At 42.8% G+C, this 144,179-nt stretch overlaps 3 protein-coding genes across 3 annotated transcripts; 1 reads left to right on the top strand and 2 right to left on the bottom strand.

Moving 5' to 3' along the window:
* Window positions 1-71,020: 71,020 nt before the first annotated feature.
* On the bottom strand, window positions 71,021-73,663 carry LOC117493209 (G0/G1 switch protein 2-like). Its single transcript, XM_034143667.1, has 2 exons — window positions 73,553-73,663; window positions 71,021-73,189 (listed from the first exon to the last, which is right to left on the bottom strand). The coding sequence occupies exon 2, from the start codon at window positions 73,144-73,146 to the stop codon at window positions 72,784-72,786; it is 363 nt and encodes a 120-aa protein (XP_033999558.1). The 5' UTR covers window positions 73,147-73,189; window positions 73,553-73,663; the 3' UTR covers window positions 71,021-72,783.
* Window positions 73,664-78,412: 4,749 nt separating this feature from the next.
* On the top strand, window positions 78,413-100,732 carry si:ch1073-15f12.3 (laminin subunit beta-3). The gene is made up of 23 exons (XM_034144379.1): window positions 78,413-78,502; window positions 78,592-78,640; window positions 79,625-79,779; window positions 84,061-84,175; window positions 84,336-84,409; window positions 84,539-84,730; window positions 85,322-85,385; window positions 85,464-85,654; window positions 86,074-86,194; window positions 87,277-87,465; window positions 87,614-87,769; window positions 88,026-88,219; window positions 90,554-90,650; window positions 93,382-93,757; window positions 93,839-93,999; window positions 94,654-94,844; window positions 95,544-95,750; window positions 95,844-95,988; window positions 96,412-96,619; window positions 97,153-97,294; window positions 97,379-97,555; window positions 98,247-98,409; window positions 99,878-100,732. Exons 2-23 carry the CDS (start codon window positions 78,616-78,618, stop codon window positions 100,006-100,008), a joined length of 3,474 nt encoding a protein of 1,157 aa, XP_034000270.1. The 5' UTR covers window positions 78,413-78,502; window positions 78,592-78,615; the 3' UTR covers window positions 100,009-100,732.
* Window positions 100,733-102,477: 1,745 nt separating this feature from the next.
* Window positions 102,478-126,282, bottom strand: camk1ga (calcium/calmodulin-dependent protein kinase IGa). The gene is made up of 12 exons (XM_034144342.1): window positions 126,197-126,282; window positions 123,331-123,456; window positions 123,078-123,152; window positions 122,636-122,774; window positions 122,412-122,535; window positions 114,170-114,245; window positions 113,798-113,910; window positions 105,570-105,648; window positions 105,339-105,426; window positions 102,876-103,159; window positions 102,649-102,744; window positions 102,478-102,538 (listed from the first exon to the last, which is right to left on the bottom strand). The coding sequence occupies exons 1-11, from the start codon at window positions 126,280-126,282 to the stop codon at window positions 102,681-102,683; spliced, it is 1,254 nt and encodes a 417-aa protein (XP_034000233.1). The 3' UTR covers window positions 102,478-102,538; window positions 102,649-102,680.
* Window positions 126,283-144,179: the final 17,897 nt, after the last annotated feature.

Here is a 144,179-nt window from a genome sequence, read left to right as displayed (position 1 = left end):
GTTAAATGACAAGAAAACTGATTTAAACAGCCGAAAAGCTCCGGTGTGTTTCTGGCGAAAAGCCTCGGCTTAGTGGCAACCTTTTACCAATAGCCGCTTTCACACCAAGTACTTTGCCGCACTTAGTGCCGGCACTAATGGCGCATTTCCACTACACAGCCTCGCTCGGTATGGCTAGGCCTCGTTATGCCTTGTTAGCACTGGCTCACTTTATGCTGCGCTTCCATTACAGTTTAGGAACTGGGGTAGTATCTATAGTAACGCAGTGTAGGTGGAGCCGTGACGTCATCTTCAATGAGCACCCCAGAAAAACATCAGCCGTTAGCTGTTAGCACTCAAGCTCACAGCTCCTCATATCTGTTCAGAAACTAGACAATAGTTAAACAAGTACAAACCACAGACTGTCTGTGTCATAGCGAGTACAGTCGCTGATTTATTTATGTCTGTATAGGCCGTTGTTGTGAGTGTGGGCGGTCGGAGCATATATTGCGTTAGCTTAGCCGATCTCCATTTAAAAGGTTTTTCGCCTGCCGTCTGTCTGCAGACTTGTCAAAGCATTAATTCATGGTTTTTACTAACCGGTATCAGTATGTTGTTACTTCGGCATCATTTTGAAACGTGTATTACAATTAAATCACGGTCAAATATGTTCATCTTGTTGTAGTTGTAGCCCTCTTGCCAGCGATTCTCTCTCTAGTTTAGCAAACTCAGCCCGACTCAGCCCTGTTTGTTGGCCCCGATAGAACCACGATTTTGTCGTGCCAGAAAAAAGGTGAAAAAGTAGCCCCGGGCCAAAACTAGGCATAGTGGAAACGCAACCAAAAACGGGCCCGGCACGACACGGCACGCTTAAACCGCGCTCCGCGCCATGGTGGAAATGCGCCATTAGTGCCCCGGTGCCACAAACTCATCTGCAGCTTTCTTTACACCATCAAAGTCCCTGGAACACTTTCTCAGGCTGTCTTCAGTTCCCTTCACCAAGTGTTGATCAGTAAGAATGTCCATACCACTGGTCTGCAGATATTTTGATAGGGGGGAAGTCTGTTCAAATATCCGGAGAAAAACCTGTGCTGTAAGTATGGTTTCGTACCTCAGAAGTGCCTCAATGTATCCTCTGGCTTTGACTCTCACAGTGGGCTTCATAGTGTCATCAAGCTCTATTCTTGTCATGGTGATCACTAAGTCGATATAAAGGGCATGGCCAGGATTTCCAAAACAGCCAAATACTTTGTGTCAGGCTTGGTCCTTTGACCACCAGCGAGTTTCTCCTATCAGAGCAAGCCGTCTGTGTCTGCTGTCCTTACTGACTTCGTCCCACAGGTTCATCCGTTTGTAAGACTCCCTGATGAAAACTGCTAAATCATTTAGCAACGAGAAGAGGGATGCACTTGAAACGACGACTCGAGTAGTGTCTGTTAACACAAGGTTCAAAACATGTGCATAACACAATATGTGGACTTGGTTGGGAGACTCTCTGGTGATCAATGTAGAGAATCCCTTGTATTGCCCCTGCATGTTAGTAGCTCCATCAGTCGAGTTACCAACACATGTCTTGATGTCAATGTCAACTTTCTCCAGAGTTTTTTTCACCAGCTCCACAAAGAATGCTCCTGTTGAAGACACACAATCAATGACAGCTATAAGCCTCTCATGGATGACATCAGTCACATACCTCAGGACTACTGCACACTGGTCCTTGGACGTCAGATCTTGTGTTGTGTCAAGTTGGATCGAAAACATCTTTGCCTTTTTAACTTCACATGCAACAGTGTGTTGGATTAAAATACGAATGACATCAATGATTTTGTTCACTGTTTGCTTTGAGAGCAGAGTTAGTAAAGACCCCCTTCCTGCACCTCCAGCCTCATGCAACCTCTTGCTCTTCTTAATGCAGTCATTGACGTGTTCTTGAAGGGTGGTATCATATTTGCTCAGCAGCATAATAATTTCCAAGAAGTTCCCAAGGTCCAAGGCCACATTTTCATGGCTATACACTGCTTCATGACTACCACCCCTGTAGCTGAGTCCACGCTTACCAATTAATTTTATGACATTAACCACACACTCCATTACTTGTCTTTTCTTCCTCACTTCCTCTCGGTGGGCTGACATTTGTTTGTCTCTCAGTAGGCTACTGATATCATTTGCACTATCTCGATGCAACCCGCTTCTTTCATGCTCTTCAATTCTCTGGTGAACATGCTTCCATGCCTCCTTTCAAAAAAGCATTGTCACTGGCAGGCTTGGCAAACATGAGACACAGCGAGCAATACAGAAAGTGCGATGATTCACAGTAAGTTAACCATTTCCTATTTGTCCCATCCTTGCCGTGGAATACTTTAGGAATGGCTTTCTTGGAAGTTTGTTGTGGGTGGTAAGAAAAAAATAAGTCAAAATCTTTTGGCTGAGGGCGAGCAAAATAATCAAAAGGCCTCTCTGTGTCAACTTCCTGTCGTTCCCTGTCTTTCTCCTCAGTTGCAATTTCCCTGCTGGACCCTAAATCTTCACTTGTCTTTTCGACTTCCTCAGCATCTGCTGGTACTGAATAAGAGCCAGCATAAGGATTAAACTCTTATCAATAACTATATGTAACAGTAACTTATTGAGAGAACATGAACATAGCTTGCTTATACTGTTGTCATTACATTTCCTTTGGTTTTGTTCAGTGTTTTTATAGTCATAGCCTATTGAAACTGTTTCCTCTGTACCTGCCAGTTCTGTCCTAGCACTGAGGTCTGCCTGCATCTCTCCCTCAGGGTCATCACCATCAGCGTCATCTGATAGTGGTACTGAATAACAGTGTTGGGCAAGTTACTTCCAAAATGTAATATATTACATATGACTTATTACTGTCTTTTTAAAGTAATAAGTTACATTACAATATTACTGTCTCTGAAATGTAATGAGTTACACTACTTTTATATTACTTTTGAGTTACTTTACCAAAATACCGCAAAAGAATGGCTAGGTATTTAAAATGCTAAAATGTAGTTCAGTGCAGCTCATTATACATCCAGTGAAGGGCGATGTGGTATAGCATAACAACTGTGTAGGCCATTAAGGCTAGTAACAACTTTTATTACACGGCTTAGTTGAATACTCGATTCTGATTGTAAATTCTTAACATGTACACGTTGTTAATACAGTAGTACAGACCACTGTCAAGGACTATAATGAAGGTTGCTAAGGAGGATCAAGAAAGAGAAAGGAAAAGAGGTTAAAAGACGGAGCGCTGGATGTCATAAATCACCAGAAGAAGGCAGAGAGGAAGTAAACAATAACAGGAACTGAAGTTACCTACTGTAACTCCAGCTTCTATGAGTATTGGCGTAGCCCTCTAAGGCTATCGCTATTGGGTAATGCCCCTGCGCACCCGCGCAGCACTGAAAACACTTGTAGTCCACGCCCGCCCGCAAGGTGTGCCCCACCCTCGGGCTCCCTTCCGGTATAAATAGGAAGGAGGCCCGACACTCTGCTCCCACACAAAAACCTTTTCTTCAGCTATTCGTGGAGCCAGTGGGGCCCAGAACTTAGAGGGCTACGCCAATACTCATAGAAGCTGGAGTTACAGTAGGTAACTTCAGTTCTATTTCGTATATGGCTTCGCCCTCTAAGGCTATCGCTATTGGGTTAAGGGCGAAGCAAGATGTAGTCTGCGCCCCACTGGGTCGCCCCGGTACAAGAAGCACAACCACACCTGCTCAGATAATAACCCATGCCTATTGCGCCATGCGAATGGCGCATCACAGTCCCTGGAATATATCATAACATGAATATTTACCATGAGAGGACGAAGGCTGGGAACAATACATACCCGTCCGCTGTGAGAAAGTAGAGACGAAAAAGTCACACTTTGCCCAGTGACAGAAGGAGGGGGAATAGCAGCTCTCTGTGTGCAGACAGGCAGAAGAGCGCACAGCTGGGTCCCCAACATCACACACTCTGACAAGACATTCCGTACGAAATGTGTCAGGGGAAAAAAAGGGGGACGTCCCTCTCATAAGAGGGAAATACAGGCCACTCTCCATGTGCCGAGGCAGGAGAGAGGCGCACAGCTGGATCCCTGACGTCACTCACTCTGACAGGACACTCAGCACAGGGTGTGTCAGAGAGGAATGGAAGACATCCCTCAATAAAATTGAATAAATGAACAGGGAGAAGACCAAGAAGCTGCAGTGCAAAAATCTTCCACTGACATTCCTCCGTGCAAAGCCGTGGAGGAGGAAACATTCCTCTGGCTTTGAGGAGGGGGAAAGAAGCCAGCCAGGGTGATCACTCTTGACTTAAAAAAGTTTGTGATGACCTTAGCCTTAGGCATGAAGCCGGTTTAGCATAAACGGCTGTCCTCCCTGGCGATTGAGGTAGGCTGCCGTGGCCTGTTGGCTGGGCGAATCAACACATGTTTGATTGTACAGCAACGGGGCGAAGTGCTGGAATACTTCCCAACCCGGAGAAACAGCTCCAGCACATTTACCCCTGACGCACGGGGTCGGTGCGTGGGCGAATTAACCACCTCTGGAGACCCCTCCTGTGGGGGAGACCCCGGGGAATCCCCACGTGATCAGCTGACGTCATGCTGAGCAGCTGTATCACGGAGAGGGCTGTCACCACGCTGTGGGATGTGACACGCTGGATAGCTGTCAGTTCCTCCACTCGCTGCAGCGAGAGCCGCACTCTGTTGCTGAGTTTTATTCCACTCGCAGATAAATGAATGTCTGGGGGGGAAGAGGACAACTCGAGCGAGCTATGCAGTTTATAAACCAATAGGTTAAAACAGCAGGCTTTTGCAGCGAATGACCCACCTCTGGAGTCTCCTCCTGTGGGGGAGACCCATGGGGATCTTTGAGCTTTGACAGATGCGATACGAGATGTAACGTCTGTAAAGCGACTTCCTCATGCTGGATCGAGCCTAGCAAACAGCAGGTCGTCCAGAGAAAAAACCTCATTCTCATCCCTCCTCTCTGTGTAGTGGCTCCAGCCTTCTCTACACAAAATGCGAGGAGCCAGGGAACATCCAAACAGCAGACGATTGTCTGGTCTGATATTCCCTGAAAGAGAAACGCAGGAATTCCCTGTGTTTCGGGATGGTGGGTATGGAAGTATATGCATCATCCTTCAGGTGGAAGTGAACCAGTCGTCCTGGTGAACACATTCCAGCACCTGTTTGATCGTTTAGCATGGGAATACTGATAGATCAAGGATGGGTCTCACTCCCCCGTTGGAGAGGCTTCTCTGTGATATGCTGTAATGGTCGTCATGACCGTGCTCTGTAGGAGGCATATCTGGGACAGAGGAATGCCGCGAGCTATGCAGTTTATAACTCAATAGGTTAAAACAGCAGGTTTCTGCAGCGAATGACCCACCTCTGGTGTCTCCTCCTGTGGGGGAGACCCATGGGGATCACCGCGTGACCAGCTGATGCGAATACCAAGCAGCTGCGTCACGGAGAGGGCTGTGCGGGTTTTAGACACGCCGGAGGAGATCTCGCTGCAGTTCCTCCACTCGCTGCCGCAAGAGCGCGCTCTGGTGGCTGAGTTTAATTCCACTCCCAGATAAATGAATGTCTGAGAGGGAAGAGGGCAGCTTTTCTCCAAATTCATTATGAAACCCAGGCTTTGACAGATGCGATACGAGATGTAACGTCTGTAAAGCGACTTCCTCATGCTGGATCGAGCCTATAGCAAATAGCAGGTCGTCCAGAGAAAAAACCTCATTCTCATCCCTCCTCTCTGTGTAGTGGCTCCAGCCTTCTCTACACAAAAATGCGAGGAGCCAGGGAACATCCAAACAGCAGACGATTGTCTGGTCTGATATTTCCTGAAAAGAGAAACGCAGGAATTTCCTGTGTTTCGGGATGGTGGGTATGGAAGTATATGCATCATCCTTCAGGTGGAAGTGAACCAGTCGTCCTGGTGAACACATTCCAGCACCTGTTTGATCGTCAGCATGGGAATACTGACAGATCAAGGATGGATCTCATCCCCCCTGTCTTTTTCGGGACAAGAAAATAGCGGGAGTAATACCCCTGATTTTCTTCCCCTTGAGGAACCCTGGAAATAGCCTCTTTCAACAGGAGTTCCCGCAGCTCTGCCTGGAGCGCAAGACACTGTTCTTGGGATGACAGGAGTGTTTCCTGTATCCCATTGAACTGTGGGGGGGGGAGGCGAACTGCAGGGTGTACCCTCTGCTGATCAGCCTGCTCATCCATCTGTCCATCAGACACACGCGCTGCCACTCTGAGAAATTCTCTGAGAGCGGGCGCCCATGGTCGAGATGTGTTGTGGTCGTCTTGGCGACGAGCCACGTCAGAGCCCTTGCCGCCGCTGCCTGTGAGGCAACCCAAGGTGGGCCTGAAGCGAAAGGGCTGTGAGGGAGCCTCCACACGCTGCGTTTCACTCTGGCTCTCATCATGAGGCGTGTACACGCTCAGGGGATGAATGGAGATGTATGCAGTGTTGACCACATGAGGCGTTATAACGGCGCTCATGGGTTTATTATGACCGTGTGTAGGAGACGTATCTCGGACAGAGGAATGCCGCGAGCTCTGCGGTTTATTAACCGATAGGTTAAAACCAGCAGGCCTCTGCAGCGAGCCCTGCTGCCTACTAATCAACAGATTGGTGGCAGCTGGCTTAGTTGGCGAACTCTGCAGTTTATTAACAGATAGATTACTGGGCTGTTCGGAGCATCCAGCAGCACTTTTCTGGCCGTTTCTGTAACGGACACCTGCTGCAGCCAGAGGTGGCGCTGGATTTGCGTCACCCACGCGGCGATTCTAGCCTGGGAGACAGCAACAGACGCACACAGTGTGAGCGCCGTGCTGGCAGCCTTGGCGATCTCCTCCGCTTCGTCAGCGGCCAAGGTGGTGGACCGCTCCACCAGCGTCACCACCGAGTTGGACAGCAGCGCGATGTTGTTTGCCGCCGCCGACGCCTGAAAGGCACACTGGTGCACCCGGTCGGCCTGGCGGGCAACATACTGGTCCCTGGGGGAGGCCAACGTAGGGCGCCGTCCGGCGATCATGTTGGCCTGCCTCACCCCAAAAAACGCCGTCAGGCCCGGCTCCAGCGAAGGGGTGGCTGGGAATCCCACATCCGTAAAACCCTCCACCTTGGTGAGGGGAACAAATGTGGCCACCGGGGCCTTCAGAGTCCTCGGGTTCGCCGCCGCCCCCTCCTGGTACCTCCTGATGGCGGGGAAGCGTGGCCAGATCGGGTCACTCCTGACCGTCTGCACCCGCGAAAAAACTCCGGTCATGTCGTCCGGAGCACTCCTCTCCTGAGCTGGGGGAATGGGGAGACCTCTGCAGGCGGCCGCCTTGCAAATGATCCCCGGCAGTTCCAGCAGGATGCCACCTATCGCCGGCAGCGCCGTGGTGACGGAGAAGGGGACCGCGTGCTCGGCCAAGTCGACACCCTGCTCCGACTCTGTCTCCCCCGTCCGGGGGAGAGGAGGGAGGGGAGAACCATCCGGTGAACCGTGGAGGGAGATGGGGTAGGAGTCGTCCGACTCCTGCCCGGCACTCGGCTCCAGGGGCACGAGTCGGCTCCAGGGGCACGAATCGTCCTCCTCGGTCGCAGCAGCGAGAGCGTCCGCTCTACGCTTCCTGTCGGCCGAGGGGAGACGGGCACAGTGCTGGCATGCGACCTGCTGGCTGAGAGCCGCGTACGCGTGCTCTGGCCCCAGGCAGGATTCGCATTCAGTGTGCTGATCATAACTCATGATATAGCCCGATCCGCATGAGGGACAATCTCTGACACAATTGTTGCTCATGGTTCTCGGATATATTATGTCTCAGTGCTTCAGTAACGGGGTGCTGAAGAAAAAGAGGGAGCAGAGTGTCGGGCCTCCTTCCTATTTATACCGGAAGGGAGCCCGAGGGTGGGGCCCACCTTGCGGGCGGGCGTGGACTACAAGTGTTTTCAGTGGTGCGCAGGGGGATTACCCAATAGCGATAGCCTTAGAGGGCGAAGCCATATACGAAATAGAACACGGAATGGGCTCTGTTGTTTGTTTAGTATATGGCCATGTACAGGCCCGGTTCCAGAACAAAATGACTTGGGGTGCATCTGAGATTACAGGGGGTGCAGCAGTAGTAGGTTTACATCAAGCGGCAAACTCTGGGGAAGAGCCGGGACGCCAATACGGAAGTGCCACAAACTGCAGTTCATATATTGGCCGATAGGCGATGACTGCAGAAAGGAGCAATTTCCATAGAGCCCCATGTTAAAATGCCCAATTTCACAGCAGAAAAAAAACGTTTCTAGCCCTGGCTGCAATACATTTTATTATGTATATAGTTAGATTCCACCTTCATGATTATGAATCTGTGAGTGAATTGTTTTCTAACATGACCCTTTTATTTATATTAGGTCTTAAAGTTTTTGCATAAATTAGGGCGTGGTCACATTGAGTGACAGCTCTGTCAAGTGACTGCTGCTGTTAGCTTTTTGTCTCTCTGCTAGCTGCTCCGTCTCCGTGAAGCTACAGCGACTCTGCCTGGTCAGTTCATCCAGGGAACACAACTTGACCCCGGCCGTGTTTGTTTGTTCTTCATGCTTATATATGGGACTATTGTGACTCGCTCTGCGGTTAAAACAGACGGTGCATGAATGCCGTTTTGCGGTAAGTGAAATTCGAGTACTTTATTTATGTGTTTATGATTTCAATCAGCTACGTAATGAATGTTAAGGCTTGGGTTAGCGTGTAAGCGAGTGGTAGCTACATCGGTGCTAACGATGCTAATCTTAGCCTCCAAGTTAACTTAAAACCATAGACTGTATATATAAAGGTTAAAACGAAATAGACAAGTGTTAAGTGGGATAATACTGTAGAACAAAAGGCTTCTGTTTGAGGTTGATAAAATAAGGTCATCCTTGTAACTTAGAGAGATATTTTATTATGTAGGTAGGAACTGTATGCATCGCTAAGGTTAATTTAAATTGGCTATGCTCAAGTATGTAGACAAGCTAACGTCGAAGTAGTGTATGTGAAATCAACCTCACAATAAGATGTGTGTATATTACAATTATTAATGTCATATTTCAAGATGATTACTTAGATATTACAATATGGTTGGTTGAGCTGGAGTTCATTATTGAGCTTACACGTTAACGTCACAGTCATCTGAAGAACGAACCCAAACCTTGTTGTTTTTATTAATTGCATTACCAAATTGGTATCAAATAAACAGTAAGCATTGGTAACACAACTTCCAAAGTTACAGTAAAATAAAAAGGACCCTGACTCGGGCAATACACAATCCAACATGTTCAACAGAAGATAATAAGTTATATTGTTTGTACACATGGTTCTTTACATATATATCTGTTTGTTTAAAGTGTCCAGGTGATTCGACAGGCTGGACCAGAGAGTGAAAGACAGAACTGGACTCCTCACAGCAGTGAACTTCAGCACAGGTACAAATACTCTTTTTTCATACTGTACAAAGAATCAAGAAAGATATTGGTTTAAATAAATGAAGTATTGACTTTAATACACTGCTATACATTCCATTAAACAATACTAAATACTAGATCACCTACACATCAGTGAAGTTGAGGGTTTTTTCCATTCAAAGGGTTACATTTAGATGTTAACAAGCAATATGACTGTCAGCTTTCTAATTTAAGGTATTGAAGGCAAAGATATTTAACGCATAGTGACAACTGCTATTTATCTCTCAATATTGTCTGTAAAAACGTGGTAAAAGTTATTCTTTCAGTGAGACAACAGAGCAAGCTTGTTTTAATAACAGTTAAATATTATTTTGATAATAAAATACATTTCAATGTTGATGAATTTCATACTGTTCATTCATAATCTGATTGTCTTTGTAGCTCACTGTTGAAATAAAAAAAAACATTACAATTACAAAATAATTATATCTACAGCCCCTAAACACAAACACACCTCTTTCATAAATAACACACTTGTTCTGCAATAATATGCTTTATGTTTCCTGTAATTTTTGTTAGGAAAGGACATGCCTGAAAGACACGACTCAGCATCTCCTCTTTCTCCGAGGGTCAAGAAAAACATCCAATAGGAAAATTAAAAGCTGATGTTATGAGATGTTAAGACCAGTACAGGACATTCACTAAGAAACCATTTTTATTGTGAAAACACAGTCAGCTGATCGAATGCACCTATTTCCACATCTACACTCCATCAGCTGATTATTTCTATTTGCCTCACTTCATGAGCTTCACAACATGTACCTTGTACCACAGAGTTTGCAACACAAATAAATGGGGCCAATCTTCAGTCGGATGTGAATGTGTAATCTAACATTTTCAGTAAGAATAATGGACAAAAGGAGTGCAAATACAAATTCAATTTATTGAAATGTGAACCAAAAGTTAATCAAACATGTTTTAAATAAAAAAGCACATATGGACAGAAGGTGTAAACCTATTAAATGTATAAGTAAACACATTTCGTCAAATAAAGTGACAGACAAGGCCTGTGCAGTTGGTATCAGCTATGCATGTGCTCCTCCATCAGGCCTGGTCCTCCTCACAGAGGAAAGACCCTCAGTCCTCTCCAAACCAACAGACAGGACGTCCATCACACGGAGGTTTCTCCCTGAAGTCTCTGCAGCTCTCTGGACACCACGCTGTCTCAATCCGTCCACACTGAATATGAGTGGGGGAAAATGAAAATAATAAATGCTTTAGACAATAAGAAATATAAAGTTGACTGTTGAGTTGCTCAGTTTTTTTAGATTGTCAATACTATTACTGTATAACTAATATCTCAGGTTAAGAGGCACCTTCAAATAAAGATTGGTCTTTAAATACATTTTGTCTTTTGAATTGTTTGTCTAAAGTCAAGGATCTAGAACTGGTACTTGTAGTTTTAATGGTACAGTCTGGTTATAATGCTGTTTGGAGGAGGCCTCACAGGTAAGAGCACTAACTAGCTATCATCACATGTACCTTAGCTTAACTTAAATGTATTAAACGTATAATTAAGTGATGGCAAAATATAAATAACTAATGTCATGCAAACATATTAATATTTTGCTTGATTCCAGTGTTTAATTTAGCACATTGCATACAAACGTTAAGGGATTTTAAGATTCTGAAGTATTATGCTAAAAACTCAATTTAGATTATTATTTATAGTTTTGCTGAATAGTCTCATGTCCGCTTACCTTAGAAACGTAAAATGCGACGGCAACTCTGCAGATGGTGAGCATGTTAGCTTAGCTTGGTAGCTTCAGCTAGCTCTGTTACTTCTAGCCCGGAGGCAGGAGGTCCCGCCTCGGCTCCGCCTCTTTGCCCTTATTTGGAGCAGGCGGGAGTTAGACTCTGACGTCACTGTTGAGCCGTTAGTGGCCGACTCCGCCTACTAAGGGCTTCTCGGCAACTCTGCAGAATCCTATGGGTGACGTCACGGACCCTACGTCCATTTATATATACAGTCTATGGTCGTAGTTGACAGAAACTGCTTTGAAGCGTGGCACAGATAAAGACAGAAAAAACAGATTTTTCTACATAATGTGTATATATATATATATATATATATATTTTTTTTTTTGTATTATATTTATAATAACACTTTTGCCTTATCAGAATTAAATCCCATGTACATTATTTAAGCTTTTAAATGTTTTGTTGTGCCTACTGTGTCACTGTTGACAGAACTTGAGAAATGAGGAAAAAACGCCTATGGATACACCTGTTATTTGTTCATAAAATGTGTATATAGGTTCATGCTACCTCAATCAAACTTTCTCATTGTCATAGTGACATCCCATGTATATATGTCCAGCTTTCAAATTGTTTCGTTGTGCATGTTTGTGTTACCTATATAAAAAATAATATCAGTTTCAAAATCTGTTTTTTTGTGATTTTGGGTCCAAAATGTTCATATAGTATCTCAAAATGAAGAAAATAACTATCAGGTTATATAGGTGAGGTTGTCCTTAAAAAAAGGATACCAAACATTGACATGCCAAACATTTCTTAATGGGGTTTAGTAAGACAAATCAAAAGTATGCGAAAACCTCCAAAGGGTTAAAAAACAAAACCCCATTTAATTTCGGGTTAAAATGTGTTGTAACTGCGTTACTGAGCTTTGTAACGGGTAATATATTACCCAAATTTCATTAGTAATGCGTTACATTACTTCGTTACAGCAAAAAGTAATATATTACTGTAACTCCGTTACTTTTGTAACGCGTTACACCCAACACTGCTGAATAAGGAGAAAATGTAATCATTACATTTACAACTATTTATGAAATAACATTGTTCAAGAACATGTTTCAGGAATATTTTTGTCATCATTTATGTTATCTTCAAATGTTCATACTGTAGTTTAAATCTCACTCATATCTATAACATGTCCCACTGTGGACTGTTTGCCCTGTACCTGCCAGTTCCTCTGTGCTGGTGCTTGGTTCTCCCTGTGAAGGACCGGCACTGCTATTATCTCCACCTTTGCAAAGGAAAAAAATGAGGAGCACAACTTATTTTCAATTGACTCACGTGTCAGAGTACATTATAACCAGGGGTGCACATCACTTTTTTGCCCTGGTTCTCCAAGGAGCACCTGGAGATGTTGCTTGGTGTGCATCCTTAAAATAAAATAAACCAGACCTTTTGAGGGGTACTTGACTTTATGAACGGGGGGGGTGGGAGGTGCGCTTATGAACCTCGCAGCAGGGTTACTGTGCGGAGCGCATAAAGCAGACCCTTCACGCGATAGCGAGGGGTAGAGCGAGGGGTAGAGCGAGGGATCGCAGATGCCGTGGTGCTCACGGACGGATTAAAAAAATTAAACCTAAATGGCTCGCGAATTATACTTTGGCGGCCGTTAATATACCTGGGCGGCCCGCCCAAGTAAAGTCTATAGGCGCGTTCACACCGGAGTACTTTTCACCGTACTTTTCGCGTTTAGTTCCGTTAGTACCCCTTATGTCGCGTTCACACCAAAAAGAGCACTTAATCCCAGGAACTTTTACCCCCATTTTTAGTGCCTGCTGAGAGATGGTACTTTCCTGGGGGAAAAAAGTGCCCCTGTTCTGATGCATGCAAACCACGCCCCGTAAAACTCTGAAATGTCTCTCAAGAGAGTACCAGAATGTGTATTTTATGTTAGTATTTAAAAAAAATCTCCTGGGTGAGAATCCCACCAGACCCCCCTGCAGGGGTTGGGTTTTCAGCATGTCAACTCTTTCACCTGTGGGGAAATTGCAGGATTGGCTCCAGGTCGCCCTTTTTATTTACTACAAGACAAATGTGCCTTTTAATTTCATACAGTTCAATCTTGATTGAGAAAGGGAAATAGTCTAAACCTCACGCATGGCGTTTCACTGTCAAGGGGGGCGATATAGTGTGTATGTAATTACATTGCAAATACTGACTTGAGCCCCACCACTGTATGGGTTAGCCCAGGGGTCGGTAACCCGCGGCTCTCGAGCCGCATGCGGCTCTTTAAGCCCTCCGCTCTGGCTCCCTTGAGCTTAGACAAAAATAAGAAGGAAATAAAATAAAACTATTTGTAGGACTATTTATATTTTGTTGCATGGTTGAAAATGTTTCGTATCTTGTATTTTGAGGTGATACTGTGACACATTAATAAAAAACAACGGTTTTAATTAGGTCAACTTTAATATGCATCACATCCTGCTACGGTCCCGCGCCAGTGCCTTTTCTTGCAGGTGAATAACCTGACCCCCGGCTCGATGAGCGAACTATGGATAAATCAAAGAAAATAAAAGTACCGGAGGAACACAGGATTTAATTCTGCGTGGACAGAGTTATATGCTTTCACAGCAAACAATGCTGGTTTACCGGTATGTTTGATATGTAGAGAGAAGTTGTCAAAGGTGCTGCAGCCTTTACGTATCGAGGAGAAAAACGGAAGAGGAAGACAGCTGACGATCTTCAGTCATAATTCAATGGGGTATGTAATTTATTTCAGAAAACACTTTTTGTTATATTCCATGGAATGCTCTTAACGTCCCGATAGCAATGAATATATTAAATGCTTTGACAATAAATACATTAAAAAATTAATTTGTGGAAGCCGTAGCGCTGTAAAAAGCACGACCAATCATTTTAGCCGGCCCGGCTAAAATAACTGGATGGCCTACCTGCCTGTCAGCCTTCCATCTGTGCACAAACTTATCTCGTGCCCTCATAGAGAACCACAGTGACGCGTCCTAAAACCCGGAAGTAAGTTAGCATTTTGACCACGTCCGGTTCCTTCGACAAAAAGCAATGCAATTTCTCCATAGGATTTTGGAAAATAGCTCGAAATAAGGTCTGTGTTTGACGCAAATTGAAGAGACAGATCACGTTTTGTTCTACGACATTAAATACATCAGCAGTGACCCCGCTGGTGATTTTTGAAGAGTTTACGTGTCTGAAAAACGATGGTTGTTAACATGTGGCTGAATAGGACTACAGAAGTTGTCCAGGCCGTTTTACGTCATTACACCGAACACGTAAAACACTCCCGCTAAGTTTGTTTGCCCTGTTCTGCTTGAAAGCAAGTACCTGCCTCCTGCAAACTGTTCAAACAAACGCTTCAACTTGTACCATTTAGAATCTGTATGTTTGAATATGGATCTTGTGTTTTATTATATTATTATATAGAGTCGTTATTCATTTGTTTTAAAGCTCAATAAATAACAAAGAAGACCTTTGAACGGCATTTTTCTAATTTTGTCCGGAAGATTTAAACTTTAACGGTCCGGCGAAAGAAAACCTAACTGAAACTCTGCCGCACGGTCCCCTCGTTCCTTGGAAGAGGCGGAGAGGTGGGTGTTTGTCATCTGCTGATGGACTAACCGGAGAGACGTGTTGGAGTAGAACACTTTTCTGGTGGCTGAATAGCCCCCCCTCTCCGCGCCGTTCGTTGAATGAGGCTGGCCTCTATTAAATCAGAAAGGAATTGAAAACACCGGAATCAAAAGTTATAACAATTTTCTGAGTTTACTGGTAGGAAATAGAACAAGTATACAAGTTATACAGAGTACTCCGGACTTTTAGGTCTGTGATGCGATGCGGATAAATGTGTCGGGATCAAACCAACTCATCAAACAAAAAGAAATTGGACTTCAGGTTTGTGATGCGATTCGGACACAGATATCGGGATCAAACCACTCCCCAAACCAAAAAGCATTTTTACCCTCAAAAACATCAGTATTCGTATCTATTTTTGGGGCGGAGATGGGTCATCTCTTCCTTCCCACTTTTCTCCCAAGCGAATCAGAGTTCTCTGAGTAGGAGCTGTGTAAGCTGATCACCTCCCCCAAGTGTCTTGACTGGCTGGATTCCCTTCTGGTCTAGTTCAATCACAGTTCAAACCATAAAGTTCCATAAGGTCAAAAGTCAACCTCTATCTGTGATTAGAATCTTAACTTAATTTCTTCCCATGAGTTCTCCACCTATTTAACGATGTATTTTAACGACTTAAAAACAGCATCTGGCTTTTAGCTATGATAAGAAGCGATGTAATGTTGTCCCTAACGACCTTAATGACGACATCTGCTTTTAGGAGTAAAACAGGCAAGATTGCTGTGTTGGAACACAGAATCTCTGGATCAGTGAGTTTGAAAGTAAGAATACCATTCCTATTCTATATATAATTACCCAAAACCGTTGTGATTACATAAAACAGTTCAAACAATACATGTTCACTAAAATACAATTCAAAATAATACATGTTTACTTCAATACATTTTTACTTCAATCCCCCTTTTGATCTCACCTCACGAGATCAACATATAGCATTTGAAACATTCCTACTGACATCATTTTTACTGTGTCCCAATATTCATATAAATCCATCAGAAGCCGGGATGTAGAGCACTTTAAACTGTTAGGAATCAATCCCCAACAATAACTTCTTATGACAGTAAAGGGAGAATAAAATATGTCTAAAAAAGTTCGTCCTTGTCGGCTGAGTCATCATATTCTTCCCCCTCCGACGCATACGCCAACAAGGGCATTTGGTACGGAGGGGAAGGGGCAGCTTTTCCCTCAATTGTGGAACTGATGAGTCTAACACACAATGAGCGGATACAAGGCACACAACAACAACCACATGTCACCAAAATGGCAATAAAAGTAGCCACAGAAATTAGAAGAGACATTATTAAATTTTTCCATTTCCCAAACATGTTTGTCATCCATTCCTCCATAGGATTGTTGATCCCTGATTGTTCATGCATGGTTTTGGACAAGGTACGTAGACCCTCTAAGGCTTTAGTCACTGAACCGTCAGGCGCCGTGTTGTTGGGAATAAACGTGCAGCACATATCACCGAACATTGCGCAAACACCCCCTTTCTCCGCCAAAAGCATATCCAACGCCATTCTATTCTGTATAGCCATAACTGTTCAGCCAGGCCTTCTACTGCGTCCCTAGTGAGGTTCGCCAAACGTAGGACATTGTAATGTACAAAGTTAATCCTGTCTACATTTTTGTTAGGAGTAATGGGAAGAATAGCTACAATGATAGGAATATTTTCGAACCCTGCTGCGATCTGGTCAGCTAATTTGTACTCACTAGGGACCCCCAGAGGGATCCCTATGGAGTCAATGTAAGTAGGTGAGTTACTGGAAAGGTCAAAGTTGACTTCTGCGCCCCTTTTGTTTAAAACGTGTCTTCGCCGTTGGTTAGCTAACTGATCGTTCGAGACGTGTTTCGCATTGAGGGGAATTAACCTGTCACCTAGTAATGTCAAAGGGGCATGGAGGCGGGTCATTGCACAAAGTCCTATTGATGCTTCCGGAATTCTGGTATACAACCGTCGGCCGCCACAATAATAGTAAAGCCCACCCCTGGCCCAATGCCCTACCATATTACCTGCTAGAGTACTGTTGCACCAATCAGAGGAAACATTACCCAGATTAAATTTAGGGGAGGTGCTGGTTAATTTGAAACAAGTGTCTCCCCCTCTGCCTTTTCTTGGTGTAAAGGGTCCTGTTTTTGTGCCATTATCAATCGGTGGGAAAAGGCTGGCTAAGGTTGTACAGTTTGATGGGCTAGCCATTTGGGTAAGTTTTAACATGCAGTTGTAACCCCAGATATCTGAAGGGAAGAGAGGAGCGGGGTCAGTTATCAAATGGGGACGAGCGGTCGCACAAGCTAAACAATCACCTACCATTTGTTCGTGAGCAGTCCCAGCAACCCATTTTAACCATAGATTATCATCAGTAAAACCCGTGGCCATTTGAATTATGTCTAGTGGTTCAACTTCGCCAACTTCGCTAGTACATTTATCTTCACAGATGATTTTGGAAATATATTGTATCACGGCGGTCGTTGGGCGAGTTACTACTGGTTTCGGAGTGACAACTATTTTGAACAGACCTTGGGGTGACTTTCTTCCTGCGTGTGCTGCCAAAATATATAGACCTGCATCGCCAATCTCAACCCCTCTTAGTATAATTGAGACAGGGTTGCATCTACCTATAGCACAGGGAGAGATAGGGTTCCTTCTAATTACTTTCATTCTATGTTTTAGTGACGCAACAATCCTTGCTGATTTGAATTTAGGCGTATATCCCCAGTCTTTCGGACCAGAGTTAACTAGTACATAAGACCAGGATTCGCATTTACATCCTTGGGTGTGAGTAATATATACGTAATTTGTCCTCTTAAAGGGAGAATCAGAGGCATACCTTGTACCTGTGGACCTTTCCGTGAATGTATTGCATACTGTTGGGGTGAGGCAGACATATTTAGCGAAACCTGAGTATGATTTGTCAGAGTTGGAACATGGGTCGATTGCGCACAAATCTATGTCCACTATTCCGTCGCTACCTTCTTGGAGAGTGAAGGTTCTTTTTGGAGACATAAGGCTCGCTACTCTAGTCCCCCTTTTGGTCCTTACTATCTCTTCCTCTGGGGCGAGAGTTGGAGAAAGAACATCATTAGTTTCACAGATAATGAAAATTATCGTTACCATAATGGTAAGTAGGAGGCCCAGGCCTGCTACCATTCTCCAGTGCCCGTACATAATTCTGCTGTTAGCTCAAATTCTTCTGGTATCTTTGAACCGTATTTTACCAATGGTCAATGCGATTGTACCTTGGTTTCCTAGAATACAAAACCTGCCCCCTGAGGGAGATTGAGACCCAGATATGCCAAAACCCTCTTTCTGGAACCTTTAACACATAGTTATGTAGAATAAAAATAAACAAACCCCTTAAGCAAATGGGAATATAAAAATACAAAATCCCTCAAACAAAAATCCCTCACACAAATGGGAATATAAGAATAAAATTGAAAGTTCCTCAAAAAATTGATTATTAAACAAAGTTCCTTAAAAATGGATTTTTAAACAAAGTTCCACACCGGCTTTCTCAACCTTTTTTCAGCGGGAAGTGGAGTTCCCTATGCCGTCTTGGTTTGCCGTGTCTTTGTCCCCCCAGCCTGCTGACGGCAGATTCTGGGGTGCCTGCTAGAGAGATGTGGCCGGATTGTCCTCCCCCGGCCCGCTGATGGCGGCTTCCGGTTCGACTGCTGGAGAGACGTCCTCCCGATCCTCGTCCTCTGGTCCGCTGATGACGCCTCCTGGGTCGACTTCTTTGACGAGGGCCAGATCTGTCCTGATGTCGTCTAGAGTCCTCGCAGGTGGTTTCCCGACCGCACACTGGCTCCAGTGGTACCAGTTGTCTCCCTTTCCATCTAGGCGGACGGCATGGGAGGTCCTTTGGGTCACTCTGTAGGGGCCGGAAAACCTGGGGTTGGGCCTGATGGCCTTCAACCAGACGTAATCTGCTGTGTTGGCCTCGTGTTTTTCAGCAACCTGTGTGGAGAAGCCTGATACCAGGCCCTTAAGTTGCCGGTAATATGGTTTTGAGCTCATCTCTTCTACTTCCTTTCCTACGCTCAAGGCTCCTGGGCCCGGGAATTGGTGGCCATGTGTCAGCTCAAATGGGGAGAAACCTGTCCCTCTGTTAATGGAGCTTCTGATTGACATGAGGGCCAGAGGTAAGGCATCTAGCCAGTTCATATCTGTCTCCTCACATGCTTTGCTGAGTTTCTGTTTGATGTTCTGGTTCATTCTTTCCACCTTTCCCTGTGATTGTGGATGGTAGACTGCTCCAAAACTGTGTCTTAGTCCTAAGGACTGTTCTACTGTGCTTAGGTCATGGTTCTTGAAATGGCTGCCATTGTCTGACCTCACTTTCCTAGGAAACCCATGTAATGGAATATAATGCGTGACTAGGAATTTGATCACTGAGTCTGCATCCTCTCTCTTGCATGGCATAGCTTCTGGCCAACCTGTGTATGCATCTACCACAACTAGTAAATACCTGAACCCTCTTACTTTATCAATCATGTCAGTGTAGTCAATGATGATTTCTTCTCCTGCCATCTTAGGTAAAGGGAACTTTCCCTGGTGTGGTTTTACAGTAGCTCTGATGTTGTGGGTTAAGCAAATTACACATTCTTCCAGGTGATTAGCTATCATGTCAGGTAGGTAAGGGTGCCACCAGTGAGTCAGGTGTCTGCTCATCTGAGTTTTACCGCAATGTGTTGGGCCGTGTGCTTCTTTAAGCATTGATCTTACCCATCCTGGGGGTATCACTGGTCTCCCATCTGGGGAGTACCATATCCCATCTTTGTTGGTAGCTCCTCTGTTTAACCATACTGTCTTATCTTGAGGTGACCCTGCTGCTTGAGCTTCTTTAAGAGTATCATCTGTTACTGCGGGCAGTAAGTCAGCAGATTTTTTAACAAGCATTTGAAACCGGGGTGTATACCCTGCTTTGGCTTTAGCTGCTTTGTCTGCTGCATTGTTACCCCAAGTCAAGTAGTTATCTGCCGTGCTGTGACCTTTGCACTTGAGTAAAGCTAGCTTGTTGGGTAACATTACTGCTTCTGCAAGCCTTTTGATCTCTTTCTCGTGTTTGATGGGGGTATTGGTGGATGTTACAAATCCTGCTCTCATCCACTGGCGCATTTCCACATGTATGACACCATGGACATATGCTGAGTCAGTATAGATGTTTACATCTTTTTCTTTTGACAGTTCCAATGCTGCAATGACTCCCATTACTTCTGCCAACTGTGCTGAGACTTTCCCTGTTACTTTTTCTGCCGCTCTTTCCTCAAAACCTCCCTCAGCTTTTTGACCCACCACTGCGTAGGCTGCTTGGAGCCCGTTGGTGGGGTGTCTGAAACAACAGCCGTCTGTGAACAGGTTCTCTGCATGTGGCATAGGCTCGTCTCTGAGATCTATTCTTAGCTTCACATCCTGGATGACTCTTTCCTCACACCTATGGGGTTCTCCGTTAACAATGGTGTCTGCGCTGTTAACTCCCACATGTGTGTAGGTGATGTGTGCTTGTGTCAGAGTTTTCTCTAACCTGGTCTGTCTTGTGGAAGTCATTGTGAATGCACTTGAGTTCACAAAAGAAACAATACTATGTGTTGTCAGTACTGTCAAAGGGTGGCTCATCACAATGTGTGAAATCTTGTTTAAGATACGTGCTGTACCTGCTGCATGTCTCGTGCATGGAGGTTCTCTGTTTTCCACTCTGTCCAGGGTGATACTAATGTACATCAGTATTGTCCTACATCCCCCCTTTTTCTGAAATAGAATACCATTTACTGTGTTTTCACATTCAGAAATATCAAGGAAAAATGGCAATGCATAGGATGCAGCGGCGAGAGAGGTGACCTGAGACATGGATTGTTTGAGAGAAATGAACGCAGCTTCTGCAGCTTGTGTCCAGTTCAGTGTGGCAGTGAGATTGCGCATGCCTTTCTCATTGATCAGTGTCCTGAGTTCACCTGTTCTTGGGTTGTACTCTGGAATGTAGTGTCTGCTGTAGCCTGTGAGACCCAGAAAAGATAGCATATCTTTGACTGTCTTGGGTTTGGGGTGATGTAAAATGTGCTCCTGATGAGCTGCTGACATGCCCGTACCTGCTGGAGAGATTACTCTGCCCAAAAATGTCACCTCTTTATGGGTGCATTGTAGCTTTTTCTTAGAGACTTTGAACCCTGTTGCGTGGAGGCGAACCAGTATGTTCCTGGTGGCCTCTAAACAAGAGGCTGAGGAGGGTGCTGCAATGAGAAGATCATCCACATACTGTATCACTACCACCCCCTCTGGCAATGAAACGCCGTCTAGCTGTTCCCTGAGTATTTTGTTAAATATTCCTGGAGACAGACTGAAACCTTGTGGTAGTCTCGTGTACTGCAGTTTTTCCCCGCCCATTGTAAATGAAAAAATAGGTCTCATATCCTCTGCTAGAGGTATGCAGAAGAAAGCGTTGGCCAGGTCAATACAGGTGAACCATGTATGTTCAGGTGAGATATTACAGATAGCTGTGTATGGGTTAGGAACTGGTATCAGAGCTGTAGTCGTGATAGCATTAATGGACCTCAAATCATGGGCCATTCTGTACTCCCCGCTAGGTTTTGGTACCGGGAGTATTGGAGTATTCCACTTGCTTTGTGAGGGTTCCAACACTCCCGCTTTCTTTAGTCCCTCAATTGCCCTGCTAATACCCCCTTTGGCCTGTGGTTTAACAGGGTACTGTAACAGTCTTATAGGTATAGAGCTGCTCACCTCAAATGTTATTGATGCAGCCTTTGAGCAGAAACCTACGTCATGAGAGTCAGCTGACCACAGGTCAGGCGGGAGGTCACGCAACATATCCTCAGTGAATGCATGGTCAGTTTTCTCCCTACCATGAAACCTATCCACTTCGTGTCTCTCCATTGAGAGACATTCTTGAGTGCAGATTTTTAGAGCATATGCGTTGTGTGAGGGAGAGTATGTGAGTGCTGCTATCTGAGTTGGTTCCCAATCTTTAACTTCTAGCAGTGTTTTTACCATGGGACCAAGTTCTTTTGCTTCATAGCCCTTTCTGAGAGCTAATGAAATGTGTGGTGTAGCTTCAGCTGTCATACGGTACCAAAATAGTTGTTCATCAGTGAGGTCAACAGACGCAGCCACCTCCGCTTCTCCCACAAATAAATTGGTTGTGGTTACTTTCCAAACGGACATAGACACCTCTTGGTCATACGCATAGTCATAACTTTGGTCGTCTTGTCTGTCATAATTTAGCGTCAGATGGGGAGGATCTGGAGGGGAACCATAAGGCCTGAGGAGGTTAATCCACGGCTTCCATTGTTGAAAAATGGAAAACAGTCCTGGTGTATTATCTTGGGGCCGATCGAGCAACCCCCAGAATATAGTGGCATACTGAATTGCTCCTGCTTCAGTGGATTGGGCCAACATCATTTGAGAACCTGACTCTATGTTGAATAATGAACAATTGAGACGAGTGCCATCTGGGAACGATATTATTAGTCCATCGGGGGAACAGAGGATGGAGGCATTAGCTTTGACAAGAACATCCCTTCCCATTAGATTAGCCGGGCTTTGGGGTGCCAGAATGTACTGATGGAAAAATATCTGGCCTGCTATTCTGGTGTTTAATGGCGTAGTGAGCGGTACTTGCTCTATTTTTCCCGAAAACCCTATGACTGAGACTGTATTTCTTGAAATGCACGTGTTGAAGTTGGGGGAGTTGATAGTTGAATATCTAGCTCCTGAATCAACAAGGAATGGTAGCTCCGAGTTTTCTACAGTCATGTCCATGTACGGATCCGCTAAGCCCATACATTCAGAGTTCTCTGGGCGACCTCATTGTGGTAGGTCATATTCTTGTTCGTTCTGGACAAACTGGCCATAGGGGGCGGCCATCGCGTTTGGTGCAATGTGACCTTGGTCTTGATGTTGGGTCTGTGGGGCTGCCTGCTGGTGCTTCTGGAAATGTTGCATTTCTTGTCGGTTCCCTTGTCCACGCCCTCTCGGTGCCCCTTTTCCCCGCCCTCTCTGGGGGGTCCCAGTGGGCACTGCCGGAACCAGTGGTCGGCCTGTCCACAGGTGAAACACACCTCTTCTAGATTCCCTCCTGCAGCTGTTTCAAACCCTCCTCTACCTCCAGTTTTGCCTCTAAACCCGCCCCTCTGTTGCTGAAAACCATTGTTGTAGTCATATTGGGCCTGGTTATATGACTGACCTGGGTGGGGAAAACCCCCTTGTGGGTTTTGCGGCCCCTGTGCCTGCCCTGCCGGCGCCACTGGATGAACAATCAGCTGTTTGAGAGCCTTTTTCTCATTTTGGATTGTTTTACGGGCTATATCTAACTGAGTACGGAGTAGTTGCACTCTCAACTCTTCTTCCTCGGTTTTATTCTTTTTGAGCTGTTTGTTAAATTTGCCTAAATGATGGGCCAAATGACGCTCCCATGTCTGTGTGTTTATGTGATCTATTTCTGGGTTGTCTTCCATAAGAGTTTTAATCTCGGCAGGTATTGCTGCCATTATTGCTTTACGGAACATCTGTTTATGTTGGTCATTATTATCGGACTACAGTCAGTAGCCGCTGTGTATTCTTGGCGTGACCTGAGCAACATGGTTGCGGCGGCCTCTCCGGGTGTAAATGTGAAGGACAGTGAACCGTAACCTCCCCCTGTCTGTGGGAAATGCTCTCTCATTGCTTTGCTCACCAAGCTGTGTATGTTATTGGAAGAGAAGGGCCTGTTATCATTCATTGCTTCTGTTCCTGCTCTTTTCTCAACTCTTTCTACCTCATAGTGGGAAGTCTGTTGTGCTAATACTCTCCTGAAATCTCCAAGGCAGATTGTTTGTCCTACTGACATATCAGCAAACCTACTCATCCAATGTCTCCCTCCCTCAGTAGGTAGGGGCATTTTATCCACTATAGCATGTATGTCTCCCAGTGTGAAAGGGTGGTAAGCGATATTCCCACTAGGGAGAACCACTAAAGGCGCCTGTAATGCTGGGCATATAAAGGCATGTGACGTGGGGTTTTCTGAGGTGTGTTGGGATCTTAACATCATACGGGGGAGTCCAAGCACCTGTCCTTCAGGCATTTCAGTGATTGTTCCTATCAGAGATATATTTTTAACATTGCTTCTACTCTTCCTGGAGTGGTCCCCTTCTTGTTCCACTAACCGTTGCTGAACATGTTCCTGATAGCTCTGTCTGTGTGCTTCGTCTTCTGCTTCAGAGTAACACTTATCTCTTTCATCTCCAGCTGCTCCTTTTTTACTGTCTGGGTAATAGTGGGTCTGCGCTCCTCTGCCTCTGAAAGGGTCACCTAACCCCTCCTCCTCAGAGCATCTGTCTTCTGTTCTGTCCTGACTGTCTGTTTCATCTATGCTACTCCTCTTACTTACTGGCTCCCTCCTAGCATCCTCCAGTCCTTCATAAGCTATTATATCATTTATTGCTTTAGGGCTTTTACCCTCTTTGCTGCTTACTCTTTCCGTCTGCTGTTCCTGTTCTTCCCTCTCTTTCAAGGTTTCCGTCATGTGGACTATTTCTTCCTGTTCTGCGTGGTTTCTTGTTTTTCTTTCCAGGGTGGAAATAAACTGCTACCTCCGCTCTATCTTTTTTTGGTCTGACGGGGTGTGTTGTTGTCCTTTATACCCTCCACTTGAGTCAGAGCTACTCTTCTCTTTTGGTTTTGTTTTTATGGCGGAAGTGTTCCTTAAAGGAGTCAATGCTACATTTCCCACTATTTTAAAATGTCCCCCTCTTATCATAGCTATGTCTTGTTCTATATCGGAGGGTGCGTCTGACGTGATCATTTGTAATTTAGACACGGGTGGAGCGCTTGGGGTAGGGAGAAAATAAGGGGGGGGTTGCGTGGGTAAATCATCTAAATTCGGGTAGATTAGGGGAGAAGAGATGGGAGCAGGCGCATCCCCTGTAGGTCCAGCTGGAGACCTCTCCTCATTTACAGCTTGTCTCCCTATATCTCCTTTATCAGAGACTGAGGTTTTATTTTTTGTTACATCCTTAAAATATTCGAGGCGTTTAGCAATAAAGTCAAATATGTCTTTATCCGTGGGTGGAACTGTTGACACTAGTGGTTCTTTAATGTCCTGAGGTCACAGGAGAGTGCCAACGTCACTAGAATGTTGAAACTCCCCTCCCTGTGTTTGGGGTGTTCTCACAATCTCAGGTTTTATTGCAGGGAGGAGAACAGCGGCTCCCTTTATGGCGAGCGCTGCGTTATGACAAATCCTCCTTAATTTATCTACCGTCTCTTTGTCTTTGTTTAGTGTCTTACGGCCAAAATATCCAGGCTTTTGCCCGTTCATGTCTCCAAGTTTCTTTACGAGCTGTCGCTCATATGTGTTTAGGGCTGAGCTTAAACTCCCCAAAGTCTCATCTGATCCTACTCTGTCCTCTTTAATCATTTTATTTTTTAGGAATCTCAGATCTGCTCCAGCCTTTTTCTTGTCTCTCTGTTTGATTCCGCTGAAAATCAATTTTTCCGTCTGTTCCCATTGCTCGCGGAAGCTTCCGGAAATTGGAGCTCCTATTTTATTTTTTCCAAAATCTCCTTCCATGATTGACCTCGTTTATATTATCTGACTTATGTTGATACGTGTTCGTTTGTATTTATTTAATATACTGGGCAATTAGTGCTTTAATTCTAAATATGTAGTATTCAATTTTTTCAGAATGTTGTAGCACTCCCTGTTCGCCACCAGAGAGCAGCAGCTAACCACGAATGAAGTTGCCTCCACTCACTTGGCTTCATCAACTATTTGTCCCCTTGTGTCAATTATGCTTCTATTTCAATTATTACACAGATTTGACGTAAAAAATCACACAGAGTTTTTCATATATTCACACAGTACAGTCAGGCAAATTGTTATTGTGCGATGTTTATTTCAACAGATAGCGTGACTTCCAGAAGTAAGCTTCTACAATCCCCTCACGGCGATTGCGACTTCAGGCCAGGAGTTAAAAACTCACTCAACAAAATCTCTTTATCGTCACGTTTAATGAGCCTGATCAACCCCACAACAAGAGTTTTGATGAGATTCGGTCGTTCCAAATAATTAGTTGGAGGTAGCGTCTCTCTCCTCTTGTCTCACCCACCATATAACAATTACAGAAATTTTATACATTTAAAGCACCACGAAAGGTAACCGCATTAATCACCCTCGTAGTCTTTAATAGAAGCACTGCAAAGTAACCGTATTAATCAATGTTATTTTGACTTACGGGGAATTTAACCTATACTTCTTTTACCGCCTTGCAGTCTTCGTATTTAGTGAGTGAAGGGCCGGGACTAACCTACCCGCCTCTCTCAAACACTATCTTGCTCTAGGTCCAGGACTGAATACCCGACACTAAGCACTTAATCAAACGTTTCCAACTTGAATATGTATTGTATTTCCCACCGTGACTAAGAACAGTGAGAACGCTGCTGACAACTCTAAAGTTTTAGTATAATCAATCACAGATTTTTGATATTCAAAACAGGTGTCTGCTCACCTTTTGTGTATAGCGCGCTTGATTCAGTTGTCAACAGTGTCTCTTTGTCCTCCCCTGGACTGGATTTCTATCCCTGGCTGTCGGTGTCTCTTCCTAGAGGCCAGCTCTCATCACCGTCGGGATCACCACTTATTGGAGTAGAACACTTTTCTGGTGGCTGAATAGCCCCCCCTCTCCGCGCCGTTCGTTGAATGAGGCTGGCCTCTATTAAATCAGAAAGGAATTGAAAACACCGGAATCAAAAGTTATAACAATTTTCTGAGTTTACTGGTAGGAAATAGAACAAGTATACAAGTTATACAGAGTACTCCGGACTTTTAGGTCTGTGATGCGATGCGGATAAATGTGTCGGGATCAAACCAACTCATCAAACAAAAAGAAATTGGACTTCAGGTTTGTGATGCGATTCGGACACAGATATCGGGATCAAACCACTCCCCAAACCAAAAAGCATTTTTACCCTCAAAAACATCAGTATTCGTATCTATTTTTGGGGCGGAGATGGGTCATCTCTTCCTTCCCACTTTTCTCCCAAGCGAATCAGAGTTCTCTGAGGAGGAGCTGTGTAAGCTGATCACCTCCCCCAAGTGTCTTGACTGGCTGGATTCCCTTCTGGTCTAGTTCAATCACAGTTCAAACCATAAAGTTCCATAAGGTCAAAAGTCAACCTCTATCTGTGATTAGAATCTTAACTTAATTTCTTCCCATGAGTTCTCCACCTATTTAACGATGTATTTTAACGACTTAAAAACAGCATCTGGCTTTTAGCTATGATAAGAAGCGATGTAATGTTGTCCCTAACGACCTTAATGACGACATCTGCTTTTAGGGGTAAAACAGGCAAGATTGCTGAATCTCAGAATGAAATGCTGAAACACAGAATCTCTGGATCAGTGAGTTTGAAAGTAAGAATACCATTCCTATTCTATATATAATTACCCAAAACCGTTGTGATTACATAAAACAGTTCAAACAATACATGTTCACTAAAATACAATTCAAAATAATACATGTTTACTTCAATACAGTGTAGAATCATATCTTTTTACTTCAGACGGGGAGGGATTGCATTGAATTACAGCAGCGGGAGCAAACGCTTGCCTCGGGGAGGGAGAAAAAAAGCCACAGCGGAGAATAAACAGAAGGGGAACCATGGCAACCATGCACGGGAAGTCTTCTTCGCTGCTTTTGTGGCAGACTACAGCGCCACTTACAGGCCTGGCATATATACTACAGCGTCTCCAGCGCTTTCGAGCGGCAATGGCCGGCCGTGGCTCAACCCCACATTCCCCTGATAGGTGGAGAGTTGGCCCAATAGCCGTAGCGCCACCGTCCTGACGTCAGGACAGTGTTCAAATCTGGATCAGTTGTTATCAGATCGGTTGCAGCCCCTTTTTTAGAGATTTGGGTATGGAGGAAAATAGAGAGGGTTGTGTTTTCTGACACTTGGTGAGTTCCCTGGAACACCGGGGACACATATTCATGTATAAAAGACGTACAAAAGTGCATTTTGCATGATATGTCCCCTTTAAGTTGGCGTGACGTTGAAGCAACGACCCTGCTGTAGTTCGTTTATAGCATAACGTTAGGATTTTGCTTCTGGCGACTAAATAAATATATAAAATATATTTTAAGATCATGTTTAATTATCTGATTCGTCTTTATATTGCTGTTTTAGTCTGTGTTCTTCTAATTAGTGTCTACAGTGTGTGCCTATTGAGACGTTTTGAGCCATGTGGGACAAAACCCGATCATGCCCCTCCCTCTCACTGTCTAAGTCAGGCATCCTCAAAGTCCGGACTCCGGTCCGGATCCGGACCGAACCACAACTCTCTCTGGACTCTGAGCAAATTATACTTTTCATATGTATTATCTGTATTATCTGTGTTGTCTGCGAGACATCGCCACAACGCAACGAGTCAAAATTCTCCGCTATGTCCACTGCAAACAGCGCTCTGCATGTACTGTTCCACTGTCTGTGTGTGTCTGTCAACGCATTGGTCCAATCACATTCAGCATCCCGTCAGCGTTTTTTCCCCCCACCAACAGTCTGCGAATCAGAGGCACAGTAGGGCGGGTCTTCGCGGAATGCGGGTTGGAAAAATGCGAGTGTGTTTAAAAAAAAAAAAGTCAGAGCGAGAGTTAACAGCTCATCTAGTTGCATCTGTACTGTAGCTAGTAGCCTAGTTTCACCTACCGGGGTGGCATGGGGTGGCAACTGGCCCCAGCTGCCACCCCAGTTGGCAGCTTTGTTTTGAAAGAAAAGTTGTGGCTCATCGGACATTTATGAGAGAAAGTCTCTAATGTCCGAGTGCAAGTGAATGCAGCACAAGACGCACGTCTTGTAACCCCTCCCCCGGCCCTGGCGCGAGCGTGGAAATATGATTGGCGGCGATTTCATTTCAACGGGACGGCGCAAAACGAGAAGCATTCGGACCCAAGTACTGAAGGAATGAGGTATTTGCGGTCTACAATGACAGAGAAGAGACTGTCAAGTTTGGCTGTACTCAGCATTGAATCAAAACGCACTAAAGCTTTGGATCTTATTAATTTGTGAGGCGTTTTGCTGAACAAAATGGTAATCGCCGCATTCAGCTGTAATAGACATGTCAACTTGATGTTCTGCTCACGGATGAGCATACAAAACTGTTAAGATGATGACCTTACGTGTGTAAATATATATTTTTCTTTGTGGGGGTCTGCCCCCAAAAAACTGTTTTTGGTCCTGAGAAAGTCAAATAAGACGGTGTGTAAAACTACACTGCCCAGCCAAAAAAAAGTAACCACTTTAATTTAACTAGGCCAGTAGGTAAGGGCATTCCACTGGATAATAACTGAAGTATAAAAGAATGCATGACTGAAGTGATGGAGACCATGTTTGAAGGCAAACAAAAAGAGGAAATAACAGGTCAAATCAAGCAAATCCCCCTCTCAGATTCCACAGCAACCAGAAGAACATAAATACTGGCTGGTGATTTGATTAATCAGCTTTGTGATGGAATAAAAAATGCACAGTGCATTTCCTTAGCTGTGGATGAGTCCACTGACACCACTGACAATGCTCAGTTGCTGGTGTTTGTGAGTTTTTATGATGAGGCAAAGGGGGAGTTTGTTGAAGATGTGTTGGGCCTGACGAACCTCAGTGGACACACAAGGGGGCAAGACATTTATAAAGCAATAATGGGAATGCTGAATGAAAGAGGGTGCAGCTGCCTTTATTCATAACTGTGCAGCTCTTACACTGCGACTCTGAGGGATCAAGCACAGACACAATAACAATGAAAACTGCTGCATACAGATTATTTTTGTTTTTGCAACCTCGTGTTAAGAATCTTGTTGCAATTGTTTAAAAGTTTGAATGACCGTAATAAACGGACCTTTGTCTTATTGAAAAAAAAATGTTGGACCTGGTCTAAGTCAATGGTGACTGTAAAAACTACACTGCGCATGCTCAGAGTATTTTTCAATTTAATGTGTGTGGCAACAAAATAATGACCCTAGGGGCACTGAGCTGCCATCCCCACCATACGTCATCTCACATAATTCAGAGCTGATTGGATAGGATTTTAGAAAATAGCTCCAAATAAGATCTGTGGGAAACGTACCTGTTAGATAAATGCACGTTTTGTTCAGCCGGATAATATCCACATGTCTACCCTACTTTTATAATTTTTGAATCATAAATCTATCGATTAGATTAGATTAGATTAGACTTTTGAAACTACAAGAAGATAAGGAGGACTTTTACAAAAAAGTAATAGAGATTTTTGTCCAGAAGGATAGGCAAATGGACTTCATCTTCAAGTCAAGGTAAGACCACCATTTTATTGAAAATGGGATCTTACTAAGAGAGAACAATTAAATATTTAAATGATAAAATTACATTTTTTGGGTATCCTTTTGTTGAACTGTCTGTTTAAAAGTAATCGAAGCATCAGACTAAAAAAGCTTTTGAAAATAATATTATATTTTGATTTAGGTCAAAATATAATATTTGTAAACCTGAAGAGTCAGTGCCAGTGCCTCACCAGCCATGAACCTCACTGCACGTCACTGCAGAAGCTTATATATAGACATCTATGTTTTTTGTGCCCCACCACTTTTGTACATATAAAAACGCCACTGCATACCCCACCTTTAACTCTTTTTAGGGTGCAGCTATATGTTTTATTTATTTCAAAGTGGGCCCATTTTAATTATATTTGTTTTCCTTCAAATGTGCAGAGTGCTGTGTTTAATTTATTTTAAAGTAGGCCTGTGTATTATTTTTAAAGTTCTTTGTTTCTTATTAGAGGTTAACAGTTTTATATAATGTAATAAATAATAAATGCAACAAAACTGTAGTTTTTGTCTATGATATAACAATAACTACAACTTTATAAGCTATCAAGCTATCAAATATGTTTTGCGGCTCCAGACAAAACATTTTTTTGGGAAAGGGAGCAAAATGGCTCTTTTGGCCAAAAAGGTTGCAGACCCTGGGTTAGCCCTACCATAGATTACCCAACAAAAATACTCGGGAGCCGCCACTGCCCACTGGACATCCCTGTTTCATACACGTCTTGCTTTGCAAAGCAGATGTGATGCTTAAACATTCTCCAAAGAATTGATGCTATTGGCCCTTAAATTAATTGATGAGCTCTTATACAACATTTTATATTTATGAGTGTATGATTTGACACTATTAAAATAACATTTCTATCAGACATGTCCAGGTTGATAGAGAGGACACGATGCTAAGCATTTCAGAAAGTAACAATGCTATGCCCTCTGGTGGTAAAGAGTTACAGGGATGCAAACTTGTCACCTTTCGGCGAAATTCGCCGTTTTGAATCCAAAATAGGTCGTTTGTGTGATTCATGTAGATCTGCAATAAAAATATGTTTGGGGTATGGGGGGGGTCTGGGACCCGGAGTAATCTGCGGCCGCGAGCTGTTATGTGCCATCATGACACGCATGGTGTTCTTTTTTTATATATTATAATGAAGCGCGAGCTGTGTGCTCGAGTCTTCCTGCCTGTCGGCTCTGCTCATGGATGTATAATAAGGCTCTGCTGCTCCGCGATGATGGTCTAGCTTCATTAGCTACATTACCTACGGGTGCGTTCGTTAATATTAACTGTGTGGTCCAGACTGGACCGCTGGTGATCAGCTGTTAGAACGGGCCGTTCAGGTGTTCAGAGCAGAGCTCCCTGTCGGAGCGGCAGAGCGTGATGTGCACTGAAAAGTTTTTCTGTCGCAATATTATCGTTGAGCTAGCTAACTAGCATACATTGTCACTATCTGCTAACGTTAGCTTTAGCCTTCGTTTTCAAATAGTTTTTTTCATAGGCTATAAACGGAGGTATAAGTATAGATCTTGTACTTGAGTAAAAGTACAAGTACTCAGATCTTGTACTAGAGTAAAAGTAGAAGTACTCAGGTCTTGTACTTGAGTAAAAGTAGAAGTACCAGAGTGTAGGAACAATCCTGCAATCAAAATGTTCCTCAAATAAAAGTACAAAAGTATTATCATCAAAATATAGTTAAAGTAGCGACAGTAAAAGTAGAAGTACTCAGATCTTGTACTTGAGTAAAAGTAGAAGTACTCAGGTCTTGTACTAGAAGTACCAGAGTGTACTGTTACAGTAAAAGTACTGCATTCAAAATGTTCCTCAAGTAAAAGTATAAAAGTATTATCATCAAAATATAGTTAAAGTAGCGACAGTAAAAGTAGTCATTGTGCAGATTGGTCCATTTCAGAATAATATATATGATGTGTTTTATAATGATTGATCATGAAAGTGTTCTCAAAGCTGGTAAAGGTGCAGCTAGTTTGAATGACTTTGTATACTGCAGGGTAGCTTGTGAATTTACTCCAGGTGGAAATAAAGTCTGATTTAACACTTGATTATATTTCACATAATTCATCCACATCTGTGAAGTAACTAAAGGGATTAAATACCATTTACCTCTGAACTGTAGAGGAGAAGAAGAACAAAGTAGCAAAACATTGAAATACTTAAATAAAGTACAAGTATCTCAAAATTGTACCCAAGTATAGTACTTGAGTTTATGAACTTAGTTACTTTACACCAGTGGCTATAAAGATAGAAAGACTAAGCCTTGAACAGAGGCATGAAAATACATTTTCAAAATGCTCAACAGTGCTGCCAAAATTATAAACTGACTGCTACACAATTAAAATAAATGCTTTTATATATTTCGATTACAGATGGAGCAGCTTATTTCAGACTCCAGCTTACTGCTTCCTGCCTGCTACCTGCCAGCTACCTGCCAGCTACCTGCCAAAGACCAGTATCTGCAAATGTTAAGCCCTCCCACTATTTTTCAAGAGGGCGTTGCCAGATTTTCAATTTCAGGATTTAACCAGGAGATGGCGCTTCATTCACAAAAACAGGAAGACAACTTTTGATGGACTTTCAGTTTTGTTTAGAAGAGCATTTGAACACATCAATATTTTAGATCAAATAAAGTATATCTAATCTTGTAATTCAATAATATATAGTCTTTATATATTAAATAACTATGGCCAAAAAAAGACTTTGTTTTTCAAAAGAGAAAATGCAGATATTATATAAAAAACTAAAGTTAAAATCTTGTTTTTAATGCCCCAAGAGCAATAAAAACACTTGGTAAAAAAATCCTGAGTGAGGCTTTCATAAATTGCATTTAGCTGAAGCTTTTATCCAAAGCGACTTACTATTTAATAAATGATAAATGATTATTCATAACAAATATGACTGATGTGTGATTATTATTCATGCTATATACTGATATAGGGCTAAGTAAGCAATCAATCCTGCAAATTAACCCTGAGTTGTTTAATATATTTATTCAGACAATGTGAGTAGAAATACAGAAATTCTGCTCCCACCTAAGGCCAAGGTTGCAATATTACAACATTTCCCTAAAAACTTACCAAAACGTAAACATTTTTAAAACTCTTTCATTTCTGCTCCAGAGGCTATACAACAACATCTGAAAGGTCAACAAAAACATATGGGAGAATGGTGAAAAGAACCAACTGGACTGGGACCAATGGGAAAATGCCTCTTCCCCTCAATGTGAAGCAAAAGATTGAGTCCTATGTTTCCAATCGGTTCCCAAATGTGAACATTATTTTGTATTTTTATTAAATTTGACAATGTCAATTTCACTTTGTACAGGTATCTTGGGTCAGTCTTGTCTTCCAAAAATCAGGAAGTAAAGTCCCTGCTTTGTGACAAGATGTGAAGTCAACACGTAGTCACTCAGAGGGGGGTACTAATTCTTTTCAAATGTATATAGGCAATGCCAACCATTTACATGTACTGTAGGCTCTTTCAGTCAAGAATTTGAATTTGAATGGGATGGGGAGACGCTCTGCCAACACTGACCCAATCTTCTGCTCCTTACAGCCCACTGCCTGTGTTTTAACATGTTTTAACATGTTCTTTTTTTTTTTTTTTAGAATATTTTTATTGCAGAAATGTGTTGTACCAACCGCATTGATATATCAAAGCAATCATATTTTCCATTTTCAGTAACAACAAAACAGCGGATTCAGAACATACTAGTACAATTAGGCTGTTGGCGGTTTTAAAACACATCCATGGGCGAGATAACAAGAAATGCAATATTCATGCCAGAAACAAGAGGGCAATCCAAGAGAGCACATCAGGAAAAATAAAAAAAAACAACAAAATAAAAGTTACAGGATTAACATGAGGGGCGTTCACACCAAGTACTTTTCCCACAGTAGTTCATGAGAACTTTAGTTCATGAGAGCTCTTTTAGTTCTGATGAACTAAAGCAGATCGCGTTCACACCAAAATGAGTTCCTGGGGGTGGATTAGGCAAATGAGCCTCTGACGTCACTTCTTCTTCTTCTGCTTTGGGTTTACTGGCAGGCCGCAAACAACTTCACGGCGAGTACAGTAGGTGGCGGTATGCACCTTAAAGTTGCAATTCGCCAAAAAACCGAGAGAAGAAGAAGAAAAAAAACTTCCGCTTCCGCTGTATGCTTCTGTTTACCTTCCGACCTCAGACACGGTATGGAGTTGACGTTTTGGTGGTCGTGTTATACAGCTTCGTAACTGAGTTATTTAAGCCAATAACTCAGCCACAAATACAAATACAGATCGACCATTCAAATGCAATAGAAATGCTGAGTCGGAGGCGAAGGCGGTTAAGAAGCCTTAACAAAAGGATTGGACCACGAAAAGCACACGCTATGGACATGTTTCGCCGTAGGACAGCTGAGCATGATGACCGTTATCACGCCCAAAGAACAGCAATGGTACGTTCATTAAATCACATTAATACTATCTAATGTAGGATTTATGGAGTTATGTAGGGATAATTTGTGTCTTTGTATGTGTTCCAGATATGCGAATACTACGGAACGCGTCGTGTCCCGCGCTCTCTCTGGGTGAACAATAGAACATCGGCCTGGTGGGAGAAGGTGGTACACCAATGTGCAGTGGATCAAAGATTTCCGAATGTCCAAGGGCTCTTTTCAACTCCTCTGTATTCGCCTGGAAGCAACGTTGGGGAGACGCAACCTAAAAAAATCGCCGCGGGGCAAGACACGCGCACAGCCCTTGAGGCATCTGAACAGCATGGAAATTGTAAATTGACAATAAAGCTGATCTTTTGTACAGTGCATTTGGTTCTCTCTTTTATTTACCACAGTCAACAGACACAATTACAATAGTGCAGACACACCTTAGTGCAAAGATTAAATGTCAGTATCAAAACAGTACTCATACTGTATATTTGTATATTAATATGAGTATATTATTATGTTAAATGTGTGTTAAAGACAATGGGATGAGGTTGAAAGCTCTTTAAAAAGCTTTTGTATACCATCTTTACTGTGATAAATACATACATGTTAAGCATACACACCTGAAGAACTATGTTACACACACACAGGTTAGTCTGTGTACCGCTGCACTGCTGCTGGTTTAAACAAAGACAGTCATGATGCTAGTGCTGTGCATGTAGGTTCTCTTTTATTTATCAGCAGCAGATCAATAAGTGTCAGTAGTATCAAAACAATATAATAACAGTGGCAATATATATATAATAACAATAGGTAGGCTCAGCAGCAGACACACCTTAGTGCAAAGTTAGGTGTCAGTATTAATAACAGTGGCATATATATATAATCACAATAATACAAAATTAACTGTCCCAGGTGTAGGCAATTTGGGGTGAAGTGTCTTGCCCAGGGACACAACGACATCCTGACTGCAGTGGGGTTTGAACCTGTGCTCCCCTGATCCGAACACCAATGCACCAGACCACTGCATCAGACCACTGCACCACACGCCTCCCAACAAGTCATTGTACAGTTTATCATCGACGACAAGTTTTTCTTAATTTTTGTATTGAAGGCCTGTTGGATTTAATCAGCTCGCTTAGCACTGCCAGAAGCCCAGCCTGAAAGGTATTTTGTTGCTCCACCTCGATTCCTGGGCCTCGTGTGAATGCAGCAGCCGTTCGTCGTGCATCTCCTTGGCACGCAGGTCCTCATTCTCCTTGCTGACCATGGCACGGCGGTCCATCGCAGTTTAATCGCAACAACGAGACAACATTGTCCAACATTGGACATGGTGCAGGCAGGGACAGTGTACAAAATGCAGGTGTAAAGTATAAGATAGGATCAAATAATATCAAATAAAAAATAAATATCAAAGTGCCCTTATTTATTGTTTTGTGCTTAATGTATGCTTGAACTTTGTTTTATAGGGATTAGTGGACATCAGTTAGATGTGTAACCTTCTTTCAAGGCCAGAGTAGTTACAGTGTAAGTGGATTGACATCTAACATAACATGGCTGAGTACAATTATAACAATCAATAAAAAAAAGGAAAAATAAATAGAATTTCAATTACATTTCTACTTAAATGTGCAAAAATATTAGAACATCAGTCTTTGTGGCATGCAGGTAATCAACTGTTTAAGCTTTTACCATTAACATGTAGAATGAATGTTGCAAATGACTTGAAATTATAGCAACTACAATGTATTGTTAGAGGTATGTCCAGCTGGCATGCTAATTGCTAACGTTATATTATCGTTTTATCCCGGAGGGGAAAACTAGTTTATAATCCTGAGAGAAACACCTCGCCTGAAACACACGATTAGTGCCATGAGTTAGTGAAGCAAATTACAGAACATTGCACACTTATTCACAAGTCAAAATGTGTTCATAGCGGTTACGGCTGAGAATAGCTAGCTAGCTAGATGTTGTTAGCCAGCTTGGACCTATAATAACAAGTTCTAGCATGGCTAGCTCGATCTACTGAGCAAATAGAAGTACATCTAAGACCAGTATTGTGCAGATTAAAACAATGCAGTGGGTGTATTTTATTTTACCTTCGTAGTCGTCCCGACATGACTTTGCCAGGTCTGCTAACTTTGCTGAGTCACGGAAACTGCATTCAGTAGAAGCTTCTGAATGCGGCGCTTCGCGTCCTCCGAGTAAATCGCCAGAAGCACCGACACATCCTCATCACTCCACCGCTCCGATGATTTATTTAGTGTTGCTATAATAACTGCTTTCACAAAAGTAATCTCTTCGGGTGCGCTGGCCGAAGCGAGCAAATACAATGGCCGCTTACAAAAAAAAATTCAGAGTCAAACGGGCGTGGTTTGCATTCCGCACAGCCAATCAGACGTACGAACTATTTTTTGCTCTCTAGCAGGGACTGAAAAGCGGGTCGGACGAACTAATTTGAACTACTTTAGTTCCTGGGGCTTTTTGGTGTGAACGCAAATATATCGTAGTTCTGATGAACTATTGTGGGAAAAGTACTCCAAAGTACTCCGGTGTGAACGCGCCTATTATTGATCATTCATCCCACACCTTCATCCTCACCCAGACCTCTTAAGTGTCTCATCACTGGAGCCCAGGCCTTATCAAACACTCTCCCCCTTCCTGCATTCTTGAATCTAAGTTTCTCCAGGTAGAGGATCTCACCCAACTCTCTCAGCCACATCTCGAATGTAGGCACAGTATCAGACTTCCATAACCTCAAAATAAGTTTTTTAGCCAAAACAGTACCCAAAAACACCGGCCATTTGTCACTGCCATAGTTCAGATCAGTGTCACTCGTGGACCCCAGAATGGCCACAAGGGGATCAGGCTTCAATTGCTTGTCAAATGCTTTTGAATAAAAATCAAATACAGAAGTCCAGAATGAGTGGAGGTTGGGGCATGTCCAGAATTGGTGTGTAAGGGTGCCAGCTTGATTTTTACATTTGTTACATAATGCTGATACGCTGGAATACATCTTGTTTACTTTAACTTTTGAGTAGTGCAACCTATATAGAACTTTAAATTGTATTAGATTTAATCTAACATTTACTGAGCACCGGTGAATATTCCTAAGACATGTTTCCCAAAATTCCTCAGTGATCGGCATACCCAATTCTGTCTCCCACTCAGTTCTATACTTTTCTGTGCTGACTACTTCCTGACTAAGAAGTGTCTGATATAGGGTTGACACTGCTCCTCTACATCCTGGTCTAACATTAATTATCTCTTCAAGTGCCCGATGCTGTGGTATATCTGCAAATGTAGCTACATTGTCTTCAGTTGTCTCAGACCAGTGTTGTAGTCAAGTCACCAATTCACGAGTCCAAGTCACTCTCGAGTCACCACTCTTCGAGTCCGAGTCCAAGTCCGAGTCACCAAGGGAGAGTCGTAGTCGAGTCCGAGTCCAAGTCCGAGTCACCCAAGGAATGTCCGAGTCGAGTCCGAGTCCGAGTCATCATTACCTGTGTTCGAGTCCGAGTCCAAGTCCGAGTCACCCAAGGAATGTCCGAGTCGAGTCCGAGTCCGAGTCATCATTACCTGTGTTCGAGTCCGAGTCCAAGTCCGAGTCACCCAAGGAGTGTCCGAGTCGAGTCCGAGTCCGAGTCATCATTACCTGTGTTCGAGTCCGAGTCCAAGTCCGAGTCACCTAAGAAGAGTCCAAGTCAAGTCCGAGTCACAAGTCTTCATGTATTAATCTTCATGGATATATGTGTTGAAATGTAACTGCTCCTCTACATTGCTTTTATCCTGTCATGTTATACTAATCTGTCTATTGAACTGCTGTGAAGCCAGTTTGGCTACAATTCTTGTAATAGGCAGTGGCGACTGGTCATTAGGGGCAGGTGGGGCACAGCCCCACCTAGTGTCAGCAGAAAGTATTACAAATAATGATTACAAAAATGCAAAAAAATAAATAAAAAAATATATAAAATATATTTTAAGATCATGTTTAATCATCTGATTCGTCTGTACATTGCTGTTTTAGTCTGTGTTCTTCTAATTAGTGTGTCTACAGTCACAGTGTGTGCCTATTGAGCTGTTTAGAGCCATGTGGGACAAAACCTGATTATGCCCCTCCCTCTCGCTGTGAAGTCAACGGTGACTGTAAAAACTACACTGCGCATGCTCAGAGTATTTTGTAATGAAATGTGTGTGGCAAAAAAATAATGACCAGAGGGGCATGGAGCTACCATCCCCACCATACGTCATCTCAAATCATTCAGAGCTGATTGGCTGTAAGTACGTGTGCCGCGAAAAGTGTGGTGTGTGAAGAGGAGACGAGAGAGCTGCAGTGACGCGTCCTAAAACCAGGAAGTAAGCTGCGCATGGCTTCCCTCGACAAAAAAGCAATGAGATTTCTCCAGAGGATTTTAGAAAATAGCTGGAAATAAGATCTGTGGGAAACGTACCTGTTAGATAAATGCACGTTTTGATCAGCCGGATAACATCCACATGTCTACCCTACTTTTATAATTTTTTTATCATAAATCTATGGATTAGATTTATGATAGACTTTTGAAACTACAAGAACATAAGGAGGACTTTTACAAAAAAGTTATAGACATTTTTGTCCAGAAGGATAGGCAAATGGACTTCATCTTCAAGTCAAGGTAAGACCGCAATTTGATTGAAAATGGGATCTTACTAAGAGAGAACAATTCAATATTTAAATGATAAAATTACATTTTTTGGGTATCCTTTTGTTGAACTGTCTGTTTAAAATTAATCGAAGCATCAGACAAAAAAAGCTTTTGAAAATAATATTATATTTTGGTTTAGGTCAAAATATAATATTTGTAAACCTGAAGAGTCAGTGCCAGTGCCTCACCAGCCATGAACCTCACTGCACGTCACTGCAGAAGCTTATATATAGACATCTACGTTTTTTGTGCCCCACCACTTTTGTACATATAAAAACGCCACTGGTAATAGGTGCTATACAAATATAAAGCTTATTACTAATATTAATATTATTATTATTATTATTATATATAAACTATGTTTAAAATGAGTTACCTTTTAGAGAAGTGATTATATTTGTATGCCAATATTTTCCTATGGTAAAGTTTTCGTTTTGCACTTTTATTTTGATAGTAATAAGATCGGGACTCTTATTTTGAAGGAACTTTTACCGGTTAAATCGGTTTACTGATAAAGATTTAGCCCCAGAAAGCACATGGCTACTTAGCATGCAAAATGACGTCATTCTGCATGTTAAGTAGCCATATGCTTTCGTGTTATCGGCTGAATCTTTATGTATTGATTAGATGACGTTACTCTGATGATAGTGTTCAAGACAGCCTATATGTCTGAACTCGATGTTTAGAGTAATGTGTTACGGAGCCTTCTCTTCAATATTGTTTCCACATAGAGCATTTTGCGCTGCTCTTTTCCAATGTGGAAGCAGAATGTGTGAAAGCATACAGCACGATGCGGGGTGTGTCTCTAGACATCTTTAGACTGGAATAGCGGGGCCCAGTACGTGAACTCGCCTCGCAGCCGGTGCACACGCCAGGATAGAGGACATCAGACTCCATAGAAAACTTGCTCGAGTCCGAGTCCGAGTCCAAGTCGGAGCGTCAATGTACAAGTCGAGTCCGAGTCATCATGGGGGGAAAAATTCACGAGTCCGAGTCCGAGTCCAAGTCAGCGTACGCGATAATTCACGAGTCCGAGTCCGAGTCCAAGTCATCGTGCGCGAGAATTCACGAGTCCAAGTCCGAGTCGCGTCAATCAGTGCGGGAGTCCGAGTCGAGTCACGAGTCCCGAAAATCGGCACTCGAGTCCGACTCGAGTCCGAGTCCAGGACTCGAGTACTCCATCTCTGTCTCAGACAATCTGCATTTCCTAATGTGGGACAGTTCTGTGCAAAATGTGGGACACTGAAAAGTCTATGTTAAAAAGCCTCAGTCACCTTAATTCATGTAAAAAAAACATCTCAGGTCAGTAACACTGAAAGCTAAATGTGCAATACCATGTTCAGTGTGACTATTTATAATGTTATTGTTGTTACAACAGAAGATGTTTTTCTTTATATTGAAGTTAAATGCATCAATCTGGTGCACTTTGAGGGCAAAATTAACAGATTTATGGATACCGCTGGAAAAAGCTGCAGTACAGCCGAGCCTGTACGTAGCGCTGTAACTTCCTCCACAAAAGCAGCCTTCTGTTTATTCAACGTGGTGGGGGCCGAGGGAACCGGGCAGAGTTTTTCGCCGGTCAACGTGTGTTAAAAGTTTAAATCTTCCTTATTGAGCTTTAAAACAAATGAATAACGACTATATATAATAATAAAATACACGGAGCCTGGCCTCTCTTTGTCCTCCCTCTCTTCTGATAGCGTCAGTGTCTGTCTCATGCAGCTGATCCAGTAATGAGTGACACATTTTGAGTTGTATACACTGTTGGAAAGAGGAGATTCCTAGCTTTCTAATGATATCAGGATTGTTTTTGTACTCCAAATATTAAGCAAAATATGTCACATTATATAATGACTGTCACCGAGTCATCATTTTGAGAAAAAGGCCTTCAAAGTTTCCTCTTCTCTGGAATCCATCGATCTGATTGATTATTAGCGGAGCAAATGATCAAAATAGTCCGGAGGGAAAATATTTCCGTTTGAATTACTGGTCTGGGGGAAGCTCGCGAGTGTGTGTGTGTGTGTTTGTGTATTTTTGCGTAAGTGTATATTGTGTTTGTTTCCAGGGGAAAACACTCACGAGAAACACCGGCTGTTGTTATGCCTGCTGTAACGTTAAATTACTCCGTTCTCCGCTTGTAATTATGCCGTTACAAGCTTCATAGTTGTATTTATCATCTAAATTTGCCGAAACAAGTTTAATATTCTGAAAGCCAAGACTTTGTTTAATTGAAATCAGATGAAAACAAACTGTAACGGACCCTGCCGTGTTATCTATGATTATATGCCTTACTGTACATTCATAATTTCAGCCGGAGGGAGGGGGGCGGCGCTGCGGAAGAGCAGATTGCGAGTGAGAGGTGCCTGTCATCTTCCCTTTACAAGCTTCACAAATGTATTTATCGTGTGATTTTGGAAATAAAAGTTTCATATTCTGAAAGCCAAGACTTTGTTTATTTAAAATCAAACAAAACACCCGAACCCCGAAAAAATTGTTTTTTACGCAAATCCACGTTTATTTTGAAATGAGCCGTTGCGACTTCCGACTGATTTCGATAGAGCGGGTCACATATATTATATAGTGTATTGTATTATTAAGTAATATCATACATTAACCCCATTATAGCAGATGCCACATTGAATGGATGAACACATGTATGCATCAATAATTACAACAGAGTATTTCTAAATACAAGCTGTAAAAATACTTATATGTATTTAATACTAATAACATAATGATTAATTTCAGATGATAATACATTTCAGTGTCTGTCTCATGCAGCAGCTGGACCTGTAATTTACAGGAAAGGAGTGCGTGCTACTAAAGAGCATAGACTGTATATATAAAGAGACGCGCTACCATGGAAACCAAACAATGGTGTAGCTGTATTGAAGTCAGAGTGGAAACAGTAGCATTTGGAGCGTTATGTTTGAATGAAACAGCCAGGTCGTGACTCACACAAAAACAGTGTTACTTCACTAAATGTAAGCTTGTCACTCAGAGTAACCTACACATTAGTACCAGACATACTGTACATTGTGGTGATTGACATTATTCACCCACGGATCTATGGGTTGGGGTATTGTTCCGCACGGACATTTTAGTGAACCAGACCAGCTGTTTCCGCCGGTCTTCGCTTCCCGGGCATGACGTTGTTTACAAGTGTGTTCAGATGCTAAATAAAAGTTTAGCTTGTACTTTTGATACCCCGCCTCCGACTCCCGTCTCTCGGCACCACAACATCCAGTTTACTGTATCGAAGTTGATTTCACATGAGCGATGTCGAACATTGAAAAGTCCTTATAAAATCTCTGTTATTAGATCAGTACTTTTCTTATATGACTATTATTGACTTGAACACTGAGAATGTATTTATTAACTTCAGACATTTGAAATATTTGAAATCAGATGAAAACAAACTGTAACGGACCCTGCCGTGTTATCTATGATTACTATGCCTTACTGTACATTCATAATTTCAGCCGGAGGTAGGTGGTAGGCGTTGCGGAAGAGCAGATTGCGAGTGAGGTGCCTGTTCTAAACGAACTATTCCAGCTGTTATAAAGCATTAAATAAAAAGTCATGAAAGAGATAAGGAGGAGAAAAGGTTTAAGGAAGTAAGCAAGGAATACAGAATGTTTCGTTACGTTACTTTGTTGAGAATGTGGCCATGTAATAAACGGGATCATTTGCAGCGACTTGGTCATTGTGGGGAAAAATAACACCCATCCTGATCGTTTCAATGAAGTTGAATACAGAATATTCATATTTGTCAGTGATTTCATGTCAATTCGGCGAACATAAACATCAATGATGATGATTAAATTAGGATTAAAAATCGGGAGAGCCGGCTCGTTCGTTTTTTTCGACTAAACAACATTATTTTGTTAAATAACAACATGGTGATGTTTTGTAAATGATTACATGTCTTATTTAGCACAGACTATGATCCTATCCGTGACATATGGATCTTAACAACAAAGAAGTTGATTTCACATGACTCCAGTGTGGAACCCCACTGCACCCCCTGGTGGATCAATGATCCATTGCAGCTGGCTTCACAATAATTAAATGTATTTATCACGGGGGCGGTATCAAGTCAGACTGGGGGCCGGCCGGCCATCACGGAACGTGCACGAACCAATCACGACCCTCGCGTTTTAAACTGTCCAAAATAAGACGCTCCATCTGTATGAATCTTAACAAAGATCCGCTATACAGTAGTACCAGACATACTGTACATCCAGCTTACTGTATCGAAGTTGATTTCACATGAGCTCCAGTGTGGAACCCCACTGCACCCCCTGGTGGATCAATGATCCATTGCAGCTGGCTTCACAATAATTACATTTATTTATCACGGGGGCAGTCTCAAGTCAGACTGGGGGCAGGATCTTCATCACGGGCCTTTCACGGCCCATTCACGGGCCGTTCACGGGCCGACCACGACCCTCGCGTTTCAAACTGTCCTAAATTAGCTGCTACATCTGTAGATGTGACGCTTTGGTGTTTCTGTTATTATTGACACTGCTGCTTTAGTTGTTCTGACTGCTAAAATCCTCTGTTATTCCTAATTTTAAAGCCGATATTCCGTGGGGTCGGGGGGCTCGGATCCTTGTCACCTTTTTCATACCTGATGAGTTTGCATCCCTGGAGTTAGCATTACAGTCAATGGCATGGAAGAATTAAAGGTAGGGTAGGTAAGTTTGAGAAACCGGCTCGAGATACACTTTTTGTTATATTCCATGGAATGCTCTTAACATCCCGATAGCAATGAATATCTTAAGTGCTTTGACAAAAAATCCATAAAACACTCTTGCAAAGGCAGAGTGTCCTTGTTAAATTAGTGTAGAAAAAATTGTATTGAATGTCTGATGAACCACACCAGCCTCACAACATTAAGCCATCATTAGAAGCCAGATCAGTGATTACAAATGTGACAGGGTTCCCACGGGTGCTGGAAATCCTTGAAAATGCTTGAAATGTTATGGGGTGTTTTCAAGGTTTGAAAAGTGCTTGAATTTTGGGAATGGTGCTTGAATTTTGGATAAAGTGCTTGAAATTGCAAATGCTTTACTTCACTTTTTAGATTAAAAGAAAATAAAGAAGTCGGAGCGCGCTTAATTGCTTCGCTTTTACATAAAACAGCTCGGCTCCGGCCTTCCCGCGCTATGCGCGTGACCTGCAAGTGTTTTTGTTACGTGTGACCCCTGGGCATTCTGATGAGAGTGATAGATGACAGTATGCCAGGAAGTTGCAGTTTCAACGAGCGTTGGCTAGCAGAAGACAAATACAAGCCATGGCTAAGACGAGGGTCAATCCCACGAGTAGCCTCCTGCAAAGTTTGCAAAAAATAACGATGGGAGAGTATGCGCTGAAGTAAAAAGATATGATTCTACACTGTATTGAAGTAAACATGTATTGTTTGAACTGTTTTATGTAATCACAAACGGGTTTTGATAAGTCACTTAGAATAGGAATGTTATTCTTACTTTCAAACTCACTGATCCAGAGATTCTGTGTTTCAACACACCAACATCCTTCTTATAATCCCTAAAAGCCAGATGCGGCTGTTAAGTCGTTAAAGACACATCGTTAAATAGGTGAGGAAGAGTTTAAATGTCTGAAGGAGGATAGTTTAGGTGAAAATATCCCCTGGGAAAGGAATGTAGAGTAAGATAAGGTAAAGATAAACATTGACTTTTGACCTTATGGAACTTTATGGTCCGAACTCTGATTGAACCAGACCAGAAGCGAATCCAGCCAGTCAGGGCACTTGGGGGAGGTGGTCAGTTTAAACAGCTCCTCCCCAGGGGCTCTCTAATTCGCTTGGGAGAAAAGTGGGAAGGAAGAATCGACAAATCTCCGCCCCAAAGACAGATAGAAATACTGATGTTTGTGTGTGTAAAAATGCTTTTTGGTTTGGTGAGTGGTTTGATCCCGATATCTGTGTCCGAATCGCATCACAAACCTGAAGTCCAATTTCTTTTTGTTTGATGAGTTGGTTTGATCCCGACACATTTATCCGCTTCGCATCACAGACCTGAAAGCCCGGAGTACTCGAGTACTCTGTATAACTTGTATATGTGTTTGGTTTCCTACTAGAAGTAAACTCAGATAATTTGTTATAACTTTGATTCCGGTGTTTTCAATTCCTTTCTTAATTTAATAGAGATCCAGCCTCATCCAACGAACGGCGCGTAGCAGAAGTGTTCTACTCCAACAGCGCTGACGAGCCACATGAAAGGTACGCCGTAGTAGAGCATTTTAGATTAGGCTATACTAATCTGCTGAATACACATACTTTGTATGCAAAACCAATGTGAGTTTGGAAAATTGCACAGTATAAATCTATTTTAGTATACCTCAACAATGGAATTATGATCAGTGGAAATGGCCATGACATGTCTCCTACATTAAACTACTTTCAAAACGCACAGGACAAGCCCTCTGGCCAACTCGACTCTCATGTTGGGGCAGACTGGCGCTACAGTGACTCGCTATCGCCTCTCGAGTAAGAAGTGGTACTACAAATCAGGACATGCCAGGGCTAGTCAGTTAGCATGCTAATTTCAGTAGCTAATATATCTATACAACACAATAGATTGGCGTCTTTGACATAATGCAAGCACTGTAACCTCTTCGGTTTCTGTACATATTTTTTTTAATGTTTAAAAAAATCCATTGTAACCATAACCTGACAGGATGACAAAGCAAATTTTGGAAAACTGCAGCTAACGCTAACTCAGCTAACATTACTTTTCCTCTCCTCTGCTTTTGACAATGCTATTCCAACTGTTATGCCCTTAGTTTTATAGACGTGAAATTAAACGTGGAACCTTCTTTAGATGCATGTGAGTGTTTTTTTTAATTATCTGGTAAATTACAGTTACGGTTAGCTAGCTAACAGCACGTAACATATCTAAAACATAATCTCTCAACTTTGTGAACTAATGCACAGAAACGTTAACATGGTTCAAGCAAACAAGAATCAGGCTATTATGCACAAAGACACATATATTATCATAAGTCTTAAACAGAGAGACAATAACTTACCAACACTTATTTTTCCAGCCATGCAGCTCCTCTAGTTCTTTGTGAATCTTGATAATACCATGTAAAAAGTACGACAGTTAATTAAATATATTTTACTACACCAAAAAGTCAGTTTTTTTAGTGTATCAGGGATGCAAACTTGTCACCTTTCGGCGAAATTCGCCATTTTGAATCCAAAATAGGTAGTTTGTGTGATTCATGTAGATCTGCAATAAAAATATTTTTGGGGTATGGGGGGGGTCTGGGACCCGGAGTAATCTGTGGCCGCGAGCTGTTATGTGCCATCATGACACGCATGGTGTTCTTTTTTTATATATTATAATGAAGCGCGAGCTGTGTGCTCGAGTCTTCCTGCCTGTCGGCTCTGCTCATGGATGTATAATAAGGCTCTGCTGCTCCGGGATGAGGGTCTAGCTTCAGCAGCTACATTACCTACGGGTGCGTTCGTTAATATTAACTGTGCGGTCCGGAGTCACTGTGGCACAGACTGGACCGCTGGTGAACCGCTGTTAGAACGGGCCGTTCAGGTGTTCAGATCAGAGCTCCCTGTCGGAGCAGCAGAGCGTGATGTGCACTGAAAAGTGTTCCTGTCGCAATATTATCGTTGAGCTAGCTAACTAGCATACATTGTCACTATCTGCTAACGTTAGCTTTAGCCTTCGTTTTCAAATAGTTTTTTTCATAGGCTATAAACGGAGGTGGTATAAGTATATATCTTGTACTTGAGTAAAAGTAGAAGCACTCAGATCTTGTACTAGAGTAAAAGTAGAAGTACTCAGGTCTTGTTCGTAAAAGTAGAAGTACTCAGATCTTGTACTTGAGTAAAAGTAGAAGTACTCAGGTCTTGTACTTGAGTAAAAGTAGAAGTAGAAGTCCTGCATTCAAAATGTTCCTCAAGTAAAAGTAGAAAAGTATTCTCATCAAAATATAGTTAAAGTAGCGACAGTAAAAGTAGTTGTTGTGCAGATTGGTCCATTTCAGAATAATATATATGATATGTTTCATAATGATTGATCATGAAAGTGTTCTCAAAGCTGGTAAAGGTGCAGCTAGTTTGAATGACTTTGTATACTGCAGGGTAGCTTGTGAATTTACTCCAGGTGGAACTAAAGTCTGATTTAACACTTGATTATATTTCACATCATTCATCCACATCTGTAAAGTAACTAAAGCTATTAAATACATGTAGTGGAGTAGAAGTACACCATTTGCCTCTGAACTGTAGTGGAGTAGAATAACAAAGTAGCAACACAATACTTATAGAAATACTTAAATAAAGTACAAGTATCTCAAAATTGTACCCAAGTATAGTACTTGTTGAGTTTATGAACTTAGTTACTTTACACCACTGGCTATACAGATAGAAAGACTAAGCCTTGCACAGAGGCATGAAAATACATTTTCAAAATGCTCAACAGTGCTGCCAAAATTATAAACTGACTGCTACACAATTCAAATAAATGCTTTTATACATTTCTATTAGATGTGACTCTTTGGCATTTCTGTTATTATTAACTGCTTTAGTTGTTCTGACTGCTAAAATCCTCTGTTAGTAGTATTACATATCCCGCTTCAATCTCATTAGTATGCATAAAAAAGTGACAGGTCACACCTTCTAAGTCCCGCCCCCTAATTATGTTAATGACCCCCCTTTGATATGCTAATGAGCCCCTTTGTTCGAGGTGTTATCGCGTACAGGTGTTACATCCTCACCGGTAGCCCCCACCCCCCTCAGACCACCCCCCTCCCCCTCACATACAGGTGTTACATCCTCCCCGTAGCCCCCACCCTTCTCAGCCCCCACCCCTCTCAGCCCCCACCCTCTCAACCCACCCTCTCCTTACAGCAGGTGTCACATCCGCCCTGTCGCCCTCACCCCTCCCTCCATATTCCCGCCAGAAGATAGTGAGGGGGTGGAGTCAGTCATAAAAAAAGAAATCTATGCAAAACTAGATAAAAGCCAGTCATTTCCACTCAACAAGTCACCTAAACTTTCAGAAAATAAAATGGCAAAGAGACGCATCGATATGGGTTTAATCAGCGAAACGCCGGTAACAACTTACCACCATCCTTCGGGGGCGCCGGTCAAGAAACGGATGCAGTATCTGTGCCGGGTTCAAACCCCTCCCGCAGAGGCTCTTCATGAAAAATGGAGTCTGGAAAATGGAGATGTTTGGGGTTTTGTGTTCAACTATATGGCGAACGAATTGCACTTCTACAATCTGAAGAATGGAGAAACCTATGGACCCAGCAGTGTTAAAGCGACGTTGACCTCAACAGATTGGGCTGTGTTAACTCTGGTGGCTTCCAGAGATCTCCGTGCAACCGTTGTATCAGAAAAAGCAGTGCATCAAGAAACCACTGTGGATCCATTGTGGAATCATTCATCCCTTGTACGTGCAATGTCTATGAAACCTGCATCAAAAAGCAAAGAAACGCAAACTGTGGTTGAGATCAAAGAAGAGTTTTCATCGCAACCCCTCCATGTGGAAGAAGAGGAAGAAAATATTCACCCGCCGCCGCCAGTGAAAAGAATCCTGACAAGCACCGTCTGGGAAACTAAAAGCGGCCCGTCTGGTAGATGGTATTACCGCTCAAGCCGTTTGGTGACACGGGGGAAGGACCCCTCTGATGATTTTGTTTTGGAGTATTTCAACTCTACATGTGGGGTTTTTCAAACATCTGCGTGTGCCTCTGGCTGCTTGGCTGAAAATGATCGATGAAAAATCTACAAAGCTTAAAGAACTTTTTAAACAGAGTCAAACAGCGATAGACATTATAATGGTGAAAAAAACTCTCACTTTTGCAGATGACTCCTCCTCCTCCGCCTCCTCCTCCTCCTCAACATAATAAGTCCCACCCCTCACCAGATCATTTAAAGCTAAGGACCCACTAGGACAACCGTTGAAGACTAACCATGGATCTGAGAAAAAACAAGTCTCTCCCCGCGAGCTGCGACATGGAACAAGCCCTGGATCTGAGAAAAAACAAGTCTCCCCCCGCAAATTACAGCCTGGAACAACCCCTGGATCTGAGAAAAAACAAGTCTCTCCCCGCGAATTGCAGCCTGGAACAAGCTCCTGACAGACCGCCATCATCTCCAACAATCTGGACCCCCGAGCTCAACAGTGATGACGATGGCGTTGATGTTACTGGCTGGGGGCTTGTGTATCAACCTCCATCTACTCCACCAAAACCCCCGAGGAAAACAGCAGCTTCTTCAGACTCCTCGGTAGAAGACGACGATGGATCGACATGCTATGCTTATAACTATGGTTATACTTCAGAGTATGATGCTGTAGACGGGGCAAGGACAGCTTCATTCCTGAATACGGTAAAAGCTGTGGTGGTTCATCTGTTGGATAAGGTCGTACACATGTACAGAAAGGAACAATGTTATGGCTGTCAAGTCGATCACCCCAGTCAAATGCAACATGAGTGTTTGTTTGAGATGCCAGAATATTTTCTGGAGCGAAACTATGATGAAGTGGTAAAGAGACTGTGGACCGACCGTTTCATTCCAGCCATTCGGGGTTCTCTACATTCGAGCAAGCTTCATATGTCGGAGAGAAGGATCTTTGGAGCTGCCGAGGCGATTCTTCACAATCTCAGAAGCACAAGACGCTTTGAGGTTAAAATCAACAAGCTTTACGAAAAGCTTGTTGAAAACGACGAGTCACAGCTGAAGAATATAGCAGACGCATGGGACTTTTGGCAGCGAAAGGAAGAGTTTGAAACTTATCTGTAAAAAGTACCACCATGTTTTTTTTATTTTACTTTTTTTATTTTTATTTTACTTGATCTAGTGTGTCCTTCTCTGTAATCATGTTTTTTGATTTAAATTGTTTTTGATTTTCTGTCTGGAGAAAAATGTTTTTTAAAATCTGTTGTTGATATATGCATCAAATCAATAAAAATGTGTTGTAACAAAACTGTTGTATTCATTACCTCATTGGGACGGTAACAGAGAACATGTCTGAGAAACGTGTCATGCAAAGAGTGTATTACACTCCCTCTAATCCAGGGAGTTTAGGGGGCGTTGATAAACTCCATAGAGCTGTACAGAATGAGATGGGTAAACAGATAAATGTAGAGAAAGTCAGAGATTTTTTATCTGAACAAGATGCTTATACTTTACACAAGCCGGCAAGGGTACATTTTGTAAGAAACAGAGTTTTCGTACTCAGACCGCTACAGCAATTTCAAGCTGACCTTTGCGATATGCAGTCGTTATCCAAGCATAATGACGGTTTTAATTATTTGTTAACAGTCATAGATGTATTTTCGAAAAAAGCCTATGCACAGGCAATAAAGAAGAAGACTGGTGTAGAAGTGGCGAAAGCCTTTGATAGGATTTTAACACACAGTCAAATTCCTAAAAAGATGCAAACAGACGCGGGGAAAGAATTCTTTAACAAAGTTTTTCAAGCCTTATTGAAGAAACGAGGTATTGCACATTATGCAACAGCCAGTGATATGAAGGCGTGTGTGGTAGAGAGATTTAACCGTACGCTGAAAACTAAAATGTGGAGGTATTTTACAGCTAAAAACACGCATAGATACATAGACGTCTTGCCTGAACTAATTGAAAGCTACAATAATAGTTATCACCGAAGTATTAAAATGACGCCTCTGCAGGTGACAAAGGAAAATGCGGCTCAAGTATATCGTAACCTGTATACCCCATCCATCCATCGTAAAAAAGCTGCTACGAAAATGAACTTTAAGGAGGGGGAACTTGTAAGAATATCTAAGCTGAGAGGGGTCTTTGATAAAAAATATGAACAGAGTTATACCGACGAATTATTTACAGTGTCTGAAGGCATACCTCGACAGCCCCCTGTTTACAAACTCAAAGATTATGATGGAGAGGAGATCAAGGGGACTTTTTATGAGAAAGAGTTACAAAAAGTGAAGGTATCTAATGACAAGGCTTTTCAAGTTGAGAAAATTCTGAAAAGACGTGTGGTGAGAGGGAAGAAACAGATGTATGTATGCTGGAAGAACTGGCCCGAGAAATTCAACAGCTGGGTTGATGCTGGGGAGATCAAAGATGTATAAAAACAACAGACTTTACGTTCAGTCCTTCATTGCTGCCATGGAGATTAATGAAGGGTTTTATATTACGCTGCCTTCCAATGCCAGTCTTGATGTATTTCAAAACAATACAAGCTCTAGCTACCAGGTAAACTTGGCACAACCTTTGCATTTAGACGGTTCGTGGCAGGTAGCCATGACAGAAATGTCATACCCACACACTTGGTATAACTTACCTCTGGATGTAGCCTATTTTGAATGGATAAAGAAATCAAAATCCCCCGAGATAGTGAGCAAGGTTAAGCTTCAAATGTTCAGTGGGGGTTACTATAGCACCATAAGTCAGCTCAAGGAGGAACTGGAGTCCTGCTTCAGAAAAATTGATTCTGATGTCCATTTTTACTATAGTCCGATTCATCGGAAAATCGAATTTCAGGGTGGTGGACAACATCGTTTTCGCTTTCCAAAGCCCCTCGCCTATATGCTAGGAATAAAACCAGACCAGTGGATCAAATTTGATGACAAATCAGCAACCTACCCCGCGGATATAAATGCAGGCGCAACTCATCTCTACTGTTATAGTAACGTTGTCAGTCATCAGAGAGTAGGTGACGCGTTTGCTCCTCTCCTGAGAACCGTAGATATAAAAGGGACATTCGGTGATACCATCACCCAGTATTTTAGTCCTGCATATTATTTGCCGGTAACAAAAACGCATATCGAAAATATACAGATAGAGATAAAAAACGATCAGAACGAACCAATAAAGTTTACCTACGGCAAGAGTGTAGTGAAACTTCATTTCCGACCTTCAAAAGCGGGGCAATCATTTGCAAAACGATGATTAATCAGGATCCGCAGCGTTTTGTTAGCTACTATGAAAATCAGGCTGGAGGGTCATTGCCTGGTTTTTATGGAGCACCAGTTATGTACGGTCGAGGCATTGGTTCTATATTCTCAAGATTATTTCGTTTTGTAGCACCGTTGGTGAGAAGGGGGTTCGCCATAGCTAAACCTCATCTCAAATCGGCGGCTAAAAATATTGCATCTGATGTAATCAGTAAGGCGGTTCATAATTTCGGCGGCCAATCGGATCACGGGTCTCAAGAAGGATCCGGAGGTCTGATGGTTTTAGCAAGAAGGGCCAGAAAGAGACCTCCAGGAAAACGGGTTCCGGCTGGCTTTAAAAAGGGGAAGCGCTCAACCAAGAGAAAATCATTAGGAAAAAAGCACCCACGAAGAAGGAACACACTGGGGAGAGATATCTTTTAGAGTGTTAAATATGGCTCTTTTACATCACAAATCTGCTGAATGTAGCATGGCAGAGTTGGATTTGTTTTCGGCTCCCATGACGCAGCTTTCTATAGATGAAAAACACTACACCGAAGTCCTTCCGTTGTCTGCCATTACAGAGGATGGACCCATTGAATTTTTCATTCCAGGGGACGGGGATAAATACCTTGATATGAATGACACCTTGATGCATCTCAGGGTCAAAATAACCAACGCCGATGGGACTAATCTGGCAGTCGATGCTCCCGTGGCCCTAGTTAATTATCCTCTAAACACCATTTTTAGTCAATGCGACGTTATTCTAGGGGACAGGCTGATTTCTCAGTCCAGTTCGACACATCCTTACAGAGCTATGATTGAAACTTTATTGAATTACTCTGATTCTACTCTAAAAACTCAATTCACTGCCGGCTTATTTTATAAAGACACTGCAGGAGCTATGGACTCTGTAGTGATCGCCAATGGACCAAACAAGGGTCTAGTAAAGAGAGCGGTGTTTACCGCAGAGTCACGAGAGCTTCATCTGATGGGGGCTCTGCATACCGATATATTTTTCAGCGAGAGGCTTCTCCTGAACTCTGTAGATTTGAGAATCAAACTCACCAGATCTAACGATGCCTTTACTCTCATGTGTGCAAATGACTCCACATACCGTCTAAAAATACTGGGGGCCTCGCTTTTTATCAAGAAAGCGACCATTGCCCCAGCCGTGCGTCTAGGTCATGCAGCTGCATTGATGAGAGGCAACGCTCTCTACCCTCTATCTCGTGTAAATATCAAAACATACAGCATTCCGGTGAATTCCAGAATATGTAATCAAGAAAATCTCTTTCTGGGTAACATGCCGAAATACATAGTTTTGGGTATGGTAAATCACGAAGCGTTCACAGGAAGGAGAACTCTTTCACCTTTTAATTTCCTTCATAATGATATGGAATATCTGGCTTTGTGTCAGGACGGCAGACAAGTACCGGCCAAAGCATTCCAACCTCAATTTAACCGGGGGTCTTCAGTCCGAGAGTTTTACAATATGTTCACTGCTACAGGGAGACACATGAAAGATCTCCCTCTGAGTATTGACCGAGAGGACTTTGAACAAGGATACTCCTTATTCGTATTTAATCTCACTGCAGGGGAAGATGCTGACGCATTATCACCAATCACCAGCGGTAGTTTAAGACTGGAAATGAGATTCCGAGTACCGCTGCCCCAGACTACAACTTTAATCGTATATTCTTGTTTTGATTCAATTCTGGAGATTAATTCAAAACGTCAAGTGCTGGTAGACTATTACTAAGAAAAATATTACAGAATGAATAATTATCAATTGGACAGTCTCCTGCGACATATGGTAGGGGACTCGTTTGGGGGTGTATGGGCTTCAGATCAGCTACCCCAAGTAAAACAATTATTCAGATACCCCGTATACATGATTGTAAATACCCACCCTTCCCACATGCCAGGGGAACACTGGCTAGCAATGACTTTAGAAGGAGACAATGTGGGGACTTTTTTCGACTCTTTTGGATTTCCTCCCAATTTTAGTCATTATCCTAAAAGCATTCTACAATTTCTAGAAAAACAATGTAAAACTATATTACACCATAATCATCAGCTTCAAAATGTCCTGTCTACAGCCTGTGGTCAGCATTGTGTTTTTTACCTATGTAAAAGAGCGTCTGGGCTGTCTTACGAAGATGTGTTATCACTGTATCAAGATGATGTGATAAAAAATGATGCTACTGTAACAAATTTTGTGAAAAAATATCAACGGTGTGAGAGACGTCATAAAGACACTCATTTTAACCACAGTGTTTGTTCTCTACAAATGTTTAAAGATTGTTACAAAATGTAATTCATTGACAATTTAAAATAAAAAAAAGGTCTGGAGACAAAATTAATTCAAATGACTCTGTCTTTATTAAATGGAATAATTTAACCAACGAGGGCTTAACTGTACTGCTCTCCTTGATCTCTTCTTTACTGCAGTCGAAGGAGGGTCTAATTTACTTTCTTCTTCTTCTTGGTCTTTTCCTCCTCTTCTTCTTCTTTTTGTCTTATGCTCTACAGTCTTATGCTCTCCATGCAGTTCACCTGTTTTAAGTAAACTGTATTGTTCACGAGCCTGGCGGTTATGAAAAACGGTCGACGGAACATTTAGCCCCCTGAGAGTATTCAGGAAAACCGTCCAGCCTTTAGGTTCTTCTGTATTTTTATATGACCACGAGAGATTTTTTAATAAATCCATCATATGGGATCCTTTCACAGCTCTACCCATGTCTATAAATTCACCCGTTTCATTCCATCCACCGCTGCTTTGGACTAGTTTATTCATAATGTACTCTGCATTCTTACGGTAACGTTTTGGAAGATTCTGGAGTACCTCATTCTTTATGCCATCAGTGGAAATGCCCTTCCTTTCTTCTCCTTTTTGCAGTCCCGTGTCTTCAGGTAGATTTAAAGTATTATGTCTTTCCTCCTGCCCCGCTTGTTTGAGTAAATTGAGGTATCTCTGCAGCAAGGCGTTGTATTTTCTTATTTTTTCATATGGGGGTATTCCTGTTTCGTTTAGTACGGCTCTCATTTTTTCATCCAGAACATCTTCTGCTGTACGTCTCATTGTTTCCTTGCTGTGGGGGGTAGTTACACCAGTCGGATTGAGCTGATTAAACTGGTGAGGTGTTAATAAAAACATCTTTTGACTCATGGTTTACTTTGGTCGAATAAGCCCTCCTAAAAGCTGTCCTAAAATGGGAATCACAGCACCTAGCAGAGGCAGTAGAAAACCCCCAGATTGTTTTCTTAAGGCCTTGTGTTTAGTTTTTATGTTGGTCTTTTTACTGGCCAATAGTTTGATAATTTTCTTTTGTTTTTTGAGTTTCTTATACTGAGCCCCAGATAGCGGTATGTTCCCCTTTAAGAGATTTAAAGACAGTTCACAGAGTGATTGAAGAAAATCCGTGGAGCAGTTGTTGAGAATATCCTTACGCTTCGAAGGCCTGGCCTGACATAATGCCTTTAGCAGTGGCATGTTTCTTTTTAAACGAGCAGACATACTGTTTTCAAGTTTTCGGTTTTGGTACGTAAACAACTAGCCACTGTGTACGTAGTACTCCTGACCGAAGTCTATAGATGTCTGGACAGCTGGGGGTCAGGTCCAGGACTAAATATCCATGGGGGTCCTTGGTGGCATCCTCAAAACTTTGTAGGAAAAATGATTTATTACCAGGGTATATTTGCTGAGCAAGTATATTCATCTGTAATCTGTCTCTGGGGTTTTTAAACAAGACCATGTAATTAGTATTCAGACTAATTGTTCGACTATTTTTCCCCTGATGAAACACATTTTGGGTGAGCATCATAACACTCATATTTCTGTGATGGCGGTATTGGGTGAAAAGTCGGACTACTTCCGGATGCTCCGAGGCTTGAAATATAACATCGTCCAATATAATCAAATGACTTTGATCAGGAGGAAATAGAGATTCATCTTCAAATGATTCAGGCAGACCTTTGATGAATTTCATATTTTTATTCTGCTCCTGCAGTTCTGCATACATGGGTTGGAAAGAAGTATAAATCCACACAATATTTTGAGGCTGTACATCCATTACATGAATACAATTTTGCAATACATTCTTGACAAAAAAAGTTTTTCCACACCCGCTGGGTCCTACTATTATACATGAAAAAGGGACACGCAGTCTGGGTTCAAAATCAATTTGGCTAGGTGAAAACATTTTGTCTCTTCTTATTATTTCTCAATACCCAAAAGGCAAAGTATCTCCTCCGTCTAGCAGACGTCTTTTATCAAACACCACTCTGAACTTTTTGGTGAATGACACATTTCTCAAAACGAAACCCTCTTTATTTCGTACAATGTTGTGTTGTGGGACCTCTAGAACCCTCCCCCTCTCAGTGTTTTGAACGTAGCCTTCCACCAGATCTGTAAGACTGTCAAAGTTCACCCGTTCACAGCACTCATGCGTCTGTGTAATCCCTTTCACTCGCATCACTACCTTTTTCTGATTTTTGGTTTGGTATGCATAACTTTTAGGACCTGCAGAAACAAACTCTTTGATTGTATCACCGCCCAACTCGTCTGTAAGATCCCCCAGATAAACCCCCATCGGAAGTGGAGTCTCTCCAGGTCTTGTTACATATATGATACTATCTGTGTCGTAGTAGAAGACTCTATGCTGCAATTTCTCCAATTCGCTGTATAGTTTTAGCCTGGCATAGGCCGTGGTGAATGCTGCAATGAATATGTTATCCACCTTGTTGGGAGGGGAGTGATCATCGTCGCCATAACACCATTGGACCAGAGCTGTCCTGTCATTGATGAATGAGAAATACTTAACCTTATGTTTAGCTGAAAACAAGAGGTTAAGAAATTCTTCTGGCTTGGTCACAATCTTAGTCTGTGTCAGATTGCTTCTCTGAGCAAATTTACCCCAGAAACTGTTGAGACATAGCTTTGACACTTGTCTTTTGGCTGGGTTTGATATGATTTTAGCTGCGTCGAGCTGTATGCCTTGATTAGCATGGTAGTCTGTCACATACTTGTGTCTGCTCTCATCATCTGTTGCTTCTGAAGGATAACCAGATGCTTCTTGTTTACCCTTCAAGAATGTGTGTATATAATCTACAAAAATGCTGTCACTTTTGTTCTCAAAATGCCACACTTCTGTGATCTGAGTCAGCTTGTAACCCATGTCCAGAGCCTTGTTGAATTCTGTTGTCACCCAAACTCCTGTTAATGCTCTTTCCTCTTTGCTGTGCATGCAGGGCCCCTGTTGGTTGTTAAGCTCAGCGCATGTACGACAGAGGGTGAACACAAGTTTACCCGCTGCAGTTTTGTAAGGCAGAACTGGAAAGTAAAGACCCCTGGGAGGTTCTACGGTAGCTCTGATTAACCCGAAATAACTCTGAGGATCTTTGAAATCTCGGAAGATGATCTGAGGGTGGTCTAGCGGGTATAGGCCTGTACAGTTAACAAAGGGGTACAGGGAGGTGAAATCACAATAATGAATCAATTCATCTCCCGCTGCCGTGTATCTCAACTTCACTGCACACGTTCTTCCCCCGTATAAAGCAGCCCTGGGGGTCAACGGTTCTGGAGCTTTATATTCCCTGAGGAAAGCCTGCAAATCTTGATTGGATTTTTTCATCTCACCCCATGTATGCTCTCGCATAACGATCACTTTGGCCCCGTGAACAGACTGTAGCTCATGCAGCTTTTCCTCACTAGCTGCATGGAGCCGTTCAAATGTGCCACCTGTCAGGGGTTTTTTCTCATGCCCCTTATAACACGATGGACAGCCGTGATAAAAACACCCAAGAAATTCCCAAACAATCTTTACTCCCTCAACTTCAGCAAAACCATCTACGACGAAACGCCCCACTCGTTTCTCACCTTCATTCAACGCATGTTGAATAAATACCCCCTCAGTATGAGCCACCCAATCTAACCACTGGATACCAGCGCTGGAGTATGTCTTGTTTTCACGACGGTAGTCATCGGGTGGGGGGATGGCTAGGGTTTTTGGAGGCAGAAAGTTTGTGGTGAAAACTTTCATACAGGCCGAAGCAATGGTCGCACGACTAAAAGGATCTACACCAGTCTCTTCAAGGAATCCTTTTCTGAATAAAGTGCAACCCCGTGCAAGAATGTCAACATCGTTTTTGCAGTAAAGCAATGCCTGCTTTCGAAAATCAAAAGTACTCGTGCGTACCTTCTCATACCATGCGAAAAAGTCACTCTTTTCATCAGTTGTCATGCGTTCAATCCCATAACAGTGTGCTGGGGGGTAAGGTCCGATATAACTCAGATTGGCCTTAGAGCTGAAACCGTGAGGGAAATACCCTTTGATTTTATCTTCAAATCCCAACGCTTTGGGCATTGCGGATAGCCGCATAGAGAGGTAAGACAGAGAATCTATGTACTTTTGTTTGAAATCTTGGTCAGTAAAAGAAATCACCTTACTTCCCTGCATTATCAAAGATGGTTTTAACCCTTGTTCAATCATTGCATTGATAATGAGATAGCTGTCAAAACCCTTGGCATTGTGAGCAATGAAGGTTGCTTTCTTGAATTTGGGGCGTCTAAAGTGGTCCAGAAACTGCAGTGCACAGTCGGTGCCCTCAGCGACCCAAGTTTCGCCTGCCAGGGTTTTTGTACACACCAGGAAGGGGACATGTACACCGTCTGCCCCCGCCATTGTTTCAAAATCATAAAACACAATATGGTCGTTGTGTTCTGTCTCTTTGGGTAGCACACCAATGTAACACAGATGTTTTACACCCTCGCCTGTAGAAGCAGCGGGCAGGTTTTCATTACATGTCTTACATTTTTTCACCTGACACTTGTGTGTTTTATCTGCACTATTCTGGGGAATGTAGTAAGAAAGTTGACAATCTACACACTTTTTGTGTAAATCGCAGTTACTGGCAATGGCTGATGCTCTCTGTGTCTGTTTTTTATGTCGAGCATGACAGCCGACCGTACGACAAGTTTTGTTACAGTCTTTACAAAAGATGGGTTTAAACTCGTCCAGAGTACATGAGGGGTCAAGACAGACAAAACAATGGCCACTACATGAATGAAACCATTGCGAGCTGTAGCCGGTGTAGCAGTGTTCACAGACAAAAGAAGAGCCTAGAAAACCCTTCAAGTTCTTAATCCCATAGTAATGGCTTTTGCAGAGAAACAAAAACACAGTTTTATCTCTTTTGGGACCGTCTGTCTGGAATTTACAGAGGGTCCGATCTCCATCGCCTCTGTAAAACACCACAATCTTGCAATTTAAACTCTCTTCGAATTTCTCAATGTCAGTGAACGTCACCGCTGTCTGGTCTGTCAAACCCACCCCCCTCTGAATCTCTCTACCGCGTTCAAAACCTTCGTTATCAGTGAGGTTGTCATGCAGCAACAGTGCTAAATTAATAGCAAAACACAGCTGGTTGGCGGGGTTGTGAACAATGTAAAGAAAACGCTTCTTCTTTTTAACAATTTCATTGTCCAACATTTTACTAGCCAATCGTTTCTCCCCACCACCACGAGGGGAATGAACAATTTGCACCACTAATTCAAGATCGCTATCTGCCATAACAGCCCAATTTGACTGCACTGCGTTGAAGAGCGCTTCATCAAAATCATTCAGATTACTGTCGTGGTTGGCATTCAAAATGGCTGACACGTTACCTTGCAGTTGCTCCCCCCTTAACTCAATCTGTACAAGATCTTCCCTCTCTGCTAGTGAAAAAGCCTCATTCAGCATATCATGTACACTGACCATCATACTACCGTGATACGATGTGTAATCTGCCTCGGCGCTAGGACGGGGTAGGACTAAAGACTGACTCAGTTCTATGTTATTGAATACAGGTCGAGACACAACACGTGTTGAAGCATTCTGATTGTCATTAACATTTCCACCATTTTGTAACGAAGGGCCTGCTAACTCTGGAGCATTCGGGATGCTGTTTTGATCAATGTGTACACCGTTTTGCACGGGGGAAACTACATCCAGTGCGCTATTTAATATTGTTGGGTAGCTTGAGTTTGTTTCTGAGGGGGCGCAATGGTCGTTTACATCTAGTTCTTCGTCACTCAACTCGCCAATATTGTTTGAACACTGAGGAAATGACATTTCACTATATATGTATTCATTTTCGCTTAGGGGGATTATACCATTCAAACAATGCAGAAACGACGTTTCTGCAGCTGCTAAATCACCCATGTTTGACCGTTTATGAAATCATCCCATCACAAGAAAATAGAAAGGAAATCAAAAATACATTTCTCACTGCTGAAGAAAACCACACCGCTATCAAACGCCTCCAGCTTATTCAGTTGGTGTAACCATAAAGTTGACGGTCGCAGCGTGGTGATCGTGAGGCAGATCTGTACAGGAAAGAGAAAAAGGGGTAAGTATTTGAAAACACTGAAATATTACATTTAACAACAATTCATTTAGCGATCATCTTATAAAAATAACCACAAAAATAATTTACCGGTATGGCACCTCGTTTGGAGGGTGTTTGGGATGGGGTCATCCAGAGCTGTTCTACGACCACACTGAGAAGCTCAAAAATATGCCTGGCTCTCAGACTGCAGTGGTGTTGGGGGTCGCCCAGAACTGCTGAGGGGAGGGAAGATTCTATCGGGGTCGGGGGACACCCCCGATTTCACACTGCGTGTGTGCGTGTGTGTGTGTGTGTGTGTGTGTGTGTGTGTGTGTGTGTGTGTGTGTGGGTGGTGGTGTGGGTGTGTGGTGTGTGTGTGTGTGTGTGTGTGTGTGTGTGTGTGTGTGTGTGTGTGTGTGTGTGTGTGTGTGTGTGTGTGTGTGTGTGTGTGTGTGTGTGTGTGTGTGTGGGTAGGGGGTGGGGGAGGAAATGGCAAGAGCCATTTCGGGTCACACCTTCAGGTCTGTGCATTCTTAAGTGTTTTTTACAGCTAACATCTGTGGTGAGCACATTTAAAAAGTAGAAAATCTTCTCTTTCCTCCAAAACCTACAGCTATTTCTAATCTCATATAACTCCATATAGGGATTATTTTATTAATGGATTGATGTAATTAAACATAAAGAAAAAACCAAACGCCATGGGGTCATTAAGATCTTTAATTTATTGCCAACCTCTTCAGAGAGACTTTGTTGCATTTATTACCAGATTACCCCTCCTTTCAATAAGAGAGGCCCTTATAGTTAGTATAGTAATTAAACATTAGTTCACCATCCGTACACTTCATGAGAGCCTCCTTAGTTATTAACCCAACTCTTATTTAAAAAAAGGCGGGGTATGAGGGGAATACGGGTATGTGTGTGTGTGTGTGTGTGTGTGTGTGTGTGTGTGTGTGTGTGCGGATGGAAATCTCTCAGAATGATATCCCCTTTAGCGCAATACAGCATCAGCTACACCACTTATGTGACATACAAGAATAGTGTGTGACAGACAAAAGATGTCCTATAGGGGCTGATTATGCATGGACATAAACGCTAGTAACGTCTAATCTGACGGGGGATACCCGCTGTTGCTGACGGAGGGAGATCCGATGCTGCGGACTATTCGACATGCATCTCTGCATGCGGTGAGCGGAACAAAACACACTCTTCAGATATCACACGTAGCTATTTTAATTACCTCTCAAACTACCTAAACTAGTTAAAGTTTGTTTTAGTTTTACTGTCGAGTCACTCATTATTGGACCCGCGACTTTGATACTGGCGTGTTGTCAGGAGGGGGGAGAGCAGTCCGTTTATTATTCCCGTGTTATTGTAAATTACTGTACACGTTTTGAATAGTTAATTAATCTACTATAACTAGTTGGTTTAATATCGAATCATATCAGTTTGTTTCAAAGCTCATTAAATAACATAGAAGACCTTTAACCGGCACTTTTCTAATTCTGCCCCGGAAGATTTAAACTGTAACGAACATGCCGACCGGACAGGAGGGGGGAGGAGGAGGGGGTTGAGAGGGGTGGGGGCTGAGCGGGGTGGGGGGCTACCTGAGAGGATGTAGCACCTGTATGTGAGGGGGAGGGGGGGGTGGGCTGAGGGGGGTGGGGGGGTACCGGGGAGGATGTCACACCTGTACGCGATAACACCTCGAACAAAGGGCTCATTAGCATATCAAAGGGGGGTCATTAACATAATTAGGGGGCGGGACTTAGAAGGTGTGACCTGTCACTTTTTTATGCATACTAATGAGATTGAAGCGGGATATGTAATACTACTTCTGTTATTCCTCATTTTAAAGCCGATATTCCGTGGGGTCGGGGGGCTCGGATCCTTGTCACCTTTTTCATACCTGATGAGTTTGCATCCCTGATCTATTCTACCCAAGATTTGTACTGCTCAAGGGACTGACATTGAGAGCAGGGTTCGTACGGGTGCTGGAAATCCTTGAAAATGCTTGAAATTGTACGAGGTGTTTTCAAGGTTTGAAAAGTGCTTGAATTTTGGGAATGGTGCTTGAATTTGGGATAAAGTGCTTGAAATTGTAAATGCTTTACTTAGCTTTTTAGATTAAAAGAAAATAAAGAAGTCGGAGCGCGCTTAATTGCTTCGCTTTTACATAAAACAGCTCGGCTCCAGCCTTCCCGCGCTATGCGCGTGACCGGCAAGTGTTTTTGTAACGTATGACCTGGGCATTCTGATGAGTGATAGATGACAGTATGCCAGGAGGTTGCAGTTTCAACGAGCGTTGGCTATCAGAAGACAAATACAAGCCATGGCTAAGACGAGGGTCAATCCCACGAGTAGCCTCCTGCAAAGTTTGCAAAAAATAACGATGGGAGAGTATGCGCTGACGAGCCACATGAAAGGTACGCCGTAGTAGAGCATTTTAGATTAGGCTAACGTTGCATGTTACGTTTGTTTAAGCTAACGTTAGCAAGCTGAATAGCGAACTCGATGAGGGATAATAATAATTGCAGGGGACAATCATTTCAGAGGAGCGTACCTATGTTATGTGCGTTACAGTCGCCATCCTGTGGTGTTCAGAGGATGAAGCACTCACTGTTGTAATTCAACCCAGTCTCACGGCATTTCGTGTTATAGTCACGAAATATAATCTATTGATTCGACACAGATTTTAAAAGCAATGTATTTCTACTGGTAGTATGTTTCGTGCCTAAACCAAATGTGACTTGCTCTATTGAAATCAGTCACATTGACCCGAAGACACATTTTCGTTTGTATTACTGGTCTGGGGGAAGCTCGCGAGTGTGTGTGTGTTTGTGTATTTTTTCGTTTGTGTGTATTGTGTTTGTGTACCGGGGAAACACTCACAAGAAACACCGGCTGTTGTTATGCTTGCTGTGACGTTAAATTACTCCGTTCTCTGCTTCAAAGTTGTATTTATCATCTGAATTTGCGGAAACAAGTTTAACCCTTGTGCCCTCCTCGGGCATTTTTGTACATTTTTCCTGACTTTTTTTTTGGATTTGGTGTTCATTTCAGCTGTGTTACAGCTTTTGGCATGGATTTTTGCAAGAAGTCTTCTTTTGAGTCAAATTTTTGAAATCCAATGTCGTTTACTCTTACATGTTTTGTATACTCTCGTGATGCATTTTGCACCCTCTGGACCCCTTCGTGGCAAAAATGTACACGCTCATAGAAACTGCTATTAAATCATCATACATCAATATTTTATTAAACTTTTTTTTCCATGAATCACTTGAATAACTTCTAACGTGCTCAAAACTACCAAACATCCAATAATTTTCAGGATTTTAACCCTTTAAATGCCTGTTTCATTATTTGAATTATTTAATTTCTCTTAAAAAAAAACACAAAAAATGAATTTCTTTCAATATAATAATTAGTAGAGGGATGAAACTTTGGTGGTTATTAGAGTCTGGGATGTGTCAAAGATTAGCAACAAAATTGATTTGACTGCATTATTATTTTTTACGTAGTGTCAGATACTACCTCTGGACACCTTCGTGGCAAAAATGTACACGCCCAAAACAACTGCTATTAAATCATCATACATCAATATCTTTTTCTACTTTTTTTTCATGAATCACATATACAACTTCTCACGTACTCCAAACTACCAAACATTCAATCATTGGCAGGATTTTAACCCATTAAATGCCTGTTTAATTATTTTAATTATTTCATTTCTCTCAAAAATGCCTCATTGACTTCCATTCAGACCACATTTGTTGATCTCACTGCCATTGCAGTATAAAACCATGCATTTTGTAATGTCAGCATTTCATTTAGAAGAAAAGTAGTGATATTTGATATTTCTACTCTATTCCAACAGATTACACAAGTTTCCGTGTAGGCCGATGCATTACATTCTTACATTTTTGCCAGTTATAGAGCCGTGTGACTACCAGGGGGCCCCGAGAGTGGTGTGTGTGTGTGTGTGTGTATGTATGTATATGTATGTGTGTGTGTGCGTGTGTGTGTGTGTGTGTATATGTATGTGCGTGTGTGTGTGTGTACATGTGCGTGTGTTTGTGTGTGTGTGTGTGTGTGTGTGTGTCATTTCCAGCAGCAGACTAGCAGGTCCTGCAGCATGTGACCTGGTGCTCTCAGGTGATAGAACAACAATTTTTTAGGCCTGTGCACAACCAGCACACGTCTCCTCCCTCTCCGTGTGTGTGTGTGTGAGAATCTGTAAGCATGCACAGATCATTTCATGGGAAAAAAAGGCCATCTTTTGAGGGATGTGTTTGATGTGTCTTTGAAGAGCTGCTTGATTACTCAAAAACAAAAAACAACTGTTAGTGTGTTTATGCACCTGGCTGCCAAAGATAAAAATGCAGTTTGACCAAGGGCTTATTTCATTAGTGAGCAGAGAAGGAGAAAGACCTGGAGCAAAGAGAAGGAACTCAAATGAAGAAGCTTTTCAGTGCAGAAGAGACTTCAGAAATAATCTTGCAGCCTTCTTCTGCCAGCGAGCTGCAGGACTCATCTGAAGAAGACACAAGGTTCGAGCTGGGGTCTGACACTGAATGCTCTCTGGAGTCCAGCATTTCTTTGAGTTCCTCTGACCCTTCATCTGAAAGTGGAGAGGACACTGAGGGTCCGGCCCACCATCCACCACCACGGAGGGGTTTCTTCTCACAATCTGTGAGGACACCCTGGTTTTCCCCAGCTCCTGGGAGAAAGACCTCCGTTCTTCTCTGTCCCCTCACTGTGGGCCGGACCCTCAGTGTCCTCTCCACTTTCAGATGAAGGGTCAGAGGAACTCAAAGAAATGCTGGACTCCAGAGAGCATTCAGTGTCAGACCCCAGCTCGAACCTTGTGTCTTCTTCAGATGAGTCCTGCAGCTCGCTGGCAGAAGAAGGCTGCAAGATTATTTCTGAAGTCTCTTCTGCACTGAAAAGCTTCTTCATTTGAGTTCCTTCTCTTTGCTCCAGGTCTTTCTCCTTCTCTGCTCACTAATGAAATAAGCCCTTGGTCAAACTGCATGTTTATCTTTGGCAGCCAGGTGCATAAACACACTAACAGTTGTTTTTTGTTTTTGAGTAATCAAGCAGCTCTTCAAAGACACATCAAACACATCCCTCAAAAGATGGCCTTTTGTTCCCATGAAATGATCTGTGCATGCTTACAGATTCTCACACACACACACACACACACACACACACACACACACACACACACACACACACACACACACACACACACACACACACACACACACACACACACACACACGGAGAGGGAGGAGAGGTGTGTGCTGGTTGTGCACAGGCCTAAAAAAATGTTGTTCTATCACCTGAGAGCACCAGGTCACATGCTGCAGGACCTGCTAGTCTGCTGCTGGAAATGACACACACACACACACACGCACATATACACACGCACACGCACACGCACACACATACATATACATACACACACACACACACACACCACTCTCGGGGCCCCCTGGTAGTCACACGGCTCCATAATATAACTGGCAAAGATGTAAGAATTTAATGCATCGGCCTACAGTGGGAAAATGGTTTAATCTGTTGGAATAGAGTAGAAATATCAAATATATCAAAAAAAATATCACTACTTTTCTTCTAAATGAAATGCTGACATTACAAAATGCATGGTTTTATACTGCAATGGCAATGAGATCAACAAATGTGGTCTGAATGGAAGTCAATGAGGCATTTTTGAGATAAATGAAATAATGAAAATAATGAAACAGGCGTTTAAAGGGTTAAAATCAAAACCGAAAATGGTAGTTTTGAGTACGTTAGAAGTTGTTTATGTGATTCATGAAAAAAAAGTAGAAAAAGATATTGATATATGATGATTTAATAGAAGTTATTATGGGCGTGTACATTTTTGCCACGAAGGTGTCCAGAGGTAGTATCTGATACTACGTAAAAAATAATAATGCAGTCAAATCAATTTTGTTGCTAATCTTTGACACATCCAAGACTCTAATAACCACCAAAGTTCCATCCCTCTACTAATTATTATATTGAAAGAAATTCATTTTTTGTGTTTTTTTGTAATAAATAATGAAATAATTCAAATAATTAAACAGGCATTTAAAGGGTTAAAATCCAGAAAAGTATTGAATGTTTGCTAGTTCTGAGTATGTTATAAGTTGTTTATGTGATTCATGAAACAAAAAGTAGAAAGAAATATTGATATATGATGATTTAATAGAAGTTATTATGGGCGTGTACATTTTTGCCACGAAGGTGTCCAGAGGTAGTATCTGACACTACGTACAAAATAATAATGCAGTGAAATCAATTTTGTTGCTAATCTTTGACACATCCAAGATTCTAGTAACCACCAAAGTTCCATCCCTCTACTAATTATTATATTGAAAAATAATTATGTTTTGTGTTTTTTCGTAAGAAAAAATGAAATAATTCAAATAATTAAACAGGCATTTAAAGGGTTAAAATCCTGCCAATGACTGAATGTTTGGTAGTTTTGAATACGTTAGAAGTTGTATATGTGATTCATGAAAAAAAAAGTAGAAAAAGATATTGATGTATGATGATTTAATAGCAGTTATTATGGGCGTGTACATTTTTGCCACGAAGGTGTCCAGAGGTAGTATCTGATACTACGTAAAAAATAATAATGCAGTCAAATCAATTTTGTTGCTAATCTTTGACACATCCCAGACTCTAATAACCACCAAAGTTCCATCCCTCTACTAATTATTATATTGAAAAAAATTCATTTTTTGTGTTTTTTGTCATAAATAATGAAATAATTCAAATAATTAAACAGGCATTTAAAGGGTTAAAATCCAGAAAATTATTGAATGTTTGGTAGTTTTGAGTACGTTATAAGTTGTTTAAGTGATTCATGAAAAAAAAAGTAGAAAGAAATGTTGATGTATGATGATTTAGTAGCAGTTATTATGGGCGTGTACATTTTTGCCACGAAGGGGTCGAAAGGTTGAAAATTCGAGGAGGGCACAAGGGTTAATATTCTGAAAGCCAATGCTTTGTTTATTTGAAAACAAACTGTCCCGGACTAGAGATGGGCGAGTCTTGATTCATCCGGATCATTAACCCGGATCCTAGAAATGAGCTGGTCGTGACGAGTCTCCCCTCTCCATTAACCCGAGTCCTTTGAGTCGCACACTTGGTGTGACGTACAAATTAAAACTATAAATTGCGTCAGTCGCTACTCTCTTTATAACATGTAAAATCACATTACAACGTACCCGTCCATCTGCCTACCCTTTAGCAAGTAGGATAGCTGCCAGAAGTTATCGTTTGGGTCAGGGGAGGGGACGCGGATCAGTGAAACTTCCTGCAGACTCGTGGGGACTCAGAGGAGCCGACGGCTCCTAACCGTAATAGCATAGCAGATCCAGAGATCCATACTCGTCATGTGCACGAGCATAGCCCCTCCTCCAGCACCCGCCCCCGCGGCTATATTATGCACGAGTCAACAGCAGACTCAGAGATTCGCAAATCCTGACTCATTGTGCAAAACATAGCAGACTCGTGCGGACTCAGAACCGTAACCGTATAGCAGCAGATCCAGAGATCCAGCAGACTCGTCATCATGCACGATTCAACAGCACTCAGATTCGCTAAATTGCAAAATGACCCTTTTTTTTGTGATCAATATGTTTTATTAAAGCAAAAGACACCACTTTACACACATTTAACACATACAAACACCAGTATTGCAATGATTACGCAGTCCATGAGAAAATATGGGGGGCATATGAATAGATATAATGATATGTTTAATAATAATAATAATTGTATAATTAAGACATTTTATATATTCTAACTGTTTTGCAATCATTTGTCATTGTTTGTTTCTTTTTGTGTGCTATGTTCAAAATAAACGTTTTGCCAAGTAAGAAATGCAGCTATTACACGCAGGAGACTGTTGCACAACATGACAATTTTGTTAGAAGTCTACACTGAAACTTCATTTAGAGCCAGAAACATAATGGACTTAATCAAAATCGCGGGATCCGTGAATCCAGGTCAATGATCGAGAGAGACCAGTAGCCTACGAGTTAGTCAGCGGAACTTCACAGACTCAGATTCGCAAATCCTTACTCACTGTGCAAAACATATGGGCATAGATATGTCTCATAATTATTTGTGTGAACATAAAAATTATTTGTGTGTAAATATGTGATTTGGAAATGTAAAACACCATCCACAAATGCATTTAAAAGATTTGCAAACTCACAAATAAATTTGCAAATGTAAAACGGATCTGCAAATACGCTAAATATGTTCACAAATAAAAAAAATATCTGTGAATATCTCTTTAACATTTACAACTTTCGATCAGGCATTTGTGAATCCATTTTGTATTTGTCGACCAAAAATGCGCTTGTGGATCTCAACTCTCTGCTCGTGGATCTCAAATCTCTGCTTGTGGATCGTCTTTTTACACACACGGAATTTTGAGACAAACTTTCCTCTGGTCTCAGCTAAAATCTACTCGTGTAACTCGGTTATTTTCGGAAGCCACGTGATGGCCTGCTGATGACGACATTTCCGCATGATTTCAAAGTAAGAGCATGATGGCTTGTTTAATGCTCTGTTTTTTTATTATAATGAACAGCGAAACGTTAGATGCATTCTTTATCACCATCATCATCATCATGTTATAGTGATACAGTTAGTTTGTGTTAGTTTATTGGTTCAATACAGCATATATCGAGCACTTTCGTAGGCATTGATGTTGAAGTACAGGCTACGCCACTTCGGGTCCCGGGGGAGCAGCTGGCAGCGAAGCAGCCCAGAGGAAACTCGTTCTTCATTGTTTTTTGTGTATTCAGTCAAAGTTACAAAGCACTTCACATTTTATTAATCAGCCTAATTTTACCTTACCAGTGCAGTAATAAAGTAATCTGTAGAAAAGCACCGTATTTAGGTCAGCCTTCATAGTAAGGCTACATTAAATGTTATAATATTCATCGTGTCCTTTCTACTGTATATGCATATATTCCTGTCTATTGCTTTCATTTGTATTTCATGTTATTATGTTTATACTTGTTTCCACACATTTCACAATTTGGGATGAATGAAGTATCTATCTATGATATCTATCTATCTATCTATCTATCTGTCTATCTGTCTATCTGTCTGTCTGTCTGTCTGTCTATATCTATCTATCTATCGGGTTGAGAGGTGCCTCTTCTTCCCTTTACAAGCTTCAAAAATGTATTTATCATGAGATTTTGGCAATAACAGTTTCATATTCTGAAAGCCAAGACTTTGTTTATTTAAAATCAAACAAAACACCCGAACCCTGAAAAACTAGTTTTTTTACACAAATCCACGTTTATTTTTTAAATGAGCCGTTGCGACTTTTGACTGATTTCGATAGAGCGGGTCACAAATAATAACTATTAGAAGGAAAAAAATATATACAGATTTCAGTATTCTGAGGCTCTGAGCCCCATTTATTTTCCTCACAGACGGCAAAAAAAGCCCGACATTATACGATTTAAAATAAAAACAATAATCGTGGCTTGATATTGAGTAAGAACATGTTTTTATGAACCACACAGGGTCTTGGAAGACCGGACAAAAAGACGCAGGCACGAAACACACTACCAATAGAAATACATTGCTTTTAAAATCATTCTGTGTGACACGAAAAAAAAAGGGGAAAATCGTGTTGGTGAACACGAATCAATAGATCACATTTATTTCGTGAAAATATAGTTAAAGTAGCGACAGTAAAAGTAGTGATTGTGCAGATTGGTCCATTTCAGAATAATATATATGATGTGTTTTATAATGATTGATCATGAAAGTGTTCTCAAAGCTGGTAAAGGTGCAGCTAGTTTGAATGACTTTGTATACTGCAGGGTAGCTTGTGAATTTACTCCAGGTGGAACTAAAGTCTGATTTAACACTTGATTATATTTCACATCATTCATCCAGATCTGTGAAGTAACTAAAGGTATTAAATACATGTAGTGGAGTCAAAGTACACCATTTACCTCTGACTTGTGTTTACTGCCAACCTAAAAGTACCTCAAAAATAGTAATCAATAATGTATTGAAAAGTTATTTGGCTGATTGTTTTATATTGGCTCAGCCAGGTTATATGGGATGCCCAGTCTACGTACAGATGGGTCACTCATTTTGAAATATTAAACTTAGTTTTCTTTCCTTTAATTTTTCATCCTCATGTAGAATGCTATTATGAAACACACATTTGGTTGTTTATAGCATAAAGAACATCTGATTTAATGTGAGGTAGGGAAATAATCATTTGAGTATAAGTATGTGTATATAAATAATTTACAACAGCTGTAAGATGCTTGAAAAGCTTGAAAATGCACCTTGAAAATGCTTGAAAAGTGCTTGAATTTGACTTTGGAAAAGGTGTAAGAACCCTGTGAGAGGGTCACTACTTACAAATATCTGGGATTTCTTATTGAACATAACTTGTCTTTCAAGTTACACACGGAAAATGTTGTTTCAAAGCTAAAAATAAAATTAGGTTTCTTTTACAGAAATAAATCCTGTTTCTCTTTTCAGACAAGGAAACATTTGATATCTGCAACGTTTTTACCTGTATTAGATTATGGTGATCTGCTATACATGAATGCCTCTGACCAGTGCCTAAAGAGCTTGGATACTGTGTACCATTGTGCATTACGATTTATTACTGGATGTGGATATCGAGTACACCATTGCACTTTATATGCTGCTGCTAATTGGCCGTCTTTGTCTGCTCGCAGACTTTCCCATTGGTTGGGTTTTATTTATAAATCTCTGCTTGGGTTGGTTCCCTCCTACATTTGCACATTATGTGTCAAAGAGAAAGTCTATATGGCCTGCGCTCCCAAGATTTGATTCAGATGCTGGTTCCTACAGTGAGAACAAAACTGGGTAAAACAGCTTTTAAATATGCTGCCCCCACAGCTTGGAACAGAAGGAGCTGAAACTCTCAGATGTAATCACTATGGGGGAATTCAGGTCCATCTTAAAGGACAGAGAACATGACACCATTGGTAGATGTGAGTGCTCGTATATCCTAAAATCGTTTAAAATGTTGCCAGATTTTAATGATTTTTAATAGTTTGTTTTATTTCGCATATTGACTGGCTAATGTGCCATTTTATTTGTTTTTTACAGCTGTATTTGTCTGCCTGTCTTGTCTGTGTTTTATCTGTTGTAACTTCGTTCATGCTGCCCTTCTTGGCCAGGTCACTCTTGGAAAAGAGATTTTAATCTCAATGAGTCTTTTTACCTGGTTAAATAAAAGGATATATATTGGATTATTCAACTTTGCAATGTGTTTGGGTCAATACCAAAGTGATGCTAGAGAATTAGGTCGTGCTCTGTGAAGATCTATCAGCCAGTGCAAACTTTTTTTTATTATGTTTTTCTACATAACCACATATTGGTATGAAAAAGATTGTATATTTACAGTATTTACACATCGCATAACATTTCAACAAACATTCCTCTCATTGCAGATCACTTACACCCACCAGCCAGCAGGCGGCGCTACACAGCAGCTCACCACAGGCAGGAAGCCCTTCAACACCATGAAGCCTTCACATGCTTTCATAGTCCCATTTCAACCTCAAAGGTCAATACTATTTACTACTATATATGCGAATAGATGGACCCTTTAGAGAGCAGTGTAGTTTGTCTGTTGCTGTCCAGGAGCAAAAGAAGCATAGAGTTATGTGACACACATAATGAGTGTTTTTTATTTATTTAAGGGCTCATTTTGGGTTTTCATATCTTGTAACCCTGACTACTTTATATCTACCTGCAGACCACAAAGAATACTCCAGAGAGGAATATGTACAATATGTCTGTTTTGCTTCTACAACTCTACACTACTGTCTATGACTTACAGTTGTTCATGTTCTAACAGATTAGTTTTCTTGTTTGTTTTTTGTGGACTTCACTTCACTGATTGATATAGGTTGCCCTATCAAAAGGTCTCGACTGATCCATGAAGGCTCTCATTGGGGGGTCTCTCATGTGTTTTCAATCCATAAAGGTAAACCAAAACTAAACACATTTCCCACTGCACTTGAAGGCATCAATAATAAGCAGCACAGAATGGAAGGCAGTTCAGACAGAAGTGCATACAAAGCTTCTGACGTGTTGCACCTCTCAGCAGCAGTTTCCTAATAAATATCTCGAGTCCTTGGGCCCAACCCCTTGCTTCAGGAGGCGTGCAGCCGGTTGGCCATACTGCGCTGGCTCAGTCTGTGAGACTGGACCAGGTTCATACTTTGGGTCGCAGCCCCATTTTCATGCACCAGCTCCTCATCCTCCTCCTCTTGCCCCCCCATACTGCATTGCCTCTCAGCCTCCATAGTTCTCTGCTCCCGGGCCAACATGAGTACCATCTCGGCGTCCATGGTCTCACCAGAGGAAAAGGGCTGACACACGGTCTCCAGCAGGCCAATGACTGTCCCCAGCACTGCCAACACTGAACCCAGCAGGTAGACCTTCAGCAGACCCCGGCTGGGTCTCTGAGACAGAATCTCTCTGGCGAAGGGGATCAACTCCTGCATGCTTCCCATTTACAACGGTGAGGCACAATGGTGGGCTGAGCGTAATGCAGACCTGGAAACAATTAATGATTTTAGAGGTTATCAGCTGTTTTCAGATAAACAATGTCTTTCATAATCCTTTTGAATTCCACATCATTCACAACTGATGAGATTTTTAAAATGTGATTGTCTTTCCAGCGGTTAGACAGTGTATACTCTTTCATGTATATACACATGATATAACATATATTTAAATGTCATCTACAGTTAATTAAGTTGAAAATAGAAATTCAACACAATGTACAGTAGGGTATAGCAATGTAGGCAATTGATGACTTTTGCAAACACAGTGACGTTTGTTTCCATTTATGCATTTCACACACAGCACACACACTAGTACTGAATATTAATGTTTTAAAAAAACATAAAAACTTACTGTGATTTAGTCTGGTGTTTGTTCTAGTTACTGGTTGACCCTACTGAGCTCCAGTTTGTGGCAGAACACATCTTCATTGGACACTGTCCTCATTTATAGCCCCACTCCCCCCACCCGCACAGTGTCACACAGCTGCTGAATATTCATGGTGGACTGTCAATGGAAATAAAAAAGATTTGAGAAACTTTGACCCAGGTCTGCGTTGGCTTATTGCAGTCGTCACTGTCACTGGTGCTATGAGTAATATTCCATTATAGTAGGGTTTACAATGGAGTGACTGCTGTGTTATGAGTTTCATTCAAAATGTCAGAATGAACAGTGTGTGAATATTGTATCTGTTTATCTTGTGAAGATAATGAGGACAAACCGGTACCATGCCGAATGTAAAGTACTGTACCATACCATGTACAGTATCATACCAACATGTTATATGTTGAAAATTACAAGCAAGGGAAAAACAACCACAACTCGACCACTTGACAACAATGTTATACTGATACTTCCCGGGTTAGTATGTCTGTAACAGATTTGAAGACTCTAGACAAATAAGAACAATGTTGTGACATTGTTCTTTTCATACTGAATATGACAGACAGTAAGAGAAAAATAAAGACCTTTTTCAACTTTAAAGCATGTAAACATGTCACAGTAGAGGCACAGGATATTAATATGAACCTAAAAAAGGGCATACTAGTGAACCTTTAAAGTTCCTAGTCTAACTAACGTCATTATTTCACCCTCAGAAAACTGATGCGACAACTAAAACTGAAACCGTTTGGCAGTGTAACAGCTAATAGGGGTCCCCTTTAAATATACTGTGAAGTGTGTACATAGCACATTTATTGATTCTAGTTAGATGTTTGCGTGAATAAGTCAAAATCCATGAATACATCAAAAGACCAAAAAAAGCAAAGGTAACAACAATGAACATGATGTTTCTCAGGTGTTGTTAGGTTAGTGTGCACTGCTAGGCTGAAACCATACAGGTGATCAGGGCTTTCCATCAAGCTGATGGGAGTCCGTGGGTGTTTCTCAATCACGAGTAAAGCTGCTTCAGAGCCACTATTTCAAGCATACTACGTCATCGAGTGCCGCCGAAGTACTGTTCCAATCTCCAGCATACTTGGAAATCTACCGAGCCCGGCGTACTCCGTTTGGAGAAATATCGAGTCTGCACATGAGTAGACTTCGCGGTCTTAAAATCCCCACAATGCTTTGCGCACGGACCAATTTCCCCAAATCTGTGGCGGAAGATGTAAGGCGGGGCCTCTCATATGACGCACACCTGCACACTTGCTAGCGTGTTCCACACTTCGTTTTCCGAATGCCAGGAAATATTCTTGACTCGCTTCTGAAGCAAGATGCTCGGTAGACATGTGCTACCAAGCAAGCGTACTCGCGATTGAGAAACACCCTGTGTGGATCTTCCACATCAACAGTCTCCAAATCAGGGGAAAGGTTGTGTAAATCGAGTCCTCTGCAGCATTTCAGCTGCTGTGACCTGTGGACAGAGTGGAACCAAAGAGAGGAGCACACAGAGTGGGTGTTTCTCAATCGCGAGTACGCTTGCTTGGTAGCACATGTTTGCCGAGCATCTTGCTTCAGAAGCGAGGCAAGAATACTTCCTGGCATTCGGAAAACGAAGAGTGGAACACGCTAGCAAGTGTGCAGGTGTGCGTCATATGAGAGGCCCTGCCTTATATTTTCCGCCACAGATTTGGGGAAATTGGTCCGTGCGCAAAGCATTGTGTGGATTTTAAGACCGCTGAGTCTACTCATGTGCAGCCTCGAAATTTCTCGCTACGAAGTACGCCGGGCTCGGTAGAATTCCAAGTATGCTGGACATTGGAACAGTACTTCGGCGGCACTCGATGATGTAGTATGCTTGAAATAGTGGCTCTGAAGCAGCTTTACTCGCGATTGAGAAACACCCAGTGGAACCAAAGAGAGGAGCACACACAGGCCCAATTCCAAACCACACCCTACCCACTCCCCCTCCGTGATGGAGTGAACTCCGTCTGTAGTCACACTCAGCTTAAAGAGGCTCCCTTCTTCCAGACGGAGGGTGTAAAAACAGCGGCAAGCTTTGGGACAAACTTCCCTCTCTCCAGCTGAAACAGGAAATGCCATAATTTTTCGTAACAACGGTTTCAAATCAGCATCTCTTGGATTAAAAATAACAAAAATAAAACCCTAAAAATCTTTTATGGCATATCTTTTTTGTAAACATATTTTTGTTTTAAAATCTGATGTTTACAAATGATTGTAGAGCCCATTGTTCAAACTTTGGTGCTCCTGGCCCTCACTTGAATCTTTGGTTTACAATAGAGTGCCACAGTGACCCGTCCTAAATCCCGGAAGTAAGCTGCGCATGGGTTCCTTCGACAAAAAAGCAATGCAATTTCTGCATAGGATTTTGGAAAATAGCTGGAAATAAGGTCTGTGGTTGACACACATTTAAGAGACGGATCACGTTTTGTTCAGTCGGATAATCTCCACATGTCTACCCTACTTTTATAATTTTCGAATCATAAATCCAATCGATAGATATATGATCGATTAGATTTGTGGTTGTGTGTCAACCACAGACCTTATTTCGAGCTATTTTCCAAAATCCTATGCAGAAATTGCATTGCTTTTTTGTCGAAGGAACCCATGCGCAGCTTACTTCCGGGTTTTACAGTAGGACTGTGGCACTCTATCTTGCCATTTTTAGCTGTTTTGTTTTCTTGTCTGTGTCTTTGTCCTTTTATGAATGGCCAATCTGCCAATGAAACTAGTGTCATAAATCACCATTCAGCATGGACAAGTGAAATACTATACATAAAGTTTGCGAATAATAAGAAAATGGAGAACAAGAGTAAATAAGTGACATAATTATAAATCATGACTGAGTGTGAGGATACAGCGAATCAAAAGTAAACAGGGCTCTGCTCAATTCACACATTGCTCCATTTAACAGAGACATATGAGACAAATAAGAAACATCATTCAGATGTAATCAATATTCTACTGATGTCCCACAGGGGTCTATTCTAGGCCCATTGTTGTTTGTCTTTGTGGTCATTGACTTCTGCAAATTGCATTTTCTTTATCGTGTCAAGTCTGGTATCTTCTGATTTTGGTTCAGTATATTTATAAACTTTACTAATTCATTATTTTAATACTGCATTTCCTCTGCTACATGGACATTAATCAACCGCCATTGGTTTGCTCTGTCATTAATGTTCAGATGTATATCGGTACGGTTGTACATTTGCGTGGCAAAAACGAAGATTCAACTGTATGAAAACGATTTGCTGTAATAGTATAAAATGCTTTGTGGCTAGTTCAACCCTGTCTTTAAGTTCCAAAAACATTATGTTCTTTACAAAAAGTTGTTCAGGAGTGCAATGATCCTCTCACATGTACGTTGTAATAACACCACGCTAAAACCAATAGATCCCTGTACAAAGAAATACTGTAGACATGAAGAACACATAATCCAAAAAACACATGAAGTAAATAAGTGCAGAAACGTGTTCAGGCACACAGAAGTTTATTATGTGATTGTAATTTGTTTTGTATTAGTTTCTTTTCCCCACTGTTTCCCAGGTGCTTCCCAGGTATCTGCTCTGCAGTGATGTTTATCGGTCACCTTGTGATTATTTAAAAAGGCAGTCATGGCTCAATTTCACTGTAACCAAGGGATCGGGTTGACAGAGAGGAAACAGCAGGATGTTAGCAAGAAGAATAAAAAGACAGTTATATCTGATCTCCTGTGTAATTGAAGTCGTGACCGTACATGCCTGAAGTTGTGTGCCTGTGTGTGTGTGTGTGTGTGTGTGTGTGTGTGTGTGTGTGTGTGTGTGTGTGTGTGTGTGTGTGTGTGTGTGTTAGTTGAGTCAGTAGACACACCCTACTTGGACTTAGTCAGTGTGTCTGAGGAGAATGGAGAAAAACATGACGTGTGTTCAGCTGCCCTCAGGCTACTATTTCTTACACAGAGGTGATGATCAGCAGTACTGCACACTCACAGTTAGCACACAGGCTGGGTAAGACCGCCCACAGGCATGTATCTGACAGGGTACCCCCCCCCCCCCTCCCAGAACTCTGCTTTTATGAATGGAAAAAACACAAAACAGTGTTTAAGTGTAACATACATTTTCATGATAAATAAATAGCTATTACAGATTCAAACTTAGGCATCATGTTTCTGATATGTTGAGACATGATAGTCCCTGGCGTTTAAGGAATGTTAAGGTTCAATGTGTTCTGCCAGCCACTGTGGGGAAGAATCTGAGCAAACAAAGAGCCGGTCCACCTTTGACAACTGAAAATCAAATTATTAATCGTAAACATTTTATTGTATTTTGATGCGCACACTGTCTGCTTTGAGTAGTGAACACATCAAGGATGTGAATGAATCCCTAACTACATGTGGAATTGGTTTACAGCCTTGCTAGCGCGCTGTCAGGCTGTGCTTTGAGCTATATGCTAAAGTGTTCACAAGACATGCTAACATGATGATGGTGCTGCATGAAAAAGTCAGAGGATTCCCAGAGTTCTCTGGGAGAGTAAATACTAGATTTTGTAAAGACATGTTTTAGCCTGCACAGTAACAAGAAACACATCTACGAACATTTGATGTTTTTCTAACTGGTTCAATGAGTAGATGGAATGTTTCGAGCTCCGTTTAAGTTTTATATTTGAGGTCAGGATTGTGTTGTATTACACCTGGATGAGTCTTTTTAAGTTTGTGGTTTCCTCGTGTTGACTGTGTCTGCCTTCCTGTCTGTGTGTGTATGTGTGTGTGTTGATTCATGGAGTGAAGGGAGTGGAGGGGAAGGGTGTGACTCTTACACACAATGTGTCATAGCGCCCAGGTGAGACAGTGTTTATAACGCAGCAGCTTGGCAGCAACACAGTCATATAGAGCAGATAACAGAGCTGATAGCACACACACTGCAGGTGAGTCCCACTTCAGGAAATACAGACGACTGGCTTTGATTCTATTCGATCGTTTCCGCCTGCTGATATTTGTTTTGTTTTCTCAACAGACTTTTTCATAGGACGAACAAAACATGAGACTACTTTTACTTTTAGCTGGTAAGAATGTGTTCTTTTTCCTTTTGCTTTTGTGTTCTCTTTCTGTTTCAAGTACGTCCTGCAACTTTCACCAGGTTTTCCAGCCCAACACTTCAGCAGCTGATTATATGCATCTCTGCATTTTCTAGCAGAGAGTTGAAACTAACCTGATCTGTGCTGCAGTGATTGGTTGGAATGAAATCCTGCATACTCTCTTTGAATGATTTCACACTACTTTAGGGGAAATACTTAAAACACCTTTTTCTAACAAATTTAACAAAATAAATTATATTCGTAACCGTGTTAGTACAAATGTACAAATAACATTTATATAAAATTCAGACACAATGAGTGACATTGGCTGTGTCGACCCTTTGAGAAAGCATCCGTTTTGAGTACTGCAGACGTTTCATTGTGCTTCATTAGGGGTGAGTAGATTAGGGCATTCATTTCAAAGGTTGGATTAGGCAGAATATCAACAATATAATCAGGTTAGGTTGGTTTGATAAAGTATCATGTGATTGAGGTCATTGTAGTCAAAGGCATTACATTCTACTGTGGAAAAGAGACATTCATATTATATCAAAACACTGTTATCACATTACTGTAAGGGTTTACATGCCTTTTAATTACCAATGTCATGGAGTTGTACGTTTTTAAAGTATTTATACTTTCCTATCTGCTGAGTAGAAAAAAGTAAATATATTAATAAATGAAAGATAATTTATTTAATCCAGATAACACAACATTTTAGAGGATTTGTGGTGTGTTTTAGTTTAACACAAACAATCTTTAACATTAATTTACAAACATTACTGCGCAGAGTGCAGGGGAAAGTTAGTTTGACTTCCTGTGTAGACCACCTTCTAGGATTGGTCCTGCATGATTAATGTCAGTATTTGCTGTGAAGTGTGATATTCATGTTTGTGAGGACTTACATTGTTCATATAGTTATAAAATCCATTGTAACGTTTCATTTCTTGTTGTGCTGCCCCCTCCTGACAGCCATAGCTGCAGTATCACAGGCCCAGACTGACTGCTCTCAAGGGGCTTGTTACCCCCCCAGCAATGACCTCCTGCTGGGCCGGTCTCACCAGCTCCATGCCTCCTCCACCTGCGGCCTGACGGGCTCCGAGGTGTACTGCACCCCATACGAACAGGTAGGACAGTCCTGTGTGAACCATCAAAGATGTGATGACACAAGTGTCTCTGGTTTGTGTTACAATTTTATACAAAACCTCTAAAATCCCCTGTAATCAAACCTCAGTAAACGCTCCTGATCGAGGGAGACTGCTATGCAGAGGGGGGCTGCTTAGAAGAGCTGTTGGGTTAAATATGTGGAGAAGACATAAAAAAGGCACATCTCCCTCAAAAGCTGATATCAGTGAAACCACCCAGTCACGTCTCAGCCGGGCCCCGCGTGGCTCTGTGCGTGGGGGGTCAGGGGTCAGGGTGACCAGACAGACAGGGGGGAGGCTGCGGGGGTTTGGCCAGATTGTCCACAGCCCATTTGTGAAACAGTCTAATTTCAATGCCAGGGCATCATGTTGCAACTGTTCTCTTTGACCAGTGTCTGAAAAATCAGTGCATCTGCTGGCTCAGCACAAACACCCTCTTACTGGATTTACATCTTGTAATAAGAGAGGACAGAGGTCAAACAGTGAGCAAGAGTCATACAGAAAATGTTTTTGCTCCAAAAGGGGAGAGAATGTGAGATAAAACCCAACAGATCATCTTTTATGATGTATCACGTTGACATTTTGTTTGTGGTGAAACTGCACTGGAACTTTGATGAATAGTTTCAACCCAGCTGCAGACGTTTAGTTAAAACATCTAATCTTGTTGAAGTTTAAATGTGGTATTGTTTGTCTGCTGTGCTGTCAGAATTCCCCCAGACAGAGATATTTTTAAAGATGTGTTCTACAAGATTTTTTTTGAGGGCAGTATTTTAGTTTAATAATAGTCAAATAATAATTAAAAGAATGATGCAACACAGAGTGAGAAGGCAGCACAGGTCAGGAGCTGGACAGAAGCCCAGAGGTTCCAAACTGCAGTACAAAGGACCACCGGTACTTGTAGTGTGTGTGTGTGTGTGTGTGTGTGTGTGTGTGTGTGTGTGTGTGTGTGTGTGTGTGTGTGTGTGTGTGTGTGTGTGTGTGTGTGTGTGTGTGTGTGTGTGTGTGTGTGTGTGTGTGTGTGTGTGTGTGTGTGTGTGTGTGTGTGTGTGTGGTGTGTGTGTGTGTGTGTGTGTGTGTGTGTGTGTGTGTGTGTGTGTGTGTGTGTGTGTGTGATCCCACCTTCAAGATAGTTTCTTTGTAATGTTATTAAACTCCTACCTTCTGTATAGTAAAGTTCCTGCACGTTATAATAAAGACAGTACAGTTAATGAGCACATGTTATTGTGTTGTTATGTAGAAAATGTCCTCCAACTATCAGTTCAGTTTCTGTCTAGTTACTAAGGTAACCTTAACCTCAGACAAACCCTCCTGAAGACAGAGCATCCCATCAGGACGTGTGTGATGTTGTGCAACCCTCGTCCCTCACAGTGTGTGTTTACAGCGCCTCAGGGCATGGATAGCTGTGTTGGGTGGGGACTCTCTCTGACTGATCAATGCTTTCCCTTTTTGTAATACCTGAGCCGCACCTCGTCTAGTCAGGGAGGGGCCACAACACTCAGCTGTACCTCAGCGCTGACACACACACACCAACACACACGCATAACTACCAGTAAAGACCCACAATAGTAAAGATAAAAGCCCTCACTTCCAGCTCGGAGGGCAAGTCCCATCTTGTTCGCTCTGCGTCATCACGTTGCTCAGAGCAGCACATTTAGTAACAAATAATAATACTTAACACCCGATATGATTATGATATTACCAATTAGTATTTTGAATTCTTGAAGTGAAAGGAATCCAGAATGAGAGAAAAATCTTGATGAATTCAAATAAATGGGGTTGCGTTTAAAAACAGCTAAATTATAGGAAAACATCAAACTCTCACACACTTTGTATATTACAGGTATCATATACCCCTCCTATTCCTGCATACACTTATCCTTTCCAATGTGTTTCTAACACACTTTTGTTTTAGTAATATTCTTAATGTAGGACTATTACTTAAAAAGTATTTTTAATGTGTTTCTACCATAATAACATGTACAGTTGGTGCAACAGCAGTTGGCAATAACTAAATGCAAACAGTGTGTGTTTGCACATGTGTTTGAGGTGACGGACCTCAGTGCCAAAAGCCACAAACCTTGGGAAAAAGCCTCCACATTATCACTTTCAACCCACATATGTCAAGTTTATAAGCCTCTGAGCTAACTGAGGAGAGGTGGTGGTCAAAATGACATGAACACAGCCAAGTGTGTAAGAGTTTAATCCTCTCATGTCATTAAAATAAGATTCACTGTTTTGTTTATAAGAAAAGAAAATACTGATTATAATTCAATGCTTATTTCCTGCTTATAACGACAATGTTTATTTTATGCTTTCAAGCTTGAATTATATTGACTCATCAAATACAAACACATGAAGTGTCACGGTAATACTCATCTTAGAAAGACCTTTCCTCAGTTAGCTTTGTGGAAACCGGTGTTGTGTTGCTAGAAATAATTTTCAAATTGTATCAGGTTTGTGTGATTTGTATTTTATAATTAATTTGTGTCATGTTAATTAGTCACGTTCCACAGGTGTCACAAATGGACCTTGCTCACAACATGGTCAGGTTCCAGCCGGTCATCTGGCTGTTTCACCCCGAGGTCTTGACACGCTGAATCAGAAATGTTGTTTACCATCTGATAATTATTGATTTTGTTTTTGGCCTGCTGAGTGGCACAGCTTATACTAAAAAGCAGGGAGGAGGAGAGACTGAGTTGGAGGTTAATCTAAGGTCCAGGGGTCAGTTTCAGGACACCGGACACAGTTCATACATACACAGTGGCGTTTTTATATGTACAAAAGTGGTGGGGCACGAACAACTAATGGCGCATTTCCACCATGGCGCGGAGCGCGGTGTAAGCGTGCCGTGTCGTGCCGTGCCCGTTTTTGGTTGCGCTTCCACTAGGCCTAGTTACGGCCCGGCCCGGCCCGGAGCCACTTTTTCACCTCTTTTCTGGCCCGACAAAATTGTGGTTCTATCGGGGCCAACAAACAGGGCTGAGTCGGGCTGAGTTTGCTAAACTAGAGAGAGCATCGCTGGCAAGGGGGCTACAACTACAACAAGATGGACATATTTGACCGTGATTTAATTGTAATACACGTTTCAAAATGATGCCGAAGTAACAACATACTGATACCGGTTAGTAAAAACCATGAATTAATGCTTTGTCAAGTCTGCAGACAGACGGCACGCGAAAAACCTTTTAAAATGCGTGTTTTCTAAATGGAGATTGGCTAAGCTAACGCAGTATATGCTCCGACCGTCCACACTCACAACAACGGCCTATACAGACATAAATAAAGCAGCGACTGTACTCGTCATGACACAGGCAGTCTGTGGTTTGTACTTGTTTAACTTTTGTCGAGTTTCTGAACATATATAAGGAGCTGTGAGCTCTGAGTGCTAACAGCTAACGGCTGTGTTGTTTTTCTGGGGTTCTCATTGAAGATTACGTCACGGCTCCGCCTACACTGCGTTACTATAGTAACTACCCCAGTTCCTAAACTGTAATGGAAGCGCAGCATGAAGTGAGCCGGCCCTGTTAAGGCCCAACGCGGCCAAGCAGTACCGAGCGTGGCCGAGGCCGACCGTGTGGTGGAAATGCGCCATTAGATGTGTATATATAAGCTTCTGGTGCTTTTTTAAACACGTAAACAAATAGCTGTATCCATGGTTCCGATAGAGAGAGGAAGGGGGGCTATAAGGAAAACACAGACACTCATCACCGAGGTCACAATATCAATCGATCCAGCAGAGCAATAGCCTATAGGCAAAACACAGAAGATCAACAAAAGATATGACATAAAATGAACTTACCAAAGCTGAAGCAGATGGTCAACTTCATTCATTTTCTTTCCGTTTTACTGATTTGAATCGCTATACGCTGCTCTCTCTCGTCTCCTCTTCACTTCTACACTTTTCGCGGCACACGTACTCTCTTACAGCCAATCAGCTCTCTGAATTATGAGATGACGTTTGGTAGGTATGCCAGCACAGTGCCCCCATGGTGATTCTTTTTTTGTCGCACACATTGAATACAAAAAGACTCTGACCATGCGCAGTGTAGTCTTTACAGCACCCATTCATTTTAACAGCAGAGAGAAGGGCTTGCCCCACATCGCTCAACACGGCTCAATAGGCACACTGTAGACACTAATTCAGTGGTTCTCAAACTTTTTCTGTCAGGCCCCCCTTTTGAAAAAAAAAAACTCGGGCCCCCCCAACACAAATAGTCACTTAATGGGCCAAGTTAACATTTATTTTTGTTTTGTGATTCTTAGAGGAAGATGAAGTGTTGTCCATGTGACTCCACCAACCCAAACGCTCGGCTGGCCCACACTGTCCGGGACGTCCTGTCCACCGCCGGACCGCAGAGATGGTGGCAGTCCAGGAAAGGTGGGCACAGAAAGAAAGAAAGAGATAAAGAAAGAAAGAAAAATAGTGCTGTCCTCTGGCTGTTGGAAACCAAATGTTATGAAATCTATCTGAAACATGTATTTGAGTATTAAAGTATTTCTCTGTGAACATGTGTGCTGCTGTGCTGTGTTTCCTGTAGAGGTGACCCCGGTGACCCTCCAGTTGGACCTGGGCAATCTGTTCCAGCTGGACAACCTGCAGCTCAGCTTTAAGGTACGCTGGATCACATCAACACAAAGAAACACACTCACTTCTGTCTATTCTGTTCTTTGATGGATGTTTAAATCTTCTTTAGGATGGTATTGTATCTTTGCATCACAGAGCATTTGTATTTCTCTGCAGGGTCCTCGTCCCAATGCCTTTGTTATAGAGAGGACTCTGGATGACGGCAGGGGGTGGCAGCCCGCCCTGTACCTGGCTACAGACTGTGCAAAATCTTTTCCTGGCATCCCCACAGCAACTCCTCTGACTCTGGAGCACACATACTGCTACACACTGCCCCCTACTGGAGCAAACCCATACCAAGATCACACCGTAAGGCTTTACCTTTTTCAAGGCTCATTTCTCTAAATGTTTAGTTTCTGTCAGATTTTAAAATAAGATCTAACATTGTTTACATTTGTATTGTTATTACATTGAAGAACTGTGATGTCCTCACCATAAGAAGACCTTGTTTCAGTGTCTTCTTGCAGCAGAAACACTTTTGTTGCTGCTTGTGGGCAAACAATTTGGCCAAATTCAGTTTAAGGTGATATGCTCTTTTTAGAAAATATCTAGGTAGGTTTTAAGGCAAAAAATCAATAAACACTTTGTGATTTGTGTGTGATTTGAGGGGTTCAATTAACTGTATTATTACAAATAAAAACATTTACAAACTAGATTTAATTCCTGCAGTTTTGTACCTGTAATTGTGGAAAAAATGTGTAATTGATTTAGCTTTAACTCATGATAAATGTGATGTTTAGACAAGTATACACGCAGTTCCAACCTGTTAAAGCCTGGGCAGGAATGCATTCACAAAGAAAGAAAAAAACATTGTGTTGTGAAATAAGAGCAAATCACACTGTGAAGGAAAACAATGATGTTATATAAATGAAAAATGACATTTAAATGTCTCTTTTCCAGATCCAATACAGTCCTTTGCGTCAGTATGCCTATGTTCCAGCTTCCAAAAGCCAAAAGATTGAAGGTGAGTCTCTCAATTGTCTGTCATGAATGAGTTCACTGGGTCACAGGGTACGCTGCTGACCTGCTCTCTTCCCCTCAGATGTGTCGGGGGTGACGGGGCTGAGGGTGAGACTCACAGAGCTGGGCGAGGTCCCCCGGCTGCCAGGCAGAGCGCTCAGCAGGTTCTACGCCCTGAAAGAGATGAGGGTGGTGGGCAGCTGCATGTGCCACGGACACGCCAACCGGTGCCTGCCAGAGGCCTACAGCAGCCCGCAGGCCAGCAGCATACAGGTGTGTGTGGGGGGGTTTGAGGAAGGGGGGGTTTATGGAGTTGCTGGTAGGCAAATGTTTTTCTTTATACAGCTTATTCCTGCTTTTGGTTTATTTCACAAAACCTGATACGTTGACTTTAATTGAATGTATTATGTCAGATTTCACATAACTATTAGGTTAGTTGAGTGCAAAAATAATAAGTTGCACTTAATGTTTTTACTTAACCTTAATATTATTGCTTTCAACTAACCTAATACAGTTATGTGAAATCTGTTGACATGATACATTTAGTTAAAGTCAACGTTTCAGATCTTTCAGTGAACTATGCTAAACCCAGCTTCGACCCCAAATGTCTCAGAACCGTATTCTCAGAACTAAGACTTTGTTTATTATTATTTTATTTGCTGCAGTGATCCTTTCTCTGTGTTTCTCTGCAGGTGAATCCTCAGTGTGACTGCCAGCATCACACAGCAGGTGTGAACTGTGAGCGCTGTGATGACCTCTACAACGACCGTCCCTGGAGCCCTGCAGAGGAGGGGGACACACACACCTGCCAACGTAAGACCTGCTCCTGCTTCACCTCCTCTAAACAAGCAGGCGATTAAATAAAGTAGTGAGCAGTTAGTAGAAGAAGTTACTTTACATAAGGCTACAGTCTTGCAGTGGTGTAAAGTAACTAAGTACATTTATTCAAGTACACTTCTTATGTACAATTTTGAGGTACTTGTACTTTGGTTGAGTATTTCGATTTGTTGCTACTTTGTGCTTCTACTCCACTATAATTCAGAGGTATATGGTGTACTTTAATTACTCCACTACATGTATTTAATACCTTTAGTTACTTCACAGATCTGGATGAATGATGTGAAATATAATCAAGTGTTAAATCAGACTTTAGTTCCACCTGGAGTAAATTCACAAGCTACACCTTTACCAGCTTTGAGAACACTTTCATGATCAATCATTATAATCAAAACATACAGCTCTGGAGAAAAATTAAGAGACCACTCCACATTTTTCTTAAATCTCAATCTCTACAAAGGGCAGCCATTCCATTCCAGTGTCTGTTGAATTCAAACACAGAGAAATGTTGTCAGTAGTTTATATAAGAAAATAAGAAAATGTTGATAATTACTCAAACACATACTTATAAATAGTAAAACCAGAGAAACTGATAATTGTGCAGTGGTCTCTTAATTTGTTTCAGAGCTGTATGATTTATATTATAAGAAAGTGGCCCAATCTGCATAATGGCCACTTTTTGATGCTGATACTTTTGTAATTTTTACTTGGTTAACATCTACAATGTAGGACTTGTAACAGAGTATTCCTGCACTGTGGTATTTCTACTTACTTTTACTTGGGTACAATATCTGAGTACTTCTTCCACCTCTGCAGTTTGGGTGAGGTTATTTACTGTATTTATCATTGCTAACCTTGTAGGTTGATATTGGCATTCACTGGTGTCCAGCTCTGTCACGGTGGAGGCTGAAAACAGGAAATCTGATTTTTACAAGTCAGCATTAAAACATTCATACAAAGGCAGAGGCTGCCTGCCACACAAAGTGCTCCTGCTCATGAGACGAGCCTGGGATCAAATATCAACAGTTAACTAATTATTACTGTTCTTTTCTCCTCAGGCTGTGAATGTAACAACCACGCTCAGCGCTGCCGTTTCGACCAGGCGGTGTACGAGGCCAGCGGGCGGAAGAGTGGAGGTGTGTGTGAGGGATGTCTGCACCACACCACAGGGCCAAAGTGTGACCAGTGTGCCCCAGGCTACCAGCCCAACCCCCGCAGCCACATGGACCGCCCTGATGCCTGCCTACGTGAGTGGATCTTCAGTGGGATGGAAAGCACTCTGAACTTTATGTTATGCAACACAAAACAAATCTTACAATGGCATGCATGTTTGAATTGAGAATGCAAAATGTGCAAAATATTCTCTTATATAACATCCTTGTGTTGTTGCTGCAGGCTGTGTGTGCAGTGCTGAGGGGACGGTGAACGGGGGCCGGTGTGACGACAGCACAGGTCTGTGTCAGTGTAAGGTTAATGTTGAAGGGCCCCGCTGTGACCGCTGTAGGAGAGGCTACTACGGCCTGAGCACCTCCAACCCTCTGGGCTGCTCCAGTGAGTATAACATAATAATAATATACTGTATATCACACTTTGTTTCAGCAATACTAGCTTAGCCTGATCAGAGGAAGGGTCTCAGTGCATGCTCCTGAATTTGAGAATCCTTAAATACATGATCCCCAGATATCAGATGTTTCACTCTTCTTTAGCTTCCATTTGAAACCTTCATTATACTATCACTGTTACTGCAGTGGATCACTCAGTCTGAAGTGTGTGTCCGGGGATCTTCCTAACTGCTCCTTCTGTGCAGAGTGTTCCTGCTCTGTGGACGGCTCTCTGACAGAGGTGTGTGACCCGATCACCGGCCAGTGTCCGTGTCGTCCTCACTTCCACGGCCTGACCTGTGAAGTGTGTTCTAAAGGTTACTGGAAACCCTCTCTGTCAGGACGCTGCACCCCCTGCAACTGTGACCCCACCAGGTCCTACAGCGACACATGTGACCAGGTACCACCTTTGACCCCAAAGAGTAATAGAACATTTGACTAAAATACCAGTACAAATGAAATTCAATATCAAATCAATTCAGTTATAAAAACGTTTCCCCTAATCCCTTAATCATTCCCAAATGATTGTTTCACCGAAACATTGACTCTAATTAAATGTATTACGTCAACAGGTTCCACATAATTGTACTAGGTTAGTTGAAAGCAATAGTATCTAGTTAAACATTACATTACATTACATTTCATTTAGCTGACGCTTTTATCCAAAGCGACTTACAATTACCAACTAGAGAATGCAATTCCTGAAGAAATTGCTAGTGGGAATGCTTTATGCTGAAAAGTTGATGCTGAATTGCTATGTTGAAATGTAATGTGTAAGAAGAACGTGAAGAATTTAGATTGAAATGATACATGAACACTGGGGGCTTGAATGTGTGATGAGAGAAGAAAAGAAAGTAAAAAGGCTTGGAAAAGCAGCAGAATATTTGAACTGCAAACTTTTGAACTAACTTGATGGTGAATGATCTGTCGCCATGCCAACGGCATTTGATGACATCCCATAATACGCTTAGATGTGTGGATGGCTGCATCGTTACCAAACCTGTGAGGTTTTGGGCTGTTTGGAGCATTTTCACTGAAGTTATGAGAAAACCGTGTTTCATGGCGAGCCTTGTGTTACCATGGCAACGGCATTTGAAGAAACCCCATAATTGACGTAGAGCTGTTGAGGGCTGTACCGGTGATATACAAGCGAAGTTTGGAGGACGATCGGACCGTGTCCATTGGACTTACAGCGACATCGTGCTTCATGGCGAGTGGTCTCTCGCCATGGCAACGGCATTTGATGACACCCCATAATACGGTTAGATGCGTTGAGGGCTGCATCGTTACCAAACCTGTGAAGTTTTGGGCCGTTTGGAGCATTTTCACTGAAGTTATGAGAAAACCGTGTTTCATGGCGAGCATTGTGTTGCCAGAGAGAGAGAGAGAGAGAGAGAATGAAATGAACAGTCAGAACTGACTCTTGATCGCCCTCTCTCTCTTCTCTTGAACGGCATATGATGACACCCCATAATTGACCTAGAGCTGTTGAGGGCACGACCATTAACCATTATCTGAAGTCTGCTGCTCTGAGCATGTCAGTTGGAGTGATGACATCATCGTGTTCCATTACACAGGTGTTTATAGTTGAGCTAACGAGCTCTGTAGAGATCAAAGGTTTGCATTGTTCTGAATGAGAGATAAACCTCTTACATGTGAACGTTTTGTGGAAGAACGATAACAGATATCTGTGAAATTTCAAAACGTGAAGCATGTCAAGGAAGTTGAGTATCTGAAGTGTAATTTGTGTGTACTTTCGGGATAATAATGTGGCCTTTTTGGCAGTTTAACTAAAGGTGTGCGGCTGCTGCTGTGAGGAAATATCAGCCTGAAATTACAATGGGTTTTAATGGAGACATGTTGAACGTTTTTGTCACTTCATGCCCTCAAGAGGCATTTTGTTTAATTATTTTTGCTTAATTATTTGTCATTTTTCAAGCTACGAGATGTTTTCCTACGTTTGTCATGAAAAATTATGTCTCAGGAAAGTAGGGTTTGGGAATTATGGCAGTTTTAAAAAAAGATATGAAGGCAAATTTCAAGATTTCCTACCCTCTAGCTGTGACATCACACACTAACGAGCAATGTTAAGTTAAAATGTTAAAAATGTGATGAATTATGGGATGTATCTCTGGAATTATGAAAGTTATGAATGAGAAAAGTAATAGCCTGCGATTCCCGACCGAGCTGAACAATTTGATGTTTGAACGGAGTTTCTGCGATGTTGAATGTGGGAGGAGAAGAGGGCCAAAATAAGTCGGTGGAATAATAAACTTTTTGTCCGTAGCATAACATATAGTTGGAATGCTGTATCAGCATTCCCACTAAATAAACTTTTTGTCCTTAGCATAACATATAGTTGGAATGCTGTTATCAGCATTCCCACTAAATTACAGGGACATTCTCCCTGGAGTAACTGAGGGCTAAGTGCCTTACTCAAGGGCACACTAGTGGTGATGTTCCAGGCGGGATTTGAACTCACAACCTTCCGATCTTCAGCCCACCTCACTATCCATTAGACCACCACTACCCCACTAAACCTATTCTTTTTTTATTTAAACTTAATATTATTGCTTTCAACTAACCTAAAAACAATTGTGTATGATTTGTTGACATAAATCATTTAGTTAAGTCAACGTCTCTGTTTTTTTTAGTGTATCAGTGAATATCAACTGGCAATGTGACTACACTGAAAACAGTACTGACACTATCAGCTCTGTTTCCTCCTGTCCAGGTGACCGGTCAGTGTCAGTGCAGACCGGGCTTTGGAGGCCGAGGATGCACCGAGTGCCCCGACAACACGTACGGAGACGCTCTCATCGGCTGCAAACGTGAGCTCTCTTTCATTACTCCCAGTGGCGATCCTAGAGTATGTGGGGGCCCTAGGCAAACATTCACTGGGGGCCCCTCGAACCAGCTTTTCATCACCACGCACAGCCGACAACGAAACTTAAGGCAACGAAACTTAAGATAAGAAGCAGCATTTTACGGCGCGAAAATATGCATGGGGCCGCCTTGAGGGGGTTTCACGACATGTCGTTGCAGTGAATTAAAGGGTGTTTCATGTTGTCGTTGCTGTGGACCTTCTTAATCTACCTTCTTTGGGGCCCTTCTGGGGCCTCATTTATAAGGATTGACGTAGGATTGACGTGGGAAGGTTGCTTACGTAGTACAAAGCAAAAAAATAGGTACACAAATGTTCCGACATTTTCCGATTCACAAAACATTGCATACCGGCGAGGGAAGTGCGTACGGCACTTCCTACGCCTGTTTCCCTTTATAAATCACAATCGACTCGTAACGCTCATATTTGCCTATAAATAGTCAAAGAAACGCCCATTCATTTATTCATTTTGACTGACTGCATGAAGAAGATCGCAGGAAATGACGACAGAACAGCTAAAAAAGACATCTCACACCGTGTCAGATTTTGGTTATTGTGGGCAGGTCGAGATAAATCATATTGTTTGGTGGATGCAGTTTGAACCAGAGTAGCAGCATGGAGGTCGGATCGTCACCAAAATAAATAAACAAGTGGTCCGAAAAAAGTTAATGACAAAAAAAATACACATAGCCTTCCTCAGGCAGTGTGTTTGTCCCGGGGACAGGAGACCCCCCCCTTGATGAGAAACTGTAAGAAATGATCGGGGAATCCCTCCGGAGTGGAGTCATGACGACTGGATCTGAATTATTTTGTTGTATTTGGTGCTTTGTGTTCCAGCTGTCGATCAGCAACTATATATCCATAATCCACCAGTTAAAGGAAATACAATGTGTTGTGTTATATTAGCTGTACAATTTACCACATATGGTGTTCTTAGTTTCCATACCTCATGTGTTTTACGAGCGACTTATCAAGTCTTGGCAAACGGCATAAAACACGATTAAACGTGATAGTATATAAAACCATGCTCGTATCTACAACCTATAGAAATGCAAAACGGCGTCAGTTTAGACGTAATTCTGTCCTCCTGCTTACCGCATCATTTATGAGAAAACATTTCATAACATTAACACAACATATTCGAGGTGGTTTTAAATAACATATCCGTATTTATTTATTTCTCCAAGTTAAGTTTTTGTGTGCACTGAGGAGTCTCAAACAGGCGTTTGTTTCATCATTTTAAGATTGGCTTTAATCAATGTTTGAAAATGAATTCTTCATATGATAAATGAGAGGTAACATTTTATTTATGGTATTATTTCCACATATTTCTCTCCATTCTTCCTTCTGCCAACGGTGTCGCAGTTTCTCGTCTCTCCCGTTTGTGTGCTTAGTGCGTACGCATGGGTCAGAGTTTGCGTGGAGGACCGCACATTTTCCCGTCAAGTTAGTATTTTATAAATCGCAAACATTGCGTAAAAACTGGCGTACGGCATTTTTTGAGCGTATATCCCTTTATAAATGAGGCCCCTGGTCCGGGGCCCCAAGCAGTTGCCTGCCTTGCCTGTTCGCAAGGTGCGCCCCTGATTACTCCTTTTGTGGTTCATAAACCATTTGTTGGAGTCATGGGATGTCATTACTCCATTGGAGATTAGTTTTCTGTCTCGGTTAAGGTACAAGTGTATCTTGTTTAATTGTGTATATTCAGTACATGTTGGATTCACATTTAAGAAAGGTTCAGAATCAGGTTTACTGCCAAGTAAGTTTACACATACCAGGGATTTGCCTAGGTGTATATGGTGCATACATAAACACAGTTAAAGAAGATACATTGTAAGAAAACAACCCAAAAAAATTAAAGAATCTTTAATAAAGAAACTATTATAACATAAAAATATAGAGAAGTATTTACATGAAATATTGATAAACCAAAAACAAAGGATAACAAATAGAGTATAATATGACAAAATACTCAGAATAATAAAATACATTAATTATGTGCATTGTTACGAAAATCGGAAAGCTGTGCAGATATTAAAAGAGGTAGCTTTGTATACAAATGTGAAATACATTCGAAGGGTTGTGCAGGACTGACAGTACTTAATTGAAATAAATAAAAACAAGATATTGTTCACTCACAGATCCCGTGTTTAGCACAGGCTAATCTGGTCTCAGTTATGTTTTTGTACCAGATTACAGTCCCAGGTTCATTCTTAATGCTTATTTCAAGACATGAACCAAGGCTGCTGTAGTGGTTCCACAGGGGGGCTTCATTCCAATTGAAGCAGGCCTCTTCAAGGCTACTATATCTGTAATCCTTTTGTCTAGCGATTCATGTAAAACAAATATTTGGACATTTATGTGGAAAATGCATTATAACAACATGTACAAGTGTGGTCAGTGTGTAGTGATATCTGTCTTGTTATGAAATTATAAAAATGTATATAAAAAAATATAATAATTAAAATGTGTATTTATATTTATTATATATAAACTGTTCAACCAAAGTGTAATGTGTAGATTATTTTCAGTTGTAGTATTGTGTCTCTCGTGTTAATGACTGAGGTATTGGAGTGCAGCAGTAAAGCAGGTTTAAAAACAACTTTATTAAACTGTGTGGGCCCCTGAGGGTCCCCTTAGTGTTTATTATCGTCTTGTAATGGTCTCTTCCTCCGCAGCGTGTCGGTGTGATGCTGAAGGAACACTTCCAGAAGTTTGTGATAAGCAGACCGGAGTGTGTCTGTGCCGGCAGGGCGTCACGGGGCCCCGCTGCGACTCCTGCAGTCGGGGACACTGCGACTCCTTCCCGGGCTGCACCACATGTCCCTCCTGCTTCTTCACGCTGGACGCCCAGAGACAGAACCTGAGCTCAGCCCTGGGGAGACTCTCCCCCAGCATCCCTACCCGTCCTGGAGGTTCTGGTGACCTTGGACATTTTGGACCTCGCATCCGGGTCCTGGAAAATAGCCTGAACCTGATCCGGGGGTCCATCTTTCTTCCACTCAATACCACCACACAGATCGATGAAGCTCTGTCCAAACTGGACAAGCTCAGGTAAGGCTCTACAGAAGAAACATGGGAACCCGCTAACTTCTGTTTTTTTTTTTCTAACTGGTGCCTAATTTTGTCTTGCAGGGCCCAGGTGGACAAGGTTAACAATGAGCTGTCACCCAAGGAAAGAACTCCTGGTCTGGGCTCAGAGCTGGACAAACTGCAGGCTCTGCTGGACAGTCTCACTCTGCAGTACAAAGCCAAGAAAGATGCAAAGGACAACTCCGTCAGTCAAAACAATTCCGGTCAGAAACACACCATCACCGCTACACCTAGTGACAGATCATTGTTTGCAGTTATTTGTGTGCATGATTTAACCCTCCTGTTGTGTCCGGGTCAAATCTGACTGATTTCATAATTTAGTCAATCATAAATATTGTGTTTGTCATTTGATTGCCTTGAGGCCTGATGATATCGTCCACAGTAGGCATTTAAACATTTGAAATGGCTGATCACCACTTTCATTACATTATGATGGTTTAGTCAACTATGTTCCCGGTTAAAAATGACCGCCATAGGAAATGAATGGGTAACCCCAGATTATGTTCTTCAGATAGTACAATTTGATAAAATGTTAATTTTGGAATACATTTTCAGTGTCTATTCTTTATATATTTACTGCAGTTATTCATGTAAACCATTGGTCTGAGACATTATTTACAGATTAAAAGGGTGTTAAATAACATTTTGTAGGTTTTTATGTTAATATAAGAGCAGTTAAAACAGACCGATCAAATTTGACGGAGAACACCAAGTTAGAACAAAACAGGAGGGTAAAATAGAATCTCTCTTATGTGGCTCTAATCAAAATGCACCATTTCCACCATTTCTCTCAAAAATACGTTCTTATATGGGGACATTGTAGAATTTACTTGTGCTTTGTTTAACTGTCCCATTAGGAGCTTTTTCTACCATCAAGAACGCCTACAATGAGTCTACCGATGCAGCTAAGAAAGTGGATGACAGCAAAACCCCAGTAAAGGAATCAGCTGATCTCAGAAAAGAGACTAATGACATTCGCGACCAAATACAGCCCGCCAACACCAGAGACATAGCCTCCCGACCGGACCTCACTCCTGCTGCCAGACAGGTGACTGCCAGCCTCAGGCAGGGAGACAGATACAGTGTGCTTTGTGGCACGATCAGTGTTGGAAGAAGTACTCAGATTTGAGCAATACTACATTCAAAAAGTACTGCAATCAAAATCTTATTTAATTAAAAGTACAAAAGTATCGGCATCAAAATATGCCACTACCAAAAGTAAAAGTACTACTTTGCATGATAGCCCATTTTAGAATCTTATATATATTGAGTTACTGGGTTACTATTATGATTATTGATTTGTTTTTATAACAACTGGTATGTGATGTAGAGCTAATTTAAATAACTGTATATGCTGTTGGATATCTTTTACTAGAAATATATGTCAGTTTATTTAATAAGATTTCTTATTAGCTAATAATCTAAACCTAAAAGGTAACTAGTAACAAAAGCTGTCAAATAAATGTGGTGAAGCAAAAAGTATAATATTGGCTTCTAAAATGTAGTGGAGTGGAAGTAAAAAGTAGCATAAACTGAACATACTCAGGTAAAGTACAAGTAACTCAAAATTGTACTTAAGTACCGTACTAATAGTAATTCTACTTTGTTACTATCCATCACTGAGCATTATCAAAACAACAGTTTTGAAGATACTGGTTGATTACTTTTGCATTCATTGAGAATTGTATCAACACCTGCTGTTTGATGGCTTTTTTCTACAATGAGACCATGGCTCCTATATTCTCAGGTATGTGGCAGTGTCCGCTCAGAGCCCTGCACCCCTCTGAAGTGTGAGGGTGAAGACTTGTGTCCTCCGGAGGGAACCCCACCTTGTAAAAAGGGTGAAAAGTGTGTGGGCGCCCTGCCGCTCAGCAAGAGGGCCGACGCTGATGTGAAGGATGTGAAGGAGCGACTGGACCGGCTCTCTGGGAAGATCACTGACGCTGCAGAGAAGGTTCACACACACTCCAACACCTCTGCTCCGGTTTTACAAGCAATATTTTCAGATTCTATAGGCATTGTATAACACAACATCAATCCCTTACAGCTCCAGGATGCACAGGAAAACACCAATCAGGTGAGACTGACTGCAGAGAAGCTATCCAATAAGATGAAGCAGGCCAGAGAAGATCTAGAAGACGACTTGAAGGAGACACGTGACGTTGTGAAAGATCTCAAGGATTTCCTATCAGGTAAACATTGTTGTCCCCTGATATATGGAAGGAAGGTTCCAGGTTCAGGTTATTCCTTTGTTCCCATTGGGAGATATGGTTTGCAGATAAAAGACAAGGGATCCGTTATGATACACGTTTTAAAACAACACAGACAGACAAATCTCTAAAAAAGTACATCCTGCTCCGTCACATCGAAAAACATTTAACAACCACTTGTACAAACGTGAGCATTCCAAAAATATAATAAATAAATAAATAAGCATTGCTTCCATAGCACCCGACTGACACACTGCTACAACTTCTTCATTGGTGCGAAGGCTGGTGCTTATTTCTACACTTAGCTCTAATATAGAGCTGGACAGCCGCTGTAAGTGTCTGAGGTTCAGGCTCTCCTGGTTCCAGTACTAATTGGCTAAGTTGTTTCTGTTGTTCTCTGTGCAGACCCTTCCTCCAACCTGACCCACATCCAGGAGGTGAGCGACTGGATCCTGAAAGCCAAATTACCTCTCAGCCTGGATGCTCTGAAGAGGAAGCTCAAGGAGCTGAAGGACCTGGCCGCCAACCTGCCTGACAGCACGGCCGTGCTGAAGGAGGCGGAGCCACAGCTGGAGACAGCCAGGAAACTGCTGCAGGAAGCCAAGGACGCCAGGTGGGCTTCAACCTTCAGGAGCACACTCCTGACGCTTCAGTCTGTTTAATAAAATATACTATATATTCCAAGGTGGAAAAACCACAGATTTTAGCCTAAATGAATAATGAAATTATTATCAAGGACATGTCACAGAATATATATCATGGTTGAAAACATTAATCAAGATGTTGACGTTTTTAAACCACAATCATTTTGTACGATACATTATAGATATAGTATTTTCAAGTAAAATGTTGTAAGATTATCCTTTTTTTCTAGCATCACATCTGTTCTAGTTACGTTGAGTTTAGGATAACAAATCCAAATTTCAAAATGGCACACACAGATCTTATTATCCTGTTACTATGACTGAGATAATTAACATTTAAGACTTCATCGAAAGTTGCCCCTATAGTTTTTATTAGGAATACAATTTAAATCCAAATCTAGAAATACAGGGCCCTCCTTCCTCTCCTCCTGAGGATGCTCTGCTGTGTCTTTTTGTGATGATTTATGTCAGGTTGATGTAAAAGTTCTCTCTCTGACTACAGGGATACGGCACTAGGAGTAAAGGACGGTGTGGATAATTTGCTGGAAGGCATCGTCTCGGAGGAGGGCTCCCTCGCTGACCTGGATGTCAAACTGCAGAACAGCATGGATCTCATAGAGAAACTGAGCGACAACCTTAACAAGGTAGGACACATCAAACGTAGCTGACGTTGGGCAAATTCATTCCAAAAAAAGAATGACTGAGCTTTGGTGGTTCTCTTCATGTAGACCAAAGAGCAGCTGATCCCGGCGGAGAAGACTCTGGATGATGTGTCAAAACTGATAAAGCCGATGAAGCCTCAGCTGGACGAGCTTAAAGAGCTGCTGAAGAACGGAGGCCAGCTGGCTGAGGATGCACAGGAAGACGCAGAAAAGGCTCAAGATGAGGCAGATGCTGCTGAAGAGGTGGGGGACCTGCTCTGCCTGTTTTAAAATAAACCTTTAAGTTAACAAAGAATCATCTGGGGCTGAGGTTATAGCTGTTGGTGTTCTTTATTCTACTAAACTCAAGTGTCTCAAATACTTGGTCACACCACTTACATTCGTATCAACGTCAGCGGTGGAAGAGTCCTCAGCTTTTACTCTTAGGTCAAAGTAACAATACCACTGTAGAAACAATAATATATATGTTATCACCGGATTCCAATGAATGATCTATTAACTGTACAATACAATTTACATTTTGCAGCTGATATTTTACATTACATTTTTGTAACAAGATTTTGTACCTGCAAAGTAACTAATATTGTCAAATAAATGTAGCGGAGTAAAAAGTAGAATGTTTATTTTCCAAATTGTAGTAGAGTAGAAGTATGAAGTAGCAGGAAAAGGAAATACTCAATTTAAATATAAGTACCTCATATATGTACAGTACATGAGTAAAGGTACAAAGTCACTTTCCACCAATGAGTAATGTACTATAAATCCTGAAATGAGCTGAAACGTTTTTTTTTCATTTGCAAATGTCTGCTGTCAGGGTACGTCATTAAGACTTTCCCGGTAAGGAATTTGTTGAAACATTTAGGAACGCTGTTAATGTTGCTGGGTATTGTTGGAGAATTCAAATATGTGTGTGTTTCTGTGTGTGTGTTTGTAGGACCTGGTGCCTTTGGAGGAGAAGCTGCAGCAGCTGAAGGACAAGGCTGCAGCCAAGGGCCCGGAGGGGGGGGCAGGGCCCACGGGGGACAGGCTGGCCAAGTTAAAGCAGGACGCTGGAGATCTGGCCAACACCACCGACACAATGACCGAGGCTCTGGAAGGTACTGTAGAGTGCTGGAAAGTAACAAGTACATTTACTCAAGTGCCATGCACTGAACACTGAAAAAACTTCAATTAAATGTTTTATGTCAACACATTTCACATAACTGTATTAGGTTACATACTTGTACTTTACTTGAGCATTTCCATTTAATGACACTTTATTCTTCTACCCCACTACATTTTGGAAGCAAAGATTGTACTTTCACTCCACTACATGTATTTAACACTAATAGTAACTATTTACTTTTAACATATTAAAACATGTGATTTGCTTATATGATATGATGCAGTACTGCACTACCAATATACAAAATTCAAACCAGTATTTTCATTTTACGTATCTTAAATTGGCTTCACATTGACAAACTACAACATTAAAATGCCCTGATATGTATTTGTTAGTGATAAAAACAGGATATTAAATATAATATCAAAAATAGAATATTGTGAAAGGACTTTTACTTTTGATACTGTAAGTAGCGGTACATATTGTTTCTGTACTTCTACCTAAGTAAAATTTCGCACTTAAGACATCTACTTCCAGAGTATTTCTAGTAGTAAATCTGAGTACTTCTTTCACCTCTGGTAATGCAGCACACCAAACCACCAAGTGAGTGGTTCAACTTTTAATTTCATTAACTTTTTAGTAATGTTAGTCACTCTCAAATAAGAAAACTTTATAAATAAGTCTTCCTGTCTGCTGAGGGAGGATTTGAAACGTTTCACCATTAAGCTGAATGTCATTTCACCGGGTGAATGTGAGATGCTTGATAAATACACCTGAACTCTCCCCTCTGATTCTAAGAGGTTATAAGTAATGACTGATCTACATGCAGTTTGTCCCTAAGTCTCACTTTTGGCCTTCTGGATATTGCCAGAAATAAACATATTTGTACTTTTTTTTGTTTTTCCATTTGATGCTACTTTATACTTCCACTGCACACAAACGTTTAGAACCAAATGTCCTACTCTATCCTGTAAAGATCCACTAAATTCATTTGAACACTCATAGTTACTGGTTACTTTGTACAAATGAATACACATAATATGATGATATGGTACGATACTGTGCTGTACTACTAATCTACGCAGTATTTCATTTATCATTTACATTTATCTAGACTTGGTGCACATTGACAAAGTACAGTACATGTTTAAAAACAGGATAATATAATAACCATAATTATGAAATTGTGAAAATATCCACTTTTCATAACGAGTACTTTTACTTTTGAAACTAGAATTACATTTGACTTATTATAATTTTGTAAATTATTCAGAATGATTAGAGGACAGGTGACGACAGAAACATTGTCACATATACAGACACCAGACGTTTTTTTACAAAGCAAGGCACAGACAATGACGTAATACCAAGGGAGACAGTAGTATTTGTACTTTGACTTAAGTTGTTCCTGCAGTGTTTTATCACACCCTCAGTCACTTCCTCTACTTTCTTTTGTTCAGGTAAAGCCGAGTCCCTCAGGTCGCTGCAGGACGAGATCCTACAGAAGTCCTCACAGCTTGAAGGGCTGGATGTCAAGCTTAAAGATCTTTTGGAAAAGCTTCGTCTGAAATCTGTCATCTGCCATGGCTGAGAGGCCCCCAGGAGCCCAGGAGCCACACTTCATACCCCCCCCCCCACACACACACACACACTGCTTCTACTGTCAGAAAGAAAGCTGTCACTTCTTTCCTTTTGAACATTGCTATAACTCCTGTCTATAACATTATACCTCTTCTCTGGCAGTTCAATGAATTGTGGGAAATGTAGGACGTCATTATCTGGAGTTGAATGTGATAGAAGGAGGGGGGCAGAAAGATGGTTCAGGAAGACACATAACTGAGTACTCTTTATCCCAAAATAACTCTGGGATATATTGAACATTAAAGACCATTGTAAGTAACAGTGTCAACGTAACAATAGTGAGGGTTCCATTTATTTAACTCAGAATGTGTGTAAATACTTTTAAAAGTACCAGTATTATGACATTATGTAGGTGCATTTCAATATTTGGTCAAACACATTGTGATATTTTGAGTCCATCAGTTTCATTTTCATCATTCAGCACTTTATTTGAAAAAAAAAACACAGCTTCTGTTTTTATGAGAGCAAAGAGCAAACTCAAATAGGATTTATAAACACAAATAGGATTTATTTGTCAGCAGCAATACTCTCCACTGTGAACATTGCACCACAATTATTGTATTTGAATAATACAAAACGGAAAAAGGGTGAATGTTAACTTATTTATTCTTTGTATTGCATCTGTTGTTTGTGCAGAATCTGTAGTATTTAAATAAAGGTTTTTATTACTTTGATGCATGCGTTGGAGCTTCATGGGAGATGTCAGCATGGTACTAGATACAAGTACTACATACCTATAAATACCGCAAACAGAATGTCACTACATGTGTTCATTTAGAATACTCCATGACATCACTAGTGGTGATGATAGATATTTCCTCCAGAGTGTGGCACTTGATGAGTTCAGCTGTTTAACAAGACAGCAGTTCATTTACATATCACTGAAATCAAAGTTTCATCTCATAAATAAAAGAAACCATCCATCATCTTTTTGTAAAATGGAAATCAGAATTATAATCCAGCATGAATTGAACATAACAATACTTTCCCTAAAATCTCCTTTGCAATGTTTAAAAGTTAAAGTGGACCTATCATGCTATATTTAAATGATATATTGTAGGGCCATACCTATATAAGGTATATTTATACGTTTCTGTTTTCAAAATACCAAACAGATCATGCATTTTAGCCATGCCTCATTTCGCTCTATTTGCTGTTCTCCAGCACTGTTTTTGCACGGGGCTGATTCTGTGAGCTGCAGCTGACCACGCCCCCCTGCAGGAGAGGGGAGCGTGCTCTGATGAAGTCAGAAGAGGGGGAGAAAAATAGATCTCCGTCCTCCGTGTTTTATTATAGCCTATTATTATATAGAGTCGTTATTCAGTTATTTTAAAGCTCAATAAATAACAAAGAAGACCTTTGACCGGCACTTTTCAAATTTTGTCCGGAAGATTTAAACTTTAACGGACATCTTGACCGGCGAAAGAAAACCTAACTGAAACTCTGCCGCACGGTCCCCTCGTTCCTTGGAAGAGGCGGAGAGGTGGGTGTTTGTCATCTGCTGGTGGACTAACCAGAGAGAATTACAGTGCTTGCCTCGACGGGGAGGGATTGCATTGAATTAAAGCAGCGGGAGCAAACGCTTGCCTTGGGGAGGAAAAAAAAAAGCCACAGCGGAGAATAAACAGAAGGGTAACCATGGTAACCATGCGCGGGAAGTCTTCTTCGCTGCTTTTGTGGCAGACTACAGCGCCACTTACAGGCCTGGCATATGTACTACAGCGTCTCCAGCGCTTTCGAGCGGCAATGGCCGGCCGTGGCCCAACCCCACATTCCCCTGATAGGTGGAGAGTTGGCCCAATAGCCGTAGCGCCACCGTCCTGACGTCAGGACAGTGATCAAATCTGGATCAGTTTTTATCAGATCCGTTGCAGCCCCTTTTTTAGAGATTTGGGTATGGAGGAAAATAGAGAGGGTTGTGTTTTCTGACACTTGGTGAGTTCCCTGGAACACCGGGGACACATATTCATGTATAAAAGACGTACAAAAGTGCATTTTGCATGATAGGTCCCCTTTAAAGGTACACTCACAAATTCTGTAAATCCAGTGGTGAATATACATTAGGAATATTAGAAAAGATACAGAGCACACAAACAACATGACTCTGAAGCTTCAGAGTCTAAAAAACCTATCAGTTTATAAAAATACGCTGTTACATTTCATAACAGCCATGTCAGTCAAATAGAACCCGTAATACGTTTGCAAATCTCACATGAATCCTTTCCAAACAAATACATTTTGATGGTATTTAGTGACATATTTACAGTTATATACAGACAAATAAATACAATCAGCGTAACACAAATTGTATGAATTCTAAATGATGAATTCCTGTTGTTTCTGTTCCTTCTCATTATAAACAGGCCTTGCTTGTGAAAGTGTTTTTTATAGTGCAGATACTCCATGTGTGTAAACCGCAGCAGAGAGGAAAAAGCTGAGTGTGTCAACATCTTCATACCACGATATGAGTGCCTTCAATTCTAACAAAAAAACACACATTTTTGAAAATGAGTTATTAATATGAACAAGTTGGTTTTAAAGAGTCATTTAACTAACATCTATATTCTGAACAAGAGCGATGACTCTTTACCTGCATGGGATTCATCTTGGTTAGGCAGCCAATCACATGACAGAACACACTCCAGACTGAATGGACGGGTTCTTCCTCTGAGACACTTTGTCCACACTGCAACACACCACAATTTGGAAAGATTTATAGATAATCATAGACGATATGTCACTGTTCAAACCCAGACCCCTGACACAAATACAGTTACTGCAATATCAACATTTGTCTGGCTCTGGAACAGCTCCCACCTCTTGGAGGGCCTGAAAGCAGCGTCAGTCTCTGAGAGGAAGTCTTTGCCCTCTCTGGACTCCTCAGCACTGCTGCAGGACGGACTGCCGGCCCCCGGGACCAGGTTCCCGTTCGGGTCCAGGGCCTCAGCCTCATGGAGGCACGGGTCCAGGGCTCTCAGATTCTCCTGGGAGGAGGACTGTACTATGATGGGGGGCATGCAGGGATGTAGGGGGAGGGGCTCGGAAAGGGACGACTGCAGTTTCTTCATGTGGTGAACCACTGAGGCTGCGTGGAAGGCTTGCTGTGGGAAACGTGAAATACAAAGAGAGAGTTACACCGCTGCTACGTATGCCATGACACGTGTCTGTAAGTCAGGACAGCCTGTCATGAACAGGATGCTTTTATATAAAAGAAGTCACTAAATCATGAACCATTTACTCAACCTCAAAGTTATAGTAGATTAGATTAAATTAAATGAGTACAGAGTTATTGTGTCTCAATGACATTATTAAATATAAAAGCAAATATCAGATGCAACTAGAGAATGCAATTCCTGAAGAAATTGCTAGTGGGAATGCTTTATGCTGAAAAGCTGACACTAAACTGCTATGCTGAAATGTAATGTGTAAGAAGAAAGTGAAGAATTTAGATTGAAATGATACATGAACACTGGGGGCTTGAATGTGTGATGAGAAGAAAAGAAAGTAAAAAGGCTTGGAAAAGCAGCAGAATATTTGAACTGCAAACTTTTGAACTAACTTGATGGTGAATGATCTGTCGCCATGCCAACGGCATTTGATGACATCCCATAATACGCTTAGATGTGTGGATGGCTGCATCGTTATCTAACCTGTGAAGTTTTGGGCTGTTTGGAGCATTTTCACTGAAGTTATGAGAAAACCGTGTTTCATGGCGAGCCTTGTGTTACCATGGCAACGGCATTTGAAGAAACCCCATAATTGACGTAGAGCTGTTGAGGGCTGTACCGGTGATATACAAGCGAAGTTTGGAGGACGATCGGACCGTGTCCATTGGACTTACAGCGACATCGTGCTTCATGGCGAGTGGTCTCTCGCCATGGCAACGGCATTTGATGACACCCCATAATACGGTTAGATGCGTTGATGGCTGCATCATTACCAAACCTGTGAAGTTTTGGGCCGTTTGGAACATTGTGTGTGAGAGAGAGAGAGAGTGTGTGCGTGTGTGTGTGTCTGTGTGTGGTAGAGAGAGAGAGAGAGAGAGAGAGAGAGAGAGAGAGAGAGAGAGAGAGAGAGAGAGAGTGTGTGTATGAAATGAACAGTTAGAACTGACTGCTGTCAGTTGGAGTGATGACATCATCGTGTTCCATTACACAGGTGTTTATAGTTGAGCTAACGAGCTCTGTAGAGATCAAAGGTTTGCATTGTTCTGAATGAGAGATAAACCTCTTACATGTGAACGTTTTGTGGAAGAACCATAACAGATATCTGTGAAATTTCAAAACGTGAAGCATGTCAAGGAAGTTGAGTATCTGAAGTGTAATCTTTGTGTACTTTCGGGTTAATAATGTGGCCTTTTTGGCAGTTTAACTAAAGGTGTGCGACTGCTGCTGTGAGGAAATATCAGCCTGAAATTACAATGGGTTTTAATGGAGACATGTTGAACGTTTTTGTCACTTCATGCCCTGAAGAGGCATTTTGTTTAATTATTTGTCATTTTTCAAGCTACGAGATGTTTTCCTACGTTTGTCATGAAAAATTATGTCTCAGGAATGTAGGGTTTGGGAATTATGGCAGTTTTAAAAAAATATATGAAGGCAAATTTCAAGATTTCCTACCCTCAAGCTGTGACATCACGCACTCTGCCTTAACGAGCTGCGCAATGTTAAAGTTAAAATGTAAAAAATGTGATTCATTATGGGATGTATCTCTGGAATTATGAAAGTTATGAATGATAAAAGTAATAGCCTGCGATTCCCGACCGAGCTGAACGTTTTGATGTTTGAACGGAGTTTCTGCGATGTTGAATGTGGGAGGAGAAGAGGTCCAAAATAAGTCGGCGGAATAATACACTTTTTGTCCGTAGCATAACATATAGTTGGAATGCTGTATCAGCATTCCCACTAAATAATAGAGTTTAAAACTTTACACAGTAGAGTGTCAATAAAGAGTTTATGGCATTTGTCAACTTGTATTTGAAGCTTGTGTACACACACAAACTCCCAGCCAGGCTGTGGGTGTGTGTGTGTGCTCGGGCTGGTTTCGGGCTGGGTTTCGCTGTGTCTCGCTGTCTCGCAGACGGCCACTGGGCTCATAGGGAGGGGTGGGGGCAGGAGCTCCAACAAGCCGTGTAGGACAGAGAGTGAATACACATACTATACAGAGATGCTATATGAGAAACCAATGCGATTTTGGAGAATTGCACAATATAAATCTTTTTTAGTAGACCTCAACATTAGCTTTTGTTGCAATATAAATATAAATAGAAGTGTGACTCACCTTCCATTTGGATTTGGCAAAGCTTCTCTCCATCTGCTCACACACAGACTGAGAAATGTCCACGTCTTTAGCTGTGTTTTCAGCAATCCTGCAATCAAGTCAATGACATTAGATCATCTGTGTGTGTGTGTGTGTGTGTGTGTGTGTGTGTGTGTGTGTGTATGTGTGTGTGTGTGTGTGTGTGTGAGTGTGTGAGTGTGTGTGTGTGTGTGTCAGACAGAGAGGACTCACCATGGGTGTCTGAGTGCCTGCTCGGTGAGGAAGCGTCTTGTGGGGTTTTTATGCATCATATTCCTGATGAAGTCTTTGGCTGTTGAGACATGGAATGGTCATCTGTTAGTTGACGATATATAGAAAAAGTACTCCTGCTGTTAGCATACAAATATACCCATTTGGTCACCTTCAATTTAATAATGTATGAATCCTTTTCAATGTTACACACATTTTATACTGTTAGGCCCCAGCGAAACACGGCAACAACTGAGCGCCAGGACTCAGACGCAAAGACAAAAAAAAGAGACCCTTAAATCAGATAAAGGAAAAACCGAGAAAGTATGTCATTTGAAAAATAAAGCTGCGCTGAAATACAGTAAACCCATCCACAGAAAGACTAATGCTTGGATGTTTGAGGAACATTGAGCCTTGAATAACTGGTATACATGTTTTTTCCGTTCTGTTCAACACAGCATATTAAGATTCTATAACAGAACTCCTTTTGATTCAATATACCATTGTATAGCTTTTAAACACATAACATGGTGTTTAATTTGACTTATCCAAGTTAATTAATTAATTGACTAATTGTGTTGCACTGTCCCAGTGTTTCTGGACATTTTCATGTGTTGGTCTTCCTGTGGAGTGGAGGTATGTATGTGGCGCATTTCCACTGCAGCGCGGAGCTCGCTTTAAGCGTGCCGAGCCGTGCAGGGCCCGTTTTTGGTTGCGTTTCCACTTGGCCTAGTGCCGGCTAGCGGGTCCTAATTCACAGTTTTTCTGGCCCCATAAAATCGTGGTTCTAGGGCCAGGAACAACCAGGCTGAGTCGGGCTGAGTATGCTAAACTAGAGAGAGAATCGCTGGCAAGGGGGCTACAACTACAACAAGATGAACATATTTGACCGTGATTTAATTGTAATACACGTTTCAAAATGATGCCGAAGTAACAACATACTGATACCGGTTAGTAAAAACCATGAATTAATGCTTTGACAAGTCTGCAGACAGACGGCAGGCGAAAAACCTTTTAAAATGCGTGTTTTCTAAATGGAGATTGGCTAAGCTAACGTTGCATATGCTCCGACCGTCCACACTCACAACAACGGCCTATACAGACATAAATAAACCAGCCATGACACAGACAGTCTGTGGTTTGTACTTGTTTAACTTTTGTCTAGTTTCTGAACATATATGAGGAGCTGTGAGCTCTGAGGGCTAACAGCTAACGGCTGTGTTGTTTTTCTGGGGTTCTCATTGAAGATGACGTCACGGCTCCGCCTACACTGCGTTACTATAGATACTACCCCAGTTCCTAAACTGTAATGGGAATGCGCCATAAAGTGAGCCTGTCCTAACGAGGCCTAGCCATACCGAGCGAGGCCGAGCTAGGCTGTGTAGTGGAAATGCGCCATTATGGCGATTAGGTTAGGAGTACAGATTATTAGCTAATTTAGGCAAACAAGAACTGTCCTTGCCCGTTTGGCTCTACAGTAATTATATCTCACCTAACCCTAACAGGTCACTGTAGCTATGGATTATGTAAGTATGACGTAAGGAGGTATGCTGGGCTACTTAAGGTTAAGCTGTATGGATATATGAAGACATGCTGATCTATAGCTAACACTGAGGTTTATCATATTTTAGTCACATTTCATGTAACAACAAGAGCTGGATTTGACTCTTTTTGAGGCAAAAACCAAGTCCAGGTGCATGCCGACCTTACCCTGTACAATTTCATGACACATCTTTCTTTCAAGACAACCTCTTTTGATACAGCAACAGTGCAATGCATTTTCATTACACTTTTATTAAATAAAATGTGAAATAAAGTAACATACCAAACAGAAAACTAAACATAAGCCTCAAATTAATTTAAAATATATTTGTGATGGTGCCCAACTTCTTAAAGTTGAATTTATCAAGCCTGTGACATGACGTCTACATTTAAGCCAAGTCTTAGGCCCTGACACACCAAGCTGACACCAAAGAACACGTCCCGACGGACCCGACTGTTGTGTCGCCTCACGTCTCCTGCGTCTTGGCCAAAAAGTCGCACTGGAACCATGGATGTATAATAAGAACTGGATACAGCGTGGGAGGCGGGGCCTCGTTCATTCCTATGAGAGTTGAGAGCATGAAGACAAAATGGCCCAACTTTTGAGAGAGTGAAATGTCACGAAAGTATTCATATAATCATATAATCCGTTCTTATTGTGCATCCATGGGTAAAGGTAAAACTCATGTAGTACTGAACACGTCACATGAACGTGCCTGGTGGCGCGGTCCCGTGGGTTGGATCCGCGTTCATAATGCAGAGGAAAATAACTCTCAGAATAACGTTATTAGCACATTTTACAATTTGAGGACTGAATGTTTTTAATAAGGGCTATACAAATGTTCATACTGGGTAGTTTATTTAGCTTTAAAAAAAAAAATCCAACGATTTACAGACATCTCTTTCCCAATGTTAGTCAATGGGAAAAAGTATTTCCGGGCCCAGCGACTGATACGGAAGTGTAGTACCGCCGTTTGGCCACAACGAATATTTTCCTCAGAGTCCGGCGAACTTCCTGGGGGCTTGACTGGAACACACCGCAAAGACTTCAGCCGACGACCAAGTAGCACGTACACACTGCGCATGCGTGAGTCGCAATAACTCTCCTTATCAGCAGGCGGCGGTAGTGTGTATTCGTCATTCAAAAGAGGCAACCAGAAGACAGACTGCGTGATATATATACAAACAACAAATAGCTACATCGAGCCAAGCAGCACAGGGATGAACTATGCCCAGGGGCGGCGGGTACTGTAGGCTAGGGAAGGCTAAGCCTTCCCAAATATTTTTGTCACTGCATCCTGGTAAAATAAAAATATAATGTATAATGTTTGTGTCTTTGACATTAGCGCTGCTATGCAGCCACCTGTGCCCTGTACTACGAAGCCAGTTCAACATACCCTGGATATGTTTGAGTTATCTTAACTAACCACCCTAACAAACGAGATCTCGCTAAGCGGTCCTACGACGCTGGTTATCAACTCGGTAAATCAAGCCAGGGTTTCTCTCTCCAGCTGAGAGCGCGTTCACGTGAAAGGGGCGGGGTTAGCAACATTTGACCAATCACAAACAGGGACAAGTGTAGCCTACTGACAGCGCAGCATCATACTTCATTAATGTAAAGTAAACTAATATTAGACAAATATGAACTTTAAACATCCATGACTTAAACATATAATCCAGGATACAAGCCACATAGTTGCACCTGCAAGGTGAATATAGAACAGGGGTCACCAACCTTTTTTAGGGTGAGGGCTACTTTCAAAAAATAAAACAAGTCCTCTTTTTTTTGTTTTTTGCAGTGTATATATTTAGCACATTTTAACATTATGATATGCTGACCTTTAACCTTTGTGTGCTGTTTGGGTCTGTGAGACCCGTTTTCAGTGTTTACTAAAAGAACATGTATGCAATCTAATTATTTTAACCTGCTTTATTTGGGGGTGGATGGGCCTCACCTCCTCTAGGGGGGTCCTCACCTCCTCCAGGGGGGTCCTCACCTGCTCTAGGGGGGCCGGGGGCATGCACCCCCGGGAAGATTATTTTTAAATGTTGAAGTTAAATGCATCAATCTGGAGCACTTTGAGCACAACATGAATTGATGGATGCAGCTCTCAACACTCAGATGAAAGGGAGCTGTATACTTTTCAATAATCCAAACATCTTTAGAATATGATCACAACCAATAACAAATCATTTAAACTGGTTTATTCTTATGTTACCTAGTTAGCATTCTTTCTTTTTATTTATGCTTATTTTACTAATCACTCCCCTTTCAAACTGTTTCTTGTTTTTTTTACTGTCCTATAGTACACATTGGAATGATTTCTTACTTTATCTATATTAAAGTGGACCTATCATGCTATATTTGAATAATATAGTGTCGGACCATACCTATATAAGGCATATTTATACTTTTTTTTTTTCAAAATACCAAACAGATCATGCATTTTAGCCATGCCTCATTTTTCTCAATTTGAAAAATGTTAGCTCTGTTTTTGTAAGGGTTGATTCTGTGAGCAACAGCGCTACTTACAGGCCTGGCATATGTACTACAGCGTCTCCAGCGCTTTCGAACGGCAATGGCCGTGGCTGTCTCCTCCTGATTGGTGGAGTTGGCCCAATAGCCGTAGCGCCACCGTCCTGACGTCAGGACAGTGTTCAAATCTGGATCAGTTTTTATCAGATCCGTTGCAGCCCCTTTTTTAGAGATTTGGGTATGGAGGAAAATAGAGAGGGTTGTGTTTTCTGACACTTGGTGAGTTCCCTGGAACACCGGGGACACATATTCATGTATAAAAGACGTACAAAAGTGCATTTTGCATGATAGGTCCCCTTTAAATAGATAAAGGTGTGCTCTCCCTAGCTCTCTCTCTCTCCCTCCCTCCCTAGCTCCCTAGCTCTCTCGCTCGCTTTCTCTCTCTCCCCCTCTCTCTCTCTCTCTCTCTCTCCCTCCCTCCCTCCCTCCCTAGCTCTCTCGCTCGCTCTCTCTCTCCCCCTCTCTCTCTCCCTCCCTCCCTCCCTCCCTAGCTCTCTCGCTAGCTCTCTCTCTCTCTCTCTCTGTCTCGCTCGCTCACAGAGGCTGTGTGCTCCTCCGTGGCGATGACGGCTTCCGTTAAAAAATAATAAACATATTTGTAAAGTGGGGGGACACAAACGGGATGTCGAAAAGAGCGGGGGACATTTCCCCCCTGTCCCAGGTGGAAATTACGCCATGCGTGTGTGTGCGTCAAGTGCAATAAATATATATGCAAGTTGCAACACACAGAGTAAAACTCTGGCCCTCATGTGCTGTATAGGCTGGCATGATAGGCTGTTCAATGGGGCTGATGTGTTGTGTAGATTCTGCCAGGAGGAAAATCAGCGGGGAGGTGCCACATTGCTTTTCTTCCCGACTGCAACGCTGGTCCCGCAAATCAAGCAAGAACGTGATTGGTCGATATTCATTGTGGGGGTGGGGGGAGGAGGGGTGTTAGATAGATATAGAGTTGTAGTAAGTAGATAGAGTTCGCTATGATTTAGGTTTCGTTTATGCATAGGGTAGATTCTTTTAATTACATTTCCTTTTTTGTTTTGTGTATTTTATACATTTTGGATTTGCTTGGCGAGCTATTTTTAGAACATGCCCCGCGGGCGACACACGTTGCCCCTGCGGGCGACCAAGTGCCCGCGGGCACCGTGTTGGCTACCCCTGATATAGAACAACTGGTTAAAAAAAATAATAAACTACCGAGTGTTTGAAAGCCCCGTCTAAGACACGAGTGGATCTGACTTTAATTACATTTGACTCGAGTGTTTTGTCAACTTAATGTGTTGCTTAAAATAATACTTCTGCATACAGTATGTGACACTGTGAGTGTTGCACGGCCAGATACGGCTCAAGAAGCTGACTCAAATAAGGATATATATGATACATTATGATGTGATATGATATGAATGATAATGGGACACATCTACATCTGCACTCACAGTGCCGCGGACTGTACTTAATGTTACTCTGATCCGGTTACTTATGTTGTGGCAGATAAGATAAGATAAGTTTTCTTAACGCTAATGTTATAATAGTCAGATTGCTCTGAAGATGGGAGGTGATATTCTATAAATGTTCACGTTTTGCCGGCCGTCTTTCCTGCAACGGCAGTTTTTCTGTATTTCCTTTCTCCTGTAATATGACTTGATAGCTTTAAACTCCGCACAATGAGCTCTGATTGGTCAGCAGGCGGTGCTTTCACTGAGTTGATCTCTTATCCTGGAACCTAACCTAGGAAATATATGATATATTATGATATTATATGATCGATGATCTGATTGATGATGTGATATGAATGATAAGTGCGACACTTTGGCGTCTTCTCTGCATACGGCAGTTTAAACTGTATTTCCTTTATCCTGTAATATGACTTGATAGATTTAAACTCCGCACACTGAGCTCTGATTGGTCAGCAAGCGGTGCTTTCACTGAGTTGATCTCTTTTCTATAGATTCTATAGGCAGGCAGCGTCAGGTAAAAAAAGTTATTTAGCCTTCCCAAACCTGAGCCTCACGCGCCGCCTATGACTATGCCAATATTTTAACAGTATCGGTGCAGTGCCTTTTCAGTGGGGCAAGATATAGCAAATATGTGTGCCTATCCTGCTATTTGTGTTTATTCTTTTAAATCACACAGCGTTAAGAAAATAAATAAATGTGTCTACATAACTGTCAGTTGCAGCCCTAGCATTATTATTGGTTTAACTACGAACAGTATATTTTTAAAACATTTTAAAATGACCATCTTGAACAGCTACAACATTAAAATACTTCTAGGCAGATTGTGGACAGTAACACAGTACATTTACTTAAGTACTGTCTGTACAGCTCCACTCCAATTCAAGAAAATAGTGTTTCGCTAAGCTGAACAGCCAATCAGAGTGATTTTTTTTGCCGGCAGCGGAAGGTGTCGGCACGGCCGAAAAGACACAACGGTGTGGGACCAAGCCCCCAGGAAGTGCGCCGGACTCGGAGTAAAATATTCGTTGAGGCCAAACGGTGGTACTACACTTCCGTATCAGTCGCTGGGCCCGGAAATACTTTTTCCCATTGACTAACATTGGGAAAGAGACGTCTGTAAATCGTTGGATATTTTTTTTTAAAACTAAATAAACTACCCAGTATAAACATTTGTATAGCCCTTATTAAAAACATTCGGTCCTCAAGTTGTAAAATGTGCTAATAACGTTATTCTGAGAGTTATTTTCCTCTGCATTATGAACGCGGATCTAACCCACGGGACCGCGCCGCCCGGCACGTTCATGTGACGTGTTCAGTAGTACATGAGTTTTACCTTTACCCATGGATGCACAATAAGAACGGATTATATGATCATATGAATACTTTCGTGACGTTTTGCTCTCTCAAAAGTTGGGCCATTTTGTCTTCATGCACCAATGAGCAACTCTCATAGGAATTAACGAGGCCCCGCCTCCCACGCTGTATCCAGTTCTTATTATACATCCATGTGCGGGACACACGAATCTGAGTAGGGCGACAGGAAGCTCATCGACGGCCAGACATCTATCGACGGCCGAAATCGGCTTGGTGTGTCAAGGCCTTGGCAGTCGAGTGATTTAGTAGATTAAGTCCAAGTTAAGTGTTTTGAATAAAAATTGATTAATCTTGGCCACTTGGGGGCAGCCAGCAAGTTGTGAACAAAACATGGACATATTATCATGTGTTATCATCAGGGCCATGTGGCCCAGTTCCCTTGTTCTTCTTAGATGGATAACTATAATTATTGTAGAGCAACAAGTTATTGAGCCCACACTCAAAAGAGACCTATTAAATGTCAGCTGGATCATGACCAAGATATTTGAGTGTAAACAGAAAAGCATGCATGCTTATAGATTCATTGACATATCATTAGACTTATGTCAATGAATCTTTTGCCCCAGTGCATGCTGTGATGCACTTTGGTTTCTTGGTAACCTACCAAGAAACCAAAATCATGTACCTGCAATCACAGAACAGCAATCAGCCAATCATGTAACAGAAAATTGTTATTCAAGAATAGACAAAGGAATCCTCAAACTGCTTTTAAAGAACAACATAAACTTGATGAGAATGAACACAGTTCATAACTCAAAGTTAGCATGAAAAAGTTAGCCACATTTCAGGTCATGGTCCTTATTAGCTTCAGTTGCTTATTTATACATCAGGATGTTATGGAGCTACATTATCATTCATTTGGCCAACTGATGATGTATGTCTAATATGCACAATTATTTAGGGAACTTTCTGGTTCACCAGTTAGTCAGTTTGTTGTTTTAGAGCTGTTTTCACTGAAAACAGCTGCTTGCCAAGTCTACACAATATAAACCAGAAAATAATCCAAACAGTAAAGCTGCAGGACGGCCAGACAAACACTGAGCTAAAACTGATTAAAAAGCTCTGAAGAAACAAGGGGAGCTTCGGATTCAGGTGTAAATAAATGCTGATGCTCTATCTAACCCTTTTACTTTGATTTCACAATGTTACTTGGTTTTATTATTAAAATAATATTGATTATAGACCAAGACTAAGCCACGGTCATTTAGAATAGTGTCCAAATATTGAATACAAATCAGTACAATTACCAGAAGAGAAAGGACAGGGATATCAGATGTCAAAGCTGTTTGTGAAGACTGAGATTTTCATATTTGCTGCTGTTTTCATACCTGACTCGGAGATATCGTCCCAGAAAGGTGAATGAAAAGCGTACTCAGCCCTCATGATCTTTGAAAACAGACGCGTCTCGTTGTCTTCAAAGAATGGAGGGTAGCCGCAGAGCCTGCAACTCAGACACAGCAAGCTAACTCAGCTAATCCCAATGAATTATCCTCATCAAAAATCTTTTACAAATGTAGATATGCCATGACTGTGTTATCAAACTTATGAGAAGAATATGATTTCTTAACAAAATAAATCAATGTATTTACTGTATAATCTCAGGCTCCTGACCTTTAGGTTATTATCTAAATGTTGTATTGGTTGTTTCCACACAGCCATGTAACGTGTTATGTTTTGATAGAGAACAGAAATGTGCTCACAGGATGTAGGTGATAACTCCAATGGACCAGCAGTCCACTGTTTTGCTGTAGGGTCTCTGGGCCAAAACCTCAGGGGCTGTAGAACCACAAAAGTAATTCAGCCAACAGAGCAAGAAGACATTCAAAATAGATACTTTTACCATGGATGTCTCTAATTTTATTGTTTTCCTTCTATTTTTCAAATAACAATGTGTACTTCATAACTGTATAATAATACATTTAAGCATTTCACACATTTGAACATGTATCAAACATTCCAAAGTATACAATTGTAAGCACATGCACCCTTCAACCCTACATTTTTTTAATGAAATCTGATTTGACTGTTTGCTCCTCCAAGAATCACCACCTTTATCATGGTTCAGAGTGAGTAAACCTAGGAGCTGCGATGTCAGAGGCGATAGCTCCAGACTGCGATGTTCAGACCCAGTCACAACAGAGCTGCATCACCTAGGATGAAATCTTGCCGGTAAAGAGTCTCGTGGCTGGGCCTAACCAAGGAAATTGACACGCTAGAGTACTTTATACTCCATAAAAAAATCTGAACTTCCTCCAGAGGAAGCGTAATTTAAAAACTTGGGGGAAAGCCTCAACCATATCCCTGGCAGGACTCTCATGTGGTTTAGACAGCTGATCAGAATGACTATCATCCTTTTCTCTTCAGCAGCGGAAGTGAATCCACGGAGCTTGAGACGAGAGAAAAAAGAGAGTGAAAATGGAGTCAATTCTTGACCACAGGACCTGCCCGAAATGCCCGAACCTGATCGCGGGGGCTGATCCGCACCCCTTCTGCTTCTCATGCATGGGGCCCGACCACGCCGTGAGCAGTATGGGCCCGGCACCGGCCTGCTCGGCCTGCCAGATGATTCCGCGGCTCACGCGGCAGCATCGTGGGGAGCATCTCCTGAAAAGTGATGCCCGGCAGGAGGAGCCAGAGGATCAGGATCTCGACGTCGTCGAGATGGGCGAGTCGGGAGACGAGGAAACGTACCGCTCCCCCCACCGCTGCCACCGAGGCCTGTAAGCCGCCTGAGACAGGGGTTTTACGGCCCGGTACATCCGGCGCAGCCGACCTTCGTTTCGCCCCAGCTGCCAGAAATATGGCAGTGTGTGGAGGCGACATGGTGGCAGCCATTTAAAACGAAGGCCCCAGTAGCCGCTATGGCAGGCATCATCAGGGTGGAGGGCCGCTGGGACACGACATGTCCGGGTGTGCCCCCTCTTGATGAGAGCCTGGCGGTCCATCTGCTTCCGCGGGCGGCTGGTTGGTTGATCTGTATCCATGTTTAAGTGTCCTTTGTTTCCACAATGCTACACTTACACATGATGATGTCTGTACAAATTCCCCACTCGCTGCCCCAGTCGTAGCTCCTGTAAGGGAGGTGGCTAGTAGGAGTGCGCAGATGAGAGTGATAACCGCAGGCAGTACTATCATGGTGCTGTGCGGGTACAGGGACATTATGGCCGGCGTATTACTGTCAGAGAACACACTACGCCTAGAGCAATGACTCCAGTTAATGCAGTTTACCGTAGTGGTAAGGGCTGCATTATGGCGGGGCCCGCACTCACTCAAGAGCGCGTGGCGGTGCGTTCAGGGGCCTTGGTAGAACACACTACGCCTATAAAGACTCCGATTAATGCTGTTTACCGTAGTGGTGAGAGCAGCATTATGGTGGAGCGCTCGCTCACACAGGAGCGTGCGGCGGTGCGTTCAGGGGCCTCGGTAAATAATCGGCCCTTTCTGTGTCGACCCTTCACGGGGAGTTTTGCGGCGGAACGGGTCACCAGAGAGTATCACAGCTTCATAGCTGCGGCCCCACAGCTGAGGGCTTGTCCATTAACACAATGTTATGGGGAATGGAAACTCAGCTGTGTACTAACAAAGTGGATGGACAGGACGCTGAAACGGGGCTATTCACTCCAGTTTTGCAGCGTCCCACCTCCTTTTATGGGCATGCGAGAGGTGAATCTGTCCTTCCAGGTGGAGATGGGTTTCCTCTCAGCAGAGATTCAGGCTATGGTGCAGAAACAGTCTGTGTCTGTGGTGCATCCTCAGCACAAGGAAAAGGGTCTTTATTCTATGTACTTCCTGGTTCTCAAGAAGACAGGGGAATTCAGACCTATTCTAGATCTCCGGGGCCTGAATCGCCACATTTCCTGCAGGAAATTCCGCATGTTAACTGTGAAACAGTTACTGGGGACTTGTGCAGCCAGGCGATTGGTTCACCACCATCGACCTGAAAGACGCGTACTTTCATGTAGAAATTGCTCCAGAGCACAGAAAGTATCTGTGTTTTGCCTTTCAGGGAACAGCCTACGAATACAACAGGCTGCCGTTCGGCTATTCCCTATCCCCACGCACATTCAGCAAATGTGTGGCCACAGCGCCTCAACCGCTGCACACCCACGGCATGAGAGTTTTCTTTTACCTAGACGACCTCATAGTCATGGCTGGGTCACGGGAACAGGCAATGTTTTGCACAGCACGATTGATCACACACCTAACCAAATTAGGCTTTGCGATCAATTGGAAAAAGAGCACCCCCATACCTCACCAACAGGCGTTGTATTTGGGAGTGGTGCTCGATGCAGACACGCTGCGTGCCACCCTGTCAGAGAGCAGACGTGCGTCCCTTCTCCGGGCGGTGCACAGGCTGCGACAGGGGGCGACAGTGACAGCTTTAACTGTCATGCAGACTCTGGGTCTCATGGCAGCTGCTCACATGGTGGTCCCGTTGTATGGGCTCAGAACAGTCTCATAATACACACATGCACACAGAAGGATTCACACTTGTATTTCATGATCCACAAAAGGATTCACACTTGTATTTCCGGATCCACACTTGTGTTTTTCAATGCACACACAAATGTGTTCCGTTTCATATACATGTAAATAAAATCCAAATACAGAAAAAAGTTTTACATATGTATTTTTGATCCTCACATATTTGTTTTCCGTTTAAAACCTCTGCACCTGCAAACACAAACCGCTTTCTGTGCATGGATCGCTCTGCATTCGTGTGTGGGTTTTTTGAGACTCCCCTGACGGTGACCCGATTCGTACTTGTAATTTTTTCTATCTATAGCCAATCAGATTTCTCCTCAATTCTAAGCCAATCACATGAGCGCGCCCCCACAAGGGTAGATTTCTTGCGTTCATGACGTAGCGCTTCATGTACGCATTTTGCGCTGTCCGGAGCTGACAGGTCCATGGAGCCTGCCTGCAGGCGCTAATCTCAGGACACCTCCACTCTCAGTACATTACCACTTTCCGATCAGGAAATGCACGCAAATACAAGCCTTTATATTATTAAGGTACAGTGCCACTTTCCGAACCATTAATGAATGCTTGTGTACACAAAAACGGCAGGCAAAACTGTTTTAAATGTGTGTTTCCTGTATGGCGATCAGCTGCTTTATTTATGTCTGTATGAAGTTGTTGTGAGTGTGGAGGGAGCAGCTACAGGTTAGCTTAGCCTAATCGATCAGTGCACTACGAAGCCAGTGCTAGACAGTGAACTGTCAACGGGGGGAGCCCCGCCGGTCATTATCGGCCGATATTCACTCTTAATAGTTTGATCGGTGCTCTCTATAAAGGCCGATCAGGAGAGCTGGATCTGATCGATATGGACATAAACGCGAGTGAAGTTTTAGCGAGCTGCATGAGAAACTGACGGGCTGTCAGGAGAGAGGGAGGGAGAGAGGAAAAGAGATGATCCTTACTCCCGTGTTATTATCCGGTCATAGTCCGGTAATTACCTAACGGAAACGCTGCTACACAATTCTTCTTATTATTATTATTGAAACATGACCGGTAAGTTTCAAATTTGTCCGGTAAAATTAAATTCTGTCCGCGGAAACCCTGCTCCGGACTACGCAAAATGCGTATATGAAGTGACATGAACGCAAGAAATCTACCCTCGTGGGGGCGCGCTCATGTGATTGGCTTAGAATTGAGGAGACATCTGATTGGCTATAGATAGAAAAAATTACAAGTACGAATCGGGTGACCGTCAGGGGAGTCTCAAAAAACCCACACACGAATGCAGAGCAATCCATGCACAGAAAGCGGTTTGTGTTTGCAGGTTCAGGGGATTTAAACGGAAAACAAATATGTGAGGATCAAAAATACATATGTAAAACTTTTTTCTGTATTTGGATTTTATTTACATGTATATGAAACGGAACACATTTGTGTGTGCATTGAAAAACACAAGTGTGGATCCGGAAATACAAGTGTGAATCCTTTTGTGGATCATGAAATACAAGTGTGAATCCTTCTGTGTGCATGTGTGTATTATGAGACTGTTCTGAGCCCATACCGTTGGGGTTACTACATATGCGCCGCCTGCAGAGGTGGTTCTCCAGCCTGCGTTTGGACCCCAAGAGGCACAAACTACTGGTGACCATCCCCCCCTCAGTGGAGGGCAACCTCCGGTTTTGGAGGTCCCCGGATCACCTCCGGAGGGGGTCTCCACTGGGACGGGTGACCTCCTACATCACAGTGTTCACGGACGCATCCAGAACAGGATGGGGAGGGACCTGCCTGAAGAGGGCTATAGGTGGGCGCTGGGCTCTAACAGAGTCTCGACACAGCAACCTCCTAGAGCTACGGGCGGTAGTGTTAGTCCTCCAGCATTTCATGCCCCTGTAATGTACTGACATGTAATGGTCAGGTGCGACAACAGCACCACAGTGGCTTATATCAACAGGCAGGGCGGAGTTCGCTCTGCCGCCTTGTTGACCGCAGTGGAGAAACTGTGGTTATGGGCTTCAGAGGTGGTGTTATCTCTGAGAGCCCTCCACATCCCGGGACTGGAGAACAGAGGGGCCGACCTCATGTCGAGGGGCGGCCCCCTGCCAGGCGAGTGGGTGCTTCACCCGGAGGTGTTGAAGCAGATCTGGGCCCAGTTCGGGAGAGCAGAGGTGGACCTGTTCGCCAGTCGGCACAACAGCCACTGTGCCCTGTGGTTCTCCATGGCTCTGAGCGACGACCCGCCTTTGGGGGTGGACGCGTTTGCACACGAGCCATGGCCAAGGAAGCTGCTCTACGCCTTTCCACCGCTGCGTCTCATTCTCCCTCTCCTGGGGAGAGTGAGGCGAGAAAGTCTGTCAGTCATTCTAGTGGCTCCGGACCGCGTCGGGGCGCTGTGGTACTCAGAGATGACACAGATGAAGGTGGGCCAGCCCTGGGCGGTTCCCCAGTTCTTGGGGGCGATGTCTCAAGAGGCAGGTGCAATCGGGGCGTTACCCACTCTCGGCCAACCTCTCCAGGCTTGGCTCCTGAGAGGGACAGGCTGAGACAGGGTGGATTGTCTGACAGTGTTATTCAGTCTATCCAGGCAGCTAGAGCTGGATCCACCACAGCCTGTTACAGGCCGAAGTGGCTGGGATTCCAGCGATGGTGTGAGGAGTGGAGAATAGAGCCCCTGTCTTGTGAGTTAGGCTCTATTTTATCCTTCTTACAGTTACTGGTGGACAGAGGGCTTGCGCATTCAACAGTGAAAGTGTATGCAGCAGCCATCTCTTCCTGCCATGAGGGATTTGGCGGCAGGTCAGCCTTCTCTCATCCACTGATGTCGCGGTTTTTGTAGGGGGTCAGGAGGCTGCGCCCAGTAGTGCATGCCTCCACCCCGCAGTGGGACCTGCCCCTAGTGCTCGAGGCTCTGGTCTCAGAACCATTTGAGCCTCTGAAGCTCTCCTCCCTAAAAGCACTGTCGTGGAAGACAGCTTTGCTTCTTGCCTTAACGTCAGCTAAGAGAGTGTCCGAGTTAACCGCTCTGTCGGTGCACCCGAGCTGTTTACTGATTCGGGCGGCGCGACACTCAGACCGAACCCCTCCTTTGTGCCCAAGACCCTAAGGAGTGCCTTCAGGGCGAGGGCTATTCAGTTAGGGGGTTTTAGTCTTCCCCCCCATGGTGGGGCCAGGGAAGCTAAACTGCGCCTCCTCTGCCCGGTGCGTGCGCTAGCATGTTATGTGGAGCTCATGGCTGCCCTTAGACGCACCGAACAGCTGTTCGTGTGCTTCGGGGGCAGTGTGATCGGGAAAGCTCTGTCCAAGAAACGCCTGACAGGCTGGCTCTGCGAGTGCATTGCACATGCCTACGGACAGGCGGGGAGGGCCTGCCCTACGGGGATTCGTGCGCACTCCACACGGGCTGTAGCCATATTCAACGGTGTGAGTGTGGAGGACATATGCACAGCGGCGTCTTGGTCGACGCCAGGCCCCTTCATAAGGTTTTATCTCTTGGACATGTCTGGCTCTTTCTCCTCGTCTGTGCTTGCTGGGGCAACACAGGACTGGTGAGGAAGGGGGGGGCTGTGGGTCAGTTGGCATCTGACCCCCTCCCCGGACGTAATGCGCCTTCGCCTTTCCCGGGCCCTCTGAGGGGTCCCGGGATGGGGAGGGCTACTCTCCTCCACACTTTAGTCCACACACGCTCTGCACGGGGTCAGTGTTTGAGTGTGGGGCATGGGCACTGGCGCTCTCCCTGTGATCCTTAGGGACTCAGGGAGGTAGGTGCACAGTGAGCCCATACAGGCCTGAGGGTTCTCCCCATCTGCCTATGGGCGGAAGGGGGGGGCCCCAGCACTGTTTTGTGAGCACACTTTCTGCGAGGTAAGCGCAGCAGAGTGTGCTCTGTCAGCCGCAGCCCAGACTTCTCCACGGTCACAACCGGGTTAAGGGGGAGTGTGGGGCAGCAGCTGCTGACCAGAAAAGCCGGTCAGCGGCAGTAGGGTGGAATACTATTGTTGGACGACAGTGCGCGTATACATCAGGGCTCCACCCACTGTACCCATAGAGTACAGTAGAGGGCGGAGCCTGTGAGAGATATAACGTTGGGTTACGTATTGTAACCCTTGTTATATTAACACAGGCGGAGCTCTCTACTCAGGGCACTGTCTGTCCTATTCCGCTCGCTGAAGAGAGGTGTAGGATGATAGTCAGGAGGCGAGGCCTCCTTTTATACGGTGAGATGCGCGCGCATTCAGGTAGGCCCGCCCCAGGGCCGGCTACGTCTATAGAAGTCTCAGTGGGAGAATGCTCGCAGGATAAGGTAGTACCCATAGAGTCCAGTAGAGGGCTCCGCCTGTGTTAATATAACAAGGGTTACAATACGTAACCCAGCGTTTTATGGGCACATCAAACTTGAAGCACATAGACTCTTATTGCACTATTTCACTATTTCACTTTTTTAAACTATTTTTGTATTTACTATTTACTTTGACTATATTTCTGTTTATCTGTGTTATTGTGTTGCACTGTTGGAGGAGCCTGTGACCTAAGATTTTCATCGTCATAACTACACTGTAGCTATGTTCGTATGACAAAATAAAAAACCTTGAACCTTGAAGCATACTGTATCTCCTCTGACTGGGACCCTCCAGGAGGAACTGGTAAGAGTTGCTGAGGTTCAGACTGCCTTGCTGAGGAAGCAGATGTATGGTCTGCACTTGTACATTTTAATAGCATGCAATCTATATGATGCAACTTTAATGATTGCTCTTAATTTAATTAAGGGCGGTGGTGGCAAAGTCTTGGCTTGGCAACTGGAAGGTCACCAGTTCAAGTCCCGGAAAAGACCAAGTGCTACCGAGGTGTCCCTGAGCAAGGCACCGTTCCCTACACTGCTCCCCGGGCGCCGTACATAAGGGCAGTCCACTGCTCCTAACACTAGGATGGGTCAAATGCAGAGACCTATCCGGCAGTGGCTCAGTCAGTAGGGGCTTGGACTGTGAGCCGTATGGTCGCCGGTTCAAGTCCCCGAACAGACCTAAATATGGAGTGTGGACTGCTACTTGGAGAGTACTACTGCTACTCCCAGTTCACCTCCTTGGCCCTGCCGTGATGCCCTTGAGCAAGGCACCGGACATCCCCCTTCCCCCCCCACTCCCATTGCTCCCCGGGCGCTGTACAATAGCTGCCCACTGCTCCTAGTGCTAGACTCCTGGTACTAGGATGGGTTAAATGCAGAGAACAAATGTCACTGTGTGTGCTGTGTGCTCTGCATGTGTGACCATTACAGAGGGGTTTCATCCCTCCCATTCTATCTATTCTATCTAATTGATTTGTTTTATTTGTGTCTTCACTAAATAACTTGAATAATACCACTTGTATTATATTGCCAGATAAAAACATAATTTGTAGTAGTATTATTTAAATGTACAATTGTATATCAGATATAAATAACAAGGGGCTTTCAAAAGAAGTGTACGTGTCTGCCCCGCATCCATCACTCACCAACATATCCCGGCGTACCACAGGCTGTGGACATCACGCCGTGCTCCAACGTCTTCGACAGACCAAAGTCACTCACCATGATCTTCGCATTCTCGTCTGTGTTATAGTAAAGCAGGTTCTCAGGCTGACCACAGACAGAGGAACAAAGAAAGATCAAAAGGAAGTTAAAGAGAGGGAAAGAGAAAAAATGCTGTAAACGTACAGATGTATTCTTTGTGTATCACCTTAAGGTCCCTGTGTACGATGCTGTTTTCGTGCAGGTAGCTGACAGCCTGCAGCACCTGCTTTATCACCATGCTAGCGTCCTTCTCGGTGTAAACCCCCTTATCTAAAATGCGATCAAACAGCTCCCCACCTGACACCCTGCACACACACACACACACACACACTTCAGAACTTTGTGTATATGTGTAGATCGCACACACCACAATATACCAAGAGGGAAAATGTGTATAAAATCATGCAAACAACATTTAGAATCCCTTTCTGACTTTAGAGTGAAAGTAATTTAAGGGGGAAAAGACACTATAAGCCATCCATACATAAAAGAAGCACACTAACCCTATGTTGTTGTTATTGGCAGATTTGTTTTACCCTCAATTAGACCCATTGTCAATATTTAGTTTGACCAAGGTAATAGTTTGTGACAGTTAGGAGTTCTCTTACAGTTGCATGACCAGGTAATAGTGTGTCCGGCTCTCATAGAAATCCTCCAGTCCTACCACATTCTCGTGCTGTATCCTGAAAGAGTAAGAAAGAGAATTAGGCATGTGTGTGTGTGTGTGTGTGTGTGTGTGTGTGTGTGTGTGTGTGTGTGTGTGTGTGTGTGTGTGTGTGTGTGTGTGTGTGTGTGTGTGTGTGTGTGTGTGTGTGTGTGTGTGTGTGTGTGTGTGTGTGTGTGTGTGTGTGTGTGTTTTACCTTCTCAGTACATTGATTTCATTTTCGAGGTTGCTATGAGCGAGGTGTTTCTTCTTCAGGCATTTCAGGGCGTACATTTTTCCTGTTCTCTTCTCTCTCACCATAAAAACCTCGGAAAAGGACCCCCTGCACAAAAACAGGAAGGACAGAATACACAGAGTGAAGTGTGTGTTAATGTGAAAACAATCCATAGAAATAGTCAACCATATTCAACTATTAGGGACAAAACTATTTGTTGTTTTTAATTTCTTCATTATCATTCAAGTTCAAAGCACTAGTCTTTGTGGTTTGACATTCCTTTACTTTAAGACACAGATATAACTGTTTCCAGGATGATGAATAATATCTCCAAATACTTCTCAATAAACCATAAGCATGAGCGTACTTTTATAGTCCTTAAAATAACTGTGGATCTCTTCTGTGGACACCAGGTCTGCGAGATATTGAGAAAAGAGAGATGTTGCCCCAGGCATGACATGGGTCACTTTGTGGTCCTAAAGAATAAATAAATAATAGATTTAACCAGATTTGAAAAAAGTTCACCAAGTTCTATGCTACCATCAGGATCTGTCCACCCCATCTAGGTACCACCTCACGAGTCAAATCTTTCCACTAACGGTTACCAACCAATCAGAAGGTAGCTTTCACTCACACACCAAACCGTTCCACCTCCTTTAACTTTATGATTTTTTTTATTCTGCTCTCCTATGATTTTCACAATGCAACCTGACTGCAGCCGGTTCTGCCCTACTGTGCTGTGATAGGCTATAATTAAAAGTCAAGCATCTGTTCTGATGATAATCGGGGGATCTGGGCCCTCTGAGCATGCACACCTTAAGCCCTGCCTCCACTCCGTCACAGCTCAAATGAATGGAGAGGGAAAATAACTCTGGATTGAGCTTTTAGTGCATTTGACACACTTTAGGAGCTAGTGATTTAATAAGGGCTATTCAAGTGTTTGTGCTGGGTGGTTGATTTAGCTCATCGCATCTTGTGATTTACAGACATGTCTTTGCCAATGTTAGCCATTGTGAACAAATATTTTGGAGCCCACGTGACTGACACGGAAGTTGCAGTACCACCATTTGATCACTACGAAATTGTATATGTATATATCACTTTCTTGAGGCTTGATTTACACTGCAGCTCTAACCCTAACCTCTCAATCCCAATAAAGGAGACTTAATACACATGTATTAAAACGCTGTTGCAATACTTGTATTGTACACTGTTTTCTGAATTAGGGTTAGACTCATACTGAGACTTTTATCATAGAATTAAAGCACACTTACATAAATTGATCAACTTTTATAACCTAGAAATGTCACTGGAGCCCATACCCTATAACTTTTTTAGCCACCAATAATCTTTTGGGGATATTTTAGCTGTCCTTGATACAAAAAAAACTGATACAATAAAAAAAAACCCAGCCCAAACCTCAGCCAATTGTCTGATCCAGGGGGTCACATTATCTGCGTCTTTGCCAAAAAGTTGCATTTGAACACAACGCAAAGAGTTCAGCCCATGGCCTACAATATCATACACTTTATGTGCCTGCAGGCAAGGTACTAACTCTCTATAACAGCTCTGAGGAAGATGTAGGCAGTGTGTAAAAATTGCAGATGGCCGACAGATGCCCATCTTGGTCACTGACCCGTTGTATAATCGGTGTGTCAGGGCCTATAGACCAGAACACTGTGACTTCCTGCGCTGGGTTGGAGTTGCTGCAGCCACTAACTGAAGGTTTCTCTGGTGTTCTAGTGGCGGGGAGGCGGGAACGCAGTCGGCTAACACACACAGGTGGCAAACTATAGCCTATAGGCAGTGCCACCAGTGAAGATTACAAGATAGTAGTGTTATTTTGACCGGCTTTCAGCTATGATTCAGTTTCGTCGACTTTTGTGTATTCTTGCCGTGCTGTTAGTTAGTAGTTGGCTTCTCAACGTAAAGTAAAATGCTGCCCTTATTTATCTGGAGCATGTGGCCAGGCATTACACAGTGCCCCTTTGATTGAAAACTGAATGCCTCTTTGCAAAGTATGCCATTAATTGATTAAAAATGTTGGCACAAACACACACCTAGGTATACCTATTCACACACCTCCCTTCATATGGTGCACTCATCCAGCAATTAAATGAGTCAGGCTTTTAATCCTATAATGAAGTGGTGCTAGGATGTTCCCACTGTTCTTACGTCAGTGCTCAGGAACTAGGACACACACACACACACACACACACACACACACACACACACACACACACACACACACACACACACACACACACACACACACACACACACACACACACACACACACACACACACACACACACACACACACACACACACACCTTTGCAGGACAGCTCTGAGGAGGCGACACAATGTTTTCTTCACTGGCTGATGATTCTCATGACTGGTAAATTGACATGGACACATAAAGTTCCCATAGCGGCACACAGCCCACTTCCTGTCTGTGCCAATTACCATCAACAAATGGTATTAAAGTTGAATTCCAATACACTACAACCTGTTGGCAGCATCTCCCTGATTGCCTTAACAAACAACCAATATAATTATTCTTATGTGTTTTGTTCAGCAAGATAATCCACAAAAATTAACCAATTTTTATGAATCATGATCTTTGAATTGAAGCATAAATGTTATATAACAGAAGAAAAAGCTAACTGGATATGGACTAAACCATGGCCTCATGACTCCAAAGTGTCTTTGGAGTCATGAGTCACTGAGTGAACGATTTCCCCTGGGTTTTACGGGACAACACTTTATGTTGCTAATAACCTCTGTATCCCATCTAGTCACTTGTTAGCAACTGCCATTTTAACACACGTAAAAGGGTGTACTTACGATCCCATTTTCCCCTTAAAGTCGAACACATCTCTGATATTACTGGTGCTTTTCTTCCAGCTGCAGATGATCTCCTTCCGCCTCATTCTGGCTCTGACGTTGCCGTAGACTCCTGAAGCACAAATGACAAGAATGATTTACACATTTAATTAAAAAACAGGGAGACTTCATGATGCATTATCTGTCCCCACATGAATGTGCTAAGCTAAAGTTAAGCCCTAAAGAAATCGTATTATGTGAATGTATGCATCTTGGCATTATGTGTTTTACTACATACTGAGTTAAGTATATACTGTATATAAACCTTTTACATGTTTCTAAATTAATCAAACCGAATTTGATTCATAATTTCATCAGCATCTCCGGCCGTATTATTCATCACCTGATATTGCAGGTTGTGTTCTGTTCAAAGGTGGAGCTAATCAGAAAACACATATGTTTTGCAATCACCTTCTTTGATATGGTCAAACATACCTGATAAACAAAGTCATTAGGGGTGGGGGTCCTAAGCCTTTCTCCCTCACCATTCCCAGTTTCCTAACCCCCCCACCTGTTTCGCTTACATAAACAATCGCATTTCCAAGACTCAGGTCAGTCCCTGCCTGGGTAAAGCCTATTTGTACCTATCAGTTACACACGATTCAAGAAGCCAGGAGATTAGAGAGGTGAAAAGCAGTGGTTAGTAAATCTTCCCAGCCTATCGTCCTGCCCTCCCTCCTTCCACCTGTGCTCACCCCTTCTGTCTGTTTGTGGGAACAGATTAGTGGCTGATTCCCTGACAGGACAAAAACTGGGTCTATTATATCCTAGAATTGAAAGGCCAATGAACTCTGCCTTACAATTTCGTCCAAACATTGACATTGAAATTATGAAAATCATGAAAGACACTGTTTCAGAAAATAATTTTCACATTTATGAGATTACATTCTGATAATATACAACTTTTATTTTAAAAATAATAATCAGGTGATAATTCACAATATAGCTGAATTCTTCAACTTTATAAGACAAGAACATTTGTATAAGTCCATTTGGCACATATATTTAACTCTAATTTAGTCCTGCTCTAAAATAGTTGTTTTGTTTCCTAAAGCTATAATGCTGCTTATGACTCTTCAAGCTACTAAAACGTTAAACATTTAATATTATTATAATATTAAATTATTTAGGGAACCAAGGTGTGATGATATACATACAATGATAGATATACAGACAAGCATACTAAAATCCAGCAAACAGGGTAAAGCGTGTAAAGAACTGACAGTAGCCTGTGTTGAAATGTGCTGTTTGTCTAAAGTCAAGAGGAGGGTTGGTCTGTCTATGGGGGTTTACTATTAAACATGTAGGTAGGATGCTAAATGGTACAACTCAATTAGGATGAGAGCACGAACAAATTTGTACAACAAAGTGAAACGAATTGTATCCATAATACCTTACATTTACAGTAAATTTACTTTGTTTGGTGTAATAAAGAGAGTTTTTACCTGACGGGCGGCGGAGAGTGTTAGCGCTGAGGTTTCCGCGGAGCACCTGACTGTTTCTCTACAGGCTGCTGAGCTCAGGAGCGGGAGGCGGGGCCTCGGCCATCAGTCAATCAACCGTGCTGCAATCAAAGACCCTTGACAACTGTATGGGCATAGATATGTCTCATAATTATTTGTGTGAACAGAAAAATAATTTGTGTGTAAATATGTGATTTGTAAATGTAAAACACCATCCACAAATGCATTTAAAAGATTTGCAAACTCACAAATAAATTTGCAAATGTAAAACGGATCTGCAAATAGGCTAAATATTTTCACAAATAAAAAAAAGATCTGTGAATATCTCTTTAACATTGACAACTTTCGATCAGGCATTTGTGAATCCATTTTGTATTTGTCAACCAAAAATGCGCTTGCGGATCTCAAATCTCTGCTCGTGGATCTCAAATCTCTGCTTGTGGATCGTCTTTTTACACACACAATTTTGAGACATACTTTCCGCCGGTCTCGGCAAAAAATCTACTCGTGTCACTCGGTTATTTTCGGAAGCCACGTGATGGCCTGCTGATGACGACATTTCCGCATGATTTCAAAGTAAGAGCATGATGGTTTGTTTAATACTCTGTTTTTGTATTATAATGAACAGCGGAACGTTAGATGCATTCTTCATCACCATCATCATCATCATGTTATAGTGATACAGTTAGTTTGTGTTAGTTTATTGGTTCAATACAGCATATATCGAGTACATTTGTATGCATTGATGTTGAAGTACAGGCTATACGCCACTTTCGGGTCCCGGGGGAACAGCTGGCAGCGAAGCAGCCCAGAGATAACTCTTTCTTCATTGTTTTTTGTGTATTCAGTCAAGCGGGTCAAAGTTACAAAGCACTTCACATTTTATTAATCGGCCTAGTTTTACCTTACCAGTGCAGATAAGGTAATCTGTAAAAAAGCACCGTATTTAGGTCAGCTTTCATAGTAAGGTTACATTAAATGTTATAATATTAATTGTGTCCTTTCTACTGTATATGCATATATTCCTGTCTATTGCTTTCATTTGTATTTCATGTTATTATGTTTATACTTGTTTCCACACATTTCACAATTTGGGATGAATGAAGTATCTATCTATATGTTTTTCTGTCTGTCTGTCTGTCTGTCTGTATGTCTGTCTGTCAGTCCGTTTTTTTAATATGAAATTCATAATTTGAAAAATGATTGATTCGAAAATGATATGCTGCTACAGTACAGTACAAGTAGCCTACTTCTGGGTGTTTCATTCAAGCTCGGCTCCGTGTGTGTGACACCGGCGCTTTTCCAGCTCCTGCTCGGAGCTGGAGCTGGAAAAGCGCCGGTTTTTCCTGTTCACACCGCAGCGGCGGCGCGTCATAGCTCCGGAATGCGGTTCACTTCCAGCTCCAAAAAATTGTCGGTCCAGAGGTAAGAGCTTCGGAGCTATGACGCGGCGTCGCTTACGTCTCTTACGTCGAGGCGTGCAGGAAACCTTACTTTGACCATCCGTTCGCTGTTATTGATCATTGTGGAGATACATGGGCTGTACAGGTTGTCATGTCCGACTATCACAAGTAGAATCATAATGAAAAATACGCCGGTAAAATGTGCCTGTAGAAAACTGCTTAGCAAGTAGTCAGTTTAGCTTCGGTTGCTATGCTAACATCACCCATGTTATACCAGAGAAACTTTCATAACAGCGTTGTGATGCCAAACAGCGTCAATTCAGACTGACACACATTCACTTAAGGGGAACTGGGGATATGTATCAGCTGCTTGTGTGACAGTCAGACAGTGAATACTTTAGAGCCGTGTGAGCTAACCCGGAGCTAACGGGAGAATAAACTCCCGTGGAAGAGCAGCCAGCACTGCAGCGGTCGGTAAATGCCGCTGAAACACATTAATAAACAATGAACCACGGCACTCTGGAGAAAAGTATAAGGTTGGAGAAGTCGTTATTTAATTTAATCTGGCTTCGTATGATTAAAAGCAACACGATCATCGACCTGACGCAGTCCCCGGCCCGTTGTTGTTGTGGGAGAAAATCTGTGACGTCATGACGCAGCAGCGGCAGCTCTGGGCAGTTTGAACAGAGCGGGAGCTGAAAAGGGAAACTGAAGTTACCTACTGTAACTCCAGCTTCTATGAGTATTGGCGTAGCCCTCTAAGGCTATCGCTATTGGGTAATCCCCCTGCGCACCCGCGCAGCACTGAAAACACTTGTAGTCCACGCCCGCCCGCAAGGTGGGCCCCACCCTCGGGCTCCCTTCCGGTATAAATAGGAAGGAGGCCCGACAATCTGCTCCCACACAAAAACCTTTTCTTCAGCTATTCGTGGAGCCAGTGGGGCCCAGAACTTAGAGGGCTACGCCAATACTCATAGAAGCTGGAGTTACAGTAGGTAACTTCAGTTCTATTTCGTATATGGCTTTGCCCTCTAAGGCTATCGCTATTGGGTTAAGGGCGAAGCAAGATGTAGTCTGCGCCCCACTGGGTCGCCCCGGTACAAGAAGCACAACCACACCTGCTCAGATAATAACCCATGCCTATTGCGCCATGCGAACGGTGCATCACAGTCCCTGGAATATATCATAACATGAATATTTACCATGAGAGGACGAAGGCTGGGAACAATACATACCCGTCCGCTGTGAGAAAGTAGAGACGAAAAAGTCACACTTTGCCCAGTGACAGAAGGAGGGGGAATAGCAGCTCTCTGTGTGCAGACAGGCAGAAGAGCGCACAGCTGGGTCCCCAACATCACACACTCTGACAAGACATTCCGTACGAAATGTGTCAGGGGAAAAAAAGGGGGACGTCCCTCTCATAAGAGGGAAATACAGGCCACTCTCCGTGTGCCGAGGCAGGAGAGAGGCGCACAGCTGGATCCCTGACGTCACTCACTCTGACAGGACACTCAGCACAGGGTGTGTCAGAGAGGAATGGAAGACATCCCTCAATAAAATTGAATAAATGAACAGGGAGAAGACCAAGAAGCAGCAGTGCAAAAGTCTTCCACTGACATTCCTCCGTGCAAAGCCGTGGAGGAGGAAACATTCCTCTGGCTTTGAGGAGGGGGAAAGAAGCCAGCCAGGGTGATCACTCTTGACTTAAAAAAGTTTGTGATGACCTTAGCCTTAGGCATGAAGCCGGTTTAGCATAAACGGCTGTCCTCCCTGGCGATTGAGGTAGGCTGCCGTGGCCTGTTGGCTGGGCGAATCAACACATGTTTGATTGTACAGCAACGGGGCGAAGTGCTGGAATACTTCCCAACCCGGAGAACAGCTCCAGCACATTTACCCCTGACGCACGGGGTCGGTGCGTGGGCGAATTAACCACCTCTGGAGACCCCTCCTGTGGGGGAGACCCCGGGGAATCCCCACGTGATCAGCTGACGTCATGCTGAGCAGCTGTATCACGGAGAGGGCTGTCACCACGCTGTGGGATGTGACACGCTGGATAGGGAGCTGTCAGTTCCTCCACTCGCTGCAGCGAGAGCCGCACTCTGTTGCTGAGTTTTATTCCACTCGCAGATAAATGAATGTCTGGGGGGGAAGAGGACAACTCGAGCGAGCTATGCAGTTTATAAACCAATAGGTTAAAACAGCAGGCTTTTGCAGCGAATGACCCACCTCTGGAGTCTCCTCCTGTGGGGGAGACCCATGGGGATCTTTGAGCTTTGACAGATGCGATACGAGATGTAACGTCTGTAAAGCGACTTCCTCATGCTGGATCGAGCCTAGCAAACAGCAGGTCGTCCAGAGAAAAAACCTCATTCTCATCCCTCCTCTCCGTGTAGTGGCTCCAGCCTTCTCTACACAAAATGCGAGGAGCCAGGGAACATCCAAACAGCAGACGATTGTCTGGTCTGATATTCCCTGAAAGAGAAACGCAGGAATTCCCTGTGTTTCGGGATGGTGGGTATGGAAGTATATGCATCATCCTTCAGGTGGAAGTGAACCAGTCGTCCTGGTGAACACATTCCAGCACCTGTTTGATCGTTTAGCATGGGAATACTGATAGATCAAGGATGGGTCTCACTCCCCCGTTGGAGAGGCTTCTCTGTGATATGCTGTAATGGTCGTCATGACCGTGCTCTGTAGGAGGCATATCTGGGACAGAGGAATGCCGCGAGCTATGCAGTTTATAACTCAATAGGTTAAAACAGCAGGCTTCTGCAGCGAATGACCCACCTCTGGTGTCTCCTCCTGTGGGGGAGACCCATGGGGATCACCGCGTGACCAGCTGAGTCACGGAGAGGGCTGTGCGGGTTTTAGACACGCCGGAGGAGATCTCGCTGCAGTTCCTCCACTCGCTGCCGCAAGAGCGCGCTCTGGTGACTGAGTTTAATTCCACTCCCAGATAAATGAATGTCTGAGAGGGAAGAGGGCAGCTTTTCTCCAAATTCATTATGAAACCCAGGCTTTGACAGATGCGATACGAGATGTAACGTCTGTAAAGCGACTTCCTCATGCTGGATCGAGCCTATAGCAAATAGCAGGTCGTCCAGAGAAAAAACCTCATTCTCATCCCTCCTCTCTGTGTAGTGGCTCCAGCCTTCTCTACACAAAAATGCGAGGAGCCAGGGAACATCCAAACAGCAGACGATTGTCTGGTCTGATATTTCCTGAAAAGAGAAACGCAGGAATTTCCTGTGTTTCGGGATGGTGGGTATGGAAGTATATGCATCATCCTTCAGGTGGAAGTGAACCAGTCGTCCTGGTGAACACATTCCAGCACCTGTTTGATCGTCAGCATGGGAATACTGACAGATCAAGGATGGATCTCATCCCCCCTGTCTTTTTCGGGACAAGAAAATAGCGGGAGTAATACCCCTGATTTTCTTCCCCTTGAGGAACCCTGGAAATAGCCTCTTTCAACAGGAGTTCCCGCAGCTCTGCCTGGAGCGCAAGACACTGTTCTTGGGATGACAGGAGTGTTTCCTGTATCCCATTGAACTGTGGGGGGGGGAGGCGAACTGCAGGGTGTACCCTCTGCTGATCAGCCTGCTCATCCATCTGTCCATCAGACACACGCGCTGCCACTCTGAGAAATTCTCTGAGAGCGGGCGCACATGGTCGAGATGTGTTGTGGTCGTCTTGGCGACGAGCCACGTCAGAGCCCTTGCCGCCGCTGCCTGTGAGGCAACCCAAGGTGGGCCTGAAGCGAAAGGGCTGTGAGGGAGCCTCCACACGCTGCGTTTCACTCTGGCTCTCATCATGAGGCGTGTACACGCTCAGGGGATGAATGGAGATGTATGCAGTGTTGACCACATGAGGCGTTATAACGGCGCTCATGGGTTTATTATGACCGTGTGTAGGAGACGTATCTCGGACAGAGGAATGCCGCGAGCTCTGCGGTTTATTAACCGATAGGTTAAAACCAGCAGGCTTCTGCAGCGAGCCCTGCTGCCTACTAATCAACAGATTGGTGGCAGCTGGCTTAGTTGGCGAACTCTGCAGTTTATTAACAGATAGATTAAAAAGTGCAGGTTTTCGCAACGAACCCTGCTGGCTACTAACCGATAGGTTATAGACAGCTGGTTTACACAGAGTGGAGGATATGTGAGAAACACTTGATGATACTGATGACTCAGACAAAAAGTTGGAAAATGAACCCATTTTATTTCTCTCACTATCCCCCCCAACACGTCAAAGGCGGCTCTGTTTTCTTGGAGGCTCACGTGGAGCGGATACAGAGCGGGAGTGCCTCCCTCCCCGTTGGCTCACCGCCGAGAGACCCCTCCGTCTCTGGGGTGGCGGGGGAGCGGAGACGCGGGGCGGAGCCCCTGCCGCCGCCGACGGGCGCTGACGCCGCGGTTGCGGTTGGTACCTCTCCGCCTGCCGCTGTGGCCGTGTTGGACGCTGCGGCTGCTGTGGCTGCTGCGGGTGTTGGTGCCGCCCAGCAGGCTGGAGCCAGCTGACATGCTGGCGGATGTCGTCCGCCTGTTCCGCAGCCGCCTTCATGGATTCCACCATGGCGTGGTCCGGGCTGATTGGAGCATCCAGCAGCACTTTTCTGGCCGTTTCTGTAACGGACGCCTGCTGCAGCCAGAGGTGGCGCTGGATTTGCGTCACCCACGCGGCGATTCTAGCCTGGGAGACAGCAACAGACGCACACAGTGTGAGCGCCGTGCTGGCAGCCTTGGCGATCTCCTCCGCTTCGTCAGCGGCCAAGGTGGTGGACCGCTCCACCAGCGTCACCACCGAGTTGGACAGCAGCGCGATGTTGTTTGCCGCCGCCGACGCCTGAAAGGCACACTGGTGCACCCGGTCGGCCTGGCGGGCAACATACTGGTCCCTGGGGGAGGCCAACGTAGGGCGCCGTCCGGCGATCATGTTGGCCTGCCTCACCCCAAAAAACGCCGTCAGGCCCGGCTCCAGCGAAGGGGTGGCTGGGAATCCCACATCCGTAAAACCCTCCTTGGTGAGGGGAACAAATGTGGCCACCGGGGCCTTCAGAGTCCTCGGGTTCGCCGCCGCCCCCTCCTGGTACCTCCTGATGGCGGGGAAGCGTGGCCAGATCGGGTCACTCCTGACCGTCTGCACCCGCGAAAAAACTCCGGCCATGTCGTCCGGAGCACTCCTCTCCTGAGCTGGGGGAACGGGGAGACCTCTGCAGGCGGCCGCCTTGCAAATGATCCCCGGTAGTTCCAGCAGGATGCCACCTATCGCCGGCAGCGCCGTGGTGACGGAGAAGGGGACCGCGTGCTCGGCCAAGTCGACACCCTGCTCCGACTCTGTCTCCCCCGTCCGGGGGAGAGGAGGGAGGGGAGAACCATACGGTGAACCGTGGAGGGAGATGGGGTAGGAGTCGTCCGACTCCTGCCCGGCACTCGGCTCCAGGGGCACGAGTCGGCTCCAGGGCCACGAATCGTCCTCCTCGGTCGCAGCAGCGAGAGCGTCAGCTCTACGCTTCCTGTCGGCCGAGGGGAGACCGGCACAGTGCTGGCATGCGACCTGCTGGCTGAGAGCCGCGTACGCGTGCTCTGGCCCCAGGCAGGATTCGCATTCAGTGTGCTGATCATAGCTCATGATATAGCCCGATCCACAAGAGGGACAATCTCTGACACAATTGTTGCTCATGGTTCTCGGATATATTATGTCTCAGTGCTTCAGTAACGGGGTGCTGAAGAAAAAGAGGGAGCAGATTGTCGGGCCTCCTTCCTATTTATACCGGAAGGGAGCCCGAGGGTGGGGCCCACCTTGCGGGCGGGCGTGGACTACAAGTGTTTTCAGTGCTGCGCGGGTGCGCAGGGGGATTACCCAATAGCGATAGCCTTAGAGGGCGAAGCCATACGGTGGAGAGAGTCAAAAGCTTCAGGTTCCTTGGGGTCCACATCACTGAGGACCTGACATGGTCTCTTCACACCACCACCATCACCAAGAAAGCTCGACAGCGGCTCTTCTTCCTCCGCAGGTTGAGGAGGTTCAAAATGGATTCCAGGATACTCTGCAACTTCTACAGGTGCACGATAGAGAGTATCCTCACTGGCAGCATGACGGCCAGCTGCACCGACCTCGATCGTAAGGCTTTACAGAGGGTGGTGAAAACTACACAGCACATCACCAGGACGGAGCTGCCATCCATGGAGGACCTTTACTCCCAGCGGCTCAGGAAGAAATCACTACGGATTATCAAAGACCCCCATCACCCCAGCCACAAACTGTTCTTTCTGTTGCCGTCTGGCAGACGTTACCGCAGCATCCTGGCAAGGACAAGAAGATTCGGAGACAGTTTCTTCCCGCGGGCAGTGAGACTGTTAAAAAATTGAACTGTTGAAACAACTTCAAACATTCAACTGCTACTCAGTAGTATGTATCTAATACCTAATATATATATATCATTCCAATAACTTGTATATAGACTCATACTGCACTATTCCACATCATAACTTTATTTCATTTTTATAACTATTATTATTTTTGTATTGCTCATGCTCTTATTGTTATTATGTTATGTTATTATGTTGCATTGTTGGAGAAGCCTGTGACATAAGATTTTCAACTGCATAATTACTCTGTAGCTATGTCAGATTGACAATAAAGAACCTTGAACCTTGAACCTTGAAATAGAACCGGAGCTGAACCAGAAAAGCTCTCGCTAGGAGCTAGAAAGGGAAAAGCGCTGGTGTGAAAGCCGCGAGAGAGAGCAAGATTGTTGTTGCTGCGCTAACCGATATTAGAAGCTATTTCTACAACTAAGTGAAAGGAAAGTCCTCTCCTGTCAGATAACGTCAGCGCAGTGAGCTAAAGGACTCTCTCAGTGTTTAGATAGTTAACTTTAGTCTAAGTTATCTCAGTGGGTCTCAAAACAGTTTGATCACCATTTATGTAAACAAGTATTTCCGAGGCACACTTCATATGATCATTATAGTTAGGCTATAAAACAATAAGAGAATAAATGAAAAACAGGTATGAAATACTATATGACAGTAAAACAAGAATACAGTTTAAAAAGGGGAGTGATTTGTAAAATATCCATAAAGAAAAAGTACATCTGTTTACAGTTCTGTTTCATATGGGTGTTGAGAGATGTATCCATAGATCTCTTCATTTTGCTCTCAAAAGTGCACCAGATTGATGCTTTTAACTTCAGTAATAATAAAAAAAAAAATCTTCTCTGATATGCCGTGAGCTGATTATCGAGCCTTCATTGTAACAGTCGCGTAGCTGTATGTGCGTGTGGGGAGTGTTGCAGTAGAACATTTCACTGTAGCCCATAGCATTAATGGGAAACCCTACATGTTAGAGCTATCTATCTATCTATCTATCTATCTATCTATCTATCTATCTATCTATCTATCTATCTATCTATCTATCTATCTATCTATCTATCTATCTATCTATCTATCTATCTATCTATCTATCTATCTGTAGGTAGGTAGGTAGACAGACAGACAGACAGACAGACAGACAGACAGACAGACAGACAGACAGACAGACAGACAGATGGATGGATATATGGATATATAGATGGATAGATGGATAGATAGATGGATAGATAGATGGATATAGATAGATGCCTCATTCATCCCAAATTGTGAAATGTGTGGAAACAATAACATTAAATACAAATGAAAGCAATAGACAGGAATATATGCATATACAGTAGAAAGGACGCGATGATATAATATTTAATGTAGTCTTACTAAGGCTGACCTAAATACGTTGCTTTTCTACAGATTACCTTACCACTGCACTGGTAAGGTAAAACTAGGCTGATTAATAAGATGTGAAGTGCCTTGTAACTTTGACCCGCTTGACTGAATACACAAAAAACAATGAAGAAAGTTGAACCAATAAACTAACACAAACTAACTGTATCACTATAACATGATGATGATGGTGATTGTTACGACCCTGGGTCGTTATGTCATTTGTGTGTAGATATTTTTCCCTCCTCCTGTATCTGTCCTGTTGTGCTGTGGTCCTACTTATACCGTATACTGGTCCTCTTGCTTGTCTTGAAAACCTCAGAAAAGAAACAACTTTAACCTGTCCTTGTTGGACACGCTTTAATTTATGCAAAAGGGTGAAACCATTTTCTTTTGGTTGATTCTCGTTTTCTCCTGTTTATACGTCAGAGTAGGTAAGAAGCCTGTACGTTTATTTTTCTTATTTGTTAGGCAATATTTATGTGTTCAGAGATTTGTTTGTTTTGTGGGTTGTTGCGTTTCTTTGTTAAAAACTTTGGTAATTAAAATGACCAAACGGCATTCTCTGTCTCGGTGTCCATGTTCTTGGGTGTGGGAAGAGTTGGGAGAGGGCAATTTTATGCCGCGCCTAGTTTCCCTAGATCTGGGCGTAACAGTGAACATAGCCGTGGGAACATGTTTCAAATGGGGGGTGCTGTGGGGATGATACCAGGGCTGGTTCTGACCAATTTGCTGCCCTAGGCAAGATTTTAGCTGGCATCCCCCCCCCCCCCCCCGTCGAGGCGTGCAGGAAACTAAATCCACCTCCCCTGAACATGGGTCGACTGAAGAGTCTCGTCATGCCTGCCTACAAGAAGTAGCGCTGAGCAAAGTGACTAGAAGGCAACCACACACTTATAAAAAAAACACACTTTATAAAGTCAGGCAACACTAACCAGGCTTCGTGTGATTCTGTTTATGTGTACCTTACTTTGACCATCCGTTCGCTGTTATTGATCATTGTGGAGAGCAGGCAGACGTTTTGTTTTGTATTATAGCAGCTATCGGATGGAATCAATACATGGGCTGCAACTTAAGGGGAACTGGGGATATGTATCAGCTGCTTGTGTGACAGTCAGACAGTGAATACTTTAGAGCGGCCGCTGCCATGTGAGCTAACCCGGAGCTAACGGGAGAATAAACTCCCGTGGAAGACCAGCCAGCACTGCAGCGGTCGGTAAATGCCGCTGAAACGTATAAGGTTGGAGAAGTCGTTATTTAATTTAATCTGGCTTCGTATGATTAAAAGCAACACGATCATCGACCCGACGCAGTCCCCCGTTGTTGTTGTTGTTGTTGTGAGTGCCGTTGGGGAGCAAATCAGTGATGTAAACGGTGACGTCATGACGCAGCATCGGCAGCACCAGTCGGGCTCTGGGCGGTGTGAACAAAGCGGGAGCAGAAAAGGGAAACCGGAGCTGAACCAGAAAAGCTCTAGCACGGAGCTAGAATGGGAAAAGCGCTGGTGTGAAAGTCGCATTATTGACATGTTGGACAGCTTATATAAAAAGGCTTCAAATGTATTTAGTATTGTATTAACATGTTTTAACACGTCACATCCTCTAAGGGGGTCCGGGGGTATGCACCCCCGGGAAGGTTGTTTTTAACATTTTAAAGTAAAATGCTTCAATCTGGAGCACTTTGAGCATAATTACAAGAGACTGGATCTAGGGGGTACAACTCTAAAACACCCATATGAAGAAGATCGGTTTACATTTTAATAATCAAATAAGTATGTGTACATAACCAATAACCTACCATAGCCAATAACAAATAAATGTAACGTACTTTATTTTTGTTGTTCATTTATATCTTATTTTACCTTAACATTTATTTATTTATGCATATTTTTTAATCTCTCCAGTTTTAAAGGATATTTTTGGTTTACTGTCTATAGTATACATTGGAATGATTTCAAACCTGTTTTTATTTATCCTAATAATTATAAAGGAGTGCCTTGGAAATATTTGTTTACATAAATTGTGACCAAACCGTTTGAGACCCACTGAGATAACTTAGACTAAAGTGAACTATTTAAACACTCAGAGTCCTTTACCTCACTGAGCCTCTCAGGGGAAATGGAAAATGTAACCGGGGTGAAAAGGGTGTTATCTTTACTTAAAGTGGACCTATCATGCTATATTTAAATGATATATTGTAGGGCCATACCTATATAAGGTATATTTATTAGGGCTGTCAAATTAACGCGTTAATAACGCGTTAATAATGCGTTAACGCAAAAAAAATAAACGCCACTATTGAAGTATTCGATGTTCTCGCGCCCAGGAGAGGAGCTTAGAATGAAGAGACTAATGGAGTCTCTGAAAAGGTTCAAATGGGTAGTTTAATTAAGTAACGTGGTTAAAGAACAAGCATGGGTAATGGAGAGACAAAGCCGGTGTTGTCTTCAGGGTGGGCTGCAGCGAAGGAAAAGGGCTGAGTTGTCCTCTGTCCTCTGTTTTTATGCACGTCTCGTTGTCCCCCGCTGTGCAGATAGTGGGACCTCCCTTCTCATCTGTGGGTTCGATATTGCGAGAGACCAGATGATTTCGACATTTGGTTTTCTCTGCCTACTTCCTTAAGCATTTTCTCCTCCTTATCTCTGTCATGACTTTCTATTTAATACCTTATAAACCGCTGTAATCTTTAGTTTAGAAGTCCTAAAAACACCTCTTACAGTATGGCACAGTTCTCATTTACGGTAGCTCCCTCTGACGTCATAGCTACTCACGTAATGTGTAAACACTCCAAGTCATTTTCACTTTACATTCAGAAAACGTAACATTAGTCACATGCTAACCGGATAAAGGATTTTCAGAATAAAAGCTTGGCATTGATTTCCTGAGAACTTCCGGGTTTTTCCACAATAAAACAGCTTTAAACTGACGATATATTTTAGACTGAATTATGCTGTTTAACATTGATTTTAATTTCTAACACCAGTTGATAAGAGTATTAAGAACATATGTTGATAAGAGTATTAAGAACTTGAAAAATATCCCTCTAAGGTACATTTAGAACAGATTAAAAATGTGCGATTAATCGCGATTAACTATGGACAATCATGCGATTAATCGCGATTCAATATTTTAATCGACTGACAGCCCTAAAAATAATACATTAAAACCTATGTCTTAAAAACTTCTGCAAAGTGCAAATCTTCATTGATAAGAGAACACACAATATCATCATAGCACCAACGCTGTTTAAAAGCGTCTTGATCCCCAATATGCTTATAAAAACGATGCTCCAGCCAGAGTCTGGCTCTGATGTTGCACAGCCAGATTGCTTTTGATACTTCTCCTTTCCTATTTTCTACTCTGTTTTACTTTACTTAAATAAATGGCCATTTTTGCTTCGCCAGAGAGATAATTCAGGAGCTGCCACTTTTCTTTATTTGTCTTTTTATATGGAGCTCCCATGATAAAAACACTCTCGGTAAAAACTATACTAAAAAGACTAAAAACCAATGTTAAAAGAGAGAAGAAACCCGTGAGTCTCTTGCACTCTGTAAACACATGGAAAACAGTCTCTCTAAAACCCCAAAATGGACACTTGTTAAAAACAGCAGGATTAATAATGGAGATAAAAGAATTACAGGCGATGGCACCGTGTAAAATTCTCCACTGGAGGTCGGCAGTATGTTTTTTAATGGGAGGTTTGTATAAAACCCTCCACTGTGGGCCTGGTCCGCTTCCTGCACCCAGTCTGGTGCTCCACACAGTGGAGGCCCTGTCCTTCAGTACATTTTTGTTTGTTGCCTTTACAATGTTCATGCATGGGCGTAATTTCCACTGGGGACAGGGGGGACATGTCCCCCCCACTTTTCAAAATCCCGTTTGTGTCCCCCCCACTTTTCAAATGTGTTTATTTTTTATTTTTTACGCAAGCGGTCCTTGTCACGGAGGAGCGTCTGTGTGTGTGTGGCACGAGCGCATTTTGTGAGAGAGAGATAGAAAGAGAGAGAGACAGAGAGAAAGAGACATAGAGAGTTACGGGGGTTGTTGTTAGCATTTGGTGCTAGCTCGGAGCTAACGGAGATTAGTACCTGTTTCAACAATAAGGAGAGGGAGAGCTCTTTCCTGTCGGACTTTGAGAGACTGACGGCCCGTCCACACAGCAGCGTTAAAAAAATCTTCCAACACTTTGCCTCACTTTTCGCCGAACTGCATTGTGGGCAGCAGAGCGGAGATTTTCAGGATTTTCAGGATTCAAAAGTTGAGCAATGTTCAAGAGACCCACTTCTCAGTGGGTCTCAAACGGTTTGGTCATTTATAACAAATATTTCCATCTATGTAATATTAGTTGTATATAAAATAAGTTAAGAAATCCTTCCAATGTGTACTATAGGTCAGTACAAAAATAAAAAACACAGTTTGAAAGCGGAGTGATTAGTCAAATAATCATAAATAAAAAGAAAGAATGCAGACTAGGTAAGATAAAGATAGGAGAGAGAGAGAAATCAATGATTTGTTATTGGTTGTGAGCATATTCTAATGGCTTTTTGGAGTATTGAAATATATACAGTTCTGTTTCATTTGATTGTTGAGAACTGTATCCATAAATCTCTTAATGTTGCCCTCAAAGGGCACCAGATTGATGCATTCAACTTCAATTTAAAGGGGACCTATCATGCAAAATGCACTTTTGTACGTCTTTTATACATGAATATGTGTCCCTGGTGTTCCAGGGAACTCACCAAGTGTCAGAAAACACAACCCTCTCTATTTTCCTCCATACCCAAATCTCTAAAAAAGGGACTGCAACGGATCTGATAAAAACTGATCCAGATTTGAACACTGTCCTGACGTCAGGACGGTGGCGCTACGGCTATTGGGCCAACTCCACCAATCAGGAGGAGACAGCCACGGCCATTGCCGTTCGAAAGCGCTGGAGACGCTGTAGTACATATGCCAGGCCAGTAGATGGTGCTGTTCTCACTGAATCTGCCCCTGCACAAACAGAGCTATAAATTGTCAAATTGAGCAAAATGAGGCATGGCTAAAATGCATGATCTGTTTGGTATTTAAAAAAAAAAAAAGTATAAATATGCCTTATATAGGTATGGTCCTACACTATATTATTCAAATATAGCATGATAGGTCCACTTTAAAGAAAAAAATCTTCCCGGGGGTGCATGCCCCCGGACCCCCCAAGAGGATGTGAGGTCATCACAAATAAAACAGGTTCACATGGATAGGATACTAGATAAGTGTGCACACTCATTATATACACTACACATTTTTCTTGGATTTGTTAACACTATAGTCCCTAATGTATTTGTAGAAAGGCAGGAAATGGAATTAAATTGAGAAAATGTTTCATTGCGGAGGACCCCCTGTTTTGTGTCCCCACACTTCTCAAACCAAAGTTACACCCTTGTGTTCATGTATATTGTTTTCTTGTCAGCTTTGTGGATAGTACATTTTTCTTGGTTTGCGACCTTGAGCAGCGGGCCGGTCAGTTCTCCGAGCCCTGGGCTCAGGTAGATCTCCGGGAAAGGGTCTGCTGGGTCTGGCTCTTCCCTGTCCGTAGCTCCTTAATAGTCTTTTTTCATCAAGGCAGAGGCTCTGGCTCCAGAGTTGTAGGATCCTCTCGGCCACCCGGACAGAGTGCAGACCCAGCAGAGAGCCCAAGGCCCGGGCACCCGTTTCGCTGCTGCTGACGTCCTACCTGGCTTTGTGAATCAGAGGCTCTTTCAACAACCAGTACAGAGAGTCAGTCTTTGGACACCTTTTATTGTTAAAAAGGGCCCAAGATTTAAAACCCTGATAAAAAGGAGGTAGCCCACTTAACTTTAAAATGTTTAAATCAGTTAAAAACAGAGCAGCATCCAGCCCCAGGTTACTCACGCATCGGAGAATGCAACTGCTCACATCTCCCCACACCAAATCAGCCGGGCCGGTCAGATACCTCTGTAAAAGCCTTGGACAGAAGTTTGTAATCCACACAGAGCAGAGACACAGGGCGCCAGTTTTTGATGTCCTGCAGGTTTCCTTTTTCTGGTAGCAGCATGATCACCGCTCTCCTGCAGGACATCGGCATAGAGCCAGAGGCCAGACTTTCATTAAAAACGTCTAAAATATCACTTGATAAGACGTCCCAGTAGGCTTAAAAAAACTCTACGGAGAGGCCATCGATGCCAGGGGCCCGCCGTCCCTGCATGCCTTGCAGGGCGGTCTGCAGCTCCTGGATCGTTAACGGCCCTTCGAGCTGTGAGTTGGCCTCCTCAGAGACCTGAGGTAGTTCATTGCAGAACCCCTCGGACAGAGTTTCCCCCTCCTCATACTCGCTTGTGTATAGGGTGGAATAAAAGCTCACAGCTCGCCTCCTGATCTGGCTTGGCTCTGTTATTTCCTGCCCTGTGTCTGACAGCAGTGAGTGGATCACTCGCCTCTGCCCATTCTTTTTCTCCAGGCCAAAGAAGAAACTAGTGGGAGCATCCATCTCATTTATGTTGAGAGACCGGGACCTGACCAGTGCACCCTGAACTTTAACGTCCAGCAGGTTGGCTAAAGCCATTTTTTTCTCTTTGAGGATTTCAATATATCCTCGATCTCCTGTGGTCTGTTAGAAATTAAAATCAATGTTTTATGGCGGCATAATTTAGTTTAAACATACCATCAGTTTAAAAGCTGACCGGAAGTTCTCGTAAAATCTTAATGCCAAGCTTTTATTCTGAAAATCCTTCATCTCCGGTTAGCATTTAGCATGTGGCTAATATTACGTTTTCTAGAAATGTGAATGTAAAGTGAAAATGACACGGAGTGTTGCACACCAAAACCTACTGACTTTTAACACTACATCTATAGACGTCGAGATATTATTATTGCTGAATATTAAATGAAGGTACAGTTTATTTTAATAAGTTCTGTTTACAGAAGTAGGTAGCTATGACGACGTCCGGAGCTACCGTAAATGATAACTGCCGTAAAGGACTTCCGGTATTACGAAAGTAACTATTATAGCCGTTATAATGCATTAAATAAAAAGTCATGAAAGAGATAAGGAGGAGAAAAGGCGTGTGGAAGTAAGCAATGAATACAAAATGTCGAAATCCTCTGTTTAACGCGATGTCGGACATTGAAGACAGGGAGGGAGGTTCCCTTTTTACGTCAACAGCCGCCATGAAAGGAGGAGCCATTTCTGGCTGGTTGGCCTCTTGTCTACCCCGGCCGCCACTACGGGACACAGCTGCAGCTGCGCTCTCCACCACCTCCTGTTTGTTCCATTACAATGCTATTAATTAAACCAACCGATTTGAACCTTTTCAGAGACTCCATTAGTC

Source organism: Trematomus bernacchii, unplaced genomic scaffold (assembly GCF_902827165.1).
Source record: "Trematomus bernacchii unplaced genomic scaffold, fTreBer1.1, whole genome shotgun sequence".
Taxonomy (NCBI): domain Eukaryota; kingdom Metazoa; phylum Chordata; class Actinopteri; order Perciformes; family Nototheniidae; genus Trematomus; species Trematomus bernacchii.
The sequence above is the reverse complement of the archived record's forward strand: the minus strand, read 5'-3'. Positions and strand labels throughout refer to the sequence as shown.

Coding starts and splice junctions, on each gene's coding strand:
- LOC117493209 (XM_034143667.1), bottom strand. CDS start 73,146: ATGGGAAGCATGCAGGAGTTGATCCCCTTCGCCAGAGAGATTCTGTCT.
- si:ch1073-15f12.3 (XM_034144379.1), top strand. CDS start 78,616: ATGAGACTACTTTTACTTTTAGCTG. Junction 78,641..79,624: donor ACTACTTTTACTTTTAGCTG/GTAAGAATGTGT, acceptor CCCTCCTGACAG/CCATAGCTGCAGTATCACAG. Junction 84,410..84,538: donor ACCTGCAGCTCAGCTTTAAG/GTACGCTGGATC, acceptor ATTTCTCTGCAG/GGTCCTCGTCCCAATGCCTT.
- camk1ga (XM_034144342.1), bottom strand. CDS start 126,282: ATGAGGCGGAAGGAGATCATCTGCAGCTGGAAGAAAAGCACCAGTAAT. Junction 123,153..123,330: donor GAAATCAATGTACTGAGAAG/GTAAAACACACA, acceptor TTACTCTTTCAG/GATACAGCACGAGAATGTGG. Junction 105,649..113,797: donor GGACGATATCTCCGAGTCAG/GTATGAAAACAG, acceptor ATGTCTCAACAG/CCAAAGACTTCATCAGGAAT.